Source organism: Chiloscyllium plagiosum, unplaced genomic scaffold, assembly GCF_037043375.1.
Source record: "Chiloscyllium plagiosum isolate Xiang-an unplaced genomic scaffold, Cpla_swu_hap1 HiC_scaffold_38, whole genome shotgun sequence".
Classification (NCBI taxonomy): domain Eukaryota; kingdom Metazoa; phylum Chordata; class Chondrichthyes; order Orectolobiformes; family Hemiscylliidae; genus Chiloscyllium; species Chiloscyllium plagiosum.
Window position 1 is genome coordinate 18,527,128 of NW_028270176.1, and position 144,179 is coordinate 18,671,306.

The window sequence follows — 144,179 nt, forward strand, 5'->3', positions numbered from 1 at the left end:
TCTATTTTTCTCCCTCTTTCTCTCTCTCTTTTTCTCTCTCTTTTTCTCTTTCTCTCTTTCTCTCTTTTTCTCTGTCTTTTTCTCTCTTTTTCTCTTTCTATCTCTCTTTTTCTCTCTTTTTCTCTGCCCTTTTCTCACTCTTTATGTCTCTCTCTCTTTCTCTTTTTCTCTCTTTCTCTCTTTTTCTCTTTCTCTCTTTTTCTCTCTTTTTCTCTTTTTCTCTATCTCTTTTCTCTCTCTTTTTCACTCTCTTTTTCTCTTTCTCTCTTTTTCTCTCACTTTTTCTCACTCTTCATCTCTCTCTTTCTCTTTTTCTCTCTTTCTCTCTTTTTCTCTTTCTCTCTTTTTTCTCTTTTTCTCTGTCTTTTTCTCTCTTTTTCTCTCTCTCTTTTTCTCTCTCTTTTTCTCTTTCTCTCGTTCTCTCTTTTTCTCTGTCTTTTTCTCTCTTTTTCTCTTTCTATCTCTCTTTTTCTCTCTTTTTCTCTGCCTTTTTCTCACTCTTTATGTCTCTCTCTTTCTCTTTTTCTCTCTTTCTCTCTTTTTCTCTTTCTCTCTTTTTCTCTCTTTTTCTCTTTTTCTCTCTCTCTTTTCTCTCTCTTTTTCTCTCTCTTTTTCTCTCTTTTTCTCTTTTTCACTCTCTTTTTCTCTCTTTTTCTTCCTTTTTCTCTTTTTTCTCTCTTTTTCTCTCACTTTTTCTCACTCTTTATCTCTCTCTCTTTCTCTTTTTCTCTCGTTCTCTCTTTTTCTCTTTCTCTCTTTTTCTCTTTCTCGCTTTCTCTCTTTTTCTCTGTCTTTTTCTCTCTTTTTCTCTTTTTATCTCTCTTTTTCTCTGCCTTTTCTCACTCTTTATCTCTCTCTTTCTCTTTTTCTCTCTTTCTCTCTTTTTCTCTTTCTCTCTTTTTCTCTCTTTTTCTCTTTTTCTCCACCTCTTTTCCCACTCTTTTTCTCTCTTTTTTCTCTTTTTCTCTATTTTTCTCTCTCTTTCTCTCTCTCTTTTTCTCTCTCTTTTTCTCTTTCTCTCTTTCTCTCTTTTTCTCTGTCTTTTTCTCTCTTTTTCTCTTTCTATCTCTCTTTTTCTCTCTTTTTCTCTGCCTTTTTCTCACTCTTTATGTCTCTCTCTCTTTCTCTTTTTCTCTCTTTCTCTCTTTTTCTCTTTCTCTCTTTTTCTCTCTTTTTCTCTTTTTCTCTCTCTCTTTTCTCTCTCTTTTTCTCTCTCTTTTTCTCTCTTTTTCTCTTTTTCACTCTCTTTTTCTCTCTTTTTCTTCCTTTTTCTCTTTTTTTCTCTCTTTTTCTCTCACTTTTTCTCACTCTTTATCTCTCTCTCTCTTTTTCTCTCGTTCTCTCTTTTTCTCTTTCTCTCTTTTTCTCTTTCTCGCTTTCTCTCTTTTTCTCTGTCTTTTTCTCTCTTTTTCTCTTTTTATCTCTCTTTTTCTCTGCCTTTTTCTCACTCTTTATCTCTCTCTTTCTCTTTTTCTCTCTTTCTCTCTTTTTCTCTTTCTCTCTTTTTCTCTTTTTCTCTATCTCTTTTCTCTCTCTTTTTCTCTCTTTTTTCTCTTTTTCTCTATTTTTCTCTCTCTTTCTCTCTCTCTTTTTCTATCACTTTTTCTCACTCTTTATCTCTCTCTTTCTCTTTTTCTGTCGTTCTCTCTTTTTCTCTTTCTCTCTTTTTCTCTCTTTTTCTCTTTCTCACTTTCTCTCTTTTTCTCTGTCTTTTTCTCTCTTTTTCTCTTTTTATCTCTCTTTTTCTCTGCCTTTTTCTCACTCTTTATCTCTCTCTCTCTTTCTCTTTTTCTCTCTTTCTCCCTTTTTCTCTTTCTCTCTTTTTCTCTATCTCTTTTCTCTCTCTTTTTCACTCTCTTTTTCTCTTTCTCTCTTTTTCTCTCTTTTTCTCTCTCTCTTTTTACCTCTCTTTTTCTCACTTTTTCTCTCACTTTTTCTCACTCTTTCTCTTTTTCTCTCTTTCTCTCTTTTTCTCTTTCTCTCTTTTTCTCTCTCTTTGTCTCTTTTTCTCTCTTTCTATCTTTTTCTCTCTCTTTTTTCTCTCTTTTTTCCCTTTTTCTCTTTTTCTCTCTTTCTCTCATTTTTTCTCCCTTTTTCTCTTTCTCTCTTTTTCTCTATTTTTCTCTCTCTTTTTCTCTCACATTTTCTCTCTTTTTCTCTTTCTCTCTTTCTCTCATTTTCTCTCTTTTTTCACTCTTTTTTCCCTTTTTCTCTCTTTCTCTCTTTTTTCTACTTTTTCTCTCTCATATTCTCTCTAGTTCTCTCTCTTTTTCTCTCTCTTTTTCTTTTTTCTTTCTTTTTCTCTCACTCTTTCTCTCTCTTTTTCTCTCTCTTTTTGCTCTCTTTTTGTCTTTTTCTTTCTTTTTCTCTCTCTTTTTCTCTTTTTCTCTCTTTTACTCTCTCTTTCTCTCTTTGTCTCTCTTTTTCTCTCTTTTTATCTCTCTGTTTCTCTTTCTCTCTTTTTCTCTCTTTTTGTCTCTCTTTTTCTCTCTCTTTTTCTCTCTTTTTCCCTCTCTTTTGCTCTTTCTGTCTTTTTCTCTATTTTTCTCTCTCTTTTTCTCTCTCTTTTGCTCTTTCTGTCTTTTTCTCTTTTTTTCTCTCTCTTTTTCTCTCCCTTTTTCTCTCTTTTCTCTCTCTTTTTCTCTTTTTATCGCTATTTTTCTCTTTTTCTCTCTTTTTCTCTCTCTTTTCCCCATTTTTCTCTCTCTTTTTTCTCTTTTTCTCTCACTTTTTCTCACTCTTCATCTCTCTCTTTCTCTTTTTCTCTCTTTCTCTCTTTTTCTCTTTCTCTCTTTTTTCTCTTTTTCTCTGTCTTTTTCTCTCTTTTTCTCTCTCTCTTTTTCTCTCTCTTTTTCTCTTTCTCTCTTTCTCTCTTTTTCTCTGTCTTTTTCTCTCTTTTTCTCTTTCTATCTCTCTTTTTCTCTCTTTTTCTCTGCCTTTTTCTCACTCTTTATGTCTCTCTCTCTTTCTCTTTTTCTCTCTTTCTCTCTTTTTCTCTTTCTCTCTTTTTCTCTCTCTCTTTTCTCTCTCTTTTTCTCTCTCTTTTTCTCTCTTTTTCTCTTTTTCACTCTCTTTTTCTCTCTTTTTCTTCCTTTTTCTCTTTTTTTCTCTCTTTTTCTCTCACTTTTTCTCACTCTTTATCTCTCTCTCTTTCTCTTTTTCTCTCGTTCTCTCTTTTTCTCTTTCTCTCTTTTTCTCTTTCTCGCTTTCTCTCTTTTTCTCTGCCTTTTTCTCACTCTTTATCTCTCTCTTTCTCTTTTTCTCTCTTTCTCTCTTTTTCTCTTTCTCTCTTTTTCTCTCTTTTTCTCTTTTTCTCTATCTCTTTTCTCTCTCTTTTTCTCTCTTTTTTCTCTTTTTCTCTATTTTTCTCTCTCTTTCTCTCTCTCTTTTTCTCTCTCTTTTTCTCTTTCTCTCTTTCTCTCTTTTTCTCTGTCTTTTTCTCTCTTTTTCTCTTTCTATCTCTCTTTTTCTCTCTTTTTCTCTGCCTTTTTCTCACTCTTTATGTCTCTCTCTCTTTCTCTTTTTCTCTCTTTCTCTCTTTTTCTCTTTCTCTCTTTTTCTCTCTTTTTCTCTTTTTCTCTCTCTCTTTTCTCTCTCTTTTTCTCTCTCTTTTTCTCTCTTTTTCTCTTTTTCACTCTCTTTTTCTCTCTTTTTCTTCCTTTTTCTCTTTTTTTCTCTTTTTTTCTCTCACTTTTTCTCACTCTTTATCTCTCTCTTTCTCTTTTTCTCTCGTTCTCTCTTTTTCTCTTTCTCTCTTTTTCTCTTTCTCGCTTTCTCTCTTTTTCTCTGTCTTTTTCTCTCTTTTTCTCTTTTTATCTCTCTTTTTCTCTGCCTTTTTCTCACTCTTTATCTCTCTCTCTCTTTGTCTTTTTCTCTCTTTCTCTCTTTTTCTCTTTCTCTCTTTTTCTCTCTCTTTCTCTTTTTCTCTCTCTCTCTTTCTCTCTCTTTTTCTCTCTCTTTTTCTCTCTCTCTTTTTACCTCTCTTTTTCTCACATTTTCTCTCATTTTTCTCACTCTTTCTCTTTTTCTCTCTTTCTCTCTTTTTCTCTTTCTCTCTTTTTCTCTCTCTTTTTCTCTCTCTTTTTGTCTCTTTTTCTCTCTTTCTATCTTTTTCTCTCTCTTTTTTCTCTCTTTTTTTCCCTTTTTCTCTTTTTCTCTCTTTCTCTCATTTTTTCTCCCTTTTTCTCTTTCTCTCTTTTTCTCTATTTTTCTCTCTCTTTTTCTCTCACATTTTCTCTCTTTTTCTCTTTCTCTCTTTCTCTCATTTTCTCTCTTTTTTCACTCTTTTTTCCCTTTTTCTCTCTTTCTCTCTTTTTTCTCTCTTTCTCTCTCTCATATTCTCTCTAGTTCTCTCTCTTTTTCTCTCTCTTTTTCTTTTTTCTTTCTTTTTCTCTCACTCTTTCTCTCTCTTTTTCTCTCTCTTTTCTCTCTCTGTTTCTCTCTCTTTTTCACTTTTCTCTCTTTTTCTCTTTTTCTCTCTCTTTTTGCTCTCTTTTTGTCTTTTTCTTTCTTTTTCTCTCTTTTTCTCTTTTTCTCTTTGTCTCTCTTTTTCTCTCTTTTTATCTCTCTGATTCTCTTTCTCTCTTTTTCTCTCTTTTTGTCTCTCCCTTTCTCTCTCTTTTTCTCTCTTTTTCTCTTTTTCTCTCTTTTTCTCTCTATTTGTTTCTTTTTCTCTCTTTGTCTGTTTTTTCTTTCTTTTTCTCTCTTTTTCTCTCTCTTTCTCTCATTTTCTCTCTTTTCTCTCTTTTTCTCTCTTTTTCTCTTTCTTCTCTTTTTCTCTCTCTTTTTCTCTTTTTCTTTTTTCTCTCTCTTTCTCCTTTTCTCTCTCTTTTCTCTCTCTTTTTCTCTCTCTTTTTCTCTTTTTCTCTCTTTTTCTCTTTTTCTCGTTTTCTCTCTTTTTCTCTTTACTCTTTTTCTCTCTTTTTCTCTCTCTTTTCCATTTTTCTCTTTTTTTCTCTTTTTCTCACCCTTTGTTTCTCACCCTCTGTTTCAGCCCCTCTGTTTCAGCCCCACTGTTTCTCGCCCTCTGTTTCAGCCCCTCTGTTTCAGCTCCTCTGTTTCAGCCCCTCTGTTTCAGCCCCACTGTTTCTCGCCCTCTGTTTCAGCCCCTCTGTGACTCGCCCTCTGTTTCAGCCCCTCTGTTTATCAACCTCTGTTTCAGCCCCTCTGTTTCAGCCACCCTAACCCTAACACTAACCCTAACCGTGACCCTAACCCTATCCCTAACCCTAACCCTAACCCTAACCCTAACCCTAACCCTAACCCTAACCCTAACCCTAACCCTAATCCTAGCCCTAACCCTAATCCCATCCCTGACATCGACCCTAATCCTAACCCTAGTCCTAACCCTAGTCCTAACCCTAACCCTTACAAATCCTTCTAAACCCTAACCCTAACCCTAACCCTAACCCTATCTGTTTCATCCCCTCTGTTTCAGCCCCTCTGTTTATCAACCTCTGTTTCTCGCCCTCTGTTTCTCACCCTCTGTTTCAGCCCCTCTGTTTCAGCCACCCTAACCCTAACCCTAACCATAACCCTATCCCTAACCTTAACCCTAACCCTAACCCTAACCCTAAGACTAACCCTCACCCTAACCCTAACCCTAACCATATTGCAGCCCTAACCCTAAGCCTAACCTAACCTTAACCCTAACCCTATCCCTAACCCTAACCCTAACCCTAACCCTATTGCAAGTTATGGCCTCCCTAACCCTAACCCCAAACCTATCACGGGCCTCCCTAACCCTAACCCTACTCTTTACGCTAACCACAGCCTGGTCTTCTCCCCACCCCCAAACCTAACACTAACCCAAAACCCTAACTCTAAACATAAACATAACCCTAACCTTATCGAATCATCCCTAACCCTAACCCTAACCCTGACCCTCACCCTCCCGAGCGATAACCCTAACCGTATTCGTTACCCTATCCCTTAGCTGAACCCTAACCCTAACCCTAACCCTAACCCTAACCCTAACCCTAACCCTATCCCAACCCTCTCGCAGATAACCCTAGGCCTAACCCTAATCCTAGCCCTAACCCTAATCCCATCCCTGACCTCGACCCTAATCCTAACCCTAGTCCTAACCTTAGTCCTAACCCTAACCCTTACAAATCCTTCTAAACCATAACCCTAACCCAAACGAATCCTCCCTAACCCTAATCCTAAACCTAACCCTATCGCAGGTAACCCTTTACCTAAACCTAAACCTAACCCTAACCTTACCCCTAATACTAGCCCCAACCCTGACCCTAACCCTACCCCTAACCCTATCTCAAGTAACCCTAACCCTAACCCCAACCAATCCTCCCTATCCCTAACCCTAGCCATAACCCTTACCCTGACCCTGACCCTAATCCTAGCCCTAAACCTATCCCGAATCCTAACCCTAACCCTAACCCTCATCCTAACCCTAACTCTAATCCTATTGCAGGTGAGTCTGACTCTAACTGTAACCCTAACCCTAACTGCTTCTCTATCGCAAGCCTCCTTAACCCGAACCATAACCCTAACCCTAATCCTAATGCTTAAGCTAACCCTATACCTCACCAAAACCCTAACCCTAAACCTAACCCATTCACATGTAACCCTAACCCTAACCGAAAATCTAAACCTAACCCTAACCCGTACACTGTCAATACCCCTAACCCTAACCTTCTCCCTAACCCTAACACTAACTCCAACCCCAACACCAACTCGACGCCAACGGTCTTTTCTCAGCAGAGAGGGGCGCGAGCTGGTCGGAAGTGAGGTTGGAGTGCAGAGCTGGTCGGGAAGGTAAGTGATATATAAAGAACTTACCTCGACGCCAACGGTCTTTTCTCAGCAGAGAGCGGCGCGAGCTGGGCGGAAGTGAGGTTGGAGCGCAGAGCTGGTCGGGAAGGTAAGTGATTGATATTTGAGTGGGTGTGTTCTAACTCAGTATGTAGATTGTCCGACCAGAGGGGAGGCCATTTTGGATTTGGTACTCAGTAATGAACCGGGACAAGTGATGGGCTTGTTAGTGGGTGAACATTTTGGTGATGGTGACCACAATTCTGTGTCTTTCACCTTGGTTATGGAGAGAGATAGGTGCGTGCAACAGGGTAGGTTTTACAATTGGGGGAAGGGTAATTATGATGTTGTAAGACAGGATCTGAGGAGCATAAGTTGGGAGCATAGGCTGTCAGGGAAGGATGTCGTGGAAATGTGGAACTTTTTCAAGGAACAGATGCGACGTGTCCTTGATATGTATGTACCGGTCAGGCAGGAAAGAAATGGTCGTGTGAGGGAACCTTGGTTGACGAGGGAGGTTGAATGTCTGGTAAAGAGGAAGAAGGGGGCTTACATAAGGTTGAGGAAACAGGGTTCAGACAGAGCATTGGAGGGATACAGGATAGCCAGAAGGGACCTGAAGAAAGGGATTAGGAGAGCTAAGAGAGGGCATGAAAAATCTTTGGCGGGTAGGATCAAGGATAACCCAAAGGCATTTTATGCGTATGTGAGAAACATGAGAATGACGAGAACGAGGGTAGGTCCAATCAAGGACAGTAGTGGGAGACTGTGTATTGAGTCGGAAGAGGTAGGAGAGGTCTTGAATGAGTACTTTTCTTCAGTATTTACGAATGAGAGGGACCGTATTGTTGAAGAGGAGTGTGTGAAACGGACTGGTAAGCTAGAGGAGATACTTGTTAGGAAGGAAGATGTGTTGGACATTTTGAACAACTTGAGGATAGACAAGTCCCCCGGGCCTGATGGGATATATCCTAGGATTATGTGGGAAGCAAGAGAGGAAATTGCAGAGCCGTTGGCAATGATCTTTTCATCTTCACTGGCAACGGGGGTGGTACCAGGGGACTGGAGAGTGGCGAATGTTGTGCCCCTGTTCAAAAAAGGGAATAGGGATAACCCCGGGAATTACAGGCCAGTTAGTCTTACTTCGGTGGTAGGTAAAGTAATGGAAAGGGTGCTGAGGGATAGGATTTATGAGTATCTGGAAAGACACTGCTTGATTAGGGACAGCCAGCATGGATTTGTGAAGGGTAGGTCTTGCCTTACAAGTCTGACTGAATTCTTTGAGGAGGTGACTAAGCATGTGGATGATTGTAGAGCAGTGGATGTAGTATACATGGATTTTAGTAAGGCATTTAATAAGGTTCCCCATGGTAGGCTTATGCGGAAAGTCAGGAGGCATGGGATAGAGGGAAATTTGGCCAATTAGATAGAAAACTGTCTAACCGGTCGAAGTCAGAGAGTAGTGGTAGATGGTAAATATTCAGCCTGGAGCCCAGTTACAAGTGGAGTTCCGCAGGGATCAGTTCTGGGTCCTCTGCTGTTCATAATTTTTATTAATGACTTGGATGAGGGAGTCGAAGGGTGGGTCAGTAAATTTGCAGATGATACGAAGATTGGTGGAGTTGTGGATAGTGAGGAGGGCTGTTGTCGGCTGCAAAGGGACTTAGATATGATGCAGAGCTGGGCTGAGGAGTGGCAGATGGAGTTCAACCCTGTCAAGTGTGAGGTTGTCCATTTTGGAAAGACAAATAAGAATGCGGAATACAGGGTTAACGGTAGGGTTCTTAGTGAGGTGGAGGAGCAGAGGGATCTTGGGGTCTATGTTCATAGATCTTTGAAAGTTGCCACTCAGGTGGATAGAGCTTGTAAGAAGGCCTATGGTTCAAAGTTTGTGCGAAGGCCTATGGTGTATTAGCGTTCATTAGCAGAGGGATTGAATTCAAGAGTCGTGAAGTGATGTTGCAACTGTACAGGACTTTGGTTAGGCCACATTTGGAGTACTGTGTGCAGTTCTGGTTGCCTCACTTTAGGAAAGATGTGGAAGCTTTGGAGAGGGTGCAGAGAAGATTTACCAGGATGTTGCCTGGAATGGAGAATAGGTCGTGCGAGGATAGGTTGAGAGTGCTAAGCCTTTTCTCGTTGGAACGGCGAAGGATGAGGGGTGACTTGATAGAGGTTTATAAGATGATCAGAGAAATAGATAGAGTAGAGAGTCAGAAACTTTTTCCCCGGGTACAACAGAGTGTTACAAGGGGACATAAATTTAAGGTGAAGGGTGGAAGGTATAGGGGAGATGTCAGGGGTGGGTTCTTTACCCAGAGAGTGGTGGGGGCATGGAATGCACTGCCTGTAGGAGTGGCAGAGTCAGAATCTTTGGTGACCTTTAAGCGGCAATTGGATAGGTACATGGATGGGTGCTTAAGCTAGGACAAATGTTCGGCACAACATCGTGGGCCGAAGGGCCTGTTCTGTGCTGTATTGTTCTATGTTCTATAACCCCAAAACCCCAACCGTCACCACCACTGTAACCCTAACCCTAACCCTAACCCAATCCCAAACCTCATCAGAACCTGAACCCTATCCCTAACACTAACCCTCACCTTCACCGTCACTACAACCCTAACCCAAACCCGTATTCTGACTCTGATCCATCCCTAACCCTAATCCTGACCATGACCCTGACCCTAACCCTAACCCCCACCCTGGCCCAACACTAACCCTGATCTTATCCATAATCCTAACCCTAACCCAAACCCTAAGCCTAAACCTAACCCTGACCTTGACCCTTACCTTAACCTGAACCCTGACCCTCACCTTAAGCCTGTCCCTCACCCTAAACCTGCTCATGACCCAAAACCTGAAATTGACCCTAACCCTAATCCTGACATTAACCTTAACCGTAACCCTGACTCTAACCCGAATTCTGGCATTAACCTTGACCGTAACCTTGAGTCTAATCCTAATCCTAGCATCCAGCAGAAGGCAACTGAGAGGAAGGAGAAGCATGATTTTGGCGCATACATTTCAGCCTAGAAACGGTCACCTGCACTGAAGAGCAGATTTCCATAGGCCTAGTATCACGAAATGCTTAAGCCACTATCATTGTGTTGCTTTAGCATTTGTCACCCTTTCTCCTTTTCTGATGCTGAGAAAAGGGCAAAATATCTGGATGGTCAATGTACAGACTTGTATATATGAATGATTAATTCTGATCTCTGTCTGTAAAGAAATGCAATGTGTGCATAAGAATGGCATGGCCAATTGTATAGATATCAAACTAATTTAGTGAATAAAATATATTTTTGAAATTAAAAACAATGCTGAGGGAGGGGGTATGTTGTTGGTAGGAGGGTGAGTAGGAAGGTATTAGCTGAAGTGACTCAACAAAAGGCTCTGGTCAAACCCTTTTTGCTTTGATTTTGTTTGGTTTGAGTGCAGCATCACACTGAGTATGAAGGCCCTCTGGGGTTGTGTGCTGTGTCTGCTGCTGAGCCAAAACTATGCAGCGATGTGCAGGTTGAATCACATCATCAAGTTTGCTGCTGATACGACTGTAGTGGTTCCGATCAGCACGAGCGATGAGTCAGCGTACAGAGAGGAGATGCAGTGTCTAACGGTCTGGTGCAGAGCCAACAACATGTATCTGAACGTAAATGGAAGAGATGGTTTTTGACTTCAGGAGGGCATGGAGCGACCACTCTTCGCTGGACATCAACAGATTCCCGGTGGAGATCGTGAATAGCTCCAAATTTCTTGGTGTACACCTGGCGGAGCATCTTACCTGGACCCTTAACAACATCTCCATAGCCAAGAAAGCCCAGGAGCGTCTCTACATTCTGTGCAGGCTGAGGAAAGCCCACCTCCCATCCCCCATGCTTACCACATTTTACAGAGAGTTCATTGAGAGTATCCTGAGCTGCTCCATCACTGTTTGATACGGGAATTACACCATCTCGGATCATAAGACCCTACAACGGATAGTGATAACAGCTGAGAGGCTCATCAGGGTCTCTCTGCCCCCCAACACGCTGCATCCAAAAGGCCAACAGCATTGTGGAAGGTCCCACATATCCCTCTCACAAACCGTTCTCCCTCCTGCCATCTGGCAGAAGATACCAGGGCATTTGATCTCTCATGGCCAAACTGTGCAAATTTCTTCCCCCAAGCCATCAGGCTCCTTAACACATTATAATTGGACTCTTTCCCATCTGAAATTCTTTGCATGACTTCAATTTTCTGCTAGAAAAATGTATCTTAATTATCATTCTTCTGTTACACTGCAACCTGCACGTTTTGCACTTCTTATGCGCTTTGAGTCGCTTCGATTGTATAGTTTGTGCTCTCCATGTAGCACCCTGTATTACTGTGTCAGTTATATCTGGTAGAAATGGCAAATATAAGCTACTCTATTCGACTCTAGTCTTAGAGCAATTACAACATTTAAACGGCATCTGGATAGGTAAATGAATAATGGGATTAGAGGGATATGGGCCAAGTGTCGGCAAATGGGAGTGGATTAATTTAGGATATCTGGTCAGCATGGACAGTTTGGACTGAAGGGTCTGTTTCCATGCTCTAATCTATCCATCTTAATAAACTTTATTTACTGCTGCAAGGTTTGTGAAGGTTTATTTACTGCTCTGTACACCTTTCTATCTCCTTCAATGATCTGTGCACACATATATCCAAATCCCCCTGCTCCTGCACCCTGTTTAGAGTTGTACTGTTATTTTATATTGTCTTTTAATGTCCTTCATACCAAAATATATCACCTCTCTTGTTCTCCACATTGAACTGTTTCTGCCACTTATCTGTCACTCTATCAACTTGGCAAACGTCTTTGAAGGTCTGCACTGTCCTCGCAGCTTAACGTTTTTAAAAGTTTTGTTATTACCTGCAAACATTGAAATTCTCCCATTAGCATCAATAACTAGATCATCCATACACATCAGGAAAAGCAAAGTTCCCAACACTGATCACAGCAAAGAATATCTATTGATTATTCACTATTACATTCTGTTCCTCAGTCAATTTTGTACCCATGGTACCACTGTCCTTTTCACTTCATAAGCTGCAACTTTCTTCACAAGTCTGGCGTGTGCCATTGTGTCAAAGATCTTCTAGAAGCCCACAGACATGGCATCAACAGTGTTTTCCTGATCAACTCTTGTCACCTCATTTTTTAAAAAAGTGACATAGCTAATATATTTGGATTAATCCCTAATTATAACTACACACAAATCTTTGTATCGGACTCAGATTATCTTGCAGATTTGTTCTTCAATATCCTTCTCACTGGTTAATAGAAAATAGGATGATACCGACCATATCTTTTGTACCTTCACCAAGTTAATTTTGTCCTTGAGCCCTCAGATATCATCTTTCTTCAGCAAAGTAAAGCTTTGCTCAATGAATTCCACCAACCTTCCTCGTTTTCTTCATTTATTGTTGTTCCTAACAACATTTAGCATCCAGTCAGACTCTTTCTTAGCCAGGTCTAAGCATGGGGAGATACAATGTTGTCGGCGTGGATTTCCACCTGGTGATCCATTTTCTCCCACAGTCCACAGAAGTGCATATTAGGTGAATTGACTATGCTAAATTGCCCTGCAGTTTCCAGGGATGTATAGAATAGGTGGATGAGCTATCACTCATGCAGAGTCACAGGGGTATGGTGGGATGCTGTTCGGAGAGTTGATGCAGATTCTCTGGGCTGAATGCCCTCTATCTGCACTGTAGGATTTAAATAAACATGCCTCAGTTTGGAGTTTTGCCTAGAGTCTTCATTTACAACTTCTCTTACCCATTGGATCTATTAGACTAGATGGGATTAAGGTTCACAAGGAGAAAGTGTTAGAAATTCTGGAAAGTGTGAAAAATAGATAAATGGGATAGATGGGATTTATCCTAGGATTCTCTGGGAAGCCAGGGAGGAGATTGCCAAGCTTTTAGTTTTAATCTTTATATCACCATTGTCTACAGGAATAGTGCCAGGAGATTGGAGGATAGCAAATGTTCACTTGTTCAAGAAGGGGAGCAGAGACAACCCTGGTAATTATAGACCAGTGAGCCTTACTTCGGTTATTGGTAAAGTATTGGAGAAGGTTATAAGAGATAGGATTCATAATCATCTGGAAAGGAATAAGTTGATTACCGATAGTCAACATGGTTTTGTGAAGGGTAGATCGTGCCTCACAAACCTTATTGAGCTCTTTGAGAAGATGACCATACAGGTGGATGAGGGTAAAGCCATTGATGTGGTGTATATGGATTTCAGTAAGGTATTTGATAAGGTTCCCCACGGTAGGCTACTGCACAAAATACTGAGGCATGGGATTGAGGGTGATTTAGCGGTTTGGATCAGAAATTGGCTAGCTGAAAGAAAACAGAGGGTGGTGGCTGATGGGAAATGTTCATCCTGGAGTTCAGTTACTAGTGGTGCACTACAAGGATCTGTTTCGGATCCACTGCTGTTCCTCATTTTTTATAAATGACCTGGATGAGGGCATAGAAGGATGGGTTAGTAAATTTACGGACAACACTAAGGTCAGTGGAGCTGTGGACTTGTGCTGAAGGATGTTGCAGGTTACAGAGGGATATAGATAAGCTGCAGAGCTGGGCTGAGAGGTAGCAAATGGAGTTTAATGCGGAAAAGTGTGAGGTGATTCACTTTGGAAGGAGAAATAGGAACAAAGAGTATTGGGCTAATGGTAAGATTCTTGGTAGTGTGGATGAGCAGAGAGATTTTGGTGTCCACGTACAGAGATCCCAGAAAGTTGCCACCCAGGTTGATAGGGCTGTTAAGAAGGCACACATTGTATTCGCTTTTATTAGTAGAGGGATTGAGTTTCGGAGCCACGAGGTTATGCTGCAGCTGTACAAAGCTCTTGTTTGGCCGCACTTGGAGTATTGTGTACAGTTCTGGTCACAGCATTACATGAAGGATGTGGAAGCTTTGGAAAGGGTGCAGAGGAGATTTACCAGGATGTTGCCTGGTATGGAAGGAAGGTCTTAGGAGGAAAGGCTGAGGGACTTGAGGCTGTTTTTATTAGAGAGAAGAAGGTTGAGAGGTGACGTAATTGAGACATATAAGATAATCAGAGGGTTAGATAGGGTGGACAGGGAGAGCCTTTTTCCTCAAATGCTGATGGCTAGCATGAGGGGACATAGCTTCAAACTGAGGCGTGATAGATATAAGACAGATGTCAGAGGTAGTTTCTTTACTCAGAGAGTAGTAGGGGCGTGGAATGTCTTGCCTGCAACAGCTAAATTTAAATGGTCATTGGATCGGCATATGGACGAGAATGGAATAGTGTAGGATAGATAGGCTTCAGATTGGTTCCACAGATCGGCACAACATCGAGGGCTGAAGGGCCTGTACTGTGCTGTAATGCTCTATGTTCTATGTATGAGCCATCTGCAGTGTCAGACACTAACCGTTTTCAATACCATTATTACAAATAAAGATGTAACAGGAGCACAGTACACCATTTATTTTTTGTTATGAAAATTAAATGTATTTGTTCTGAAGCCAGCTGTTTGGCCCAGGATTTTCTAATGAAACAGTTTTCTTACAATCATACAAAACCATGCTGCCTCTGCAGGTTATACCACATGTCTTTTACTATTCAGGGGAGTTACACAGTTCATAGACATGCTGAGGTACAGGATATGCCCACAATTCAGATGTTTGTACATGACAAGCCTCAAAGTTGCATATTGATTTTGAAGTAGCAGTTCCGATGCCAAACTCAGTTAAAATCTATAGTCTGATGTTGGTGTTTTGTGGACTGACCCGTTGCTTTCTATGCAGGGAGGTTTGAACTTTCACCTCTGGTTGACTCCACTGGAAAATGTGAAGAAACTGTGAGGATTTCACATCCATCCTTTAAGGTAAGGTACCAGTCCTGTTACTGACCCACAGATCATGCATTAAGATGGGAGATCAGATCTACTTGTGACAAAAGGCATGCAGTATAAATGTAGGAATGCAATGAGCTGACAGGAAAGTTTCCAGGATTTCACTTGAATGGGAAGTAACTGCAAGTGTACAATGCAAATGTACTGGGGAAATGGACTTGTGTCAGTGAGCAGCTGAACAGGACTGTGAGTTAGCACTTGCAGCAGGATGTCTACATGTATAAAATAGATGGGCTGCGATAAGAGGCATACAATGTGTGTTGGATGCTGAAGCTTTACTCATGAGGGCTGAATAAGGGATATCAGCAATATAAGTCAAAGGTGAACAATTAACAATAGATTGACAGCACAACAGTTAGTGCAGTGAGGGACCTTGAGGTGCAATGGTAGTATCCTTACCTCTGGGCCAGAAGATCCAGTTCAAATCTCACATGTCACGACGTTTGAACTGGGGGGGGAACGATTAAAATATCTACCATTTATTGCAGGAATAAATTCTGCTGCTGTTTCGGACAATTCCTTCCCTTTGGGATAGAGCTGACGGCCTTCCTGACTGATGGAGCTCCACTTTGACTTATTGTTCTGCCCTTCCCTGTTCCAGCCCCACTCCTTCAGGAAACAGTAGAGTGGATAGTTATTTTAATCAGCCTGTTTGAACAAGCTATAACACACGTTCAAGGCATGTGGGACTCACAGATGGATCTGACCGCTTAGACACAAACACACTACCACTGAGCCACAAGATTGTGCAAAACTACTTCCTTGTTAAGGACCTGAAGCAACATGCGAAAAACTGAAGTTGTTTCATCACAGGATTACAAGCATCAAAACGATTCCTGATTGGAGGGATGGAAAACATTCAAATTAGAACAAATTACAAGAAGTGTACAACAATGAAAATATTAAAATATAAATTCTGGAAAGTTTAAGTTTCAGAAGTGAGTCAAAATATCAAGTTCTGAAGTGAAAGATTTCTTAAAATATCTGCTTAGCAATGCTCACCGATTTATATGTTCCCAGAACTTTAGTTTTATTTCAGATGTACACTTTTTAACGTTGTGTTTCAGACTTTGTGATGCAGTTTTCATTCCAGACAATCCACCTGTGGTGTGGACAGTAAGGAATGAAAAGATAGTGATGAATGAATGATGTGAAGTCCTTTGGGTCAATGGCACAACAAACAAAAAATGCATTCGATACAAGACAATGCACAACCTTCAAACCTTGCAGTGAAATGACTGGCAACATCAAAAGAAAATCTGCTTTGTTGGTCAAGATTTTGCAAGCATTTTTGTGGCATAATCAATTTGTTAAAAAAAAAGATTAAATTTGCATTGCAAGGTTGCAGCTAGATTGCTATCCTGTGAGCACTGTAGTGCAGTTCCAAGGCCACAGCTTTGTCAGGTTGGCAAATGAGGAAGACCTTGTCAAGTGCAGTATTGATTGTGTTTGAACATGCTTGTTTTAGTCTCTTAAACATTCTCTTGGAAGTGAAACTTGAGTTTCATAAAAGAGTCAAGATGATGAAGTTTAGCTCCTTCATGAAGCTAGAAGCTGTTCACTCATATGGCCATTCCATTTATCAATTCTTTCTCACTTTTCCCAACATCTGTAAAAAAAAAAATGAGTCAATACTCATCAAAATTGCAACGTTCTCATAAGACATGCTCTATACAATTGTAAAACATAGAACATAGAACAATACAGCACAGAACAGGCCCTTCAGCCCACGATATTGTGCCGACCACTGATCCTCATGTATGCACCCTCAAATTTCTGTGACCATACGCATGTCCAGTAGTCCAACTGTACTCAACATTGACTCGACCCCATGAAGTCTCATGACATCAGATCAAAAATGGGCAAGGAAACCTCCTGCTGATTACCACACACTGTCCTCTCTCGGCTGATGAACAAACATTGGAGAAACATTGAGGGTGGCAAGATAGTAGAATACACTCTTGGATGAGGGATTTCAATGTCCACCACCAAGAATAGCTCAGCCACAACGCTATTAATTGAGCTTGGGCAGGTCCTAAAGGACATAGCTGCGAGACTGGGTCTGCTCATCATGGGGGACCCAACAAGGGGGGAAAGCCTACTTGACCTCACCATTACCAACCTCTGGCTGCTGAAGCATCTGTCCATGAAAGTATCAGTAAGGGTGACCACTACACAGTCCTGGTGCAGACACAGTCCCACCTTCACATTGTGAACATCCCTCACTGTATAATAGATACTGTAATCATGTTAAATAGGACAGACTAGATATAGATCTAGCAACTCAAGACTGGGCAACAATTAAACACTGTAGGCCATCAACAGCAGCAGAACGATACTCCAACACAATCTGCAACCTCACAGATCAGCAATTTCCCCCACTGCAACCTCACAGATCAGCAATTTCCCCCACCATTATCATCAAGCCAGGAGAACAACCCAATTCAGTAAAAACAGCAGGACGGCGTTCCAGGAGCAGCACCTGCATACTTAAAGCTGAAAGTGTCAACATATTCCAAACAGAAGCAGCAAGTGGTCGACAGAGCTAACTGGTTTCATTGCCAATGGATCAGATCCACGTTCTGCAGTCCTGCCATCTCCAGTCATCCACTTAATCACAGGATTGTTACTGGTCAGAAGAAGGCCTCTCCAGTCCCATTGTGCCTGTATCAGATCTTCAAACGAGCATTGTTACCTCATGCCAATTTCCTGCCAAGTAACGGTCCAATACCCTCCTTAATGCCTGAATTGAAGCTACCTCCACCACATGTCCAGATAGTACATTTCCATATGCCAACCACTCCCTGTGTGAAAAAAATTTCGTGCATCACCCTTGTCTCTTTTGCACCTCACTTCAAAGTTACATCCCTCTCATTCTTGTTTCTTTTACAAGTGGAAACATTATCTCCCTACCTAGTCTCTCCAGCCCACTCTTGATTTTGAAAATGTCACTTAGATTTCCTCTCAGCCTGTCTCTTCATGAGAACAGTCCCAACTTCTTCAATCTATCCTCAACACTGAAGTTCTTCACCGAGGAACCATTCTTGTAAGCTATTTCTGCTCTCTCTCCAATGCATCCACATCTTTCCACAGCTGTACATAATAATGCAGCTGAAATCTAACAAGTTGAGAGTGTAGTGCTAGAAAAGCACAGCGGGTCAGGAAACATCTGAGGAGCAGGAGATCGGCATTTTGGGCACAAGCCCTTCATCACAAATCTCATTCCTAATGATTAATAAAGCTAAACAACTTACTGAATGAGGAGGCTCCCCAAATATCTCCAAACTCAAAGGAGGGGGAGTCCAACGCATCGATGCAAACAAAAAGGCTGAAATATTTAAAATAATCTTCAACCAGCAGTGCACAGTGATGCAGTGATGGTATTGACAAATGATCTATCTCCAGTGGTCCCCAGCAACACAGATACCAGTCTTCAGCTAATTCGATTCACTCCAGGTGATACCAAGAAATGGTTGGAGGCACTTGATACTTAAAAAGCAATGGGCCCTCATGTTGTTTTGACAATAGTAATGAAACCCTGTATTCCAGAAGTCGCTGCTCCCCTAGCCAGTCTCTTTCAGTACAGCTATAATACTGACATCTACCCGACAATGTGGAAAATTGCCCAGGGATGTCCTGGACATAAAAAGCAGGATAAATCCAACCCGGCCAATTCCCACCCCATCAGTCTACTATCCATCATCAGTAAAGTGAAGGAAGGGGTCATCAAGCAGCACCTGCTCACTAATAACCTGCTCAGTGACACCCATTTTGGGTTCCCCCGGGGTCACTCAGCTCCTGATCTCATTACAGCCTTAGTTCAAACACGGACAAAAGAGGGAAGAAGCGAGGGCTGCAGATGCTGCAGATCAGAGTCAAAATATGTAGTGCTAGAAAAGCACAGCCAGTCAGGCAGCATCCAAGGGGCAGGAGAGTTGACAGCATGAAGAGCTTATAGACAAAAGAGCTGAATTCCAGAGGGGAGGGGAGAGTGACAGCCCTTTACATCAAGGCTGCATTTGACTGAATGTGGCATCAAGGAGCCCTGGCAGGGAGTCAATAGGAATCAGGGAGGACTGTCTCTGCTGGTCGGAGTCATATCTGGCATATAGGAAGATGGTTGTGGCTACTGGAGGTCAGTCACTTCAGCTTCGATATGTCTCTTCAGGAGTTCCTCGGGGTAGCATCCTAGGCTCAATCACCTTCAGCATCCCATTAATTCACCACCTCAAGCCTTTGCTTTCTTCTCTACCAATGCGCAGTGACAGCACTATGTAGCAACTACAAGATGCTCTGTATTAACTTACCAATGCTCCTTTGACAGCCCTTTCCAAAGTTATGATTACTACCACCTAGAAGGACAAGGTCAGCAAATACATGGGAACATCAACACCTTGAAGTCATGCTCCACACCACAGATTATTTTGCCATGAAACTATATTACTGATACCTCAGTGCCAATGGGTCAAGATCCTGAAGTTCTGTCGTGCCAGACGGTTTTCTCTTGCAGCTGTAGGGATTTAAGGCAGCAGCTCATCTGCACCTTGCTGCAGCAATTATGGATGAGCTATGAATGTTGGCCCAATCAGTAAGGAGGAGAAAGTGAGGTCTGCAGATGCTGGAGATCAAAGTTGAAACTTTATTGCTGGAACAGCACAGCAGGTCAGGCAGCATCCAGGGAGCAGGAGATTCGACGTTTCGGGCACAGGCCCTTCTTCAGGAATGAGCAGAGAGTGTTCAGCAGGAGAAGATAAAAGGTAGGGAGGAGGGACTTGGAGGAGGGGCGTTGGAAATGTGATAGGTGGAAAGAGGTCAAGGTGAGGGTGATAGGTCGGAGTAGGGTGGAGGCGGAGAGGTCAAGAAGAAGACTGCAGGTCAGGAAGGCGGTGCCGGGCTGGAAGGATCCGGCTGAGACAAGGTGGGGGGAGGGGGGATGAAGAAACTGGTGAAGTCCAAGTTCATCCCCTGCGGTTGGAGGGTTCCCAGTCGGTAGATAAGACGCTCCTCCTCCGACCGTCGGGTTGTTGTGGTTTGGCGGTGGATGAGTCCAATGACCTGCATATCCTCGGTGGAGTGGGAGGGGGAGTTGAAATGCTGTGCCACAGGTTGGTTGGGTTGGTTCGTCCGGGTGGCCCAGAGGTGCTCCCTGAATCACTCCGCAAGTAGGCGGCCTGTTTCCCCAATATAGAGGAGGCCACACCGGCTGCAGCGGATGCAGTAGATGATGTGGGTGGAGGTGCAGGTGAATCTGTGGCGGATATGGAAGTTTCCTTTGGGGCCTTGGAGAGAAGTGAGGGGGGAGGTGTGGGCGCAAGTGTTGCACCTCCTGCGGTTGCAAGGGAAGGTGCCGGGAGTGGTGGTTGGGTCGGTGGGGGGTGTGGATCTGACAAGGGAGTCGCGGAGGGAGTGGTCTCTACGGAAAGCTGATAGGGGAGGGGAGGGAAATATATCCTTGGTGGTGGGGTCTGTTTGGAGGTGGCGGAAGTGACGGCGGATGATGCGCTGTACATGGAGATTCAGTAATACTTACATCCAATGAATGAATTTAAAAAAAAATAGCCAGTGCCTTCAGCTGTTTCTTGATATAACGTGAAGTTAATCAAATTGTTTGAAGACTGGTATTTGTGATGTTGGGGCCCTCGGGTATTAAACAACACATGGTACCATTGATCTGTTAACATAACGCTAGCTATAGTAGACCACACAATGGGATAACCTATTCATTATGAACACATTTACCACAAATAGTTGTGATTGTACGGATCTTGAATGCTGCTAGCAAAGACGCTAACCACTTTGTCAGAGCTTCTCATCTTGCACTCAGCAGGAACCGTGCAAACCCTGTGGAATTCAAGCCCGTTTAATTTTGGAGACATTGTGTTTTAGCAACAGGTGAAGCTGCTTCTTATTGCTGGAAGATCTCATCCCTCCCATTTCCCTGTGGGAAACATCAATCACTAACATTCATATTCATGTCAGAGTGGCTCAGCATACTATTAAAATATAGACTCCATTGTAATAATAGTTATTATGGACAGGGGTCAATGTTCCTCCAAACGCGCAGAAAGTATCCCCTTACGGTCGATGAATGACTGTTGGGTCAGATCAAGAGAGAGTTACTGCTGACACAAGAAAGAACAATATTGTAGGACAATGCTTCTGATATCCAAGTGTCAAAATCACTTGGTATTTGATTGCCTCAGCTCCCAGCTGACATTTCTTTACTGATGATACAGTCCCTTCTTTGTTATACAAATAATGTTTCCTCCAATGACACTCTCACCTCTCAGTCATAACAAACTCTAGTTCCAGAGAAGAGCAAGATGGGCAGTGGACGGGGCAGAGCTCAGGGGGCCAGAGCATAGTGGGAGGGTCAGTGGTCAGCAAGGTGGAGTATAGCAGGAGGGTCAGTGGTCAGGAGCTGGAGCAGAGTGGGATGGTCAGTGGTCAGAGGGCTGGTGCAGAATGGGGATGGTCAGAGGGCCAGAGCAGAGTAGGATGGACAGTGGTCAGGCGGTGTGACGGAGTGGGACGGTCAGTGGTCAGGGGGCCAGAGCAGAGTGGATGGTCAGTGGTCAGGGGGCTGGAGCAGAGTGGGACGGTCAGTCGGCCAGAGCGGAGTGGGACGGTCAGTGGTCGGGGGGGGGGGGTGCTGGAGCAGAGCAGGATGGTCAGTGGTCAGGGGTCAGAGCAGAATGGGATGGTCAGGGGCTAGAGCAGAGTGGCATGGTCAACGGTTGGGGGGCCGGAGCAGAGCGGGATGGTCAGTGGTCAGCAAGATGGAGTATAGCAGGACGGCCAGCAGGCCAGAGCGCAGTGGTTTGGTCAGCGGTAAGTGGGCCGGAGCAGAGTGGGATGGTCAGGGGGCAGGGGCCAGAGCAGAGTGGGATGGTCAGGGGTCAGGGGCAAGAGCAGAGTGGGATGGTCAGGGGTCAGGGGCCAGAGAAGAGTTGGATGGTCAGGGGTCAGGGGCCAGAGCAGAGTGGGATGGTCAGGGGTCAGGGGGCCGGAGCAGTGTGAGATGGTCAGCAAGCTGGAGCAGAGTTCGATGGTCAATGGTCAGTGGGGCTGGAGTGGGGTAAAGCAGTCAGTGGTCAGTGGTGTGGAGTGGAGTGGAGTGGTCAGCTGTCAGAGGGGGTGGAGTGGAGTGGTCTGTGGGGGCAGAGTGGAGTGGTCAGTGAGGGTGGACTAGAGTGGTCATTGGTCGGTGGGAGCAGAGTGGAGTGGTCAGCGGTCAGTGAGGGCAAAGTGGAGTGGTCAGTAGTCAGTGAGGGTGGAGTGGAGTGGTCAGTGGGGGTGGAGTGGAGAGGACAGTGGTCAGTGAGGGCAGGGTGGAGTGGTCAGCAGTCAGTGAGGGCGGAGTGGAGTGGTCAGCGCTCAGTGGGGGCGGAGTGAAGTGGTCGGTGAGGGTGGAGTGCAGTGGTCAGCGGTCAGTGGGGGTGGAGTGGAGGGGTCAGTGGTCTGTGTGGGTGACGTGGAGTGGACAGTGGTCAGTGGGGGTGGAGTGGAGTGGTCAGCGGTCAGTGGGGGTGGAATGGAGGGGTCAGTGGTCTGTGTGGGTGAAATGGAGTGGACAGTGGTCAGTGGGGGTGGAGTGGAGTGGTCAGCGGTCAGTGGGGATGGAGTGGAGTAGTCAGTGGGGATGGAGTGGAGTGGTCAGTGGTCAGTGAAGGCAGGTTGGAGTGGTCAGCGGCCAATGAGGGCGGAATGGAGTGGTCAGCGGTCAGTGGGGGTGGAGTGGAGTGGTCAGTGGTCAGTGGGCGTGGAGTGGTCAGCGGTCAGTGGGGGTGGAGTGGAGAGGACAGTGGTCAGTGAGGGCAGGGTGGAGTGGTCAGCGGTCAGTGAGAGCGGAGTGGAGTGGTCAGAGGTGAGTGAGGGCAAAGTGGAGTGGTCAGTGCAGGTAGGGTAGAGTGATCAGTAGTCAGTGAGGGTGGAGTGGAGTGGTCAGTGGTCAGTGGGGGTGGAGTGGAGTGGTCAGTGGTCAGTGAGGGCAGAGTGGGGTGGTCAGTGGTCAGTGGGAGTGGAGTGGTCAGTGGTCAGTCAGGGTGGAGTGGAGTGGTCAGCATTCAGTGGGGGCAAAGTGGGGTGGTCAGTGGTCAGTGAGGGCAGAGTGGAGTGGTCAGCGGCCAGTGAGGGCGGAGTGGAGTAGTCAGTGAGGGTGGAGTGGAGTGGTCAGCGGTCAGTGGGGGTGCAGTGGAGTGGTCGGTGAGGGTGGAGGCAGTGATCAGCGGTCAGTGGGGGTGCAGTGGAGTGGTCAGCGGTCAGTGGGGGAGGAGTGGAGGGGTCAGCGGTCTGTGGGGATGAGGTGGAGTGGACAGTGGTCAGTGGGGGCGGAGTGGAGTGGTCAGTGGTCAGTGAGGGCAGAGTGGAGTGGTCAGTGGTCACTGGGAGTAGAGTGGAGTGGTCAGTGGTCAGTGAGGGCAGAGTGGAGTGGTCAGCGGTCAGTGGGAGTAGAGTGGAGTGGTCAGTGGTCAGTCAGGGTGCAGTGGAGCAGTCAGCGGTCAGTGGCAGTGGTGTGGAGGGGTCAGCGGTCTGTGGGGATGAAGTGGAGTGGACAGTGGTCAGTGGGGGTGGAGTAGAGTGGTCAGTGGTCTGTGGGGGTGAAGTGGAGTGGACAGTGGTCAGTGGGGATGGCGTGGAGTGGTCAGTGGTCACTGAAGGCAGGTTGGAGTGGTCAGCGGCCAGTGAGGGCAGAGTGGAGTGGTCAGCGGTCAGTGAGGGGGAGTGGAGTGGTCAGCGGCCAGTGAGGGCAGAGTGGAGTGGTCAGCGGTCAGTGAGGGGGAGTGGAGTGGTCAGCGGTCAGTGAGGGCAGAGTGGAGTGGTCAGCGGTCAGTGAGGGGGAGTGGAGTGGTCAGTGGTCAGTGAGGGCAGAGTACAGTGGTCAGCGGTCAGTGGGGGTGGAGTGGAGTGGAGTGGTCAGTGGTCAGTGAGGTTGGAGTGCAGTGGTCAGCGGTCAGTGGGGGTGGAGTGGAGTAGTCAGTGGTCAGTGGGGCTGGAGTGGAGTGGTAAGTGGTCAGTGGGAGTGGAGTGGAGTGGTCAGTGGTCAGTGAGGGCAGAGTGGAGTGGTCAGCGGCCAGTGAGGGCGGAGTGGCGTAGTCAGTGGGGGTGGAGTGGAGTAGTCAGTGGTCAGTGGGGCTGGAGTGGAGTGGTAAGTGGTCAGTGGGAGTGGAGTGGAGTGGTCAGCGGTCAGTGGGGGCAAAGTGGAGTGGTCACAGTCAATGGGGGTGGGAGTGGAGTGGTCAGCGGTCAGTAAGGGCAGAATGGAGTGGTCATCGGTCAGTGGGAGTGGAGTGGTTAGTGGTCAGTGTGGGTGGAGTGGAGTGGTCAGTGGTCAGTGAGAGTGGAGCAGAGTGGTCAGCGGTCAGTGGGGGCGAAGTGGAGTGGTCAGCGGTCAGTGAGGGTGGAGTGGTGTGGTCAGTGGTCAGTGGGGGCAGAGTGGAGTGGTCAGAGGGGGCAGAGTGGTGCGGTCAGCAGTCAGTGAGAGTGGAGTGGAGTGGTCAGCGGTCAGTGGGGGCGATGTGGAGTGGTCAGCGGTCAGTGAGGGTGGAGTGGAGTGGTCAGCAGTCAGTGGGGATGGAGTGGAGTGGTCAGTGGTCAGTGGGGGTGAAGTGGAGTGGTCAGTAGTCAATGGGGGTGGAGTGGAGTGGTCAGTGGTCAGTGGGGATGGAGTGGAGTGGTCAGTGGTCAATGGGGGTGGAGTGGAGTGGAGTGGTCAGTGGTCAGTGGGAGTGGAGTAGAGTGGTCAGCGGTCAGTGAGAGCAGAGTGGAGTGGTCAGCGGACAGTGGGGGCAATGTGGAGTGGTCAGTGGTCAGTGGAGGAGGAGTGGAGTGGTCAGTAGTCAGTGAGGGTGCAGTGGAGTGGTCAGCGGCCAATGAGGGTGGAGTGGAGTGGTCAGCGGTCAGTGGGGGTCGAGTGGAGTGGTCAGCGGTCAGTGAAGGCAAAGTGGAGTGGTCAGTGGGGGTGGAATGGAGTGGTCAGCGGTCAGTGGGGGTGGAGTGGAATGGTCAGTGGTCAGTGAGGGCAGAGTGGTGTGGTCAGTGGGGGTGGAGTGGAGTGGTCAGTGGTCAGTGGGGGTGGAATGGAGTGGTCAGTGGGGGTGGAGTGGAGTGGTCAGCAGTCAGTGAGGGCAGAGTGGAGTGGTCAGCGGTCAGTGGGGGTAGAGTGGAGTGGAGTGGTCAGTGGGGGTGGAGTGGAGTGGTCAGCAGTCAGTGGGGGTGGAGTGGAGTGGAGTGGTCAGTGGGGGTGGAGTGGAGTGGTCAGCGGTCAGTGAGGGCGGAGTGGAGTGGTCAGTGGTCAGTGGGGGTGGAGTGGAGTGGTCAGCGGTCAGTGAGGGCAGAGTGGAGTGGTCAGCAGTCAGTGGGGGTGGAGTGGAGGGCTCAGTGGTCAGTGAGGGCGGAGTGGAGTGGTCAGTGGTCAGTGAGGGCAGAGTGGAGTGGTCAGCAGTCAGTGGGGGCAGAGTGGAGTGGTCAGCGGTCAGTGGGGGCAGAGTAGAGTGGTCAGCGGTCAGTGAGGGTGGAGTGGAGTGGTCAGTGGTCAGTGTGGGCAGTGGGGAGTGGTCAGTGGTCAGTGAGGGCAGAGTGGAGTGGTCAGCAGTCAGTGGGGGTGGTGTGGAGTGGTCAGTGAGGGTGAAGTGGAGTGGTCAGTGGTCAGTGGGGGTGGAGTGGAGTGGTCAGCAGTCAGTGGGGGTGGTGTGGAGTGGTCAGTGAGGGTGAAGTGGAGTGGTCAGCGGTCAGTGGGGGTGGTGTGGAGTGGTCAGCGGTCAGTGGGGGTGGAGTGGAGTGGTGCAGTCTGTCTGTTACACTTGGTGGTCAGTGGCTCGCTAGCCTGTTTGGGATCAGCCCGGCACATGGGAGAGAGAGAGAGAGAGAGAGAGAGAGAGAGAGAGAGACCACTTGTGGAAAGCCCTCAGCTTGAAGCAACTGGAGGCTATAGAAGAATCGCAATGCTTATCTTTCTTAATTTTCCTAAAGTTATATTCTGAAGAACTGTAATCTAGGACTTTTAGCATTTTCCTTTGTTTCTCTAGTTTTGCACTTCATATATTTTACTCTCTAAGATTTGTAACAAGATACAAGTGTGTACAGTGTGTAGCGACATTATGGACTTTTTACTGCACTCCTATAATTTTTTTTCTAATTCTCAATCTCACTCATTTTTGTGACTATGCAAGGTCATGTGAACAAATTGGCCAACGGGAAAGCAGCAGCTGAACTTGAGAAGTATTTTGAAGTTATTGAATCCATTTTGCAGAGTAACTGGATTGAAGATGTTTCGTACGCACATACCTATGTTTAAAAAGACTCTGTAGATGTAATGCTGATCGACTGATGTTATTCCTCCACTTGTACCCCTGTACAATTCTCTTTGCTTTCTGATGTAATTGCCAAGTAGTCTGATCTGTATAAAAGAGCAGAACATCACACAATATTGCTTTACAAGTAATCAGAAAGGCTTTTGTCTTTTCACGGAAGGTTCAGCAACTTGGTGACTGTATCTACTGATGGTTACGAAAACGCATCCGGCTTATGAATGTTCTTTAGGATCTATTCTGGCCTACATGTGACTCCACACACATTGACTCTTAACTGCCCTCTGGGCAATTAAAGTTGGATAATAGATAATAGACAATAGACAATAGGTGCAGGAGTAGGCCATTCTGCCCTTCGAGCCTGCACCACCATTCATGATGATCATGGCTGATCATCCTCAATCAGTATCCTGTTCCTGCCTTATCCCCATAACCCTTGATTCCACTATCCTTGAGAGCTCTATCCAACGCTTTCTTAAATTAATCCAGAGAGTGGGCCTCCACTGCCCTTTGGGCAGAGCATTCCACACAGCCACCACTCTCTGGGTGAAGACGTTTCTCCTCATCTCTGTCCTAAATGGTCTACCCCGTATTTTTAAGCTGTGTCCTCTGGTTCGGCACTCACCCATCAGCAGAAACATGTTTCCTGCCTCCAGAGTGTCCAATCCTTTAATAATCTTATATGTCTCAATCAGATCCCCTCTCAGTCTTCGAGGGTATACAAGACTAGCCAGCCATGCCCTCATCATGTGAATACATTAAAAAAGGAATGTGTAAATCTCAGACCTAATGCTTCACTTGAGCCACGAGTGTACTGGTGGACAAATCCCCTGCTTCCTGACAACACCCCTTCCTCCTCTTCTGAACTCTCCCACCCAAAGAAAATAGCTTCTCTCTGCCAGACTTTGGGATCCTTCAATAAACACCTTCATTGGTTGCTGCAGGTAATCAGAAGGCTCTTGGAATGTTGGTCCTTATTTCAAAAGTGTTCGAGTATAAGAGTAAGGAAGTCTAACTGCAGCTATATAAGATGCTGGGGAGACCACATCTGGAATACTGTGAGTTGTTTTGGTCTCCTTATTTGTGGAAAGATAACATTTCATTACAGGTAGTTCAGAGATGGTCCACTAGGATGAACCCCAGAATGAAGGGATTGCCTTTTGAACAAAAGCTAATCAGATTCTCCATAACCCACGATCAATCTGTTTCAGCCTCATATATACACAAGGAACAGACTGTCCAAAGACTCTCAAACCTCTGAGAAAAAAAATTCCTCCTCATCTCAGACTTAAGTTGGCATCCCTTTATTCTGAGACTATGCCCTCTGGTCCTAGACTCTCCCGCGAAGGGAAACATCCTTTCAGCATTCACCCTGTCCAGCTCCTTAAGAATTCTGTATATTTCAACAGGATCCCCTCATTCTTCTATAGTCCAGTCCCAATCTGCTTATCCTTTGCTATCAGACAATCCTGACATATCCGAGATCATTCCAGTGAATCTTCTTTAAACTGCCTCCAATGAAATGGTATTTTTTTTTTTTTAAAGCTTGTTTATCACATCTTTGAAAGTCAAATTCCATTGGGAAGTCGAAAAAAAATATTGTGAAGGGTGTCTGTCACATCAATCGAAAGGCTTGAATCTGCCCCCCGTTTGTCGTTATGTTTGGTACTTACGCATTTTCCTGAATAGCCTCTTCTCCAGCGGCTGCGATTTTCTTGTAACAATAAAGCATCTCTGCAAACAGCCACAGGGTCAGCACAACATTCAGAAAGTACATCATGATCTCTCCAATGATGGACGCTAGTTTCCGGTTTTCTGCAGAAAAGTGGAGTGTGTTTCAATGAAGCATTACTTTGGAATGTTACACCAATGTTGGCTACACACTGCATTCCAGATCGACAGCCCGCATGCACTAACAGCTGCTTGATGCACATCACCTGACGTACTTAACAGCACATAACCACAATCGTAGGGTTATGGACTAAATACTGGAAAGAGGGATTGGCTAAATTATTAGATTCCCTCCAGTGTGGAAACAGGCCCTTCCTATTAGGTTCCTTACAGATTAGATTAGATTCCCTAGAGCGTGGAAACAGGTCATTTGGCCCAACCAGTCCACACCGACCCTCCAAAGAGTAACCCACCCAGACCCATTTCCCTCTGACTAATGCACCTAACACTATGGGCAATTTGGCATGGCCACCGTGCCGCCCCCAAATGGGCAATTTTGGGGGCAGCACGGTGGCACAGTGGTTAGCACTGCTGCCTCACAGCACCAGGGACCCGGGTTTAATTCCCGTCTCAGGTAACTGTCTGTGTGGAGTTTGCACATTCACCCTGTGTCTGCGTGGGTTTCCTCTGGGTGCTCCGGTTTCCTCCCACAGTCCACAAATGTGCGGGTTAGGTGAATTGGCTAAATTGCCCATAGTGTTAGGTGAAGGGGTAAATGTAGGGGAATGGGTCTGGGCGGGTTGCTCTTCGGAGGATCGGTGTGGACTTGTTAGGCTGAAGGGCCTGTTTCCACACTGTAAATCATCTAATCTAATCTAATGCAATCCACTCTAAACTGCACATCTTTGTACTGTGGGAGGAAACCGGAGCACCCGGAGGAAACCCACGCAGACATGGGGAGAATGTGCAAACTCCACACAGACAGTCTCCCGAGGCTGGAATCGAATCCAGGTCCCTGGTGCTGTCGTGCCACCCCTAAACTTTTTCCAATCCTGTTTTCTGATCACGAGTTTACCCATAAACAAATTGATGAGCTGTCCTGGGATGAACTTGGTCCAGACCATGAATTGGGTGTCTGGCCCTGAGTTTCAACTTCCCTTGAGACTGAAGTTACCAGTGTACCCTGAGGCTTTAAGGTAAGCATCAGGAGTTGATGGGAGAAGTGGAATGATCATGCTTGGCTTGTCCCCATGTTGGATGCCTGTGGGGGTGGAGGGGAGGTGGGGTAAGAGGCCTGCAGATCGAGCAGGGCCTTATCAGATTTTGCCCAAAGTCTTGACTGAAGGAGACAGATGATATTCGGCTGGCCAAACCTTTGCTCCAAACCCAGTATCTGCACCTCTGATGACCTACACCGCACAGTTCCCTGCTCTTGGAAATGTCCATAGATGACTGCAGGATAGAGGCTGGCATAAAGGAAACCTGTTATCATGTCCACCAGACTCCAAACATTAACCAAAATAATAAGATACAGGACTCTCCAGAATCCTGACAGTCGACTCAGTTTGGTGATCGCCACAGCTTCAGAACCATACCTTATGTAAAAGAGCCACACAGTGCTCTGAATTCTAACTGGTATCTAGACTGAAAGGCTTTCAGGAGACTGTGACTAAATCCACAGTCAAATCCAATGCTCATAGGTGGTCAGCAACCTGGGTCCTTCCTTTGACAGAACTGAGAACACGGTGAGGATGACTGGTCGAACCACTGAGAATGGCTTTCCAGCAGCCACTCAAGGTGGGGGAGGAATGGGAAATGAGTGATAATTACATCAAGATATAAACAGGCCAACAATGGAAAAATGTAGACAGAGAAACCTAAACATGTGAGAAGGGTGAACAGTCAAAGATAGGGCAGCACAGTGGCTCAGTGGTTAGCACTGCTGCCTCATAATGGCAGGGACTGGGGTTTGATTCCACCCTTGGATGACTGCGTGGAGTTTGCACATTCTCCCAGTGTCTGTGTGGGTTTCCTCTGGGTACTCCGGTTTCCTCCCACAGTCCAAAGATGTGCAGGCCAGGTGAATTGGCCGTGCTAAATTGCCCATGGTATTAGGGGGATTAGTCAGAGGGAAATGGTCTGGGTGGGTTACTCTTCGGAGGGTCAGTGTGGACTTGTTGGGCCAAATGGCCTGTTTCCTCACTCTAGGGAATCTAATCTAATAGGATGAATACTTGGGGAAGAGCTGTAGTATAAGCTTTCCAGAGGAGACCTGACGATGTCACAGGAAGAGGGGTCAGGTCTGTGGTGAAGGTTTCTCGATGCCAGTTTGAGAGGAATGACACTCCAACCCATCCCCACCCCAATCTGTCCGTAATGGACATAATACGAGAACGAACTGCGATGAAACACAAAGAGAAATTGCTGGAGAAACTCAGCAAATCCAGCAGCATCTGTGTGAGAGAAAGCAGAGTTAATGGTTTGGGTCCAATGACCCTTCTTCAGAAATATGCTAATCATGGGGTGGGGGAAGAACAATAATTGAAAATGGGCCCCAGAGAGAGAGAGAGAGAGAAAGAGAGAGAAAACAGTAGTTAGGCAGAAAAAGAGATAGGAAAAGGTCAGCCTGGGGATATCAATGGCTGCTCATGGGGATCATTAGCAGCTGACAACGGGTAACAGCTCATGTGATGACAGGGCCTAGGATGTGGAGGTGGGGGTGAAGGACCTGGGAGATGTTCGGGCTCTACAGTTACTGAATTCAATATTGAATCCAGAAGGCTGCAGAGTTCCCATGAGGAAAAGAGGTGCTGTTCTTCCAGCCAACTCTGAGCTTCGCTGGAGCACTCCAGCAAGCCCAAGTCAGAGATGTTGGCCAGGGAACGTGGCGGTGTGTTGAAATGGCAGGCAAATGGAAGCTAAGTGTAAGGATCGGGTTAATGCACATCCACAAACACACTTACAACAGCTTGCAATTTAACTTTCCACTGACATTAATGTGTATTATCACAACAATGAACTCCTCACTGACCTACTGCAGCATTCAGTATAACTAAATATAATTCTAATCTGCACGCCCAGCTGTGAGGGCAAACTGTCTTCAGACTAAATAATTTTTGAACCAGTGTAAAATGTAAAAAGTTGCTCCAAGTTCAATTTACACTGAATTCAATTTACACTTGACTTTCCAGGATCTTTACAGCAGTTCCAGCAAACTCTACTCAGGTACGGAAGAGAAATAATGGTTACAAATACATAAAAGGACTATTGGTCAAAAGGGGTCTGTGGAAACTTGAGTGTTGCAGCGATGGATGGAGTCATAGATCATACTAAGCAATAGATGGCTGGAGTGAAGTCTCTTCCTAATGTTGGAAACAAGCAGCAGACATAGGTTTAGAGATAAGTTATTTAGGTTTAGGATGAATGAGGCAAATGTTTTAATGATTTATTCTTGAAATGTGGACATCACTGGTTAGGCCAGCACTTACTGCCCCTTGAGCTGATGGTGATGAGCTGCCTCCTTGAACTTCTGCTGTCCATGTGCCATAACGGAGTGGGTTCTGAGTTTTTGACACAGTGACAGTAAAGGAATGGTGATATATTTTCAAATCAGGATGGTGAGCGGTTCAGAGAGATGGTGTTCCCATATATCTGCTGTCCTTGTCCTTCTAGATGAAAGTGGTCATGGGTCTAGAAGATGTCGCCTAAAGAATGTTGGTGAGTTTCTGCAGTGCATTTTGTAGACGGTACACACTGCTGCTACTGAGCGTCGGCAGGGGGGAGGAAATGGATGCTTGTTGGTGTGGTTCCAATCAAGTGGGCTGCATTGGGCTGAATGGTATCAAGCATCTTTAATGTTGTTGGAGCTGACCTCATCCAGCCAAGTGGGAAATATTCCATCATACTCCTGACTTGGGCCTTGTTGATGGTGGACAGGCTTTGGGGAATCAGGAGGTGGTTTAATTGGAGGTCAGACAATGTTCTGGGTTTAGGTCAGGGCTTGAGGATAAGAGTTACAGGAATATGTTGGGGTTAGGGTTGGGACTTTGCAGATCAAACTGCAGAACATGCCACATGAGAACTTAAAAGTCATGAACAGGAGTAGACTACTTAACCTGTCGAGACTGGTCAGCCAATTACTGGGGTCATAGCTGATTTACTATTTCATCCACCATAACCCTGTTTCTCTTGATGTTGTTATGTTAAGTGTCCACATCACTCTGGGGGAGATTATTCCCAAGGTTCCCCAGCCTCTAAGTGAAGAAATGCTCCTCATCTCAGGCTCAAATGGGCTGACTTACATCTTGACAATTTCCCCTGGTTTTAGACTCCCTCTTCAACACCCAACCCATTTTGCAGGCCAGAGAGACACAGACTTGTACAGACCCAGGTCATAGCCAGTAAGTCTTTAAGTTTCAATGAGATCACCTTTCATTCTTCAAAGTTTGCAAAGACTCAGCCTCCTCAATCTCTTCTCGCCAAACAGTCGGCCATCCCAGGGATTAATCTGGTGAGCTTTGACTGCACTCGCTCAAAGGCAATTATATCCTTCTTGAGATAAGGAGACCAAAACTGTACTTAGTGCCCAAAGAAAAGACTCAAAAAGGCTCTATATAACTGCAGCAAGACATGGTAACTCTGGGTCACAAATTCCCCCATCCATTGGCCTCCTGAATTGCTTGCCGAAGCTTCAGTGAGTATAGAAGTTGGGATGTCATGTTGTGGGACTTGTATAGGACATTGGTTAGGTCATTTTTAGAATACTGCGTCAACTCTGATCAGCATTCTACAGGAAGGATGATGTGAAACTTGAAAAGGTGCAGGAAAGATTACAAGGATGTTGCAGGGTTGGAGGGTTTGAGATATAGGGAGAGACTCAATAGGCTGGAGCAATTTTCGCTGGAGGGTTGGAGGCTGAGCTGTGACATTATAGAGGTTTATAAAATCTTAAGGGGCATGGATAGGATAAATGGACAAGATCTTTTCCCCAGGGTGGGGGAGTCCAAAACTAGACAGTGTATATTTAAGATGAGAGGGGAAAGGATCTGAAGGGTAAATTATTCACACAGAGAGTGGTGCGTGTATGGAACGAGCTGCAAGAGAAGGTGATGGAGGCTGGTACAATTACAACATTTAAAAGGCATGGGTATATGAATAGGAAGGGGTTAGAGGGATATGGGCCAAATGCTGGCAAATGGGACTAGGTCAGATTGGGATGGTTCGTCAGCACAATAGAGTTGGACCAATGGCTCTATTTCCATGCTGTATGACTCTATGACTCTGATGCATGAACACAGATACCCTTTGAAGTTGAACACATCCTAGCCTCTCACCATGGAAGAAATTCTCCCCATCTCTGTTGCTCTGGTCAAAGTGGAGAAGCTGACAATTCTCCACATGGCGTCCTATCTGCCAAATCTTTGTTAGCCTCTCAATATCCCCATGCTAAGTCTTGGCATTCTCCACACAGCTTCTCTTCCCACTGAACCATTTGCAAACCTGGGAATATTGCCTTTCTCTCCTACATCTGGGGTACAGTTAGTGAATATTTAAGGCCCAAGCTCTGGCAGGGTAGGATGTTGGGGCCATCGATGTTGTTTGAAGATTAAGGAATTAATCTCCTGAGGTCAGAGGTTACAATCAGGGTAAGTATTGTGGTTAGGGAGGGGCTAATGCTCTAGGGGCCAGATTAGTTTTTTGGAAGTCAGGGTTATAGTATGGGTTAAGGGTAACAATAGATGCTGAGGTGAAAGTGAGGACTGCAGATGCTGGAGATCACAGTCAAGATTAAAGTGGTGTGGAAAAGCACAGCAGGTCAGGCAGCATTTGAGGAGCAGGAAAATCGATGTTTCGGGCAAAAGCCCTTCATCAGGAATCATCCAGATTTTCCTGCTCCTCAGATGCTGCCTGACCTGCTGTGTTTTTCCACCACCACTCTAATCTTGATAGATGCTGAGGGCCAGGTGACCTGTTGGGATTCAGGGTTAGATGAGGGTAGGTCTTGAAGATCAAGATTATGGTTTGAAGAGCAGGTGTAGTGTCCATATTGATAAGTAGCTAAACATCGAGAGTTTAAAGTAAGTCAGCAATGAGGGAAAAGATGCAGCAAAAATAATGAATATCCTGATTTGTTGGCACTGCCTGATGCTTGTAAAATCGCAAGAGCTTTCATGATTTCCAGTCGCAATCAGTATTGTAAATGTCACAGATCAGTCACCATATTTCTCACTGTCATATTCCTAGAGTTTGTTGCTCTCCTTTCAAATGCTGCCCGTGTTTCTGCATCTCCCAGTTCTGTGTCTACAGCATTCAGGTCCCAGCCTACACTCAGTTTCTGAGTCATGTCCCACCGAGTCCCTCAATTGAGATTGCTAAAGCTGGTGTTCTGCACTTCACTCGGACTGCGTGCCCTTATTTCTGCCTGCAGGGTTTTTGTAAAGCTCATTTTGTGGGATATGGACATTGCTGGCTGGCCAACAGGATTTCTCACCTCTAATTGCCCTTTGAAAACATGGTGGTGAGCTGTCTTCTTACTTGCAGCAGTCCACCTGCTGTATGTAGACCCTAGGGAGGGAATTCCAGGATTTTAACCCAGTGACACTGAAAGAATGGCAATATATTTCCAAGTTGGGGTGGTGAGTGGCTCGGAGGGGAACTTGCAGGGGGTGGTGTTCCCATGTACCTACTGCCCCTTGTCCTTCTCGATGGAAGTGACCGTGGGTCTGGAAGGTGCTGCCTGAAGATCATTGGTGAGTTTCTGCAGTGAATTTTGTAGATGGTACACACTGCTGTTACTGAGCATCGGTGGGGGGAGGGAGGGAGGGAGTGAGGGGATGTTTGTGGGTGTGGGGCCAATCCAGCAGGGGCTGCTTTGTACCTGGATGGTGTCGCGCTTCTCAAGTTGGAGCTGCCACCATGCAGAGCAAGTGGGGAGTATTCTATCACACTCCAGACTTGTGCCTTGCAGATGGTGGGCAGGGTTTGGGGAGTCAGGAAGTGAGTTACTCACCACAGAATTCCCAGCCTCTGATCTCTTGTAGCCTCTGTGTTTATGTTTCTGGGCAATGTTGATAGTGGAGTATTCACTGATGGCAACACCAATTGAATGTGAAAGGGTGATGGTTAGATTGTCTCTTACTGGGGATAGTCATAGCCTGGCATTTGTGGCTTGCCACTTGTCAGCCCAAGCCTGGATATTGTCCAGATCTTGTCATTTGGATACAGACAGCTTCAGCATCTGAGGAGCCGCAAATGGTGCTGAACATTGTGCAATCATTGAAGAACATCTCCACTTCTGGCGTTATGATGGAGGGAAGGTCTTAGATTAAGCAGCTGAAGGTGGTTGGGCCCAGGACATTACCCTGAGGAACTCCTGCAAAGATGTCCTGGAGCTAGGATGGCTGACCCTCCAACAACCATGACCATCTTCCTATGGGCAAGGTATGACTCCAGTCAGGGGAGTGTTTGCCCCCAATACCCATTTATTCCAGTTTTGCCAGCATCCGTGATGTCAAGAGCTGTCACTCTCCCCTCCCCTCTGGAATTCAGCTCCCTTTGTCCATGTTTGACCCAAGGCTATAATGAGATCAGGAGATGAGTGACCCCGGGGGGACCCAAACTGAGCGTCACTGAGCAGGTTATTGCTGAGCAGGTGCTGCTTGATAGCCCTGTTGGTGTCCCCTTCCATCACTTTACAGATGATCGATAGTAGACTGATGGGGCCGTAATTGGCCAAATTGGAGTTGTCCTTTTTTTATGCACAAGACGTACCTGGGCAATTTCCCACATTGTCGGGTGGATGCCAGTGTTGTAACCGTACTGGAACAGCTTGGCCAGGGGAACGGCAAGTTCTGGAGCACTATTGCCGGAATGATGGGAGAGCCTATAGCCTTTGCAGTATCCAGTGTATTCATTCCTTTCTCAATATAACGTGGAGTGAATTGAATTGGCTGAAGACCACATTACTGGGGACCATGGGAGATTCTCTCGAATGGGAGCTGATCCCCATTTCTTTTCTCCACTATCTAAACTTCAATTCCTTTTCTCCACTATATAGTCTTCTACCTAGACTTCCAAAAGGCCTTTGATAAGGTGCCACACGGGAGGCTGCTGAGCAAGGTGAGGGCCCATGGTGTTCAAGGGGAGCTACTGGCATGGATTGGGGATTGACTGTCTGACAGAAGGCAGAGAGTTGGGATAAAAGGTTCTGTTTTGGAATGGCAGCTAGTGCCAAGTGGGGTCCCGCAGGGTTCAGTGTTGGAGCCACAACTGTTCACTTTATATATTAATGATCTGGATAAAGGGACTGGGGGCATTCTGGCGAAGTTTGCCAATGATACGAAGTTAGGTGGACAGGCAGGTAGTACTGAGGAAGTGGGGAGGCTGCAGAAAGAAGGGCTCATGCTCGAAACGTCGAGATTCCCCTGTTCCTTGGATGCTGCCTGACCTGCTGCGCTTTTCCAGCAACACATTTTCAGTTGCAGAAAGATTTAGACAGTTTGGGAGAGTGGTCTGGAAGTGGCTGATGAAATTCAACGTGAGCAAATGCGAGGTCTTGCACTTTGAAAAAAAAAAGAATACAAGCATGGACTATTTTCTAAATGGTGAGAAAATTCATAAAGCCAAAGTACAAAGGGATCTGGGAGTGATGGTCCAGGATTCTCTAATGGTTGACATGCAGGTTGAGTCTGTGATTAAGAAAGCAAATGTAATGTTGTCATTTATCTCAAGAGGGTTGGAATGTAAAAGCAGTGATGCGTTACTGAGACTTTATAAAGCTCTGGTTAGGCCCCATTTAGATTATTGTGGCTAATTTGGTCCCCACACCTCAGGAAGAACACACTGGCACTGGAACGAGTCCAGGGGAGATTCACACGGATGATCCCTGGAATGGTAGGCCTAATGTACGATGAACGGTTGAGAATCCTGGGATTGTATTCGTTAGAGGTTAGAAGATTGAGGGGAAATCTAATGGAAACTTGCAAGATAATTCATGGCTTAGAAAGGGTGGACACTGTTAAATTGTTTCCAAAAGGAATTAGAGGGGGTTAATTTATAACAGAAATGAAGAGACATTTCTGCAGCCAGGGAGTGGTGGGCCTGTGGAATTCATTGCCATGGAGCGTAGTGGAGACCAGGACGTTAAATGCCTTCAAGGCAGAGATTGATAAATTCTTAATCTCGCTAAGGAATTAAAAGATATGGGGAGAGCGTGGGTAAGTGGCATTGAAATGCCCATCAGCTATGATTGAATGGCAGAGTGGGCCTTACTTCGACTCCTATTTTTATGGTCCTTTCTGGCTGAAGAGCTCAGTCCTGCCTTTCAATTCCCTTCTCCTTGAGAAATTGGGGTTACCTGTAGCTCTGAAGGGCAGATTAACCAGCAAACATCTTTCTGTTAAAATGACGACATTCCTCATATGTCCTCCAATTGAACCCAAGTTGTTAAGACACACCACATGTACCTTTAGCCACCACGTCCAGTTTGATGGTCTTGTTTGTTTGGGTGAAGAATATGAACTCGCCATTCCTGTAGGAAAAGGTTCTGTTGAAGAAACACCGGTAAGTGCCAGCATCTGAGAAGCTGACATTGTGCAGTATGATTGTAGCTTCCTGGATATCAGAGGTTTCCTTGCTCCCTGACCACTCAATCCGATTCTCAAAAACACCATAGGCAGTTGACACATCTGGGTAGGCATACTCGTAGATCTAAGAAGACCAAGGTCATGTAGAATTTCAGATCAACAGCAGCATTGCATTCAAAACATGGCACAATGTTCAGTGAGTTAAAATTGAACTTCAGTTAACACAAAAATATAATCAAACACATTGCCTTAGAGAGCAATAGCCAGCATCATGCAGGTTGACCCATTCAGCACTGACCCTCCAACAGTGCGGCACTGCCTCAGCACTGACCCTCCGACAGTGCAGCACTCCCTCAGCACTGACCCTCCGACAGTGCGGCACTGCCTCAGCACTGACCCTCCGACAGTGCCCACTCCCTCAGCACTGACCCTCCGACAGTGCCCACTCCCTCAGCACTGACCCTCCGACAGTGCGGCACTCCCTCAGCACTGACCCTCCGACAGTGCCCACTCCCTCAGCACTGACCCTCCGACAGTGCCCACTCCCTCAGCACTGACCCTACGACAGTGCGGCACTGCCTCAGCACTGACCCTCCGACAGTGTGACATACCCTCAGCACTGACCCTCCGACAGTGCCCACTCCCTCTGAACTGACCCTCCGACAGTGTGGCATACCCTCAGCACTGACCCTCCGACAGTGCCCACTGCCTCAGCACTGACCCTCCGACAGTGCGGCACACCCTCAGCACTGACCCTCCAACAATGCAGAATTCCCTCAGCACTGACCCTCCAACAATGCCCACTACCTAAGCACTGACCCTCTGACAGTGCGGCACTCCCTCAGCACTGACCCTCCGACAGTGCAGACTCCCTCAGCACTGACCCTCCGACAGTGCAGACTCCCTCAGCACTGATCCTCCCTCACTGCAGCATTCCCTCAGCATTGCCGCTCTCCAACAATGTGGCACTCCCTCAGCACTGACTCTCTGGGAGTGCGGCACTCCCTCAGCACTGACCCTCTGACAGTGCGGCACTCCCTCAGCACTGACCCTCCGACAGTGCCCACTCCCTCAGCACTGACCCTCCGACAGTGCCCACTCCCTCCACACTGACCCTTCGACAGTGCCCACTCCCTCAGCACTGACCCTCTGACATTGCGGCACTCCCTCAGCACTGACCCTCCGACAGTGCCCACTCCCTCAGCACTGACCCTCCGACAGTGCCCACTCCCTCCACACTGACCCTTCGACAGTGCCCACTCCCTCAGCACTGACCCTCCGACAGTGCGGCACTGCCTCAGCACTGACCCTCCGACAGTGCCCACTCCCTCAGCACTGACCCTCCGACAATGCGGCACTCCCTCAGCACTGACCCTCCGACAGTGCGGCACTGCCTCAACACTGACCCTCCGTCAGTGCCCACTCCCTCAGCACTGACCCTACGACAGTGCCCACTCCCTCAGTACTGACCCTCCGACAATGCGGCACTCCCTCAGCACTGACCCTCCGACAGTGCGACACTGCCTCAACACTGACCCTCCGACAGTGCCCACTCCCTCAGCACTGACCCTCCGACAATGCGGCACTCCCTCAGCACTGACCCTCCTAGAGTGCCCACTCCCTCAGCACTGACCCTCTGACAGTGCGGCACTCCCTCAGCACTGACCCTTCGACAGTGCCCACTCCCTCAGCACTGACCCTCCGACAGTGCCCACTCCCTCAGCACTGACCCCCCTGAAGGTGCAGCACTCCCTCAGCACTGACCCTCCGAAAGTGCCCACTCCCTCAGCACTGACCCCGCCCGACAGTGCGGCACTCCCTCAGCACTGACCCCCCTGAAGGTGCAGCAATCCCTCAGCACTGACCGTCCGAAAGTGCCCACTCCCTCAGCACTGACCCCGCCCGACAGTGCGGCACTCCCTCGGCACTGACCTTCCAACAGTGCAGACTCACTCAGCACTGACACCCCGACAGTGCGGCATGCCTTCAGCACTGATCCCCCCCCCGACATTGACCTTCCAACAGTGCCCACTCCCTCAGCACTGATCCTCCAACAGTGCCCACTCCCTCAGCACTGACTCTCCAACAGTGCCCACTTCCTCAGCACTGACCCTCGGACAGTGCGGCATTCCCTCAGCACTGACGCTCCAACAGGCCCACTCTTTCAGTACTGACCCCACCCAGCAGTGGGGTGCTCAATCAGCACTGATCCTCCCATAGTGTGGCACTCCCTCAACACTGACCCTCCGACAGTGCAGCACTCCCTCAGCACTGACCCTTCGACAGTGCAGCACTCCCTCAGCACTGACCCTCCGACACTGCGGCACTCCCTCAGCACTGACCGTCCGACTGTCCGGCACTCCCTCTGCACTGACCCTCCGACAGTGTGACATACCCTCAGCACTGACCCTCCGACAGTGCCCACTCCCTCTGCACTGACCCTCCGACAGTGTGGTATACCCTCAGCACTGACCCTCCGACAGTGCCCACTGCCTCAGCACTGACCCTCCGACAGTGCGGCACACCCTCAGCACTGACCCTCCAACAATGCAGAATTCCCTCAGCACTGACCCTCCAACAATGCCCACTACCTAAGCACTGACCCTCTGACAGTGCGGCACTCCCTCAGCACTGACCCTCCGACAGTGCCCACTCCCTCTGCACTGACCCTCCGACAGTGTGGTATACCCTCAGCACTGACCCTCCGACAGTGCCCACTGCCTCAGCACTGACCCTCCGACAGTGCGGCACACCCTCAGCACTGACCCTCCAACAATGCAGAATTCCCTCAGCACTGACCCTCCAACAATGCCCACTACCTAAGCACTGACCCTCTGACAGTGCGGCACTCCCTCAGCACTGACCCTCTGACAGTGCAGACTCCCTCAGCACTGACCCTCCGACAGTGCAGACTCCCTCAGCACTGATCCTCCCTCACTGCAGCATTCCCTCAGCATTGCCGCTCTCCAACAATGTGGCACTCCCTCAGCACTGACCTTCTGACAGTGCGGCACTCCCTCAGCACTGACCCTCAGACAGTGCCCACTCCCTCAGCACTGACCCTCCGACAGTGCCCACTCCCTCCACACTGACCCTTCGACAGTGCCCACTCCCTCAGCACTGACCCTCCTCCGACAGTGCAGACTCCCTCAGCACTGATCCTCCCTCACTGCAGCATTCCCTCAGCATTGCCGCTCTCCAACAATGTGGCACTCCCTCAGCACAGACCTTCTGACAGTGCGGCACTCCCTCAGCACTGACCCTCCGACAGTGCCCACTCCCTCAGCACTGACCCTCCGACCATGCCCACTCCCTCAGCACTGACCCTCCGACAGTGTCCACTCCCTCAGCACTGACCCTCCGACAGTGCCCACTCCCTCCACACTGACCCTTCGACAGTGCCCACTCCCTCAGCACTGACCCTCCGACAGTGCGGCACTCCCTCTGCACTGACCCTCCAACAGTGCGGCACTCCCTCAGCACTGACCCTCCAACAGTGCGGCACTCCCTCTGCACTAACCTTCTGGCAGCACCCACACGCTCAGCAATGACCTTCCGACAGTGCGGCATTCCCTCAGCACTGACCGAACGACAGTGTGGCATTCCCTCAGCACTGACCCTCCGACATTGCGGCATTCCCTCAGCACTGACCCTCCGACGGTGCACACTCCCGCAGCACTGACCCTCCAACAGGGTGGCATTCCCTCAGCACTGACCCTCCGACAGTGCCCAATCCCTGAGCACTGACCCTCCGACAGTGCAGCATTCCCTCAGCACTGACCCTCCGACAGTGCGGCACTCCCTCAGCAATGACCCTCCAACAGTGTGGCACTCCCTCAGCACTGACCCTCCGACAGTGCAGACTCCCTCAGCACAGACCCTCCGACAGTGCAGACTCCCTCAGCACTGACCCTCCCACAGTGCAGACTCCCTCAGCACTGACCCTCCAACAGTGCGGCACTCCCTCAGCACTGACCCTCCAACAGTGTGGCACTCCCTCAGCACTGACCCTCCGACAGTGCAGACTCCCTCAGCACAGACCCTCCGACAGTGCAGACTCCCTCAGCACTGACCCTCCCACAGTGCAGACTCCCTCAGCACTGACCCTCCGACAGTGCCCACTCCCTCCACACTGACCCTTCGACAGTGCCCACTCCCTCAGCACTGACCCTCCGACAGTGCGGCACTCCCTCAGCACTGACCCTTCGACAGTGCCCACTCCCTCAGCACTGACCCTCCGACAGTGCGGCACTCCCTCAGCACTGACCCTCCGACAGTGCCCACTCCCTCAGCACTGACCCTCCGACAGGGCCCACTCCCTCAGCACTGACCCTTTGACAATGCCCACTCTCTCAGCACTGACCCTCCGACAGTGCGACACTCCCTCAGCACTGACCCTCCGACAGTGCGGCACTCCTTCAGTACTGACCCTCCGACAGTGTGGCACTCCTTCAGTACTGACCCTCCGACAGTGTGGCACTCCTTCAGTACTGACCCTCCGACAGTGCGGCACTCCTTCAGTACTGACCCTCCGACAGTGTGGCTCTCCCTCATCACTGACCCTCCGGCAGTGCGGCGCTCCCTCAGCACTGACACTCCGACAGTGCGGCGCTCCCTCAGCACTCACACTCCGACAGTGCGGCACTCCCTCATCACTGACCCTCCGGCAGTGCGGCGCTCCCTCAGCACTCACACTCCGACAGTGCGGCACTCCCTCAGCACTGACCCACCGACAGTGCGACACTCCCTCAGCACTGACCCTCCGACAGTGCCCACTCCCTCAGCACTGATCCCCCCCCGACATTGCGGCACTCCCTCAGCACTGACTCCTCAACAGTACGGCACTCCCTCAGCACTGACCCACCGACAGTGCCCACTCCCTCAGCACTGACCCTCCGACAGTGCCCACTCCCTCAGCACTTACCCTTCGACAGTGCCCACTCCCTCAGCACTGACCCTCCGACAGTGCAGACTCCCTCAGCACTGACCCTCCGACAGTGCAGACTCCCTCAGCACTGATCCTCCCTCACTGCAGCATTCCCTCAGCATTGCCGCTCTCCAACAATGTGGCACTTCCTCAGCACTGACTCTCTGAGAGTGCGGCACTCCCTCAGCACTGACCCTCTGACAGTGCGGCACTCCCTCAGCACTGACCCTCCGACAGTGCCCACTCCCTCAGCACTGACCCTCCGACAGTGCCCACTCCCTCAGCACTGACTCTCCGACAGTGCCCACTCCCTCCACACTGACCCTTCGACAGTGCCCACTCCCTCAGCACTGACCCTCTGACATTGCGGCACTCCCTCAGCACTAACCCTCCGACAGTGCCCACTCCCTCAGCACTGACCCTCCGACAGTGCCCACTCCCTCCACACTGACCCTTCGACAGTGCCCACTCCCTCAGCACTGACCCTCCGACAGTGCGGCACTGCCTCAGCACTGACCCTCCGACAGTGCCCACTCCCTCAGCACTGACCATCCGACAATGCGGCACTCCCTCAGCACTGACCCTCCGACAGTGCGGCACTGCCTCAACACTGACCCTCCGTCAGTGCCCACTCCCTCAGCACTGACCCTACGACAGTGCCCACTCCCTCAGCACTGACCCTCCGACAATGCGGCACTCCCTCAGCACTGACCCTCCGACAGTGCGACACTGCCTCAACACTGACCCTCCGACAGTGCCCACTCCCTCAGCACTGACCCTCCGACAATGCGGCACTCCCTCAGCACTGACCCTCCTAGAGTGCCCACTCCCTCAGCACTGACCCTCTGACAGTGCGGCACTCCCTCAGCACTGACACTCCGACAGTGCGGCACTCCCTCAGCACTGACACCCCGACAGTGCGGCATGCCCTCAGCACTGACCCCCCCCCCCACCGTGACCTTCCAACAGTGCCCACTCCCTCAGCACTGACCCTCGGACAGTGCAGCATTCCCTCAGCACTGACGCTCCAACAGTGCCCACTCTTTCAGTACTGACCCCACCCAGCAGTGGGGTGCTCAATCAGCACTGATCCTCCCATAGTGTGGCACTCCCTCAACACTGACCCTCCGACAGTACAGCACTCCCTCAGCACTGACCCTCCGACAGTGCAGCACTCCCTCAGCACTGACGCTTCGACAGTGCAGCACTCCCTCAGCACTGACCCTCCGACAATGCGGTACTCCCTCAGCACTGACCCTCCGACACTGCGGCACTCCCTCAGCACTGACCGTCCGACTGTCCGGCACTCCCTCAGCACTGACCCTCCGACAGTGTGACATACCCTCAGCACTGACCCTCCGACAGTGCCCACTCCCTCTGCACTGACCCTCCGACAGTGCGGCACTCCCTCAGCACTGACCCTCCAACAATGCAGAATTCCCTCAGCACTGACCCTCCAACAATGCCCACTACCTAAGCACTGACCCTCTGACAGTGCGGCACTCCCTCAGCACTGACCCTCCGACAGTGCAGACCCCCTCAGCACTGACCCTCCGACAGTGCAGACTCCCTCAGCACTGACCCTCCGACAGTGCAGACTCCCTCAGCACTGACCCTCCCTCACTGCAGCATTCCCTCAGCATTGCCGCTCTCCAACAATGTGGCACTCCCTCAGCACTGACCTTCTGACAGTGCGGCACTCCCTCAGCACTGACCCTCCGACAGTGCCCACTCCCTCAGCACTGACCCTCCGACAGTGCCCACTCCCTCCACACTGACCCTTCGACAGTGCCCACTCCCTCAGCACTGACCCTCCGACAGTGCGGCACTGCCTCAGCACTGACCCTCCGACAGTGCCCACTCCCTCAGCACTGACCCTCCGACAATGCGGCACTCCCTCAGCACTGACCCTCCGACAGTGCGGCACTGCCTCAACACTGACCCTCCGTCAGTGCCCACTCCCTCAGCACTGACCCTACGACAGTGCCCACTCCCTCAGCACTGACCCTCCGACAATGCGGCACTCCCTCAGCACTGACCCTCCGACAGTGCGACACTGCCTCAACAGTGACCCTCCGACAGTGCCCACTCCCTCAGCACTGACCCTCCGACAATGCGGCACTCCCTCAGCACTGACCCTCCTAGAGTGCCCACTCCCTCAGCACTGACCCTCTGACAGTGCGGCACTCCCTCAGCACTGACACTCCGACAGTGCCCACTCCCTCAGCACTGACCCCCCTGAAGGTGCTGCACTCCCTCAGCACTGACCCTCCGAAAGTGCCCACTCCCTCAGCACTGACCCTCGGACAGTGCGGCATTCCCTCAGCACTGACGCTCCAACAGTGCCCACTCTTTCAGTACTGACCCCACCCAGCAGTGGGGTGCTCAATCAGCACTGATCCTCCCATAGTGTGGCACTCCCTCAACACTGACCCTCCGACAGTGCAGCACTCCCTCAGCACTGACCCTTCGACAATGCGGTACTCCCTCAGCACTGACCCTCCGACACTGCGGCACTCCCTCAGCACTGACCGTCCGACTGTCCGGCACTCCCTCTGCACTGACCCTCCGACAGTGTGACACACCCTCAGCACTGACCCTCCGACAGTGCCCACTCCCTCTGCACTGACCCTCCGACAGTGTGGTATACCCTCAGCACTGACCCTCCGACAGTGCCCACTGCCTCAGCACTGACCCTCCGACAGTGCGGCACACCCTCAGCACTGACCCTCCAACAATGCAGAATTCCCTCAGCACTGACCCTCCAACAATGCCCACTACCTAAGCACTGACCCTCTGACAGTGCGGCACTCCCTCAGCACTGACCCTCTGACAGTGCAGACTCCCTCAGCACTGACCCTCCGACAGTGCAGACTCCCTCAGCACTGACCCTCCGACAGTGCAGACTCCCTCAGCACTGATCCTCCCTCACTGCAGCATTCCCTCAGCATTGCCGCTCTCCAACAATGTGGCACTCCCTCAGCACTGACCTTCTGACAGTGCGGCACTCCCTCAGCACTGACCCTCCGACAGTGCCCACTCCCTCAGCACTGACCCTCCGACAGTGCCCACTCCCTCCACACTGACCCTTCGACAGTGCCCACTCCCTCAGCACTGACCCTCCTCCGACAGTGCAGACTCGCTCAGCACTGATCCTCCCTCACTGCAGCATTCCCTCAGCATTGCCGCTCTCCAACAATGTGGCACTCCCTCAGCACAGACCTTCTGACAGTGCGGCACTCCCTCAGCACTGACCCTCCGACAGTGCCCACTCCCTCAGCACTGACCCTCCGACAGTGCCCACTCCCTCCACACTGACCCTTCGACAGTGCCCACTCCCTCAGCACTGACCCTCCGACAGTGCGGCACTCCCTCTGCACTGACCCTCCAACAGTGCGGCACTCCCTCAGCACTGACCCTCCGACAGTGCCCACTCCCTCAGCACTGACCCTCCGACAGTGCCCACTCCCTCAGCACTGACTCTCCGACAGTGCCCACTCCCTCCACACTGACCCTTCGACAGTGCCCACTCCCTCAGCACTGACCCTCTGACATTGCGGCACTCCCTCAGCACTAACCCTCCGACAGTGCCCACTCCCTCAGCACTGACCCTCCGACAGTGCCCACTCCCTCCACACTGACCCTTCGACAGTGCCCACTCCCTCAGCACTGACCCTCCGACAGTGCGGCACTGCCTCAGCACTGACCCTCCGACAGTGCCCACTCCCTCAGCACTGACCATCCGACAATGCGGCACTCCCTCAGCACTGACCCTCCGACAGTGCGGCACTGCCTCAACACTGACCCTCCGTCAGTGCCCACTCCCTCAGCACTGACCCTACGACAGTGCCCACTCCCTCAGCACTGACCCTCCGACAATGCGGCACTCCCTCAGCACTGACCCTCCGACAGTGCGACACTGCCTCAACACTGACCCTCCGACAGTGCCCACTCCCTCAGCACTGACCCTCCGACAATGCGGCACTCCCTCAGCACTGACCCTCCTAGAGTGCCCACTCCCTCAGCACTGACCCTCTGACAGTGCGGCACTCCCTCAGCACTGACACTCCGACAGTGCGGCACTCCCTCAGCACTGACACCCCGACAGTGCGGCATGCCCTCAGCACTGACCCCCCCCCCCACCGTGACCTTCCAACAGTGCCCACTCCCTCAGCACTGACCCTCGGACAGTGCAGCATTCCCTCAGCACTGACGCTCCAACAGTGCCCACTCTTTCAGTACTGACCCCACCCAGCAGTGGGGTGCTCAATCAGCACTGATCCTCCCATAGTGTGGCACTCCCTCAACACTGACCCTCCGACAGTACAGCACTCCCTCAGCACTGACCCTCCGACAGTGCAGCACTCCCTCAGCACTGACGCTTCGACAGTGCAGCACTCCCTCAGCACTGACCCTCCGACAATGCGGTACTCCCTCAGCACTGACCCTCCGACACTGCGGCACTCCCTCAGCACTGACCGTCCGACTGTCCGGCACTCCCTCAGCACTGACCCTCCGACAGTGTGACATACCCTCAGCACTGACCCTCCGACAGTGCCCACTCCCTCTGCACTGACCCTCCGACAGTGCGGCACTCCCTCAGCACTGACCCTCCAACAATGCAGAATTCCCTCAGCACTGACCCTCCAACAATGCCCACTACCTAAGCACTGACCCTCTGACAGTGCGGCACTCCCTCAGCACTGACCCTCCGACAGTGCAGACCCCCTCAGCACTGACCCTCCGACAGTGCAGACTCCCTCAGCACTGACCCTCCGACAGTGCAGACTCCCTCAGCACTGACCCTCCCTCACTGCAGCATTCCCTCAGCATTGCCGCTCTCCAACAATGTGGCACTCCCTCAGCACTGACCTTCTGACAGTGCGGCACTCCCTCAGCACTGACCCTCCGACAGTGCCCACTCCCTCAGCACTGACCCTCCGACAGTGCCCACTCCCTCCACACTGACCCTTCGACAGTGCCCACTCCCTCAGCACTGACCCTCCGACAGTGCGGCACTGCCTCAGCACTGACCCTCCGACAGTGCCCACTCCCTCAGCACTGACCCTCCGACAATGCGGCACTCCCTCAGCACTGACCCTCCGACAGTGCGGCACTGCCTCAACACTGACCCTCCGTCAGTGCCCACTCCCTCAGCACTGACCCTACGACAGTGCCCACTCCCTCAGCACTGACCCTCCGACAATGCGGCACTCCCTCAGCACTGACCCTCCGACAGTGCGACACTGCCTCAACAGTGACCCTCCGACAGTGCCCACTCCCTCAGCACTGACCCTCCGACAATGCGGCACTCCCTCAGCACTGACCCTCCTAGAGTGCCCACTCCCTCAGCACTGACCCTCTGACAGTGCGGCACTCCCTCAGCACTGACACTCCGACAGTGCCCACTCCCTCAGCACTGACCCCCCTGAAGGTGCTGCACTCCCTCAGCACTGACCCTCCGAAAGTGCCCACTCCCTCAGCACTGACCCTCGGACAGTGCGGCATTCCCTCAGCACTGACGCTCCAACAGTGCCCACTCTTTCAGTACTGACCCCACCCAGCAGTGGGGTGCTCAATCAGCACTGATCCTCCCATAGTGTGGCACTCCCTCAACACTGACCCTCCGACAGTGCAGCACTCCCTCAGCACTGACCCTTCGACAATGCGGTACTCCCTCAGCACTGACCCTCCGACACTGCGGCACTCCCTCAGCACTGACCGTCCGACTGTCCGGCACTCCCTCTGCACTGACCCTCCGACAGTGTGACACACCCTCAGCACTGACCCTCCGACAGTGCCCACTCCCTCTGCACTGACCCTCCGACAGTGTGGTATACCCTCAGCACTGACCCTCCGACAGTGCCCACTGCCTCAGCACTGACCCTCCGACAGTGCGGCACACCCTCAGCACTGACCCTCCAACAATGCAGAATTCCCTCAGCACTGACCCTCCAACAATGCCCACTACCTAAGCACTGACCCTCTGACAGTGCGGCACTCCCTCAGCACTGACCCTCTGACAGTGCAGACTCCCTCAGCACTGACCCTCCGACAGTGCAGACTCCCTCAGCACTGACCCTCCGACAGTGCAGACTCCCTCAGCACTGATCCTCCCTCACTGCAGCATTCCCTCAGCATTGCCGCTCTCCAACAATGTGGCACTCCCTCAGCACTGACCTTCTGACAGTGCGGCACTCCCTCAGCACTGACCCTCCGACAGTGCCCACTCCCTCAGCACTGACCCTCCGACAGTGCCCACTCCCTCCACACTGACCCTTCGACAGTGCCCACTCCCTCAGCACTGACCCTCCTCCGACAGTGCAGACTCGCTCAGCACTGATCCTCCCTCACTGCAGCATTCCCTCAGCATTGCCGCTCTCCAACAATGTGGCACTCCCTCAGCACAGACCTTCTGACAGTGCGGCACTCCCTCAGCACTGACCCTCCGACAGTGCCCACTCCCTCAGCACTGACCCTCCGACAGTGCCCACTCCCTCCACACTGACCCTTCGACAGTGCCCACTCCCTCAGCACTGACCCTCCGACAGTGCGGCACTCCCTCTGCACTGACCCTCCAACAGTGCGGCACTCCCTCAGCACTGACCCTCCAACAGTGCGGCACTCCCTCTGCACTGACCCTCCGACAGTGCAGCACTCCCTCAGCACTGACCCTCCGACGGTGCACACTCCCGCAGCACTGACCCTCCAACAGGGTGGCATTCCCTCAGCACTGACTCTCCGACAGTGCCCAATCCCTCAGCACTGACCCTCCGACAGTGCCCACTCCCTCAGCACTGACCCTCCGACAGTGCCCAATCCCTGAGCACTGACCCTCCGACAGTGCAGCATTCCCTCAGCACTGACCCTCCGGCAGTGCCCACTCCCTCAGCAATGACCCTCAACAGTGTGGCACTCCCTCAGCACTGACCCTCCGACAGTGCAGACTCCCTCAGCACTGACCCTCCCACAGTGCAGACTCCCTCAGCACTGACCCTCCGACAGTGCGGCACTCCCTCAGCACTGACCCTCCCACAGTGCAGACTCCCTCAGCACTGACCCTCCCACAGTGCAGACTCCCTCAGCACTGACCCTCCAACAGTGTGGCACTCCCTCAGCACTGACCCTCCCACAGTGCAGACTCCCTCAGCACTGACCCTCCGACAGTGCAGACTCCCTCAGCACTGACCCTCCGACAGTGCAGACTCCCTCAGCACTGATCCTCCCTCACTGCAGCATTCCCTCAGCATTGCCACTCTCCAACAATGTGGCACTCCCTCAGCACTGACCCTCCGACAGTGCGGCACTCCCTCAGCACTGACCCTTCGACAGTGCCCACTCCCTCTGCACTGACCCTCCGACAGTGCGGCACTCCCTCAGCACTGACCCTCCGACAGTGCCCACTCCATCAGCACTGACCCTCCGACAGTGCGGCACTCCCTCAGCACTGACCCTCCGACAGTGCGGCACTCCCTCATCACTGACCCTCCGACAGTGCGGCGCTCCCTCAGCACTGACCCTCCGACAGTGCGACACTCCCTCAGCACTGACCCTCCGACAGTGCGGCACTCCTTCAGTACTGACCCTCCGACAGTGCGGCACTCCTTCATCACTGACCCTCCGACAGTGCGGCGCTCCTTCAGCACTGACCCTCTGACAGTGCGGCACTCCCTCATCACTGACTCCTCAACAGTACGGCACTCCCTCAGAACTGACCCCTCAACAGTGCGGCACTCCCTCACCACTGACCCCCCGACAGTGCAGCACTCCCTCAGCACTGACCCCCCGACAGTGCAGCACTCCCTCAGCTCTGACCCACCCCACAGGGGCACTCCCTCAGCACTGACCTTCCAAAATTCCCACTCCTAGAGCACTGACCTTCCAACAGTGCCCACTCCCTCAGCAGTGACTGTCCAACAGTGCCCGCTCCCTCAGCACTGCCCCTCCGACAATGTGGCACTCCCTCAGCACTGACACCCCAATAGTGCGGCACTGCCTCAGCATGACCCAGCGACAGTATCCACTCCCTCAGCACTGCCCCTCCGACAATGCGGCACTCCCTCAGCACTGACACCCCAATAGTGCGGCACTGCCTGAGCATGACCCTCCGACAGTTTCCACACCCTCAGCACTGAACCTCCGACACGGCGGCACTCCATCAGTACTGACCACACGTCAGTGTGGCATTCCCTCAGCACTGAGCGCCCGACATTGCGGCACTCCCTCAGTACTGACCGTCCGACAGTGTGGCACTCCCTCAGCACTGACTCTCCGTCAGTGCCCACTCCCTCATCACTGAACCTCCGACACTGCGGCACTCCCTCAGCACTGACCCACCGACAGTGCGGCATTCCCTCAGCACTGACCTTCCGACAGTGCAGCACTCCCTCAGCACTGACCCTCCGACAGTGTGGCATTCCCTCAGCACTGACCTTCCGACAGTGCCCACTCCCTCATCACTGACCCTCCGACAGTGCGGCATTCCCTCAGCACTGACCTTCCGACAGTGTGGCACTCCCTCAGCACTGACCCTCCGACAGTGTGGCATTCCCTCAGCACTGACCTTCCGACAGCGCCCACTCTCTCAGTACTGACCCCACCCAGCTGTGCTGTGCTCCATCAGCACTGATCCTCCCATAGTGCGGCACTCCCTCAGCACTGACCCTCCGACAGTGCCCACTCCCTCAGCACTGACCCTCCGACAGTGCGGCATTCCCTCAGCACTGACCCTCCGACAGTGTGTCATTCCCTCAGCACTGACCTTCCGACAGCGCCCACTCTCTCAGTACTGACCCCACCCAGCTGTGCTGTGCTCCATCAGCACTGATCCTCCCATAGTGCGGCACTCCCTCAGCACTGACCCTCCGACAGTGCCCACTCCCTCAGCACTGACCCTCCGACAGTGCGGCATTCCCTCAGCACTGACCCTCCGACAGTGTGTCATTCCCTCAGCACTGACCTTCCGACAGCGCCCACTCTCTCAGTACTGACCCCACCCAGCTGTGCTGTGCTCCATCAGCACTGATCCTCCCATAGTGCGGCACTCCCTCAGCACTGACCCTCCAACAGTGCAGCACTCCTTCAGCACCGACCCCCTGACAGTGCGGCACTCCCTCAGCACTGACCCTGCGACAGTGCGGCACTCCCTCAGCACTGATCCTCCGACAGTGCGACGCACCCTCAGCACTGACCCTCCAACAGTGCACACTCCCTCAGCACTGAGCCTCCGACAGTGCAGCACTCCTTCAGCACCGACCCTCCGACAGTGCGGCACTTCCTCAGCACTGACCCTCCAACAGTGCACACTCCCTCAGCACTGACCCTCTGACAGTGCGGCACTCCCTCAGCACTGACCCTCCAACAGTGCAGCACTCCTTCAGCACCGACCCTCCGACAGTGCGGCACTTCCTCAGCACTGACCCTCCAACAGTGTGGCACTCCCGCAGCACTGACCTTTCGACAGCAGCCAATCCCTCAGTACTGACCTTCCGACAGTGCGGCATTCCCTTATCACTGACCCTCTGACAGTGCGGCATTCCCTCAGCACTGACCCTCCAACAGTGCGGCACTCCCTCAGTACTGATCCTCCAACAGTGTGGCACTCCCTCAGCACTGACCCTCCAACAGTGTGGCCTTCTGGCAGCACCCACACCCTCAGCACTGACACTCCAACAGTGCCCACTCCCTCAGCAATGACCTTCTGGCAGCTCCCACACCCTCAGCACTGACCTCTCGACAGTGCGGCATTCCCTCAGCACTGACCCTCCGACAGTGCCCAATCCCACAGCACTGACACTCCAAAAGTGCCCAATCCCTCAGCAATGACCCTCCGACAGTGCAGCACTCCCTCAGCACTGACCCTCCGACAGTGTGGCATTCCCTCAGCACTGACCTACTGACAGCGCCCACTCTCTCAGTACTGACCCCATCCAGCTGTGCTGTGCTCCATCAGCACTGATCCTCCCATAGTGCGGCACTCCCTCAGCACTGACCCTCCGACAGTGCGGCACTCCCTCAGCACTGACCCTCCAACAGCGCAGCACTCATTCAGCACCGACCCCCCGACAGTGCGGAACTCACACAGCACTGACCTTCCGACAGCGCCCAATCCCTCAGCACTGACCCTGCGACAGTGCGGCACTCCCTCAGCACTGACCCTCCGACAGTGCGACGCTCCCTCAGCACTGACCCTCCAACAGTGCACACTCCCTCAGCACTGAGCCTCCGACAGTGCGGCACTCCCTCAGCACTGACCCTCCAACAGTGCAGCACTCCTTCAGCACCGACCCTCCGACAGTGCGGCACTCCCTCAGCACTGACCCTCCAACAGTGCAGCACTCCTTCAGCACCGACCCTCCGACAGTGCGGCACTCCCTCAGCACTGACCCTCCGACAGTGTGGCACTCCCTCAGCACTGACCTTCCGACAGCGCCCAATCCCTCAGTACTGACCTTCCGACAGTGCCGCATTCCCTTATCACTGACCCTCTGACAGTGCGGCACCCCCTCAGCAGTGACCCTGCGACAGTGTGGCACTCCCTCAGCACTGACCCTCCGACAGTGCAGCACTCCCTCAGCACTGACCCTCCGACAGTGCGGCACTCCCTCAGCACTAACTCTCCAACAGTGTGGCACTCCCTCAGCACTGACCCTCCAACAGTGTGGCACTCCCTCAGCTCTGACCTTCCGACAGCACCCAATCCGTCAGCACTGACCTTCCGACAGTGCGGCATTCCCTTATCACTGACCCTCTGACAGTGCGGCATTCCCTCAGCACTGACCCTCCAACAGTGCGGCACTCCCTCAGGACTGATCCTCCAACAGTGTGGCACTCCCTCAGCACTGACCCTCCAACAGTGTGGCCTTCTGGCAGCACCCACTCCCTCAGCACCGACCCCCCGACAGTGCGGAACTCCCACAGCACTGACCTTCCGACAGCGCCCAATCCCTCAGCACTGACCCTGCGACAGTGCGGCACTCCCTCAGCACTGACCCTCCGACAGTGCGACGCTCCCTCAGCACTGACCCTCCAACAGTGCACACTCCCTCAGCACTGAGCCTCGGACAGTGCGGCACTCCCTCAGCTCTGACCCTCCGGCAGTGCGGCGCTCCCTCAGCACTCACACTCCGACAGTGCGGCACTCCCTCAGCACTGACCCACCGACAGTGCGACACTCCCTCAGCACTGACCCTCCGACAGTGCCCACTCCCTCAGCACTGACGCCCCCCCCCGACATTGCGGCACTCCCTCAGCACTGACTCCTCAACAGTACGGCACTCCCTCAGCACTGACCCTCCGACAGTGCCCACTCCCTCAGCACTGACCCTCCGACAGTGCACAGTCCCTCAGCACTGACCCTCCGACAGTGCGGCACTCCCTCAGCACTGACCCTCCAACAGTGCGGCACTCCCTCAGCACTGACCCTCCAACAGTGCGGCACTCCCTCTGCACTAACCTTCTGGCAGCACCCACACACTCAGCAATGACCTTCTGACAGTGCGGCATTCCCTCAGCACTGACCGAACGACAGTGTGGCATTCCCTCAGCACTGACCCTCCAACAGTGCGGAATTACCTCAGCACTGACCCTCCGACAGTGCCCACTACCTCAGCACTGACCCTCCGACATTGCGGCATTCTCTCAGCACTGACCCTCCGACAGTGCAGCACTCCCTCAGCACTGACCCTCCGACAGTGCCCACTCCCGCAGCACTGACCCTCCAACAGGGTGGCATTCCCTCAGCAGTGACCCTCCGACAGTGCCCAATCCGTGAGCACTGACCCTCCGACAGTGCGGCACTCCCTCAGCACTGACCCTCCAGCAGTGTGGCACTCCCTGAGCACTGACCCTCCGACAGTGCAGACTCCCTCAGCACTGACCCTCCCACAGTGCAGACTCCCTCAGCACTGACCCTCTGACAGTGCGGCACTCCCTCAGCACTGACCCTCCGACAGTGCAGACTCCCTCAGCACTGATCCTCCCTCACTGCAGCATTCCCTCAGCATTGCCACTCTCCAACAATGTGGCACTCCCTCAGCAGTGACCCTCCGACAGTGCGGCACTCCCTCAGCACTGACCCTCCGACAGGGCCCACTCCCTCAGCACTGACCCTCCGACATTGCGACACTCCCTCAGCACTGATCCTCCGACAGTGCGGCACTCCCGCAGCACTGACCCTCCAACAGTGTGGCATTCCCTCAACACTGACTCTCCGACAGGGCCCACTCCCTCAGCACTGACCCTTCGACAGTGCCCACTCCCTCAGCACTGACCCTCTGACAGTGCCCACTCCCTCAGCACTGACCCTCCGACAGTGCCCACTCCCTCTGCACTGACCCTCCGACAGTGCGGCACTCCCTCAGCACTGACCCTCTGACAGGGCCCACTCCCTCAGCACTGACCCTTCAACAGTGCCCACTCCCTCAGCACTGACCCTCCGACAGTGCGGCACTCCCGCAGCACTGACCCTCCAACAGTGTGGCATTCCCTCAACACTGACTCTCCGACAGGGCCCACTCCCTCAGCACTGACCCTTCGACAGTGCCCACTCCCTCAGCACTGACCCTCTGACAGTGCCCACTCCCTCAGCACTGACCCTCCGACAGTGCGGCACTCCCTCAGCACTGACCCTCCGACATGGCCCACTCCCTCAGCACTGACCCTTCGACAGTGCCCACTCCCTCAGCACTGACCCTCCGACAGTGCGACACTCCCTCAGCACTGACCCTCCGACAGTGCCCACTCCCTCTGCACTGACCCTCCGACAGTGCGGCACTCCCTCAGCACTGACCCTCTGACAGGGCCCACTCCCTCAGCACTGACCCTTCGACAGTGCCCAATCCCTCAGCACTGACCCTCCGACAGTGTGACACTCCCTCAGCACTGACCCTCCGACAGTGCGGCGCTCCCTCAGCACTGACCCTCCGACAGTGCGGCACTCCCTCATCACTGACCCTCCGATAGTGCGGCGCTCCCTCAGCACTGACACTCCGACAGTGCGGCACTCCCTCAGCACTGACCCACCGAAAGTGCGACACTCCCTCAGCACTGACCCTCCGACAGTGCCCACTCCCTCAGCACTGACCCTCTGACAGTGCGCACTCCCTCAGCACTGACCCCCCCCCGACAGTGCGGCACTCCCTCAGCACTGACCCTCCGACAGTGCCCACTCCCTCAGCACTGACCCCCCCCGACATTGCGGCACTCCCTCAGCACTGACTCCTCAACAGTACGGCACTCCCTCAGAACTGACCCCTCAAAAGTGCGGCACTCCCTCACCACTGACCCCCCGACAGTGCAGCACTCCCTCACCACTGACCCCCCGACAGTGCAGCACTCCCTCAGCACTGACCCCCCGACAGTGCAGCACTCCCTCAGCTCTGACCCACCCCACAGGGGCACTCCCTCAGCACTGACCTTCCAAAATTCCCACTCCCAGAGCACTGACCTTCCAACAGTGCCCACTCCCTCAGCACTGCCCCTCCGACAATGTGGCACTCCCTCAGCACTGACACCCCAATAGTGCGGCACTGCCTCAGCATGACCCACCGACAGTATCCACTCCCTCAGCACTGCCCCTCCGACAATGCGGCACTCCCTCAGCACTGACACCCCAATAGTGCGGCACTGCCTGAGCATGACCCTCCGACAGTTTCCACTCCCTCAGCACTGAACCTCCGACACGGCGGCACTCCATCAGTACTGACCACACGTCAGTGTGGCACTCCCTCAGCACTGAGCGCCCAACATTGCGGCACTCCCTCAGTACTGACCGTCCGACAATGCGGCACTCCCTCAGCACTCCCCAACCAATAGTGCGGCACTCCCTCAGCACTGACTCTCCGTCAGTGCCCACTCCCTCATCACTGAACCTCCGACACTGCGGCACTCCCTCAGCACTGACCCACCGACAGTGCGGCATTCCCTCAGCACTGACCTTCCGACAGTGCCCACTCCCTCAGCATTTACCCTCCGACAGTGTGGCATTCCCTCAGCACTGACCTTCCGACAGTGCCCACTCCCTCAGCACTGACCCTCCGACAGTGCGGCATTCCCTCAGCACTGACCTTCCGACAGTGCAGCACTCCCTCAGCACTGACCCTCCGACAGTGTGGCACTCCCTCAGCACTGAGCCTCCGACAGTGCGGCACTCCCTCAGCACTGACCCTCCGACAGTGTGGCATTCCCTCAGCACTGACCTTCCGACAGCGCCCACTCTCTCAGTACTGACCCCACCCAGCTGTGCTGTGCGCCATCAGCACTGATCCTCCCAAAGTGGGGCACTCCCTCAGCACTGACCCTCCGACAGTGCGGCACTCCCGCAGCACTGACCCTCCAACAGTGTGGCACTCCCTCAGCACTGAGCTTCCGACAGCACCCAATCCCTCAGCACTGACCTTCCGACAGTGCGGCATTCCCTTAGCACTGACCCTCTGACAGTGCGGCATTCCCTCAGCACTGACCCTCCAACAGTGCGGCACTCCCTCAGTACTGATCCTCCAACAGTGTGGCACTCCCTCAGCACTGACCCTCCAACAGTGTGGCCTTCTGGCAGCACCCACACCCTCAGCACTGACACTCCAACAGTGCCCACTCCCTCAGCAATGACCCCCTGGCAGCACCCACACCCTCAGCACTGACCTCTCGACAGTGCGGCATTCCCTCAGCACTGACCCGCCGACAGTGCCCAATCCCACAGCACTGACCCTCCAAAAGTGCCCAATCCCTCAGCACTGACCCTCCGACAGTGCGGCATTCCCTCAGCAATGACCCAACGACAGTGCGGCACTCCCTCAGCACTGACCCTCCGACAGTGCGGCACTCCCTCAGCACTGATCCTCTAACAGTGTGGCACTCCCTCAGCACTGACCTTCCGACAGCGCCCAATCCCTCAGCACTGACCCTCCGACAGTGCGGCACCCCCTCAGCACTGACCCTCCAACAGTGTGGCACTCCCTCAGCACTGACCTTCCGACAGCGCCCAATCCCTCAGCACTGACCTTCCGACAGTGCGGCATTCCCTCAGCACTGACCCTCCGACAGTGCGGCACCCCCTCAGCACTGACCCTCCGACAGTGCGGCACTCCCTCAGCACTGACCCTCCTCCAGTGCGGCGCTCCCTCAGCACTGACCTTCCAACGGTGCGGGGCTCCCTCAGCACTGACCCTACGATAGTGCGGCACTCCCTCAGCACTGACCCTCCGATAGCGCCCACTCCCTCAGCACTGACCCTCTGACAGTGCAGCACTCTCTCAGCACTGACCCCCCGACAATGCGGCACTCCCTCAGCCCTGATCCCCCAACAGTGCAGCACTCCCTCAGCACTGATCCTCCAACAGTGCCTACTCTCTCAGGTCTGACCCCCCCACAGGGGCACTCCCTCAGCACTGACCTTACAAAATTCCCACTCCCATAGCACTGACCTTCCAACAGTGCCCACTCCCTCAGCAGTGACACTCCGACAGTGCCCGCTCCCTCAGCACTGACTGTCCGACAATGCGGCACTGCCTCAGCACTGACCCTCCGACAGTATCCACTCCCTCAGCACTGAACCTCCGACACTGCAGCACTCCCTCAGTACTGACCACACGTCAGTGCGGCACTCCCTCAGCACTGAGCGCCCGACATTGCGGCACTCCCTCAGTACTGACACCACGACCGTGCGGCACTCCCTCAGCACTGACCCTCCGACAGTGCGGCATTCCCTCAGCACTGATCCTCCGACAGTGCCCACTCCCACAGCACTGACCCTCCGACAGTGCCCACTCCCTCAGCACTGACCCCACCCAGCTATGGTGTGCTCCATCAGCACTGATCCTCCCATAGTGCGGCACTCCCTCAGCACTGACCCTCCGACCGTGCAGCACTTCTTCAGCACTGACCCTCCGACAGTGCCCAATCCCTCAGCACTGACCCTCCGACAGTACCCACTCCCTCAGCACTGACCCTCCGACAGTGCGGTATACCCTCAGCACTGATCCTCCGACAGTGCCCACTCTCTCAGTACTGACCCTACCCAGCTGGGCTGTGCTCCATCAGCACTGATCCTCCCATAGTGCGGCACTCCCTCAGCACTGACCCTCCGACAGTGCGGCACTCCCTCAGCACTGACCCTCCGACAGTGCGGCACTCCCTCACCACTGACCCTCCAACAGTGCAGCACTCCCTCAGCACTGACCCTCCAACAGTGTGGCACTCCCTCAGCACTGACCTTCCGACAGCACCCAATCCCTCAGCACTGACCTTCCGACAGTGCGGCATTCCCTTAGCACTGACCCTCCGACAGTGCGGCACCGCCTCAGCAGTGACCCTGCGACAGTGCGGCACTCCATCAGCACTGACCCTCCGACAGTGCAGCACTCCCTCAGCACCGACCCTCCAACAGTGCGGCACTCCCTCAGCACTGACCCTCCAACAGTGTGGCACTCCCTCAGCACTGACCTTCCGACAGCACCCAATCCCTCAGCACTGACCTTCCGACAGTGCGTCATTCCCTTAACACTGACCCTCCGACAGTGTGGCGCTCCCTCAGCACTGACCCTCCGACAGTGCCCAATCCCTCAGCACTGACCCTCCAACATTGCGGCATTCCCTCAGCACTGACCCAACGACAGTGCGGCACTCCCTCAGCACTGACCTTCCGACAGCGCCCAATCCCTCAGCACTGACCCTCCGACAGTGTGGCACTCCCTCAGCACTGACCTTCTGGCAGCACCCACACGCTCAGCACTGCCCTTCTGACAGTGCGGCACTCCCTCAGCACTGACCCTCCGACAGTGCAGCACTCCCTCAGCACCGACCCTCCGACAGTGCAGCACTCCCTCAGCACTGACCCTCCAACAGTGCGGCAAGCCTTCAGCACTGACCTTCTGGCAGCACCCACACGCTCAGCACTGCCCTTCCGACAGTGCGGCACCCCCTCAGCACTGACCGTCCGACAGTGCGGCACTCCCTCAGCACTGACCCTCCGACATTGCGACCCTCCCTCAGCACTGACCCTCCGACAGTGCGGCGCTCCCTCAGCACTGACCCTCCAACAGTGCCCACTCCCTCAGCACTGACCCTCCGACAGTGCGGCATTCCCTCAGCACTGACCCTCCAACAGTGCGGCACTCCCTCAGTATTGACCCTCCAACAGTGTGGCATTCCCTCAGCGCTGACCTTCTGGCAGCACCCACACCCTCAGCACTGACCTTCCGACAGTGCGGCATTGCCTCAGCATTGACCCTCCGACAGTGCCCAATCGCTCAGCACTGACCCACCAACAGTGCCCAATCCCACAGCACTGACCCTCTGACAGTGCGGCACTCCCTCAGCACTGACCCTCTGACAGTGCGGCACTCCCTCAGCACTGAACCCCCGACAGTGCGGCACTCCCTCAGAACTGACCACTCAACAGTGCGGCACTCCCTCAGCACTGACCCCCCGACAGTGCAGCACTCCCTCAGCACTGATCCTCCAACAGTGCCTACTCTCTCAGCTCTGACCCCCCCACTGGGGCACTCCCTCAGCACTGACCTTCCAAAATTCCCACTCCCATAGCACTGACCTTCCAACAGTGCCCACTCTCTCAGCAGTGACTGTCCGACAATGCGGCACTCCCTCAGCACTGACACCCCAATAGTGCGGCACTGCCTTAGCACTGACCCTCCGACAGTATCCACTCCCTCAGCACTGAACCTCCGACACTGCAGCACTCCCTCAGTACTGACCACATGTCAGTGTGGCACTCCCTCAGCACTGAGCGCCCGACGTTGCGGCACTCCCTCATTACTGACCCTCCGACAATGCGGCACTCCCTCAGCACTCCCCACCCAATAGTGCGGCACTCCCTCAGCACTGACTCTCCGACAGTGCCCACTCCCTCATCACTGACCCGCCGACACTGCGGCACTCCCTCAGCACTGACCCACTCACAGTGCGGCATTCCCTCAGCACTGACCCTCCGACAGTGTGGCGCTCCCTCAGTACTGATCCTCCAACAGTGTGGCACTCCCTCAGCGCTGACCTTCTGGCAGCACACACACCCTCAGCACTGACCTTCCGACAGTGCGGCATTCCCTCAGCACTGACCCCCCAACAGTGCGGCACTCCCTCAGCGCTGACCTTCTGGCAGCACCCAACCCCTCAGCACTGACCTTCCGACAGGGCGGCATTCCCTCAGCACTGACCCTCCAACAGTGCGGCACTCCCTCAGCGTTGACCTTCTGGCAGCACCCACACCCTCAGCACTGACCTTCCGACAGTGTGGCATTCCTCAGCACTGACCCTCCGACAGTGCCCAATCCCACAGCACTGACCCTCCAACAGTGCCCACTCCCTCAGCACTGACCCTCCGACAGTGCCCAATCCCTCAGCACTGACCCTCCAACAGTGCCCACTCCCTCAGCAATGACTCTCCGACAGTGCCCAATCCCTCAGCACTGACCCTCCGACAGTGCAGCACTCCCTCAACACTGACCCTCCGGCAGTGCCCACTCCCTCAGCACTGACCTTCCGACAGTGCGGCATTCCCTCAGCACTGACCTTCCGACAGTGTGGCACTCCCTCAGCACTGACCCTCCGACAGTGCAGACTCCCTCAGCACTGACCCTCCCACAGTGCAGACTTCCTCAGCACTGACCGTCCGACAGTGCGGCATTCCCTCAGCACTGACCCTCCGACAGTGCAGACTCCCTCAGCACTGACCCTCCGACAGTGCAGACTCCCTCAGCACTGACCCTCCGACAGTGCAGACTCCCTCAGCACTGACCCTCCGACAGTGCAGCATTCCCTCAGCATTGCCGCTCTCCAACAATGTGGCACTCCCTCAGCACTGACCCTCCGACAGTGCGGCACTCCCTCAGCACTGAACCTCCGACAGGGCACACTCCCTCAGCACTGACCCTCCGACAGTGCGGCACTCCCTCAGCACTGAACCTCTGACAGTGCCCACTCCCTCAGCACTGCCCCTCCGACAGGGCCCAATCCCTCAGCACTGACCCTCCGACAGTGCGGCACTCCCTCAGCACTGAACCTCTGACAGTGCCCACTCCCTCAGCACTGACCCTCCGACATTGCGACACTCCCTCAGCACTCCCCACCCAGTAGTGCGGCACTCCCTCAGCACTGACTCTCCGACAGTGCGTTACTCCCTCAGCACTGACTTTCCGACAGCGCCCACGCCCTCACCCATGACCGTCCGACAGTGCAGCATTTCCTCAGAACTGAACCCCGGATAGTGCGGCACTCCCTCAGCACTGACCCTCCGACAGTGCCCACTCCCTCAGCACTGACCCTCTGACAGTGCGGCACTTCCTCAGCACTGACCCTCTGACAGTGCGGCACTCCCTCAGCACTGACCCCCCGACAGTTCAGCACTCCCTCAGCACTGATCCTCCAACAGTGCCTACTCTCTCAGCTCTGACCCCCCCACAGGGGCACTCCCTCAGCACTGACCTTCCAAAATTCCCACTCCCATAGCACTGACCTTCCAACAGTGCCCACTCTCTCAGCAGTGACTGTCCGACAATGCGGCACTCCCTCAGCACTGACACCCCAATAGTGAGGCACTGCCTCAGCACTGACCCTCCGACAGTGTCCACTCCCTCAGCACTGAACCTCCGACACTGCAGCACTCCCTCAGTACTGACCACACGTCAGTGCGGCACTCCCTCAGCACTGAGCGCCCGACATTGCGGCACTCCCTCAGTACTGACCCTCCGACATTGCGGCACTCCCTCAGTACTGACCCTCCGACAATGCGGCACTCCCTCAGCACTCCCCACCCAGTAGTGCGACACTCCCTCAGCACTGACTCTCCGACAGTGCCCACTCCCTCATCACTGAACCGCCGACACTGCGGCACTCCCTCAGCACTAACCCACCGACAGTGCGGCGTTGCCTCAGCACTGACCCTCCGACAGTGTGGCATTCCCTCAGCACTGACCCTCCGACAGTGCGGCACTCCCTCAGCACTGACCCTCCGACAGTGCGGCATTCCCTCAGAACTGACCCTCCGACAGTGCAGCACACCCTCAGCACACGACCCTCTGACAGTGCGGCGCTCCCTCAGCACTGGCCTTCCGACAGCGCCCAATCCCTCAGAACTGACCTTCCGACAGTGCAGCACTTCTTCAGCACTGACCCTCCGACAGTGCAGCACTTCTTCAGCACTGACCCTCCGACAGTGCGGCACTCCCTCAGTATTGACCCCACGACCGAGCGGCATTCCCTCAGCACTGACCCTCCGACAATGCCCAATCCCTCAGCACTGACCCTCCAACATTGCAGCATTCCCTCAGCACTGACCCTCTGACAGTGCGGCATACCCTCAGCACTGATCCTCCGACAGTGCCCACTCTCTCAGTACTGACCCCACCCAGCTGTGGTGTGCTCCATCAGCACTGATCGTCCCATAGTGCGGCACTCCCTCAGCACTGACCGTCCGACAGTGCAACACTCCCTCAGCACCGACCTTCCGACAGTGTGGCACTCCCTCAGCACTGACCCTCCGACAGTGCAGACTCCCTCAGCACTGACCCTCCCACAGTGCAGACTTCCTCAGCACTGACCGTCCGACAGTGCGGCATTCCCTCAGCACTGACCCTCCGACAGTGCAGACTCCCTCAGCACTGACCCTCCGACAGTGCAGCATTCCCTCAGCATTGCCGCTCTCCAACAATGTGGCACTCCCTCAGCACTGACCCTCCCACAGTGCGGCACTCCCTCTGCACTGAACCTCCGACAGGGCACACTCCCTCAGCACTGACCCTCCGACAGTGCGGCACTCCCTCAGCACTGAACCTCTGACAGTGCCCACTCCCTCAGCACTGACCCTCCGACAGGGCCCACTCCCTCAGCACTGACCTTCCGACAGTGTGGCACTCCTTCAGTACTGACCCTCCGACAGAGCGGCACTCCCTCAGCACTGACCCTCCAACAGTGCGGCACTCCCTCAGCACTGACCCTCCGACAGTGCAACACTCCCTCAGCACTGACCCTCCGACAGTGCGGCACTCCCTCAGCACTGACCCTCCGACAGTGCGGCACTCCCTCAGCACTGACTTTCCGACAGCGCCCACGCCCTCACCCATGACCGTCCGACAGTGCAGCATTTCCTCAGAACTGAACCCCGGATAGTGCGGCACTCCCTCAGCACTGACCCTCCGACAGTGCCCACTCCCTCAGCACTGACCCTCTGACAGTGCGGCACTTCCTCAGCACTGACCCTCTGACAGTTCAGCACTCCCTCAGCACTGATCCTCCAACAGTGCCTACTCTCTCAGCTCTGACCCCCCCACAGGGGCACTCCCTCAGCACTGACCTTCCAAAATTCCCACTCCCATAGCACTGACCTTCCAACAGTGCCCACTCTCTCAGCAGTGACTGTCCGACAATGCGGCACTCCCTCAGCACTGACACCCCAATAGTGAGGCACTGCCTCAGCACTGACACTCCGACAGTATCCACTCCCTCAGCACTGAACCTCCGACACTGCAGCACTCCCTCAGTACTGACCACACGTCAGTGCGGCACTCCCTCAGCACTGAGCGCCCGACATTGCGGCACTCCCTCAGTACTGACCCTCCGACAATGCGGCACTCCCTCAGCACTCCCCACCCAGTAGTGCGGCACTCCCTCAGCACTGACTCTCCGACAGTGCCCACTCCCTCATCACTGAACCGCCGACACTGCGGCACTCCCTCAGCACTAACCCACCGACAGTGCGGCATTGCCTCAGCACTGACCCTCCGACAGTGTGGCATTCCCTCAGCACTGACCCTCCGACAGTGCTGCACTCCCTCAGCACTGACCCTCCGACAGTGCGGCATTCCCTCAGCACTGACCCTCCGACAGTGCGGCATTCCCTCAGCACTGACCCTCTGACAGTGCGGCACTCCCTCAGCACTGACCCTCCGACAGTGCGGCACTCCCTCAGCACTGACCCTCCGACAGTGCGGCATTCCCTCAGCACTGACCCTCCGACAGTGCAGCACTCCCTCAGCACTGACCCTCCGACAATGCCCACTCCCTCAGCACTGACCCTCCGACAGTGCGGCACTCCCTCAGCACTGACCCTCCAACAGTGCGGCACTCCCTCAGCACTGACCCTCCGACAGTGCAGCACTCCCTCAGCACTGACCCTCCGACAGTGCGGCACTCCCTCAGCACTGACCCTCCGACAGTGCAGCACACCCTCAGCACTGACCCTCCGACAGTGCGGCACTCCCTCAGCACTGACCCTCCGACAGTGCGGCACTCCCTCAGCACTGACCCTCCGACAGTGTCCACTCCCTCAGCACTGACCCTCCGACAGGGCCCACCCCCTCAGCACACGACCCTCCGACAGTGCGGCATTCCCTCAGCACTGACCCTCCGACAGTGTGGCACTCCCTCAGCACTGACCCTCCGACAGTGTGGCACTCCCTCAGCACTGACCCTCTGACAGTGCAGCACTTCTTCAGCACTCCTTCTCCGACAGTGTGGCACTCCCTCAGTATTGACCCCACGACCGAGCGGCATTCCCTCAGCACTGACCCTCCGACAATGCCCAATCCCTCAGCACTGACCCTCCAACATTGCAGCATTCCCTCAGCACTGACCCTCCGACAGTGCGGTATACCCTCAGCACTGATCCTCCGACAGTGCCCACTCTCTCAGTACTGACCCCACCCAGCTGTGGTGTGCTCCATCAGCACTGATCGTCCCATAGTGCGGCACTCCCTCAGCACTGACCGTCCGACAGTGCAACACTCCCTCAGCACCGACCTTCCGACAGTGCGGCACTCCCTCAGCACTGACCCTTCAACAGTGTGGCACTCCCACAGCACTGACCTTCCGACAGCGCCCAATCCCTCAGCACTGACCTTCCGGGCAGTGCGGCATTCCCTCAGCACTGACCCTCCGTCAGTGCGCACTCCCTCAGCACTGACCCACCGACAGTGCCCAATCGCTCAGCACTGACCCACCAACAGTGCCCAATCCCACAGCACTGACCCTCCAAAGGTGCACACTCCCTCAGCACTGACCCTCCCACAGTGCGGCACTCCCTCAGCAGTTAACCTCCGACAGTGCAGACTCCCTCAGCACTGACCCTCCGACAGTGCGGCATTCCCTTAGCACTGACCATCCGACAGTGCGGCACTCCCTCAATACTGACCCTCCAACAGTGCGGCACTCACTCAGCACTGACCCTCCGACAGTGCGGCACTCCCTCAATACTGACCCTCCAACAGTGCGGCACTCCCTCAATACTGACCCTCCAACAGTGCGGCACTCCCTCAGCACTGACCCTCCGACAGTGCAGCACTACCTCAGCACTGACCCTCCGACAGTACAGCACTCCCTGAGTACTCACCCTCCGACAGTGCGGCACTCCGGCACCACTGACCCTCCAACAGTGCGGCATTCTCTCAGCACTGACCCTCCGACAGTGTGACACTCCCACAGCACTGACCCTCCGACAGTGCCGCACTCCCTCAGCACTGACTTTCCGACAGTGCCCAATCCCTCAGCACTGACCCTCCGACAGTGCGGCATTCCCTCAGCATTGACCCTCCGACATTGCGGCACCCCCTCAGCACTGACCCTCCGACAGTGTGGCACTCCCTCAGCACTGACCCTCCAACATTGCGAAACTCCCTCAGCATTGACCCTCCGACAGTGTGGCACTCTCTCAGCGCTGACCTTCTGGCAGCACCCACACCCTCAGCACTGACCTTCCGACAGTGTGGCATTCCCTCAGCACTGACCCTCCAACAGTGCGGCACTCCCTCAGCACGGACCCTCCAACAGTGCGGCACTCCCTCAGCACTGACCTTCCGACAGCGCCCAATCCCTCAGCACTGACCTTCCGACAGCGCCCAAACCCTCAGCACTGACCTTCCGACATTGCGGCTTTCCCTCAGCACTGACACTCCGACATTGCAGCACTCCCTCAGCACTGACCCTCCGACAGTGCAGCACTCCCTCAGCACTGACACACCGACTGTGCAGCACTCCCTCAGCACTGACCTTCCGACAACGCCCAATCTCTCAGCACTGACCCTCCGACAGTGTGGCACTCCCTCAGCACTGACCCTCCAACAGTATGGCACTCCCTCAGCACTGACCTTCCGACAGCGCCCAATCCCTCAGCACTGACCTTCCGACAGTGCGGCATTCCCTCAGCACTGACCCTCCGACATTGCGACACTCCCTCAGCACTGACCCTCCGACAGTGCGGCGCTCCCACAGCACTGACCCTCCGACAGTGCGGCACTCCCTCATCACTGACCCTCCGACAGTGCGGCGCTCCCTCAGCACTGACCCTCCGACAGTGCCCACTCCCTCAGCAGTTAACCTCCGACAGTGCCCACTCCCTCAGCACTGACCCTCCGACATTGCGACACTCTCTCAGCACTGACCCTCCGACAATGCGGCGCTCCCACAGCACTGACTCTCCGACTGTGCGGCGCTCCCTCAGCACCGACCCTCCGAAAGTGCGGCACTCCCTCAGCACTGACCCTCCGACAGTGCGGCACTCCCTCAGCACTGACCCTCCGACAGTGCAGCACTCCCTCAGCACTGATCCTCCAACAGTACGGCACTCCCTTAGCACTGAACCTCTGACAGTGCAGTACACCCTCAGCACACCAACAACATGGCGCTCCCTCAGCACTGACGCTCCAACAGTGTGGCACTCCTTGAGCACTGGTCCCCTGATATTGTGGCATTCTATTCGTGCGAACAGTCTGACAGTGCCCATCACACCAGTGACTGACCACTGTACATCACCCACCAATGTCTGAGCACTTTATAAACATCACGTCCTTGTGTGAGACCACTTTTCATACCCTCCAGTGTCTGAGTACAGTACATTACCCTCCAGTGTGCGAGCAATGAACATTACCCTCCAGTGTGAGAGCACTGTACATCACCTTCCAGTGTGAGAGCACTGTACATCACCCTCCAGTGTCTGAGCACTGTACAGCACCCTCCAGTGTGAGAGCAGTGTACATTACCATCCAGTGTGAGAGCACTGTACATTACACTCCAGTGTGAGAGCAGTGTACATTACCATCCAGTGTGAGAGTACTGTACATTACCTTCCAGTGTCTGAGCACAGTACATTACCCTCCAGTGTCTGAGCACTGTACATTACCCTCCAGTGTGCGAGCACTGTACATCACCCTCCAGTGTGAGAGCACTGTACAATACCCTTCAGTGTCTGAGCACTGTACATTACCCTCCAGTGTAAGAGCACTGTACATTACCCTCCAGTGTGAGAGCACTGTACATTACCCTCCAGTGTCTGAGCACTGTACATTACCCTCCAGTGTGAGAGCACTGTACATTACCCTCCAGTGTGAGAGCACCGTACATTACCCTCCAGTGTCTGAGCACTGTACATTACCCTCCAGTGTGAGAGCACTGTACATTACCATCCAGTGTCTGAGCCCTGTACATTACCCTCCAGTGTGAGAGCACTGTACATTACCCTCCAGTGTCTGAGCACTGTACATTACCCTCCAGTGTGAGAGCCCTGCACATTACCCTCCAGTGTGAGAGCACTGTACATTACCCTCCAGTGTCTGAGCACTGTACATTACCCTCCAGTGTGAGAGCACTGTACATTACCCTCCAGTGTGAGAGCACTGTACATTACCCTCCAGTGTCTGAGCACTGTACATTACCCTCCAGTGTGAGAGCACTGTACATTACCCTCCAGTGTGAGAGCACTGTACATTACCCTCCAGTGTCTGAGCACTGTACATTACCCTCCAGTGTGAGAGCACTGTACATTACCCTCCAGTGTCTGAGCACTGTACATTACCCTCCAGTGTGAGAGCACAGTACATCATCCTCCAGTGTCTGAGCACAGTACATTACCCTCCAGTGTCTGAGCACTGTACATTACCCTCCAGTGTGCGAGCACTGTACATCACCCTCCAGTGTGAGAGCACTGTACAATACCCTTCAGTGTCTGAGCACTGTACATTACCCTCCAGTGTAAGAGCACTGTACATTACCCTCCAGTGTGAGAGCACTGTACATTACCCTCCAGTGTCTGAGCACTGTACATTACCCTCCAGTGTGAGAGCACTGTACATTACCCTCCAGTGTGAGAGCACCGTACATTACCCTCCAGTGTCTGAGCACTGTACATTACCCTCCAGTGTGAGAGCACTGTACATTACCCTCCAGTGTCTGAGCCCTGTACATTACCCTCCAGTGTGAGAGCACTGTACATTACCCTCCAGTGTCTGAGCACTGTACATTACCCTCCAGTGTGAGAGCCCTGCACATTACCCTCCAGTGTGAGAGCACTGTACATTACCCTCCAGTGTCTGAGCACTGTACATTACCCTCCAGTGTGAGAGCACTGTACATTACCCTCCAGTGTGAGAGCACTGTACATTACCCTCCAGTGTCTGAGCACTGTACATTACCCTCCAGTGTGAGAGCACTATACATTACCCTCCAGTGTGAGAGCACTGTACATTACCCTCCAGTGTCTGAGCACTGTACATTACCCTCCAGTGTGAGAGCACTGTACATTACCCTCCAGTGTCTGAGCACTGTACATTACCCTCCAGTGTGAGAGCACAGTACATCATCCTCCAGTGTCTGAGCACTGTACATTACCCTCCAGTGTCTGAGCACTGTACATTACCCTCCAGTGTGAGAGCTCTGTACATTACCCTCCAGTGTCTGAGCACTGTACATTACCCTCCAGTATGAGAGCGCTGTACATCACCCTCCAGTGTCTGAGCACTGTACATCACCCACCAGTGTCTGAGCACTGTACATTACCCACCAGTGTGAGAACACTGTACATTACCCTCCAGTGTCTGAGCACGGTACATTACCCTCCAGTGTGAGAGCGCTGTACATCACCCTCCAGTGTCTGAGCACTGTACATCACCCACCAGTGTCTGAGCACGGTACATTGCCCTCCAGTGTGATAACACTGCACATTACCCTCCAGTGTGAGCGCACTGTACATTACACTCCAGTGTCTGAGCACTGTACATCACCCTCCAGTGTCTGAGCACTGTACATTACCCTCCAGTGTGAGAGCACTGTACATTACCATCCAGTGTGAGAGCACTGTACATTACCCTCCAGTGTCTGAGCACTGTACATTACCCTCCAGTGTGAGAGCACTGTACATTACCCTCCAGTGTGAGAGCACTGTACATTACCATCCAGTGTGAGAGCACTGTACATTACCCTCCAGTGTCTGAGCTCTGTACATTACCCTCCAGTGTGAGAGCACTGTACATTACCCACCAGTGTGAGACCACTATACATTACCCTCCAGTGTGAGAGCACTGTACATTACCCTCCAGTGTCTGAGCACTGTACATTACCCTCCAGTGTGAGAGCACTGTACATTACCCTCCAGTGTGAGAGCACAGTACATCAACCTCCAGTGTCTGAGCACTGTACATTACCCTCCAGTGTCTGAGCACTGTACATTACCCTCCAGTGTGAGAGCGCTGTACATCACCCTCCAGTGTCTGGGCACTGTACATTACCCTCCAGTGTCTGAGCACTGTACATCACCCTCCAGTGTCTGAGCACTGTACATTACCCTCCAGTGTGAGAACACTGTACATTACCCTCCAGTGTCTGAGCACGGTACATTACCCTCCAGCGTGAGAGCACTGCACATCACCCTCCATTGTCTGAGCACGGTACATTACCCTCCAGTGTGAGAGCACTGTACATTACCCTCCAGTGTGAGAGCACAGTACATCATCCTCCATTGTCTGAGCACGGTACATTACCCTCCAGTGTGATAACACTGCACATAACCCTCCAATGTGAGCGCACTGTACATTACCCTCCAGTGTCTGAGCACTGTACATCACCCTCCATTGTCGGAGCACAGTTCATTACCCTCCAGTGTCTGAGCACTGTACATTACCCTCCAGTGTGAGAGCACTGTACATTACCCTCCAGTGTCTGAGCACTGTACATCACTCTCCAGTGTGAGAACACTGTACATTGCCTTCCAGTGTCTGAGCACTGTACATTACCCTCCAGTGTGAGAACACTGCACATTGCCCTCCAGTGTCTGAGCACTGTACATTACCCTCCAGTGTGAGAATACTGTACATTACCCTCCAGTGTCTGAGCACTGTAAATTACCCTCCAGTGTGAGAACACTGCACATTGCCCTCCAGTGTCTGAGCACTGTACATTACCCTCCAGTGTGAGAACACTGTACATCACCCTCCAGTGTCTGAGCACTGTACATCACTCTCCAATGTGAGAACACTGTACATTGCCCTCCAGTGTCTGAGCACTGTACATTACCCTCCAGTGTGAGAGCACTGTACATTACCCTCCAGTGTGAGAACACTGTACATCACCCTCCAGTGTCTGAGCACTGTACAGTACCCTCCAGTGTCTGAGCACTGTACATTACCCTCCAGTGTGAGAATACTGTACATTACCCTCCAGTGTCTGGGCACTGTACATTACCCTCCAGTGTGAGAGCACTGTACATTACCCTCCAGTGTCTGAGCACTGTACATCACTCTCCAGTGTGAGAACACTGTACATTGCCTTCCAGTGTCTGAGCACTGTACATTACCCTCCAGTGTGAGAACACTGCACATTGCCCTCCAGTGTCTGAGCACTGTACATTACCCTCCAGTGTGAGAATACTGTACATTACCCTCCAGTGTCTGAGCACTGTACATTACCCTCCAGTGTGAGAACACTGCACATTGCCCTCCAGTGTCTGAGCACTGTACATTACCCTCCAGTGTGAGAACACTGTACATCACCCTCCAGTGTCTGAGCACTGTACATCACTCTCCAATGTGAGAACACTGTACATTGCCCTCCAGTGTCTGAGCACTGTACATTACCCTCCAGTGTGAGAGCACTGTACATTACCCTCCAGTGTGAGAACACTGTACATCACCCTCCAGTGTCTGAGCACAGTTCATTACCCTCCAGTGTGAGAGTATTGCACAACCTTTTTGCAGACCTTACACATCAAGTGGATCAGCTGAGCTGAGAAATCCCTACCTTATAAAAGGTGTTGTTTTGCTGTGGGCGAAAGACCCACTCAGCAACTGTCATGGCCTCAGTCTCACCACGTTTCTTACACGAGATACAGCGCAGTTTCATTGTCTGATCTTTGACAGCTTCAGTATCTGAATCCACTTCCACACACCCAGGATTGGAGCAGTCAGCTACAAAGAATCAAAGACCACAAGCTAAGTGTCTGGATTCTGGAGACAAATCCAGATGGGAAGTCACACGGGTATATGAGTAAACCATTCTGCCCATTGATCCTATTCAGCCATTCAATAACATCATATCTGATCTGTTGGTATTCCTAATCCCATGTTCCTGCTCAGCCTCGATTCTAACAGAATCTATCCATTTCTGCCTTAACAAGATTCAGTGACCTTCCACCCACCACCTTCTGAGGGAGAGAGTTTCAAAGACTCACAACCCTCAGAGAAAAGAATCCTCTTCATCTATGTCCCAACAGGGTGACCCCTCGTGCGAAACAGTGCCCACTGGCTCTGTACTGATCCACAGACTGAAACATCCTTCCCACATTCACCTTGTGATGACCATTCAGGATCTTATACACTTCAGTCAGGCCACCCTCACTCTTCTGAACAAGCCCTTTCTTCATAATACAATCCACTCATTCCATGGATCAGTAAAGAATCTATCCACCTCGTCCTTATAAATATTCAATGAGCCAGCCCTCACCATTCTCCAGGGAGAGAATCCCATAGACTCGCACCCCGCACCCCCCCCCCCACACCCTCCACCCAATCAACAGTCCTCCCCCCACCCCCAAGGATCTTATCTGTTCCTTTCAGATGGCCCTCTCATTCTTTGCAACTCCGATGGATTAGATCCCAACCTGCTCAATCTTTTCTCATTAAAGACTAACTCCTTTGCCCCAGGCCATGGAATAGTGTAGGGTAGATAGGCTTCAGATTGGTTCCATAGGTTGGTGCAACATCGAGGGCCGAAGGGCCTGTATTGCGCTGTAATATTCTCTGTTCTAGTTCTCTGAACTGCATCTGTTAACTAAGAGAACAGGGCTGTTACCCTTCTCCAGATGTGGCCCACCTCCTCCTACTACCCCCTTGACCATGACCCCACCTCCCACCACCAAACCATCATCTCCCAGACCATCCATAACCTCATCACCTCAGGGGATCTCTCATCCACCGCCTCCAACCTCATAGTCCCACAACCCCGCACCTCCCGCTTCTACCTCCTGTCCAAAATCCACAAACCTGACTGCCCCGGCTGACCCATTGTCTCAGCCTGCTCCTGCCCCACCGAACTCATCTCTGCATACCTCGACACTGTCCTGTCCCCCTTAGTCCAAGAACTCCCCACCTACGTTCGGGACACCACCCACGCCCTCCACCTCCTCCATGATTTTCGTTTCCCCGGTCCCCAACGCCTTATCTTCACCATGGACATCCAGTCCCTGTACACCTCCATCCCCCATCATGAAGGACTCAAAGCCCTCCGCTTCTTCCTTTCCCGCCATACCAACCAGTCCCTTCCACTGACACCCTCCTTCGACTGACTGAACCGGTCCTCGCCCTGAACAACTTCTCTTTCCAATCCTCCCATTTCCTCCAAACCAAAGGAGTAGCCATGGGCACCCGCATGGGCCCCAGCTATGCCTGCCTCTTCGTAGGATATGTGGAACAATCCATCTTCCGCAACTACACTGGCCCCACCCCCTACCTTTTCCTCCGCTACATTGATGACTGTATCGGCGCTGCCTCGTGCTCCCACGAGGAGGTTGAACAGTTCATCCACTTTACCAACACCTTCCACCCCGACCTCAAATTCACCTGGACCGTCTCAGACTCCTCCCTCCCCTTCCTAGACCTCTCCATTTCTATCTCGGGCGACCGAATCAACACGGACATTTACTATAAACCGAACGACTCCTACAGCTACCTAGACTACACCTCCTCCCACCCTGCCCCCTGTAAAAACGCCATCCCATATTCCCAATTCCTTCGTCTCCGCCGCATCTGCTCCCAGGAGGACCAGTTCCAGGAGGACAACCCAGATGGCCTCCTTCTTCAAAGACAGCAATTTCCCCCCAGACGTGATCGACAATGCCCTCCACTGCATCTCCTCCACTTCGCGCACCTCCGCCCTTGAGCCCCGCCCCTTCAATCGCCACCAGGACAGAACCCTACTGGTCCTCACCTACCACCCCACCAACCTCCACATACACCATATCATCCCTCGTCATTTCCGCCACCTCCAAACGGATCCCACCACCAGGGATATATTTCCCTCCCCTCCCCTATCAGCGTTCCGAAAAGACCACTCCCTCCATGACTCCCTCGTCAGGTCCACACCTCCCACCAACCCAACCTCCACTCCCGGCACCTTCCCCTGCAACCGCAAGAAATGCAAAACTTGTGCCCACACCTCCCCCCTTACTTCCCTCCAAGGCCCCAAGGGATCCTTCCATATCTGCCACAAATTCACCTGCACCTCCATACACATCAATTACTGCATCCGCTGCACCCGATGTGGCCTCCTCTATATTGGGGAGACAGGCTGCCTACTTGCGGAATGTTTCAGAGAACACCTCTGGGACATCCAGACCAGCCAACCCAACCACCCCGTGGCTCAACACTTCAACTCCCCGTCCCACTCCACCAAGGACATGCGGGTCCTTGGCCTCCTCCATCGCCAGACCATGGCAACATGACGGCTGGAGGAAGAGGGCCTCATCTTCTGCCTAGGAACCCTCCAACCACAAGGGATGATCTCAGATTTCTCCAGTTTCCTCATTTCCTCTCCCCTCACCTTGTGTCAGTCCCAACCCTCGAACTCAGCACCACCTTCCTAACCTGCAATCTTCTTCCTGACCTCTCCGCCCTCACCCTCACTCCGGCCTATCACCCTCACCTTAACCTCCTTCCATCTATCGCATCTCCAACGCCCCTCCCCCCAAGTCCCTCCTCCCTACCTTTTATATTAGCCTGCTGGACACACTTTCCTCATTCCTGAAGAAGGGCTCATGCCCGAAACGTCGATTCTCCTGCTTCTTGGATGCTGCCTGACCTGCTGCGCTTTTCCAGCAACACATTTTCAGCCCAGATGTGGCCACACCAATATTCCAAACCTCCCTATGTTTAGAATCCATTCCACATGCACTAAACACATTAGTTACATCCCGTTATTTCTCTTTGTGTCTTGCTGAATCGACAGAATAGCTACCTGCCATTCATGGATCCAGGATTCCCAGATTTCCTTGTGACTCATGGTTCTCCGATCCCTCTCCTTAATGTGGTTGATTTTTCTTTGTGAATTAAAACATTAGAATTTACTGGCGGTGTCACATGGCAGTACTGAATTGCACAGAAGCTGGGCTCCCTTATAGCTAGGGTTAGCTGAAACTATATTCCCAAAAGACTGCATGTACCTTAACTGTAACAAAGAGCATGCAAAAGCACAGGTAAAATCTGACTACACAACCATCTCCTCCAAAATACCTCTGCAGCTGAGTATTTGCCACATTTCACTGCTCCATTAGACTGACATCAGCACATAGCAAAATACTGAAGTCACCCTCTAGATTGCTGCATTCAGATATGTCTGTTCATTGGAGACTGGCAATTCATCTTGTACCTGGGCTGCACTGCACTTTGGAGGAGAAATGTGGATGCTGGGACATAAACAGTTGGGTATCTGAGCTGGGGTTTTACTGGGTTGAAATGACTAAACTTCTCGGCCATCTCTGAATTGTGATTTATTCCGTGCTGTTCAGGGAGACAGCTGGCAAAAAATAGAAAGGATTTGAGCTGATCCTGCACTACAGTCAGCTTCTTTTTTAACAACACTCATTTCGCTGGGATAGTGAAGGTCACAAATCTTCTCAACTTGCAACTTAGCCCTGTGATTATCCCTGGGTTGTGTTGGCTCTGAGGTTTCGAGGATGGGAAATGAGAAACGCAAGGCTTTCTTCAGGCAGAACCCTCTATAAATATCTGACACTAAATCAATTATTCATCAGGTACCCTCTCCAGAATTGGAATGGCTTTAATTACACAGCCCTAATGTGCTGGATAAATCAAAATGAGCAAGGATATCAATGTTAGACTTGTCACAACTGCACTGATTCCAAGTCTGGTGAGACCTAAGGATCCTCTGTGCCAGATTGGACAATTCTTTGAACAACACATTTTCATAATGGGTAGCTACCACCAATAACTTTAAACTGCCTTCTGGTGAAGTTTCTATTTGTCAATGAGATGAATTGTCCACAGAGCCACCTGAAATCCCAGGATCTTCAATAAACACAGAGAGTTGCTGCAAACATGTGCATCCAGTCTTAATTCCACACGGTTAAAGATTCCCATAGAAACAAATTCTGGGAATCCCAAAATGGGTTACAAATGCTGAGTTTGACCTTCTGAATGTTTCCATCATCGAATCATGGATAATAACAAAACGATACAGCAGGAGAAGGCAATTCAGAGCCTGTATTTGCTCTTAGAAATATCTCTCCAATTAGTCCCCATTGCCCTCTGCACCTTTCCCTTTGCCTCCTCCACTGTTGTGCAAATCTTTCCTCTCCCAGTAGTTCTCACATTCCTCTCATCCCCACTTTCAAACGTTCCCTGTTAAATCTGCTCCCAGTGCTCTTTCAGGTTGCACATCCCAGCGACAATAACAAAATGCAGAGTGTCAAAAAAAAAAATTATTCCCCTCCTCTCCTCACTCTGGTTTGTTTCCCAATTCTCTTCAATCTGGTGACCAACAGACCTTCCCACTTCCGGAAATATTGTCTCCTTGGTGACTCGAATTTAAATGCTTGTCTTCACCAGTGGTTGACTAGAGGGTAACTTTGGTCATAGGCTCAATTAGACTTTCAGAGTCTAAGTTGTTTGACATACCCAAACAAACTGCTGAGAAATGTTTACATAGAGTTAAACACGAGACCATAAGCAGAAAAAAGTCAATCGGCTCAACTGATCCCTGCTAGTATCAATTACCCCCTTAACATCCCTCCACACTAACTGTCCCTTTATAAACTGTCCCCATGTCCTTTCTCATCAGCCATCAACCCTCCCTCTAAATAAGTCAATGTTTTCTGCTCTAATTTTCTAAAGTCACTGAGCTCCATATTGTTGCCACTTGCCATTATCTCTCTGTTAGCATAATCTCAAGTCTGCTTAGCTACACACCCAGATTTGAGCTGCATGTCACCAGAATCCAAAGTTTAGTAACTAGCGAGAAGATTCAAGTTCAGGAACAAGGATGTCTTGCTGTAATTTTACAGTGGCCTGAGTGAGACCATATAAGAGCATTTTGTGCAGTTTTGGTCTCCTTACCTGAGGAATGATGTTCTGGCGATGGAGGAAGTTCAATGGTTATTTACCGGACTGATTCCTGACATGGCAGGACTGATATATGAGGAGAGAATGGATTGGTTAGGATTGCATTCACTGGTGTTTGGAAGAATGAGAATGTTAAGAGGACCAGAGAGGATCAATGTAGGAAGGACTGCGGTGACTAAAGTTCCCGGTGTCTGAGGAGTCCAGAACCAGGGCCCACAGTCTAAGGAAATGGAGTAAACCATTTCGGAGAGAAATGAGGAGAAATATCTTCACCAAGAGAGTGGTGAGCCTATGGAATTCATTACCACAGAAAGCAATTGAAGCTAAAACATTGCATGATTTCTGGAAGTCTGTGGTGAGTGGTGTTCCACAGGGCTCTGTCCTTGGGCCTCTACTGTTTGTAATTTTTATTAATGATTTGGATGAGGGGATTGAAGGATGGGTCAGCAAGTTTGCAGATGACACAAAGGTTGGAGGTGTCATTGACAGTATAGAGGGCTGTTGTAGGCTGCAGCGGGACATTGACAGGATGCAGAGATGGGCTGAGAGGTGGCAGATGGAGTTCAACCTGGATAAATGCGAGGTGATGCATTTTGGAAGGTCGAATTTGAAAGCTGAGTACAGGATTAAGGATAGGATGCTTGGCAGTGTGGAGGAACAGAGGATCTTGGTGTGCAGATACATAGATCCCTTAAAATGGCCACCCAAGTGGACAGGGTTGTTAAGAAAGCATATGGTGTTTTGGCTTTCATTAACAGGGGTATTGAGTTTAAGAGTCGTGAGATCTTGTTGCAGCTCTATAAAACTTTGGTTAGACCGCACTTGGAATACTGCGTCCAGTTCTGGTCGCCCTATTATAAGAAAGATGTGGATGCTTTGGAGAGGGTTCAGAGGAGGTTTACCAGGATGCTGCCTGGATTGGAGGGCTTATCTTATGGAGAGAGGTTGACTGAGCTCGGACTTTTTTCATTGGAGAAAAGGAGGAGGAGAGGGGACCTAATTGAGGTATACAAGATAATGAGAGATATAGATAGAGTCGATAGCCAGAGACTATTTCCCAGGGCAGAAATGACTAACACGAGGGGTCATAGTTTTAAGCTGGTTGGAGGAAAGTATAGAGGGGATGTCAAAGGCGGGTTCTTTACACAGAGAGTTGTGAGAGCACGGAATGCGTTGCCAGCAGCAGTTGTGGAGGCAGGGTCATTGGGGACATTTAAGAGATTCCTGGACATGCATATGGTCACAGACATTTGAGGGTGCATACATGAGGATCAGTGGTCGGCACAACATCGTGGGCTGAAGGGCCTGTTCTGTGCTGTTCTAAGTTCTATGTTCTATGATTTCAAGAAAGAGCTGGATACAGTATTTGGATCTAAAGGGATCAAAGGACTTGGGGTGAAAAGCTGGAAGAGACTCTTGAGTTGCATGATCAGGCATGATCATGTTAAATGGCAGAACAGACTCGAAGGGTTGAATAGCCTACATCTGTTCCAATTTTCTATGGTTCTATGTTTAAGACAGGTCAAGGGGTAGTGTTGAGCAAACTTGAGGGTCTAAAGGTAGACAAGTCCTCTGGTCCTGATGGAATGCATCCCAAGGTGTTGAAAGAAATGGCGAAAGTTATAGTAGAAGCATTAGTGGTAATTTACCAAACTTCACTGGACTCTGGGTAGGTCCCAGCAGACTGAAAGACAGTGAATGTCATGTCACTGTTTAAAAAAGGATATAGACAAAAGGCAAGTAACGATAGGCCAGTTCGCTTAACATCTGTGGTCAGGAAAATGCTGGAGGCTATCATTAAAGAAGAAATAGTGAGACATCTGGATGGAAAGGATTCCATCAGGCAGACACAGCATGGATTCAGGAAGGGAAGGTCGTGTTTGACAAGCTTACTAGAGTTCTTTGAGGATGTAATAAGCGTGATGGATGGAGGGGAACAGGTGGATGTTGTATACTTGGATTTCCAGAAGGCATCTGAGAAGGTGCTGCATAAAAAAACTCATCCGTAAGATAAGAATGCATGGAGTTGCGGGAATGTACTGGCATGGATAGAGGACTGGTTAACCAATGGAAAGCAGAGAGTTGGGATAAATGGGTGTTTCTCTGGTTGGAGATCAGTGGCAAGTGGGCCCCGCAGGGGTCTGTGTTGAGCCCGAACTCTTCATGATATATATAAATGATTTGGAAGAGGAGACCCAGGGTAACATATCCAAGTTTGCTGATAACACTAAATTGAGTGGAAAGGCAAACTGTGCAGAGAGTGTGGAAGGTCTGCAGTGGAATTTAGATTCATTAGGTGAGTGGGCAAAGGTCTGGCAGATGGAGTAGGTTGGTAAATGTGAGGTTATCCGTTTTGGAGGTAAAAATAGTAGGTCGGAGTATTATTTAAATGGTGAAAGGTTGCAGCGTGCTGTGGTGTAGAGGGACTTAGGAGTGCTCATACATGAATTGCTAGAAGTTGATTTGCAGGTGCAATAGGTAATCAGGAAGGCAAACAGAATTTTAGCTTTCATTGCTAGAGGGATTGAATTTAAGACCAGGGAGGGTCTGCTGCAATTGTACCAGGTGTTGGTGAGGCCGCACCAAGAATATAATGTGCAATACTCCATTACTTCCTCCTCACTTGTGGAAGGATACACTGGCTTTGGAGGCGGTGCAGAGGGGTTCACCAGGTTGATTCTGGAGGTGAGGGGGTTACCCTGTGAGGAGAGGTTGAGCCGCCTGGGACTGTACTCTCTAGAATTTAGAAGAATAAGAGAGGTGCTTATAGAAACATATAAAATTATGAAAGGGATGGATAAGATAGAATCAGGCAAGTTGTTTCTGCTGGTGGGTGAATGAGGACGTGGGGGAATGGTCTCAAGATTAGGGGGAGTAGATCTAGGACAGAGATGAGGAAGAACTGTTTTTCTCAGAGAGTAGTGAATCCAAGGAATTCTCTGCCCAAGAACGCAGTACAGGCAGCTTCATTAAATATATTCAAAACACAGTTGGATGGGTTTTTGTATGGTAGGGGAATTCTGGGTTATGGGGATAATGCAGGTAGGAGAAACTGAGATGATGGATAGATCGGTCATGATCTTAATGAATGGTTGAGCAGGCTTGACAAGAGGGCTTTTACCCAAAACACCAATTCTCCTGCTCCTCAGATGCTGCCGGACCTGCTGTGTTTTTCCAGCAACACATCCCTGACAGTCAAAAATGGCCTACTCCTGTACCTATTACTGTGAAAATCTGAATTTAACCTGTTAACCTGTGGGTCTGAACCGCTGTTGCCCAGTTTGAAGTCAGTAATGGGCAGTCAGGAATGTTCTGTCACTCCAGAAACAGGTGAATGTCGGGCTCATGAGAGAGCGCAAGTCCATTCTGAACAACCAGAGAGACAACTGAAATCATCTAAACAACACCATCTCACTTCAGGAGGGTGGATCTCACTGAGCTCCCCTGGGAATTTCACAAAAAGCACCTGCGTTTTTCTAAGGAGGTCACCGTGACAATAAAATATGAAGATGGAATGGCTGATGGATCAAGAAGAGTTGAGGGTAATCCATGAGAGGAATGGAGATCTATTAGGGATCTACTGGGGAATTCCTGGTGTCTCACACACCTCACATGCCACAGAGCTTTTTCAGGGGGGTAATGGGGCAGAGAGGATGGGGGTGAATGGTTTTGGTGGTTCCACTGAGGGGCAGTCACTGTCACTCAGGGGCCAGCAGATGCTGGCGAGGGCAAATGGTGGTGTAGTGGGAATGTCACTGTCGCAGTGATCCAGATAGCCAGGATAATGCTCCAGGGACACAGTTTCAAATCCCATTCAGCAGCAGGTGGAATTTAAATTCAATTCATAAAATCTTGTCATCTAAAAGTAGTTTCTGCAACAATGACCATTACAGTGACCATAACACTGGAGGTAATGGCCAGTTGGTAGACCATTAATCCACAGACTCAGGTCATGTTGTGGGTACACATGTTTGAGTCCCGTCGTGGCAGATGGTGAAATTTGAATTCAATAAAAATCTGGAAACTAAGAAGCTAATAACCACCAAACTGTTGTTAATTGTCAGAAAAACCCATCTAGGTCACTAATATCGTTTAGGGAAGGAGATCTGCCATCCTTACCCAGTCTGGGCATAGATATGGCTCCAGACCCACAGCAATGTGGGTGACTCTCAGTTGCCCTCTGCGTAATTGGGGATGGGCAATAAATGCTGGTCTAGTCAGACTCACTCACATCCTCTGAATGAATTTTTAAAAATGATCAATTGTTGTGAAAACCCTTTGGTGTCAGTAATGTCCTTTGGGAAACGAAATCTGCCATCCTCACCCAGTCTGGGCCTACATGTGACTCCAGACCCACAGTAACATTAACTTAACTGCCCTCTGAAATGATCTGAGCAGGACACCCAGTTCAAGGCAACTAATGCTAATTCAGCCTGCAATGCCTACATCCCCCAAAATGAATACAATTTTAAATAGATACGTTGCCTTTCAGCAGTGAGTTAAATACTGATTTGGACATCGGGGTTTCTACATCTCTCAAACAGGTTTAATATCTGAAAAGCTGTCTGACAGTGTGGCCATGCATCACTATTACACTGAAAACTGAGCTGCAGAACTCTAATAGATTCACACAGATAACCTCCTGCCTCTGAGGGCTACTAACAGAGGTAAGCACACTCTCCACTAATTACAATGTCAGACAGTAGGTGACTACATAATAGAAGTGTGGGAGCAATTGGAAAAGGAATTGGAAAAGCAACACGAATGTTTCAAGCATGAATGAGCAACGTGAGAGCAGCTAAATGTTAGAAAGAGCTGCTGAACGTACAAGGCAGGGATTTGAAAATCTGGAAAGGTGATCGAATTGATGAGAGCCTCTATCATCCTTTCTGAATAAAGCTGCATAATAAAGATGCACTGGATACAGGCAAATATTCCACCCCAGCTAAGCATGACTGATACCCAGCCCACACAATGGAACAGACACAAAATACTACTCAGCCCAAAACTAGCCCTCATGGCCCTGCAGTTGTCTGTTTCACTGGGAGGTCATCTGGGTTTTAACAGGCACAATATCATTCAGGTTTGCAACAGTGAAGGAAATGAGGACTATCCTCATGGAAAAGAGAAAACATCAATGATTCATAGAGTCATGTATGAATGTACAGCATGGAAACAGACCCTTCGGTCCAACCCGTCCACGCCGACCAGATATCCCAACCCAATCTAGTCCCACCTGCCAGCACCTGGTCCACATTCCTCCAAACCCTTCCTATTCATATACCCATCCAAATGCCTCTTAAATGTTGTAATTGTACCAGCCTCCACCACCCTCTGGGTGAAAAAGTTGCCCCTTAGGTCTCTTTTATATCTTTCCCCTCTCACCCTAAACCTATGCTCTCTAGTTCTGGAGTCCCCTTCCCCAGGGAAAAGACTTTGTCTATTTATCCTATCCATGCCCCTCATAATTTTCTAAACCTCTATAAGGTGACCCCTCAGCCTTTGACACTCCAGGGAAAACAGCCTCAGCCTGTTCAGCCTCTCCCTATAGCTCAAATACTCCAACCCTGGCAACATCCTTGTAAATCTTTTCTGAACACTTTCAAGTTTCACAACATCTTTCTGATAGGAAGGAGACCAGAATTGCATGCAATATTCCAACAGTGGCCTAACCAATGTCCTGTAGAGCCACAACATGACCTCCCTACTCCTGTACTCAATATTCTGACCAATAAAGGAAAGCATACCAAATGCCTTCTTCACTATCCTATCGACCTGCGACTCCACTTTCAAGGAGCTATGAACCTGCACTCCAAGGTCTCTTTGTTCAGCAACATTCCCTAGGACCTTACCATTAAGTATATAAGTCCTGCTAAGATTTGCTTTCCCAAAATGCATTTATCTGAATTAAACTCCATCTGCCACTTCGCAGCCCATTGGCCCATCTGGTCCAGATCCTGTTGTAATCTGAGGTAACCATCTTCACTGTCCACTACACCTGCAATTTTGGTGTCATCTGCAAACTTACTAACTGTACCTCTTATGCTCACATCCAAGTCATTTATGTAAATGACAAAATGTCAAGGACCCAGCACTGATCCTTGTGGCACTCCACTGGTCACAAGCCTCCAGTCTGAAAAACAACCCTCCGCCACCATGGCGTGGTGGCAGAGTGGTTAGCACTGCTGCCTCACAGCGCCAGAGACCGTGGTTCAATTCCTGCCTCAGGTAACTGTCTGTGTGGAGTTTGCACATTCTCGCCGTGTCTGCGTGGGTTTCTTCCCACAGTCCAAAAAATGTGCAGATTAAGTGAATTGGTCATGCTAAATTGCCTGTAGTGTTAGGTGAGGGGTAAATGTAGGAAAATGGGTCAGGGTGGGATGCTCTTTGGAGGGTTGGTGTGGACTTGTTGGGCCGAAGGGCCTGTTTCCAAACTGTAAGTAATCTAATCACCCTCTGTCTTCTACCTTTGAGCCAGTTCTGTTTCCAAATGGCTAGTTCTCCCTGTATTCTGTGAGATCTAACCTTGCTAATCAGTCTCCCATGGGGAACCTTGCCAAATGCCTTACTGAAGTCCATATAGATCACATCTACCACCCTGCCCTCATCAATCCTCTTTGTTACTTTCTCAAAAAACTCAATCAAGTTTGTGAGACATGATTTCCCACGCACAAAGCCATGTTGACTATCCCTAATCAGTCCTTGCCTTTCCAAATACATGTACATCCTGTCCCTCAGGATTCCCTCCAACAACTTGCCCACCACTGAGGTCAGGCTCACCGGTCTATAGTTCCCTGGCTTGTCCTTATTGCCCTTCTTAAACAGTGGCACCACGTTAGCCAACCCCCAGTCTTCTGGCACCTCACTTGTGACTATCGATGATACAAATATCTCAGCAAGAGGCCCAGCAATCACTTCTCTAGCTTCCCACAGAGTTCTAGGCTACACCTGATCAGGTCCTGGGGATTTATCCACCTTTACCCGTTTCAAGATATCCAGCACTTCCTCCTCTGCAATATGGACATTCTGCAAGATGTCACCATCTATTTCCCTACATTCGATATCTTCCATATCCTTTTCCACAATAAATACTGATGCAAAATACTCATTTAGTATCTCCCCCATTTTCTATGGCTCCACACAAAGGCCGCCTTGCTGATCTTTGAGGAGCCCTATTCTCTCCCTAGTTACCCTTTTGTCCTTAATATATTTGTAAAATCCCTTTGGATTCTCTTTAACGCTATTTGCCAAAACTATCTCATGTCCCCTTTTTGCCCTCCTGATTTCCCTTTTAAGTATACTCCTACTGCCTTTATACTCTTCTAAGGATTCACTCGATCTATCCTGTCTATACCTTACATATGCTTCCTTCTTTTTCTTTATCAAACCCTCAATTTCTTTAGTCATCCAACATTCCCTATACCTACCAGCCTTCCCTTTCACCCTGACAGTAATATACTTTCTCTGGATTCTCATTATCTCATTTCTGAAGGCTTCCCATTTTCCAGCCGTCCCTTTACCTGCGAACATCTGCCTCCAATCAGCTTTCGAAAGTTCTTGCCTCATACTGTCAAAATTGGCCTTTCTCCAATTTAGAACTTCAACTTTTAGATTTGGTCTATCCTTTTCCATTATTATTTTAAATCTAATAGAATTATGGTCGCTGGCCCCAAAGTGCTCCCCCACTGACACCTCAGTCATCTGCCCTGCCTTATTTCCCAAGAGTAGGTCTAGTAGGTACATCCACATACTAAATCAGAAAATTGTCTTGTACGCACTTAACAAATTCCTCTCCATCTAAATCCTTAACACTATGGCAGTCTCAGTCTATGTTTGGAAGGTTCAAATCCCCTACCATAACTGCCCTATTATTCTTACAGACATTTGAGATCTCCTTACAAGTCTGTTTCTCAATTTCCCTCTGACTATTAGGGCGTCTATAATATAATCCCAATAAGGTGATCGTCCCTTTCTTATTTCTCAGTTCCTCCCAAATAATTTCCCTGGATGTATTTCTGGGAATATCCTCCCTCAGCACAGCTGTAATGCTGTCCCTTATCAAAAGCACCACTCCCCCTCCTCTCTTGCCTCCCTTTCTATCTTTCCTGTAGCATTTGTATCCTGGAACATTAAGCTGCCAGTCCTGCCCATCCCCGAGCCATGTTTCTGTAATTGCTGTGATATCCCAGTCCCATAGTCCTAACCATGCCCTGAGTTCATCTGCCTTCTCTGTTAGGCCCCTTGCATTGAAATAAATGCAGTTTAATTTATTAAGTCCTACCTTGTCCCTGCCTGCCCTGACTGTTTGACTCACTTCTGTTCTCAACTGTACCAGTCTCAGATTGATCTCTTTCCTCACTATCTCCCTGGGGTCTCACAACAGCCCCCCCCCCCCCCCCCCCACCACCCCCACTGCCCCCACCCCCCACCACCCCCAATGTGGACAGGGTTTGTACTGATATACGAAACTGCCATTTGAATCACCAACATGTGCCATTTTTCGATGGATGCTGGAAAACATTTTACAAGGTCTACCCCAGGTAATCATTTATCTGGATGATGTGCTAATAACCAGGAAAACCAATAAAGAGAACTTGGAGAACTTGAACATTGTCCTTAGATGTTTCTCCCAGGGCAGGTGTATGCTTTGTAAGGGAAGAATTTGTGCTCCCATCCTGGCACCTTCCCCTGCCACCACAGGAACTGTAAAACCTGCGCCCACACCTCCTCCCTCACCTCTATCCAAGGCCCTAAAGGAGCCTTCCACATCCATCAAAGTTTTACCTGCACATCCACCAATATCATTTATTGTATCCGTTGCTCCCGATGCGGTCTCCTCTACATTGGGGAGACTGGGCACCTCTTAGCAGAGCGCTTTAGGGAACATCTCTGGGACACCCGCACCAATCAATCACACCGCCCCGTGGCCCAACATTTCAACTCTCCCTGCCACTCTGCCGAGGACATGGAGGTCCTGGGCCTCCTTCACCGCTGCTCCCTCACCACCAGACACCTGGAGGAAGAACGCCTCATCTTCTGCCTCGGAACACTTCAACCCCAGGGCATCAATGTGGACTTCACAAGTTTCCTCATTTCCCCTTCCCCCACCTCACCCTAGTTCCAAATTTCCAGCTCAGCACTGTCCCCATGACTTGTCCGGACTTGTCCGGACTTGTCCTACCTGCCTATCTCCTTTTCCACCTATCCACTCCACCCTCTCCTCCCTGACCTATCACCTTCATCCCCTCCCCCACTCACCTATTGTACTCTATGCTACTTTCTCCCCACCCCCACCCTCCTCTAGCTTATCTCTCCACGCTTCAGGCTCTCTGCCTTTATTCCTGATGAAGGGCTTTTGCCCGAAACATCGATTTCGCTGCTCGTCGGATGCTGCCTGAACTGCTGTGGTCTTCCACCACCACTGATCCAGAATCTGGTTTCCAGCATCTGCAGTCATTGTTTTTACCTTGTCTTTCTAAATGAGTACAATTACAAGTTTGTACACCTTCCAGGAGGCTAAGTAGCAAATGCAGATGCCTTGAGTCATCTCGGCAGTGCTAATACTGCCACTGGAAGAATGCATTCTGGTTCTAAACTTTCTGGACACCCTTGCAGTCACCACTGACAATATCAGACTGTAGATGCAAGAAGATCTGAACCTGGCAAAACTAAACAGCTGGTGGTGATGGGAGAAACAACAGGCCCACCATAACCAGAACTGAATGTTTTCTGAACCCAGTGAGACCAGACCACAGTACAGGGTGACAAATTATTGGAGCAAGACTGTTTGTCCCAGGGAAACGTCACCACCAGATACTGGCTGAATTCCACCTGGGTCATCCAGAGGTGTCCAAAATAAAGATGTTGGCAAGACATTATAGCCTGGTGGCCAGGTATGGATGCAGATATCGCCATGTTGGTGGAGCAGTGCCCAGAGTACAATAAAAATTACTGCCAGCGGCAATGCCACATTCATGGAAATAGCCGGTAAACCGTGGACTCGGGTACACATCGCTTATTTCACTTGGATGCTCATGTAAAGTGGTTGGACACGCACAGAATTCATTCATCAGATATGGGGATGATATTAGAACATAAAACATTACAGCACAGTCCAGGCCCTTCAGCCCTCGATGTTGCGCCGACTTGTAGAACCAATCTGAAGCCTATCTATCCTGCACTATTCCATTTTCATCCATATGTTTATCTAGTTACCACTTAAACGCCCTAAAGTTGGCGAGTCTACTACTGTTGCTGGCAGGGCGCTCCATGCCCTTACTACTCTCTGAGTAAAGAAACTCCCTCTGACATTTGTCCTATATCTATCACCCCTCAATTTAAGGCTATGTCCCCTTGTGCTAGCCATCACCATCCAAGGAAAAAGGCTCTCCCTGCCCACCCTATCTAACCCTCTGATTATCTTATATGTCTCTATTAAGTCACCTCTCAACCTTCTTCTCTCTATCGAAAACAGCCTCAAGGCCCTCAGCCTTTCCTCATAAGACCTTCCCTCCACACCAGGCAACATCCTAGTAAATCTCCTCTGCACCCTTTCCAAAGTTCCACATCTTTCCTATAATGCAGTGACCAGAACTGTACACAATACTCCAAGTGCGGCCCCACCAGAGTTTTGTACAGCTGCAGCATGATCTCATGGCTCCGAGAGTCAATCTTTCTATCAATAAGAGCTAACACACTGTATGCCTTCTTAATAACCCCATCAACCTGGGTGGCAACTTTCAGGGATCTATGTACATGGACACTGAGATCTCTCTGCTCATCTACACGACCAAGAGTCTTACCATTCGCCCAGTACTTTGTTCCTGTTTCTACTTCCAAAGTGAATCACCTCACACTTTTCCACATCAAACTGCCTTTGCCACCAATCAGCCCAGTTCTGCAGCTTACCTATGTCCCACTGTAAACTACAACATCCTTCTGCACTGTCCACAACTCCACTGACCTTAGTGTCATCCATAAATTTACTAACCCATCCTTCTATTCCCTCATCTAAGTCATTAGAAAAGCTGCAAGCATCTTTTGGAATACATGGTCTCCAGGAGGTCACAGATAACAGGCCATCATTTACCAGGAGGGAAGTCAAGTATTTCCTGAAATCAAATGGCATTCAGCATATACCCATCCATTCTCCAAAGGCCTGGCAGAAAGAGCAGGTTTAAAGAAACAGCCTATAGCTTCACTTAATACCAAAATGTCCTAGTTCCTATTTGATTATAGGACTATCCCTCATACATCTACAGATATAGCTCCAGCAGAGTTGCTAATGGGGAGAAGACTCTGCAACAGGTTAAATCTGATCTTCCCAGACCTGGGGGAGGGTGAAACAGCATTAAGATCATCAATGCTGGACACAAAACTCTTCTAAATGAGAGAGACAGTTTACTTCAGGTGCCAAACTTTGGTGCTAAAACCACAGAGATGGCCCTGAATAAATAAGAGGCATGGTCCATGTGAGGTCAGGTAGGTAAGGTGGTCCTGAACAAGCACTTGGACCACATGAAAGCTGCAAACTCACAAACGGGACAGGAATAAAACACACCCGGACCCTCAGAACAGCTGGAAAGGCTATCAGAATCTGTGAGTTCTGCCCCCCTCCACCTCCCCTGTCATCTAGTGTTAAAGAAATCTCAGGGTTTGAGATATGCACAGTGGATGCTGCAGCCTTGATGCTTTTACTGCCTGAACAAGAGGATGAGTTTATTCTGAGATGCTCCAGGCACAAGAGGTGGGCTACAATGCAGTACATGCTGCCCATATCTGAGGCTGAGTCAGAGGAAATGGACCTGGGGTGAAAATGCCTCAGGAGAGGTTACAAGAAAAATAACAGACCTAAGTCCCTGGACTTAGAGGGGGAGGGATGTCATGATTGCAATGGACCTGATAGAATATGAGTTCCCTGATTGGGGCTGTAAACCTGCTACAGTCAGGGAGCCCTGGCTGACAGATAGAAACAGGAGTGTTGGGAGTTCTGCTCTTTCTGAGACTTGGCTCTGAGGAAGCCAGACCAGTGTCGAGTATTATGCATGTGTTAGTACAGGGTGACATAGTGACGGGATACCAGCCTCTGTGGAGTTATTTCAAAAGAGATAGACAAGAGTTTGTGAGAAAGAAGTGGATGAAGACAATTGTGCAAGAGGACAGCAGGAAGGACTGGGCCTGCCTTGACACTGGATTAGGTTTGGCAAACAAAAAGAGATAGAGAGAGATCAGCTGACATTCCTCAAGTCAGCCTGTGCAGACATGACCCAGCTCAGTTCGGGAAGATACAGCAAAGAAATCTGATCACAATCTTTTAGTCCTCCTTGGTCAATCACGAGCTGACAGAAGAGCAGAAAGTTGGAAATGATGAAAGAAAGATGAACAAAAACTTGGAAATAGAAGCTAGACCAGAGAAAACCAAATATTAGAGAAAACGGTCAAGAACAACTTAAATCCTGATTTGGAGATGAACGGGTTAATAAGACTGAATTAACACAAATTTTCTCAGGCCAAATCGCATGTGACGTAACCTCATAGGACACAGATCATAGAACGCTACAGCGCAGGAACAGGCCCTTCGGCCCACAATGCTGTACCGAACATGACACCAAATTAAACTAATCCCTTCTGCCTGTCCTTGCTCAATATCCCTCCATCCCTTGACTTGTTTGATGAACCATGGAGGAAATGATGCCTCATTATGCTTGGAAATAGAAGCAAAGAGGACAAAAGGAACATGCATAACGTGAGGCCATCATTAGCAAAATGACGGGGAGAGAGGTAGAGGTGAGGGGACATGTTGTTTGCTTCTTTGATGTTGCCAAAGCATTCTGCCTGGAATCAGGGTTAGGTTTCAAGCTCATTTATGTGATCATCACGCAGAAGTACTGTGTGGATAGGTAATCTACCACTCCCACCCTGTCAGCATTAACCCTATGCATGGCACACCTGAGAATACACAGCATTCAGACAAAGCAGCTGACCTAACTGGCAGCACATCCACAAACATCCAATCCCTCCACCAATTACATTCAGTAGCAGAAGTGTATACTATCTACAAGATGCACTGCAGCAAGTCACCCAAACGCATGACCACTTCCATCGAGGAGAATTTAAATGAGAATTTAGTTTCCTACAAGTTGCCTTTTAAACTACTATCATCCTGACCAGGAAATAAGACACCATTCATTCAGTATCAAAATCTTGGCACTCCTTCCTGAACAGCGTTGTGGCCCTAGGTACTGCACATGCACTGAAGCACTTCAACAAGTTGCTCACTACGAGTAATTCAACAGCCAATGAAGGGCAAATTCAAGGGACAGACAATAAAAGCTAGCCTAACTAATGAACTCCACATCCCAAGAAATAATCCTAATCAGTGTCCTACCTCCCTCACAATCCCATTCATCCCATATCCTAACTCCCTCCACCCTCAGTCCCATTAACTCTGTGTCCTATCACTCCCTACCCTCAGTCCCATTCATCCCGTATCCAAACTCCCTTCACCCTCAGTCCCATTCACCCCATATCCAAACTCCCTCCACCCTCAGTCCCATTATCACCGTGTCCTAACTCCCTCTACCGAGTTCCATCCACCCAATGTCGTAACAGCCCTAAGTGCACTAACTCTACAGCTTCAATTACCATTCGCCTGATCCTAAGACACAAAGATTGGTGGATTTGCAGAGAATGAGGATAACAATCAAAGTATACAGCAGGATATAGATCAGTTAGAGGCATGGGCAGGAAAATGGCAGAAGGCATTTAATCCACACAAATGTGAAGTGATACATTTTGGAAGGTCAAGAACAGGTGGAAATTATACAGTGACTGGCAGAACCCGAAAGAGTATTGATATGCAGAGTGATTTGGGTGTGCAGGTAAATAAGGGAGTATAAAAGGCCTATGGCATGCTTACCTTCAATGGAAGCAGCACTGAGTATAAGGATAGGCAGGTTATGCTGCAGCTTTATAGAGCTTCAGTTAGACCCAACCTTGGAATATTGTAAATAGTTCTGGTCACCACAGTAAGGGCAGCACGGTGGCACAGTGGTTAGCACTGCTGCCTCACAGCACCAGAGTCCTGGGTTCAAATCCTGCCTCAGGCGACTGACTGTGTGGAGTTTGCACATTCTCCCCGTGCCTGCGTGGGTTTCCTCCGGGTGCTCCGGTTTCCTCCCTCAGTCCAAAGATGTGCGGGTCAGGTGAATTGGCCATGCTAAATTGCCCGTAGTGTTAGGTGAAGGGCTAAGTGTAGGGGTATGGGTGGGTTGCGCTTCGGCGGGTCGGTGTGGACTTGTTGGGCCGAAGGGCCTGTTTCCACACTGTAGGTAATCTAATCTAATCTAATCTAAACTATCAGGAGGATGTGGATGCTTTGGAGAGGGTACAGAAAAGGTTCACCAGGATGTTGCCTGTTATGGTGGACGTTAGTTATGAAGAGAAGTTGGATAGACTGCGTTTGTTTTCACTGGAATACAGGAGGTTGAGGGGTGCCTGACAGAGGTTTATAAAATTTTGCATGGCACGGAGAGAGTGGAAACTTAGGCTTTTTTTCCCCAGATGGAGGAGTCAATTACTGGGGACACCGGCTCATGGTGCAGGAAGTGGGAAGTTTAAAAGAGATGTGTGAGGCAGGTTTTTCACACAGAGGGTGGTGCGTGCCTGGAACATGGTGCCAGAGGAGGGGGTGAAAGCAGACACAATAGGAGCATTCAAGAAACACCTGGATTAATACATGAATATGAAGGGAAAAGAGGGGTACAGATCCGGGAAGTGAAGACAGTTTCAGTATGGAAGGACAAAATGTGTGATTAGATTAGATTACTTACAGTGTGGGAACAGGCCCTTCGGCCCAACAAGTCCACACCGTCCCGTCGAAGCGCAACCCACCCATACCCCTACATTTACCCCTTACCTAACACTACGGCCAATTTAGCATGGCCAATTCACCTGACCTACACATCTTTGGACTGTGTGGGCCCAGGCTTGGAGGGCCGAAGGGCCTGTTCCTGTGCTGTATTGTTCTAACTCAACCAACTCTCAATAACATTCAGCCATGTTCTATATCCACACAGAATCCCATTCACCCCGTGTCCTAATTCCCCCCCCCCCCGTGTCCTAACTCCCCCCGTGTTCTAACTCCCCCCCCGTGTCCTAACTCCCCCCACCGTGTCCTAACTCCCCCCACCGTATCCTAACTCCCCCCCGTGTCCTAACTCCCCCCGTGTCCTAACTCCCCCCCGTGTCCTAACTTTCCCCCCGTGTCCTAACGCCCCCCGTGTCCCATCTCCCCCCCCGTGTCCTAACTCCCCCCGTGTCCCATTTCACCCCCCGTGTCCTAACTCACGCCCCCCGTGTCCTAACTCCCCCCCGTGTCCTAACTCTCCCCCCGTGTCCTAACGCCCCCCGTGTCCCATCTCCCCCCCGTGTCCTAACTCCCCCCGTGTCCCATTTCACCCCCCGTGTCCTAACTCACGCCCCCCGTGTCCTAACTCCCCCCCGTGTCCTAACTCCCCCCGTGTCCTAACTCCCCCCGTGTCCCATCTCCCCCCGTGTCCCATCTCCCCCCGTGTCCTAACTCCCCCCCGTGTCCCATCTCCCCCCCGTGCCCTAAATCCCCCCCGTGTCCCATCTCCCCCCCGTGTCCTAACTCCCCCCGTGTCCCATTTCACCCCCCGTGTCCTAACTCACGCCCCCCGTGTCCTAACTCCCCCCGTGTCCTAACTCCCCCCCGTGTCCCATCTCCCCCCCGTGTCCTAAATCCCCCCCGTGTCCTAACTCCCCCCGTGTCCTAACTCCCCCCGTGTCCTAACTCCCCCCCGTGTCCCATCTCCCCCCCCGTGCCCTAAATCCCCCCCCCCGTGTCCTAACTCCCCCCGTGTCCTAACTCCCCCCGTGTCCCATCTCCCCCCCGTGTCCTAACTCCCCCCGTGTCCCATCTCCCCCCGTGTCCCATCTCCCCCCCGTGTCCTAATTCCCCCGTGTCCCAACTCCCCCCCGTGTCCCATCTCCCCCCGTGTCCTAACTCCCCCCGTGTCCTAACTCCCCCCCGTGTCCCATCTCCCCCCGTGTCCTAACTCCCCCCGTGTCCTAACTCCCCCCGTGTCCCATCTCCCCCCCGTTTCCTAACTCCCCCCGTGTCCTAACTCCCCCCGTGTCCTAACTCCCCCCCCGTGTCCTAACTCCCCCCGTGTCCCATCTCCCCCCCGTGTCCTAACTCCCCCCGTGTCCCATCTCCCCCCCGTGTCCTAACTCCCCCCGTGTCCTAACTCCCCCCGTGTCCCATCTCCCCCCCGTGTCCTAACTCCCCCCCGTGTCCTAACTCCCCCCGTGTCCTAACTCCCCCCCGTGTCCTAACTCCCCCCCGTGTCCTAACTCCCCCGTGTCCCATCTCCCCCCCGTGTCCTAACTCCCCCCGTGTCCCATCTCCCCCCCGTGTCCTAACTCCCCCCGTGTCCTAACTCCCCCCGTGTCCCATCTCCCCCCCGTGTCCTAACTCCCCCCGTGTCCTAACTCCCCCCCGTGTCCTAACTCCCCCCCGTGTCCCATCTCCCCCCCCCCCGTGTCCCATCTCCCCCCCCCCCCCCCGTGTCCCATCTCCCCCCCCCCCCCCCGTGTCCCATCTCCCCCCCCCCCCGTGTCCTAACTCCCCCCCCGTGTCCTAACTGCCCCCCGTGTCCCATTCACCCCACAGTCTGACCCCCCCCCCCCCCCCCCCCCGGCCTTCACTTCAGCGTTAACTGGGAATGAAACTCCTGGGGTTTTATGAAAACTATGGAATGTATTAATTAGACGACAGCTATAATAGCTCTGTCAACAAGGTGTGCTCGTTTACCTCAGGGAGGGCACTCAACACTGGTACCAGCTCTGGATAAACACAGCCCAGTCAGGCAGCAGCTCAGGAGCAGGGGAGTCCTCAGTGTCACCTCAGCACAGCAAGCAGCCCAGTGAAGCTTCCCTCGGTTGTTTCCAGAACTAGAGAGTTACTGTCTTCTGAGGACAGGTTGTCAGGGAAGTGAAGAGTCATACCAGACTCAACACATCAACTTTTTTCTCTCTCCACAGATGCTGTCTAACGGTGCCGAGTTTCTCCAGCATTCGCTGCGTTGGAAACAGTTTCTCCCTACTCAATCTGCCCAGACCCTCATTATCTGGAGAAGCTCTGTCAGATCTTCCCTCGATCCTTTCCTCTCCAACATCCGAGCTGAAGGGAACTCTGTTGTGCAAACCTCTTCTGCAATCTCGACAATGTATTCACGCCCTTCCCAGGACAAGGAGCCCCTTTTCTGGTTTTTGTGTGTATTGGGAATTTTTCAAGAGGAGGCAGAGTTTAAGTTGTAGAGTTATGGATTAGCTATTCATGTTCCGCTCTTTCTCCTAGTTAAGAAAATTTTGATCATGACAATTAGTTACCTGCCTGCTAATGGAAACCTGTGCATAGCCCTTTACCCTGAATGAGACGGTGAGACAATTTCGGAGTTTAATCCAATGGTCGCTTTTATAATGACCGCAGGAAGAGCGGGGACTTGGCTTCCAGTGAACCGACCCAGGGAGACATGACAAAAGGGAGAGAGTGTGTGTGAGATTATGAGAGAGAGAGAGAGAGAGAGATTATGAGAGAAGGTGAGGGAGAGAGTGGGATAGAGAGAGTGGGGGTAGAGAGAGAATGTGTGCGTGTGAATGAGGGTGTGAGGGGGCTGACCAGAAAGTGAAAGGTGGGAGTGTTTGACAGAGAGAGAGTGAGCGTGAGTGGAAGGGAAGGAGAGAGAGAGAGAGAGTGGGGGAAGAGAAAAGGAGACAGAGAACAGGTGCGGACGAGGGGGGGGGGGGGGTGGGTGGGGGTGCGAGTATCTTCTCGTTGCTGAAAGCGGGCAGAGTGGCCTCTGGCTGTAGATACTGCGGAGTCGGCCGCAAAACGGCAGCAACGGAATCCCCCCCCCCCCCCCCGGCTCCCAACCCCCGGCTCCCATCCACCGGCCGGCCTCTGCTCCAAGGACATGCCAAGCCTGAGGCCAGGATTCCGAGTCCGCTTCCTACTTACCCCAGACCAGGCAGAATGCCGCATACAGGAGGCCTCTCTTCATGAGCTCCATCATTTCCTGCAACAGAGAGAGAGAGAGAGCTCCTCGATGAGAAACCGAACAGCGGGTCCCTGCAGCAAAGGATACACAGCCTGCAAATACCGACACACTGTTTGATCCAGCAGTCACCCCAAATCCATCAGGTTCCTGCGACTGGGTCCTTCTAATCCCACTGAGGCAGTCCAGCCACAATCCAAGGTCTCATCTGCTGACTTGTCTTGGGGACGGTATTTTTAGCTGAGAGCTGCGGCCACACAATCCTCTCTCACCCTCTCAGTCAAAGAGATCGGATTCTGTTTACCAAAGCTCTCAGCTACTGCAGTGCGAGAGCGTTGGGGGGTTGGGGGTGGAGGAGGGAGAGAAGGAGAGAGAGAGAGAGAGAGAGATAGAGAGAGGAAGGGGAGAACGAGAGGGAGACAGAGAGAGACTCTGTGTTAGGGAGAGAGAGTGAGATATAGAGGCTTGGTGTCAGGGAAGGAGAAAGACAGCGAGAGAGGGAAGTAAGGGAGGAGAGGAGAGAGGAAAAACAGAGAGAAGAAGGGAAAGAGAGAGGGAGGCTAGGTGTCAGGGAGACAGGATGGAGAGAGAGGGAAGGAGAGGAGAGAGAGGGAGAGAGACAGAGGCTTGGTGTGAGGGAGGAGAGAGGAGAGACAGAAAGAGGGAGAGATGGAGAGAGAGGGGAAGGAGAGAGAGAGGGGAGAGAGAGGGAGGAGTGAGAGCAGGAGCACAAAAACAGACCTGTCAGTCCAACCCATCCATGCCGACCAGATATCCTAAATTAATAAAGTACCATTTGCCAGCACCCGGCCCATATCCCTCTAAACCCTTCCTCATCATGTCCCCATCCAGATGCCTTTTAAATGTTGTAATTGTACCAGCCTCCACCACTTCTTCTGGCAGCTCATTCCATACACGTACCACCCTCTGTGAGAAAAAGTTGCCCCGTAGGTCTCTTTTATATCTTTCCCCTCTCACCCTAAACCTATGCCCTCTAGTTCTGGACTCCCCCACCCCAGGGAAAAGACTTTGTCTATTCACCCTGTCCATGCCCCTCATAATTTTATAAACCTCTATAAGGTCACCCCTCAGCCTCCGACGCTCCAGGGAAAACAGCCCCAGCCTATTCAGCCTCTCCCTATAGCTCAAACCTTCCAACCCTGGCAACATCCTTGTAAATCTTTTCTGAACCCTTTCAAGTTTCACAACATCTTTCCGATAGGAGGGAGGCCAGAATTGTACACAATATTCCAAAAGTGGCCTAACCAATGTCCTGTACAGCCACAACATGACCTCCCAACTCCTGTACTCAATACTCTGACCAATAAAGGAAAGCATACCAAACGCCTTCTTCACTATCCTATCGACCTGCGACTCCACTTTCAAGGAGCTATGAACATGTGCTTCAAGGTCTCTTTGTTCAGCAACACTCCCTAGGGCCTTACCATTAAGTGTATAAGTCCTGCCCTGATTTGCCTTTCCAAAATGCAGCACCTTGCATTTATCTAAATTAAATTCCATCTGCCACTCCTCGGCCCATCAAGATCCCGATGTAATCTGAGGTCACCTTCTTTGCTGTCCACTACACCTCCAATTTTGGTGTCATCTGCAAACTTGAAAGGGAGAGGAGAGGAGGAAGAAGAGATTCATGAGTTCATGGAATGCCCTGCCAGTAGCAGTGGTGGACTCTCCCTCATTATGGGCATTTAAGCGGGCATTGGATAGGCATATCGAGGATAGTGGGCTAGTGTAGGTTAGGTGGGCTTGGATCGGCGCAACATCGAGGGCCGAAGGGCCTGTACTGCACTGTATTGTTCTATGTTCTATGTTCTAGATGGAGATTGGATGTCAGAATGGGGAGAAAGAAGCAGAGAGAGAAAGAGAGAAGCTCAGTGTCACAGAGAGAGAAGTTCTGATTGAGAATGTGGTAGAGTTGGATTTGCATGAGATAGATTGTGGGTTCTGAATGATTGAGTGAAAGAAGGATTTAGATTAGAGAGAGAGGAGCTCTAAGGATTGAATTAGAGAGGAAATCTTAGGGTCATAGAGATGCACAGCACAGAAAAGGGCCCTTTAGCCTATCATGTCCATGCTAATCAAAGACAACCACCTATCTACTCCAATCCCATTTTCCAGCGCTTGGCCTGTGGCCTTGTATGCCTTGGCATCACAGGTTCACATCTAAATATTTCTGAGAGTTCCCGTCTTTCCCACTTTTATGAGATTCCCATCATCCTCTCCACACATCTCTTCAAAAACTTCCCCTTCCCTTAAATCTGTGGCCCTGTCATTGATCTCTCCATTAGGCGATCTCTCCATTCCTGTCCACCCTGTCTATGTCCCCTCCTCCTCGTAACGTCATCTCAATTATATCTGCTGTCAATCTCCTCTGCTTCAAGGAAAATGATCCTAATCTGACCAATCTCACTTGATAACTCTCCAGCCTTGGTAACACACTGGTAAATCTCCTCTGTAACTGCTCCAGTGTCATCACATTCCTTGTATAATGTAGATTCCACAATCTCCTCAGGCTCCAAGTGACGTGGGCTGTGAGGGAATGGTGTGGCAGAACAAGGCAGAGTCCAGCAGCCTCACCTCAGCATTGGGAGCAGCTCATTGCACATTTGTATGATCTTGACATGTGACGTGTTGAATTAAACTCACCTCATTCATATATTCCTGATGAAGGGCTTTTGCCTGAAACGTCGATTTTCCTGCTCCTCGGATGCTGCCTGACCTGCTGTGCTTTTCCAGCACCACTCTGATCTAGACTCATTCATATACAGCCTCCAGTTTTATCAATTAGGCTGCACATTGGGGAAACTTGAAAAGGAAACCAAAGAGAGAGCAGCTGATGAGTTCAGTTCACCATTTTTAGATTAGATTAGATTACTTACAGTGTGGAAACAGGCCCTTCGGCCCAACAAGTCCACACCGACCCGCCGAAGCGTATAGCACCCAGACCCATACTCCTACATTTACCTCTTCACCTAACACTACGGACAATTTAGCATGGTCAATTCACCTAACCTGCACATTTTTGGATTGTGGGAGGAAACCAGTGCACCCGGAGCAAACCCACGCAGACACGGGGAGAATGTGCAAACTCCACACAGAGAGTCGCCTGAGGCGGGAATTGAACCCGGGTCACTGCTGTGAGGCAACAGTGCTAACCACTGTGCCACCGTGCTGCCCAAAAAATAAATAAATTTTATTCTGAATGATCTCCAAGTTAGACAATGTGCACCAACACCTAAGGGCACATCTCATGTCCACAAGCACTGGCATTTGACATGTGCCAACGTCGAAGAACCCTCATGGTACACCCTGATCTACTTACAGGACACTTCTGCACATCATTGCTGTACCCTAGGCTGCACCTGTACACTCTGATTGTAATGCTGCAGCACGGACACTGTGTGATCAGGAACGCTCCAGCTCATTGACTGCAGCAGGCTGCAGCGTTGTCCATGAACTCAGTGTCATTGCACTCACTCATCTGTTTCAGAACTTCGGGGAACATTCTGTCTCCACAGAAACCACCAGACTTGCTGAGTTTCTCCAGCAATTTTGGTTTTCGGCTTGTTTCAGATTTCTGCCATCTGCAGTTCTTTGTTTGATTATAGGGATATGAGGGATAGTTAATAAGATGAATTTGATCTAACGGGGCTCATGGTGAGAAATCTTCTAAAAAATTTGACATGACTTTAAAAAAAATGAGGGATGGCGTTTACATCGGAGAGAGAGAGAGAGAGAGAGATGGTCACGGTGGCTCAGTGGTTACCACTGCTGCCTCACAGCACCAGAGACCTGGGTTCAATTCCCGCCTCAGGCAACTGTCTGTGTGGAGTTTGCACATTCTCCCCGTGTCTGCGTGGGTTTGCTCCGGACGCTTCAGTTTCCTCCCACAGTCCGAAGATGTGCAGGTCAGGTGAATTGGCCATGCTAAATAGTGTTAGGTGAATGGGTCTGGGTGGGTTGCTTTTCGGCGGGTCGGTGTGGACTTGTTGGGCCGAAGGGCCTGTTTCCACACTGTAAGTAATCTAATCTAATCTAAGAGAAAGAAAGAGACAGTGCGAGAAACAAGCTAATGAATTGAGGGTGGTTATGACAGAATCTACTCAGAGACCAGTTGCCATAAAGCAACCTCTATTACAAAAGAGAATAATTTTTATATTGAATCATGGCACATCACAGCATTGAAGGGAGGCTATTCAGACAATCAATTCTTTGAAAGAATTTGCCCCACTCCATCCTCTGCATCTTTCCCAGATTGCCCAATAATGTTTCTTCTTTTAAATATTCCTGTTGATTGTGTTTCCACCAGCCTTTCAGGCAGCCCATTCCCCATCACAGCAGGTGGCTGCATCAGTTAAGTTTTCCCATGCACTTGTAGTTCATTTCATCAGTTACTGTAGCCCCTAGCTGCAAAATATTGGCACCTCCTTGACTATGTTATTGTCAGAGTAAGAGATCAGAAAGACATTAGAATCAGCTGCGCCATGGGACAGGAGCCATCGACTGCTGGACAGACCATCGCCTGATCTGAGCCAAGGTAAACATAAATACAGCCCTGCCATAGCAAGGACAACAGAATCAGAGCCACAAGGAATTCAATACTGAGGCACTCACAGACCTGAAAAACAGAGCCTCATATAACCAGCTCCTCCCCACAAACCTAGTGACCCTCAGGAACACCAAGTCATAGGATTGTGACAGCCTCTGGTCCACCCTCAAGGTCAGCATCATCAATGCCCCAAAAACTCGGTCAGTCACTTAACCAGGAAACACCAAGATTGGTTTGTCAGGAATGATCAGGAGATCCAAGAACTGATAAACCAGAAACGTATGGTATTTCTGACTGAAAAACAGCAACCACACTCAGAAGAGAAAAAGCAGACCTTAAGGGCATAAGAGTAACTAGTGAGGGAATAGGGCTCCTTTAAGATCAGCAAGGTGGTTGTCTATATGCAGAACCACAGGAGATGGGTCGGATACTAAATAAATATTTTACATCAGTATTTACTATGGAGAAGGACAAGGGAGTGAGGGAACTTTGGGAAATAAATAGTGATATCTTGAAAAGAGTTCATATTACAGAAGAGGAGGTGTTGGAGGTCTTAATAAGCTGAAAGGGACCGATCAGGTGTTTCTCAGAACTCTGTGGGAACCTAAGGAAGTAACTGCTGGGCCTCTTGCTGACATATTTGCATCACTGATATAGCGACAGGTGAGGGGCTGGAAGACTGGAGGTTGGCTAATGTGGTGCCATTATTTAAGAAAGGCTGTAAGAAAAAGCCAGGGAACTATGGACTGGTGAGCCTTACATGGTGTGTAAGTTAATAGAGTTGCAGAGTCATATTCGTCCAAGCTGACTAGATATCCAAACCTAATTTGTTCCCATTCACCCATATCCTTCTAAACCCTTCCTATTCAATACAAGTAAATCCGTCAGGATTCCCTTCAACAACTTGCCCACCACCGACGTCAGGCTCACTGGTCCATAGTTCCCTGGCTTTTCCTTACAACCTTTCTTAAATAGTTGTTGGAGAGAATTCTGAGGGACAGGATTTACATGCATTTGGAAAGGCAAGGATTGATCAGGGATAGTCAACAGGGATAGCCTGGTGGGGAGGGGGGAGGGAACCATTTCACACTAATTTGATTGAGTTTTTTGAAGAGGTGACAAAGAAGATTGATGAAGACAGAGCGGTAGATGTTGTCTACATGGACTTCAGCAAAGCGCTTGGCAAGGTTCGCATAGTAGACTTAGTAAGTTTAGATCACATGGGATCTTGGAAAGCTAGCCAGTTGGATACAGAATTGTGTGAAGGTCAGAGACAGAGGGTGGGGATGGAGGATTGTTTATCAGACTGGAGGCCTGTGACTGGTGGTGTGCCACAAGGATCGGTGCTGGGTCCACTACGTTTTGTCATTTATATGAATGACTTGGATGTGAGTACAGCAGGCATGGTTAGTAAGTTTGGAGGTGACACCAAATTGGATGGACAGTGAAGAAGATTATCTCAGAGTACAAAGAGTTTTTGATCAGATAGGCCAATGGGCTGAGGAGTTGAAACTTTATTGCTGGAACAGCACAGCAGGTCAGGCAGCATCCAGGGAACAGGAGATTCGACGTTTCGGGCACAGGCCCTTCTTCAGGAAGAAGGGCCTGTGCCCGAAACGTCGAATCTCCTGTTCCCTGGATGCTGCCTGACCTGCTGTGCTGTTCCAGCAATAAAGTTTCAACTTTGATCTCCAGCATCTGCAGACCTCACTTTCTCCTCAATGGGCTGAGGAGTGGCACATAGAGTTTAGAGTTACATTCAGGTAAGGCAAAACAGGGCAGGACTTAAACAATTAATGGAAGGGCCATGGGGAGGGTTGCTGAACAGAGATCTGCTGAACAAGTTCATAGTTCCTTCAAAGTAGAGTTGCAGGTAGACAGGGTGATGAAGACTGCATTTGGTATGCTTGCCTTCATTGGTCATAACCCAATGTAGAGGAATATAGAAGTTAGGATGTCATGTTTTGGCTATACAGAACATTGGTGAAGCCTCTTTTGGAAAACTATGTACAATTCTGGTCCCCCTTCTAAAGGAAGGATGTTGTTAATTTTGAGAAAGTACAGAAAAGATTTACAAGGATGCTGCCAGGACTGAAGGGTTTGAGTTTTAGGGAGAAGTTGAATAGGCTGGGGTTATTTTTCTTGAAGTATTGGAGGCTGAGGGGTGACCCTAAAAAGTTTATAATATCATGACGGGCATGTATAGGATGAATAGACAAGGTCTTTTCCCAGGGTGGGAGAGTCCAAAACTAGAGGACATAGGTTTAAGGTGAAAGGGGAAAGATTTAAAAAGGACCCTGAGGAACAACTTTTTCATGCAGAAGTTGGTGCATATATGGAACGAGCTGCCAGAGGAAGTGGTGGAGGCTGGTACAATGACACCATTTAAAAGGCATCTGGATGGGGACATGGATAGGAAGGGTTTAGAGGGATATGGGCCAAGTGCTGGCAAATGGGACTAGATTAATTTAGGATATCTGGCCAGCATGGATGAGTTGGACAAAAAGATCTGTTTCCATGCTTATGATTCTATGACCCAGTATCTTTCCGTGTTTTATTTAAAGGAAATGGGCACATCCCCTTTAAAGGAGAAAGTGAGGACCGCAGATGCTGGAGATCAGAGTCGAGAGTGTGGTGCTGGAAAAGCACAGCAGGTCAGGCAGCATCCAAGGAGCAGGAGAATCGATGTTTCGGGCATAAGCCCTTCATCAGGAATGAATGCAGTCCTGATGAAGGGCTTATGCCCCAAACTTTGATTCTCGTACTCCTTGGATGCTGCCTGACGTGCTGTGCTTTTCCAGTGTCACACTTAAATCCCTTTTAAATTCAAGGATTTTTAATCCCAGAAAGAACCCCAGTTTGTTATGAACCCAGCTAATGGTAACATCATGGAGGTCAAATTCCAGAACAAAACCTGGCTTGATCTGCCATAAGTTTTTATTTCCTTCTGTACGATGGAAACGAGTCACTGACAACCTCTTGTGAATATTTTCAGTACACTTTCAACAAAAGAACATTAAAAAACATAGACTTTAGACTGGAACTATTGGAAACATTTTATTATAAATATCTGAAAAGTTTATTCTTTTTAATTCCAGCAATACCCTGACAGATACTCAAACTCTGAAAAGCCACTCTTCACAAATTGCTGCATATCGAATGGAATCTATTTTCTGCAGCTGATGTCTTTTCCCAAGGCCCTTAAAACAACTGATAACTCAACTCAGTTATGCTGAACATGGATTTCCTGAACTCATGTTTTGTTTACAGTCTAATGGGACATCCTCCTTGATGACACCTATTACTCTGCTTCTTCTCACCAATTTCTGCACGTCTCAAGACTTCTCCCCAGTCCTGACAGTTTGGAGATGGATAAATGCAGCACCTCTGTGAAAATGGACTTCTTCCATCTGCATGAGTCTCTGGCTCTTTCTCTCTGTTTCATTGTCTCTGTTGGATACAAAACTCAAATCAGCAAACATCTGAACAATTTTGAGTGGCATGGTGGCTCAGTGGTTAGCACTGCTGCCTCATGGCACCAAGGATCTGGAGCTTGATTCCACCCTTGGGTGACGGATCTGGTGACTGTGTGGAGTTTGCACATTCTCCCCGTGTCTGCGTGGGTTTCCTCCGGGTGCTCCGGTTTCCTCCCACAGTCCAAAGATGTGAAGGCTTGGTTGATTGGCCATGCTAAATTGCTCACAGCATCCAGGGATGTGCACGCTAGCCATTGGAAATGCAGGGTTACTGGGATAGGGAGGATGATGCGGGTCTGGGAGGGGATTTGATTAACTGAATGGCTTGCTTCCACACTGTAATTAGATTAGATTAGATTAGGTTAGATTACAGTGTGGAAACAGGCCCTTCGGCCCAACAAGTCCACACCGACCCGCCGAAGCGAAACCCACCCATACCCGTACATTTACCCCTTACCTAACATTACAGGCAATTTAGTATGGCCAATTCGCCTGACCCTGCACATCTTTGGATGGTGGGAGGAAACCGGAGCACCCGGAGGAAACCCACGCAGACACGGGGAGAACGTGCAAACTCCACACAGTCAGTCGCCTGAGGCGGGAATTGAACCCGGGTCTCTGGCGCTGTGAGGCAGCAGTGCTAACCACTGTGCCACCATGCCGTGCATAAATGATTCTAATTATTTCCCCAGGTTACTTGCTGCTCAATTAGCTGAAATCACATGATTTCTTGTTAATGCTATGTCCAACTTAATGGTTAAAATTACTTTCAGACTTTTCTAGGAAGGAAAGATCAGATCTTCATAGAACAGAAAACTAAAAATCCATTTCTCTCCTATTTAAAATCCCGCTTCTCAAATACTAGTGATGATGTAATGCAGACCTTGTTAAAATAAGAAGGTGAAAGGTGTTATTAGATATAAAACGATCTATGATGAATGAGGAATTGTGCATTTTCATAATGCCACATGTGTATATGATAGGATATGGCTGGTTCTGGTCATGTCAAACACATCTTTGTTTCCTCAGCATTCAACGTGAATGTATATTTTTTTTGAAGGTTGCTCCCCAATTAATACCTGCTTTATTTATGTTGTTTTTGAATTCTGTTAAAGTAGAAGCTGTCAGTTGCTAAAGCTGGTTATTGTCTTTCACAGGGTCTCATCACAAACCTTGTGAGGGTCGGGGAAGTATGTGCTCACATTCAGAGTGGAACACAGCTGTTCCAGGTTTACAGTAACTTTCCAGCGCATTGTGAATGCTGATCGATATTTAAGGCTATGTGAAAGTAAATGAAAAAAAATAGAATTATTTGGATGTTTCCTGATTGAACATGGTTGTGCGATTTCTAGGAATGGTATTAAACTGTAGTGATCTGTGACCGACCTGTTAATTACTAAAGACAAAAATTTAATGTGTGCTGTAAGTTATCTGATGTTTATATGGGTGTTTTTTTATAGGCTTCTGAAAATTTCCACAGATGTAGTGGAAAGGATTGCAAAGGTGATTCTGAAAAGTAACAGGGTAGTTGTTATGGGGGCTTTAACTTTCCTAATTTTGACCAGAAACGCTATAGTTTGAGTACCTTAGATGGGTTAGTTTTTGGTCCAATGTGTCCAATGGGAGTTTCCTGACACAGTATGTAGAAAGGCTAACAAGGGACAATGTCACATTCGATTTGGAACTGGGAAATGAACCAGGCCAGGTATAGATTTGGAGGTAGGTGAGTACTTTGGTGATAGTGACTACAATTCAGTTAGGTTTACTTTAGCAATGGAAAGGGACAGGTATATACCATAGAGCAAGAGTTATAGCTGGGGCAAGGCAACTATGATGCGATTATGCAAGATTTAGGATGCATAGGATGGGGAAGGAAACAGCAGGGAATGAGCATAATTAAAATGTGGAGCTGATTCAAGGAACTGGTACTGCGTGTCCTTGATAAGTATATGCCTGTCAGGCAGGGAGCTGTGGTTTACTAAAGAAGTTGAAGTTCTTGTCAAGAGAAGAAGGAGGCTTTTGTAAAGATGAGATGTGAAGGCTCAGTTAGGGCACTTGAGTGTTACAATTTAGCCAGGAAAGACCTAAAGAGAGAGCTAAGAAGAGCCAGGAAGGAACATGAAAAGTCTTTGGCAGGTAGGATCAAGGAAAACCCTAAAGATTTCTATAGGTAGGTCAGGAATACAAGTATGACTAAAGTAAGACTAGGGCTTGTCAAGGCCAGTAGTGGGAAGTTGTGCATTGAGACCAAAGAGATAGGAGAGGTGCTAAATGTACATTTTTAATCAGTATTCACACTGAAAAAGACATTGTTGAAGAGAGTACTGAGATACAGGCTATTAGACGAGATGGAATTGAAGTTCATAAGGAGGAGGTGTTAGCAACTCTGGAGAGTGTGAAAATAGATAAGTCCCTGGGCCGGGTGGGATTTATCCTCGGCTTCTCTGGGAAGCCAGGGAGGAGATTACAGAGCCTTTGGCTTTGATCTTTACATCATCATTGTTGACAGGAATAGTGCCAGAAGACTGGAGGCTGGCAAATGTTGTCCCCTTGTTCAAGAAGGGGAGTAGGGACAACCCTGGTAAGTATAGACCAGTGAGCATTACTTCGGTTGTGGGTAATGTGTTGGAAAGGATCATATGAAATAGGATTTATAATTATCTAGAAAGGAATAATTTGATTAAGGATAGTCAACACAGTTTTGGGAAGGGTAGGTCATGCCTCACAAACCTTACTGAGTTCTTTGAGAAGGTGACCAAACTGGTGGATGAGGGTAAAGTGGTTGATGTGGTGTGTATGGATTTCAGCAAGGCATTTGATAAGCTTCCCCACGGTAGGCTATTGCACAAAATATGAAGGCATTGAGGGTTATTTAGCGGTTTGAATCAGAAATTAGTTAGCTGAAAGCAGACAGAGGGTGGTGGTTGATGGGAAATTTTCATCCTGGAGTTCAGTTACTAATGGTTTACCGCAAGGATCTGTTTTGGGGCCTCTACTGTTTTTAGTTTCACAAATGACCTCAATGAGGGCGTAGAAGGATGGGTTAATAAATGTACAGATGACACTAAGGTCGGTGGAGTTGTGGATAGTGCTGAAGGGTGTTGAAGGTTACAGAGGAACATAGATAAGCTGCAAAGCTGGACTGAGAGGTGGCAAATGGAGTTTAATCCGGAAAGGTGTGAGGTGATTCACTTTGGAAGGCGTAGCAGGAATACAGAGTAGTGTGGATGAGAGAGATCTTGATGTCCATGAAAGTTGCCACTCAGGTTGAGAGCGTTGTTAAGAAGGTGTATGGTGCGTTACCTTTTGTTGGTAGAGAGAGCCATGAAGTCATGTTGCAGCTGTACAAACCTGTGGTGTGGCAGCACTTGGAATATTCTAGTTGCTGCATTCCAGGAAGGATGTGGAAGCTTTGGAAATGGAAGCAGAGGAAATTTACGAGGATGTTGCCTGGTATGGAGGGAAGGTTTTATAAGGAAAGGCTGAGGGACTTGAAGCTGTTTTCATTAGAGAGAACAAGGTTTAGAGTTGATTAATAGAGGATTGGGTAGGGGGGACAGGGAGAGCCTTTTTCCTTGGATGGTAATGGCTAGCACAAGGGGACATAGCTTTAAATTGAGAGGTGATAGATATAGGACAAATGTCAGAGGTAGTTTCTTTACTGAGAGAGTAGTAGAGGTATGGAACCCCCTGCCTGCAACAGTAGTAGACTCGCCAACTCTAAGGGTATTTAAATGAGCATTGGATAAACATATGGATGATAATGAAATAGTGTAGGATAGGTGGGCTTCAGATTGGTTCCGCAGGTCATGCAATATCGAGGGCTGAAGGGCCTGTACCGCGCTGTATTGTTCCATGTTCTATGTTCAAGTGGTTTTGTGGAGCAGAGAAACATGCAGTTCAAGGAGATAAGAAATGGGTTGTGAGTCATAATTCTGAAAAATAAAATCTGGCTTTGACAGGAAAAGAGGCCAATGCTAAATGCTGGCTATTGATCCTCTCTGCTCTTAAATATTCTCTTATGCAGTTCCAAAGGTCAGTAAGTAAACACTCCAAAAACTGTTGTCTCTCCTGAAACTTTGACCATCAGGTAGTGGTACCAGCCACATAAAGTAAGGAGATAGTGCAAGTAACACTAGGTTCTTATGGCAAATTAGACAGGAATATTCAAAATATAGGCATCAAAAAACAGATATTTGACATGGTCTGGAGGTCAAAGATGAAGCTCTGTAGAGCACATCACACATGGCAGGAAATAAACCCCAACATGGGATCAGACCAGCATCTTAGAACATAGAACATAGAACAGTACAGCACAGAACAGGCCCTTCAGCCCACGATGTTGTGCCGACCACTGATCCTCATGTATGCACCCTCAAATTTCTGTGACCATATGCATGTCCAGTAGTCTCTTAAATGTCCCCAATGACCTTGCTTCCACAACTGCTGCTGGCAACGTATTCCATGCTCTCACAATTCTCTGTGTAAAGACGCCACCTCTGACATCCCCTCTATACTTTCCTCCAACCAGCCTAAAACTATGACCCCTTGTGTTAATCATTTCTGCCTGGGAAATAGTCTCTGGTTATCAACTCTATCTATACCTCTCATTATCTTGTACACCTCAATTAGGTCCCCTCTCCTCCTCCTTTTCTCCAATGAAAAAAGTCCAAGCTAAGTCAACCTCTCTTCATAAGATAAGCCGTCCAGTCCAGGCAGCATCCTGGTAAACCTCCTCTTAACCCTCTCCAAAGTATCCACATCTTTCCTATAATAGGGCGACCAGAACTGGACGCAGTATTCCAAGTGCGGTCTAACCAAAGTTTTATAGAACTGCAACAAGATCTCACGACTCTTAAACTCAATCCCCCGTTAATGAAAGCCAAAACACCATATGCTTTCTTAACAACCCTGTCCACTTGGGTGGCCATTTTAAGGGATCTATGTACCTGCACCCCAAGATCCCTCTGTTCCTCCACACTGCCAAGCATCCTATCCTTAATCCTGTACTCAGCTTTCAAATTCGACCTTCCAAAATGCATCACCTCGCATTTATCCAGGTTGAACTCCATCTGCCACCTCTCAGCCCAGCTCTGCATCCTGTCAATGTCCCGCTGCAGCCTACAACAGCCCTCTATACTGTCAACGACACCTCCAACCTTTGTGTCGTCTGCAAACTTGCTGACCCATCCTTCAATCCCCTCATCCAAGTCATTAATAAAAATTACAAAGAGTAGAGGCCCAAGAATAGAGCCCTGTGGAACACCACTCACCACAGACTTCCAGACAGAATACTTTCCTTCCACTACCACTCGCTGTCTTCTGTCGACCAGCCAATTCTGTATCCAGACAGCTAAATTTCCCTGTATCCCATTCCTCCTGACCTTCTGAATGAGTCTACCATGGGGAACCTTATCAAATGCCTTGCTGAAGTCCATATACACTACATCCACCACCTGACCCTCATCAACCTTTCTAGTCACATCCTCAAAGAACTCGATAAGGTTTGTGAGGCATGACCTGCCCCTCACAAAGCCGTGTTGACTGCATTTAATCAAGCCATGCTCTTCCAGATGGTCATAAATCCTATCCCTCAGAATCCTTTCTAACACCTGGGCGGCACGGTGGCACAGTGGTTAGCACTGCTGCCTCACAGCGCCAGAGACCCGGGTTCAATTCCCACCTCAGGCGACTGACTGTGTGGAGTTTGCACGTTCTCCCCATGTCTGCGTGGGTTTCCTCCGGGTGCTCCGGTTTCCTCCCACAGTCCAAAGATGTGCAGGGTCAGGTGAATTGGCCATACTAAATTGCCCGTAGTGTTAGGTAAGGGGTAAATGTAGGGGTATGGGTGGGTTTCGCTTCGGTGGGTCGGTGTGGACTCATTGGGCCGAAGGGCCTGTTTCCACACTGTAATCTAATCTAATCTAAAAAAAAAACCTTGCAGACGACAGACGTGAGACATACCAGTCTGTAATTGCCGTGGATTTCCCTATTTCCTTCCTTGAAGACAGGAATTACATTTGCCTCTCTCCAGTCCTCAGGTATGACTCCAGTGGAGAGCGAGGATGAAAAGATCTTCGCAAATGGCGAAGCAATCACATTTCTCGTTTCCCAAAGCAGCCAAGGACAAATCTGGTCCGGGCTTGGCGACTTGTCAATCATAATGTTTGACAAAATTTTCAGCACATCAGCTTCCTCTATCTCTATCCATTCCAGCATGCACACCTGCTCTTCAAAGGTTTCATTCACGACAAAGTTTGTTTCTTTCGTAAAGACAGAAGCAAAAAACTCATTTAGGGCTTCCCCTACCTCCTCAGACTCGATACTCAAGTTCCCTATGCTATCCCTGATCGGCCCTACTCTTTCTTTGACCATTCTCTTATTCCTCACATAAGTATAAAATGCCTTTGGATTCTCCCTAATCCATTCTGCCAAGCCTTTTGCGTGCCCCCTCCTGGCTCTCCTCAGACCATTTTTGAGCTCCTTCCTCGCCTGCCTGTAATCCTCTAGAGCTGAGCTTGACCCTAGCTTCCTCCACCTTATGTAAGCTGCCTTCTTCCTTTTGACGAGACGCTCCACCTCTCTCGTCATCCAAGGTTCCTTTATCTTACCCCTTCTTGCCTGTCTCAGAGGGACATATTTATTCATCACTCGCAACAACTGTTCCTTAAACAGTCTCCACATCTTCCGAAATCTATCCCAACTTTCGAAGAACTATTCAGTCATTAGTCAGCAAATTGTGTATGGCCATTACTGAAAACAAAAGCTGACCCCTGGTGTATTGTTACACTAATGGACATGAGGAGCCAATACCCAGATGCTATTTGTTAAAGTGAGTCATGTGCTCACATGGAGGTGATGGTGTTAGACTAAGGTGGACAAAATCAGAAGTCACATGACACCAGGCTATAGTCCAACAGGTTTATTTGAAATCACACTGGCTTTCGGAGCACTGACCCTTACACTTGTTAAAGAAGCAGCACTCTGAAAGCTTGTGATATCAAATAAATCTGCTGGACTATAACCCGGTGTCATGTGACTTCTGACTTTGTTAAAGTGAGGGTTGAGATGAAAAAGTTCACTCAGGTTTTTACTTGCTGAATTGTCGTAATTACTGAAATTACCCGTTGAGACAGAGTCTAACCAGAATTGGAATTTTATGTCGAAAGTTTTCCAGCAAATCATCAGCAGTTTGGGGAGGAAACAACTGTATATAATCCACAAACACAAGGAGCTTGAGAGAGTTACTGTCTGATTCACAAAACAATGGTGAAGGCAAACTGTCACATATCCTGACAGGATTGGATACTGTCAGTGAGCAGGGAATCCCCAAATAAAATCATTAGGTTCAGTCCACTTGGAATGGTTTATGGCCATGACATCAGAGGTCCATGAAAGTAGATGAGGGAGAAATTCTTGATGAGAAAGACTCATCCTCAGATTAAAAAAAAGTCACTTGATTGAACCTAATCAAAGCTGTGATTGTGGTTCCCAAACCGGACAGTTTTCCTGGGTTCTGCACAGTTTATAGACGGGGGCAAATTCAGTGTTGAAAAGAGATACTTTGGACGGAATATTGCATCAACAGGGGTTGGCAGTGCATCATTTCATTGTAAAGTTGGTCCATTGAAGAGGCTCTGAACAACAAAACCTAAAGAAGTATCCACACACGTTACAACAAATGGGTTCGACCAGTGTCAATTAATGCCACTGTAAAAATACCTCAAAGAGAAGGAGAGGATGTAGGGGCTGGAGGGGGTTACAGAGATAGGGAGGGGTGTAGGGGCTGGAGGGGGTTACAGAGATAGGGAGGGGTGTAGGGGCTGGAGGGGGTTACAGAGATAGGGAGGGGGTGTAGGGGCTGGAGAGGGTTACAGAGATAGGGAGGGGGTGTAGGGGCTGGAGGGGGTTACAGAGATAGGGAGGGGGTGTAGGGGCTGGTGGGGGTTACAGAGATAAGGAGGGGGTGTAGGGGCTGGAGGGGGTTACAGAGATAGGGAGGGGGTGTAGGGGCTGGAGGGGTTTACAGAGATAGGGAGAAGGGTGTAGTGGCTGGAGGAGGTTACAGGGATAGGGAGGGGGTGTAGTGGCTGGAGGGGGTTACAGAGATAGGGAGAAGGGTGTAGGGGCTGGAGGGGGTTACAGAGATAGGGAGGGGGTGTAGGGGCTGGAGGGGGTTACAGAGATAGGGAGAAGGGTGTAGTGGCTGGAGGAGGTTACAGGGATAGGGAGGGGGTGTAGGGGCTGGAGGGCGTTACAGAGATAGGGACGGGTGTAGGGGCTGGAGGGAGTTACAGAGATAGGGAGGGGGTGTAGAGGCTGGAGGGGGTTACAGAAATAGGGAGGGGGTGTAGGGGCTGGAGGGGGTTATAGAGATAGGGAGGGGGTGTAGGGGCTGGAGGGGGTTACAGAGATAGGGAGGGGGTGTAGGGGCTGGAGGGGGTTATAGAGATAGGGACTGGGTGTAGGGGCTGGAGGGGGTTACAGAGATAGGGAGGGGGTGTAGGGGCTGGAGGGGGTTACAGAGATAGGGAGGGATGTAGGGGCTGGAGGGGGTTATAGAGATAGGGAGGGGTGTAGGGACTGGAGGGGGTTACAGAGATAGGGAGGGGTGTAGGGACTGGAGGGGGTTATAGAGATAGGGGCGGGGTGTAGGGGCTCGAGGGGGTTACAGAGATAGGGAGGGGGTGTAGGGGCTGGAGGGGGTTATAGAGATAGGGACGGGGTGTAGGGGCTGGAGGGAGTTACAGAGATAGGGAGGGGGTGTAGAGGCTGGAGGGGATTACAGAGGTAGGGAGGGGGTGTTGGGGCTGGAGGGGGATACAGAGATAGGGAGGGAGTGTAGGGGTTGGAGGGGGTTACAGAGTTAGGCAGGGAGTGTAGGGGCTGGAGGGGGTTACAGAGATAGGGAGGGGGTGTAGAGGCTGGAGGGGATTACAGAGATAGGGAGGGGCGTAGGGCTGGAGGGGGTTACAGAGATAGGGAGGGAGTGTAGGGGCTGGAGGGGGTGACAGAGATAGGGAGAGGTGTAGGGGCTGGAGGGGGTTACTGAGATAAGGGGGGATGTAGGGGTGAGAGGGGATTAGAGAGATAAGGAAAGGGTGTAGGGTCTGGAGGGGGTTACAGAGATAGGGAGGGGGTGTAGGGGTTAGAGGGGGTTACAGAGATAGGGAGGGTTGTAGGGGGTTGGAGGGAGTTACAGAGATAGCGAGGGGGTGTAGGTGTGGGGGCGTTACAGAGATAGGGAGGGGGTGTAGGGGCTGGAGGGGGTTACAGAGATAGGGAAGGGTTGTAGGGGTTGGGAGGGAGTTACAGAGATAGGGAGGGGTGTAGGAGTGGGAGGGAATTACAGAGATAGGGAGAGGGAGTAGGGGCTGGAGTTTGTTACAGAGATAGAGAGGGGTGTAGGGGCTGGAGGGGGTTACAGAGATAGGGAGTGGTGTAGAGGCTGGAGGGGGTTACAGAGATAGGGAGGGGTTTAGGGGCTGGAGGGTGTTACAGGGATAGGGAGGGGTCTGGGGGCTGGAGGGGGTTACAGAGATAGGGAGGGGGTGTAGGGGTTGGAGGGAGTTACAGAGATAGGGAGGGAGTGTAGGGGCTGGAGGGGGAGACAGAGATAGGGAGGAGTGAGGGGGGTTGGAGAGAGTTACAGAGATAGGGTGTGGGTGTAGGGGTGGGAGGGGGTTACAGAGATAGGGAGGAGGTGTAGGGGCTGGAGGGGGTTACAGAGATAGGGAGGGGGTGTCGGGGCTGGAGGAGGTTACAGAGATAGGGAGGGTGGAGGGGCTGGAGGGGGTTAAAGAGATAGGGAGGAGTGTAGGGGCTGGAGGGAGTTACACTGATAGGGAGCGGGAGTAGAGGCTGGAGGGGGTTACAGGGATAGGGAAGGGTCTGGGGGCTGGAGGGGGTTACAGAGATAGGGAGGGAGTGTAGGGGCTGGAGGGGGAGACAGAGATAGGGAGGAGTGTAGGGGGTTGGAGAGAGTTACAGAGATAGGGTGTGGGTGTAGGGCTGGGAGGGGGTTACAGAGATAGGGAGGGGGTGTAGGGGCTGGAGGGGGTAACAGAGATAGGGAGGGGGTGTCGGGGCTGGAGGGGGTTACAGAGATAGGGAGGGGGTGGGAGGGAGTTACAGAGATAGGGAGGGGGTGTAGGGGCTGGAGGGGGTTACAGATATAAGGAGGGGGTGTAGGGGCTGGAGGGGGTTACAGAGATAGGGAGGGGGTGTAGGGGCTGGAGGGGGTTACAGAGATAGGGAGGGGTGTAGGAGTGGGAGGGAGTTACAGGGATAGGGAGAGGGTGTAGGGGCTGGAGTTTGTATCAGAGATAGAGAGGGGTGTAGGGGCTGGTGGGGGTTACAGATATAGGGAGTGGTGTAGGGGCTGGGGGGGGGGGGTTACAGTGATAGGGAGGTGAGTAGGGGTGGGAGGGCGTTACAGAGCTAGGGAGGGTTGTAGGGGCTGGAGGGGGTTACAGAGATAGGGAGGGGGTGTAGGGGGATAGAGAGGGTTACAGAAATAGGGAGGGGGTGGAGGGACTGGAGGGGGTTACAGAGATAGGAAGGTGCATAGGGACTGGAGGGGTCTATATAGATAGGGTGGGGTGTAGGGACTGGAGAGGGTGACAGAGATAGGGAGGGCTGAAGGGGGTTACTGAGATAGGGAGTGAGTGTAGTGGCTGGAGGGGGTTACAGAGATAGGGAGGGGGTGTCGGGGCTGGAGGGGGTTACAGAGATAGGGAGGGGGTGGGAGGGAGTTACAGAGATAGGGAGGGGGTGTAGGGGCTGGAGGGGGTTACAGATATAAGGAGGGGGTGTAGGGGCTGGAGGGGGTTACAGAGATAGGGAGGGGGTGTAGGGGCTGGAGGGGCTTACAGAGATAGGGAGGGGTGTAGGAGTGGGAGGGAGTTACAGGGATAGGGAGAGGGTGTAGGGGCTGGAGTTTGTATCAGAGATAGAGAGGGGTGTAGGGGCTGGTGGGGGTTACAGATATAGGGAGTGGTGTAGGGGCTGGGGGGGGGGTTACAGTGATAGGGAGGTGAGTAGGGGTGGGAGGGCGTTACAGAGCTAGGGAGGGTTGTAGGGGCTGGAGGGGGTTACAGAGATAGGGAGGGGGTGTAGGGGGATAGAGAGGGTTACAGAAATAGGGAGGGGGTGGAGGGACTGGAGGGGGTTACAGAGATAGGAAGGTGCATAGGGACTGGAGGGGTCTATATAGATAGGGTGGGGTGTAGGGACTGGAGAGGGTGACAGAGATAGGGAGGGCTGAAGGGGGTTACTGAGATAGGGAGTGAGTGTAGTGGCTGGAGGGGGTTACAGAGATAGGTAGGGGGTGTAGGGGGTGGAAGGGAGTTACAGAGATAGGGATGGGGTGTAGGGGCTGGAGGGGGTTACAGAGATAGGGAGGGGTGTAGGGGCTGGAGGACGTTACAGAGATAGGGAGAGGCGTGGGGGTGGGAGGGAGTTACAGAGATAGGGAGGGGGAGTAGGGTTTACAGAGATAGGGAGGAGTGTAGGGGTTGTAGGGGGTACAGAGATAGGGAGGGGTGTAGGGGCTGGAGAGGTTTACAGAGATAGGGAGGGGTGCAGGGGCGGGAGGGGTTTACAGAGATAGGGAGGGGTGTAGATGCTGGAGGGGGTTACAGAGATAGGGAGGGGTGCAGGGGCGGGAGGGGTTTACAGAGATAGGGAGGGGTGTAGGTGCTGGAGGGGGTTACAGAGATAGGGAGGGGTGCAGGGGCGGGAGGGGTTACAGAGATAGGGAGGGGTGTAATTGCTGGAGGAGCTGACAGGGATATGGAAAGGGTTTAGGGTATGGTGGAGGTGACTAGAATAGGGTGGGGAATTGCGGCTGGAGGAGGTTACAGATAAAGGGAGGGAAGTAGGGACTGGAGGCTGTTACAGAGATGAGGAGGGGGATAGGGGTTGAAGGAGGTGACCAAGATAGGGAGAGGGCATGGGGCAGGAGGAGGTTATAGATATAGTGAGGGGGTGTGGAGGCTGGAGGAGGTTTCAGAAATAAGGAGTGGAAGTAGGGGCTGGAGGTGGTGATAGAGATAGGGATGGTGTGTAGGGGCTGAAGGAGCTTACAGAGATTGGGAAGTGGTGTATGGGCTGGAGGAGGTGACAGGAATAGAGAGGGGATATTGTGGCTGGAGGAGGTTACAGTGATTGGGAGAGGTGACAGGGCTGGAGGGGGGGACAGAGATAGGGAGGGGTGTAGGGGCGGGAGGGGGTTACAGAAATAGGGAGGGGTGTAGGGGCTGGAGGGGGTTACAGAGATAGGGAGGGGTGTAGGGACTGGAGGGGTTTACAGAGATAGGGAGGGGTGTAGGGGCTGGAGGGGGTTACAGAGATAGGGAGGGGTGTAGGGGCTGGAGGGGGTTACAGAGATAGGGAGAGGTGCAGGGGCTGGAGGGGGTTACAGAGATAGGGAGGGGTGTAGGGGTTGGAGGAGGTTAAAGAGATAGGGAGAGGGTGTAGGTGCTGGAGGGGGTTACAGAGATAGGGAGGGGTGTAGGGGCTGGAGGGGGTTACAGAGATAGGGAGGGGTGTAGGGGCTGGAGGCGGTTACAGAGATAGGGAGAGGTGCAGGGGCTGGAGGGGGCTACAGAAATAGGGAGGGGATGTAGGGGCTGGAGGGGGTTACAGAGATAGGGAGGGGTGTAGGGGCTGGAGGAGGTTAAAGAGATAGGGAGAGGGTGTAGGTGCTGGAGGGGGTTACAGAATTAGGGAAGTGTGTAGGGGGTGGGAGGGAGTTACAGAGATAGGGAGGTGGTGTAGGGGCTTGAGGGGTTACAGACATAGGGAGGGGGTGTAGGGGTTGGGAGGGAGTTACAGAGATAGGGAGGGGGTGTAGTGGCTGGAGGGTGTTACAGAGATAGGGAGGGGTGTAGGGGCTGGAGGGGGTTACAGAGATAGGGAGAGGCGTGGGGGTGGGACGGAGTTACAGAGATAGGGAGGGGGTGTAGGGGCTGGAGGGGGTTACAGAGATAGAGAGGGGGTGTAGGGGGTTACAGAGATAGGGAGGGGTGTCGGGGCTGGAGGGGGTTACAGAGATAGGGAGGGGTGTAGGGGCGGGAGGGGGTTACAGAGATAGGGAGGGGGTGTAGGGGTTGGGAGGGAGTTACAGAGATAGGGAGGGGGTGTAGTGGCTGGAGGGTGTTACAGAGATAGGGAGGGGTGAAGGGGCTGGAGGGGGTTACAGAGATAGGGAGAGGCGTGGGGGTGGGACGGAGTTACAGAGATAGGGAGGGGGTGTAGGGGCTGGAGGGGGTTACAGAGATAGAGAGGGGGTGTAGGGGGTTACAGAGATAGAGAGGGGTGTCAGGGCTGGAGGGGGTTACAGAGATAGGGAGGTGGTGTAGGGGCTGGAGGGGGTTACAGAGATAGGGAGGAGTGTAGGGGCTGGAGGGGGCTATAGAGATAGGGAGGGGTGTAAGCGCTGGAGGGAGTTACAGAGATAGGGAGGGCTGAAGGGGCTTGAGGGGGTTACAGAGATAGGGAGGGATGTAGGGGCAGAAGGGGGTTACAGAGATAGGGAGTGGCTGTAGGGGCTGGAGGGGGTTACAGAGATAGGGAGGGGGTGTAGGGGCTGGAGGGAGTTACAGAGATAGGGAGGGGGTGTAGAGGCTGGAGGGGATTACAGAGATAGGGAGGGGGTGTTGGGGCTGGAGGGGGTTACAGAGATAGGGAGGGAGTGTAGGGGTTGGAGGGGGTTACAGAGTTAGGCAGGGAGTGTAGGGGCTGGAGGGGGTTACAGAGATAGGGAGGGGGTGTAGAGGCTGGAGGGGATTACAGAGATAGGGAGGGGCGTAGGGCTGGAGGGGGTTACAGAGATAGGGAGGGAGTGTAGGGGCTGGAGAGGGTGACAGAGATAGGGACAGGTGTAGGGGCTGGAGGGGGTTACTGAGATAAGGGGGGATGTCGGGGTGAGAGGGGATTACAGAGATAAGGAAAGGGTGTAGGGTCTGGAGGGGGTTACAGAGATAGGGAGGGGGTGTACGGGTTGGAGGGGGTTACAGAGATAGGGAGCGGGTGTAGGGGGTGGAGGGAGTTACAAAGATATGGAGGGGTGTAGGGGTGGGAGGGGGTTACAGAGATAGGGAGGGGGTGTAGGGGTTAGAGGGGGTTACAGAGATAGGGAGGGTTGTAGGGGGTTGGAGGGAGTTACAGAGATAGCGAGGGGGTGTAGGTGTGGGGGCGTTACAGAGATAGGGAGGGGGTGTAGGGGCTGGAGGGGGTTACAGAGATAGGGAGGGGGTGTAGGGGTTGGGAGGGAGTTACAGAGATAGGGAAGGGTGTAGGAGTGGGAGGGAGTTACAGAGATAGGGAGAGGGAGTAGGGGCTGGAGTTTGTTACAGAGATAGAGAGGGGTGTAGGGGCTGGTGGGGCTTACAGATATAGGGAGTGGTGTAGAGGCTGGAGGGGGTTACAGAGATAGGGATGGGTGTAGGGGTGGGAGGGGCTTACAGAGCTAGGGAGGGTTGTAGGGGCTGGAGGGGGTTAAAGAGATAGGGAGGAGTGTAGGGGCTGGAGGGAGTTACACTGATAGGGAGCGGGAGTAGGGGCTGGAGGGGGTTACAGGGATAGGGAGGGTGGTGGGGCTGGAGGGGGTTACAGAGATAGGGAGGGAGTGTAGGGGCTGGAGGGGGAGACAGAGATAGGGAGGAGTGTGGGGGGTTGGAGAGAGTTACAGAGATAGCGTGTGGGTGTAGGGGTGGGAGGGGGTTACAGAGATAGGGAGGGGGTGTAGGGGCTGGAGGGAGTTACAGAGATAGGGAGGGGGTGTAGAGGCTGGAGGGGATTACAGAGATAGGGAGGGAGTGTAGGGGCTGGAGGGGGAGACAGAGATAGGGAGGAGTGTGGGGGGTTGGAGAGAGTTACAGAGATAGGGTGTGGGTGTAGGGGTGGGAGGGGGTTACAGAGATAGGGAGGGGGTGTAGGGGCTGGAGGGGGTTACAGAGATAGGGAGGGTGTGTCGGGGCTGGAGGGGGTTACAGAGATAGGGAGGGCGGAGGGGCTGGAGGGGGTTAAAGAGATAGGGAGGAGTGTAGGGGCTGGAGGGAGTTACACTGATAGGGAGCGGGAGTAGGGGCTGGAGGGGGTTACAGGGATAGGGAAGGGTCTGGGGGCTGGACGGGGTTACAGAGATAGGGAGGGGGTGTAGGAGCTGGAGGGGGGGGGGGGGGGGGACAGATATAGGGAGGGGGTGTAGGGGATTCCAGAGATAGGGAGGGGGTGTAGGGGCTGGAGGGGGTGACAGAGATAGGGAGGGGTATAGGGGTGGGAGGTAGTTACAGAGATAGGGAGGGGTGTAGGAGTGGGAGGGAGTTACAGAGATATGGAGGAGGTGTAGGGGTGGGAGTGAGTTACAGAGATAGGGAGGGGTGTAGGAGTGTGAGGGTGTTACAGAGATAGAGAAGGGTGTAGGGGGCTGGAGGGAGTTACAGAGATAGGGAGGGGGTATAGTGGCTGGAGGGGGTTACAGAGATAGAGAAGGGTGTAGGGGGCTGGAGGGAGTGACAGAGATAGGGAGGGGGTGTAGGGGCTGGCGGGGGTGACAGAGATAGGGAGGGGTATAGGGGCTGGAGGGACTGACAGAGATAGGGAGGGGTGTAGGGGCTGGAGGGGGTTACAGAGATAGGGAGGTGGTGTAGGGGCTGGCGGGGGTGACAGAGATAGGGAGGGGTATAGGGGCTGGAGGGACTGACAGAGATAGGGAGGGGTGTAGGGGTGGGAGGGGGTTACAGAGATAGGGAGGGGGTGTAGGGGCTGGAGGGACTGACAGAGATAGGGAGGGGTGTAGGGGCTGGAGGGGGTTACAGAGATAGGGAGGGGGGTGTAGGAGCTGGAGGGGGTTACAGAGATAGGGAGGGGTGTAGGGGCTGGAGTGGGTGACAGAGATAGGGAGGAGTGTAGGGGGTGGGAGGGGGTTACAGAGATAGGGAGGGGGTGTAGGGGCTGGAGGGGGTTACAGAGATAGGGAGGGGTGTAGGGGCTGGAGGGGGTGACAGAGATAGGGAGGAGTGTAGGGGGTGGGAGGGGGTTACAGAGATAGGGAGGGGGTGTAGGGGCTGGAGGGGGTTACAGAGATAGGGAGGGGTGTAGGGGCTGGAGGGACTGACAGAGATAGGGAGGGGTGTAGGGGCTGGAGGGGGTTACAGAGATAGGGAGGGGGTGTAGGGGCTGGAGGGGGTTACAGAGATAGGGAGGGGGTGTAGGGGCTGGAGGGGGTTACAGAGATAGGGAGGGGGTGTAGGAGCTGGAGGGGGTTACAGAGATAGGGAGGGGGTGTAGGGGCTGGAGGGGGTTATAGAGATAGGGAGGGGGTGTAGAGGCTGGAGGGGGTTATAGAGATAGGGAGGGGGTGTAGAGGCTGGAGGGGGTTATAGAGATAGGGAAGGGGTGTAGAGGCTGGAGGGGGTTACAGAGATAGGGAAGGGGTGTAGAGACTGGAGGGAGTTACAGAGATAGGGAGGGGGTGTAGAGGCTGGAGGGAGTTACAGAGATAGGGAGGGGGTGTAGAGGCTGGAGGGGGTTACAGAGATAGGGAAGGGGTGTAGGAGCTGGAGGGGGTTACAGAGATAGGGAGGGGTGTAGGGGCAGAAGGGGGTTACAGAGATAGGGGGTGTGTGTAGGGACTGGAGGCTGTTACAGAGATGAGGAGGGGTATAGGGGTTGGAGGAGGTGACCAAGATAGGGAGAGGGCATGGGGCAGGACGAGGTTATAGATATAGTGAGGGGGTGTGGAGGCTGGAGGAGGTTTCAGAAATAAGGAGTGGAAGTAGGGTCTGGAGGTGGTGATAGAGATAGGGATGGTATGTAGGGGCTGGAGGAGCTTACAGAGATTGGGAAGTGGTGTATGGGCTGGAGGAGGTGTCAGGGATAGGGAGGGGTGTAGGGGCTGGAGGGGGTTACAGAGATAGGGAGGGGTGTAGGGGCTGGCGGGGGTGACAGAGATAGGGAGGGGGTGTAGGGGCTGGCGGGGGTGACAGAGATAGGGAGGGGTATAGGGGCTGGAGGGACTGACAGAGATAGGGAGGGGTGTAGGGGCTGGAGGGGGTTACAGAGATAGGGAGGTGGTGTAGGGGCTGGCGGGGGTGACAGAGATAGGGAGGGGTATAGGGGCTGGAGGGACTGACAGAGATAGGGAGGGGTGTAGGGGTGGGAGGGGGTTACAGAGATAGGGAGGGGGTGTAGGGGCTGGAGGGACTGACAGAGATAGGGAGGGGTGTAGGGGCTGGAGGGGGTTACAGAGATAGGGAGGGGGGTGTAGGAGCTGGAGGGGGTTACAGAGATAGGGAGGGGTGTAGGGGCTGGAGGGGGTGACAGAGATAGGGAGGAGTGTAGGGGGTGGGAGGGGGTTACAGAGATAGGGAGGGGGTGTAGGGGCTGGAGGGGGTTACAGAGATAGGGAGGGGTGTAGGGGCTGGAGGGGGTGACAGAGATAGGGAGGAGTGTAGGGGGTGGGAGGGGGTTACAGAGATAGGGAGGGGGTGTAGGGGCTGGAGGGGGTTACAGAGATAGGGAGGGGTGTAGGGGCTGGAGGGACTGACAGAGATAGGGAGGGGTGTAGGGGCTGGAGGGGGTTACAGAGATAGGGAGGGGGTGTAGGGGCTGGAGGGGGTTACAGAGATAGGGAGGGGGTGTAGGGGCTGGAGGGACTGACAGAGATAGGGAGGGGTGTAGGGGCTGGAGGGGGTTACAGAGATAGGGAGGGGGGTGTAGGAGCTGGAGGGGGTTACAGAGATAGGGAGGGGTGTAGGGGCTGGAGTGGGTGACAGAGATAGGGAGGAGTGTAGGGGGTGGGAGGGGGTTACAGAGATAGGGAGGGGGTGTAGGGGCTGGAGGGGGTTACAGAGATAGGGAGGGGTGTAGGGGCTGGAGGGGGTGACAGAGATAGGGAGGAGTGTAGGGGGTGGGAGGGTGTTACAGAGATAGGGAGGGGGTGTAGGGGCTGGAGGGGGTTACAGAGATAGGGAGGGGTGTAGGGGCTGGAGGGACTGACAGAGATAGGGAGGGGTGTAGGGGCTGGAGGGGGTTACAGAGATAGGGAGGGGGTGTAGGGGCTGGAGGGGGTTACAGAGATAGGGAGGGGGTGTAGGGGCTGGAGGGGGTTACAGAGATAGGGAGGGGGTGTAGGAGCTGGAGGGGGTTACAGAGATAGGGAGGGGGTGTAGGGGCTGGAGGGGGTTATAGAGATAGGGAGGGGGTGTAGAGGCTGGAGGGGGTTATAGAGATAGGGAGGGGGTGTAGAGGCTGGAGGGGGTTATAGAGATAGGGAAGGGGTGTAGAGGCTGGAGGGGGTTACAGAGATAGGGAAGGGGTGTAGAGACTGGAGGGAGTTACAGAGATAGGGAGGGGGTGTAGAGGCTGGAGGGAGTTACAGAGATAGGGAGGGGGTGTAGAGGCTGGAGGGGGTTACAGAGATAGGGAAGGGGTGTAGGAGCTGGAGGGGGTTACAGAGATAGGGAGGGGTGTAGGGGCAGAAGGGGGTTACAGAGATAGGGGGTGTGTGTAGGGACTGGAGGCTGTTACAGAGATGAGGAGGGGTATAGGGGTTGGAGGAGGTGACCAAGATAGGGAGAGGGCATGGGGCAGGACGAGGTTATAGATATAGTGAGGGGGTGTGGAGGCTGGAGGAGGTTTCAGAAATAAGGAGTGGAAGTAGGGTCTGGAGGTGGTGATAGAGATAGGGATGGTGTGTAGGGGCTGGAGGAGCTTACAGAGATTGGGAAGTGGTGTATGGGCTGGAGGAGGTGTCAGGGATAGGGAGGGGTGTAGGGGCTGGAGGGGGTTACAGAGATAGGGAGGGGTGTAGGGGCTGGCGGGGGTGACAGAGATAGGGAGGGGGTGTAGGGGCTGGCGGGGGTGACAGAGATAGGGAGGGGTATAGGGGCTGGAGGGACTGACAGAGATAGGGAGGGGTGTAGGGGCTGGAGGGGGTTACAGAGATAGGGAGGTGGTGTAGGGGCTGGCGGGGGTGACAGAGATAGGGAGGGGTATAGGGGCTGGAGGGACTGACAGAGATAGGGAGGGGTGTAGGGGCTGGAGGGGGTTACAGAGATAGGGAGGGGGGTGTAGGAGCTGGAGGGGGTTACAGAGATAGGGAGGGGTGTAGGGGCTGGAGGGGGTGACAGAGATAGGGAGGAGTGTAGGGGGTGGGAGGGGGTTACAGAGATAGGGAGGGGGTGTAGGGGCTGGAGGGGGTTACAGAGATAGGGAGGGGTGTAGGGGCTGGAGGGGGTGACAGAGATAGGGAGGAGTGTAGGGGGTGGGAGGGGGTTACAGAGATAGGGAGGGGGTGTAGGGGCTGGAGGGGGTTACAGAGATAGGGAGGGGTGTAGGGGCTGGAGGGACTGACAGAGATAGGGAGGGGTGTAGGGGCTGGAGGGGGTTACAGAGATAGGGAGGGGGTGTAGGGGCTGGAGGGGGTTACAGAGATAGGGAGGGGGTGTAGGGGCTGGAGGGGGTTACAGAGATAGGGAGGGGGTGTAGGAGCTGGAGGGGGTTACAGAGATAGGGAGGGGGTGTAGGGGCTGGAGGGGGTTATAGAGATAGGGAGGGGGTGTAGAGGCTGGAGGGGGTTATAGAGATAGGGAGGGGGTGTAGAGGCTGGAGGGGGTTATAGAGATAGGGAAGGGGTGTAGAGGCTGGAGGGGGTTACAGAGATAGGGAAGGGGTGTAGAGACTGGAGGGAGTTACAGAGATAGGGAGGGGGTGTAGAGGCTGGAGGGAGTTACAGAGATAGGGAGGGGGTGTAGAGGCTGGAGGGGGTTACAGAGATAGGGAAGGGGTGTAGAGGCTGGAGGGGGTTACAGAGATAGGGAGGGGGTGTAGAGGCTGGAGGGGGTTACAGAGATAGGGAAGGGGTGTAGAGGCTGGAGGGGGTTACAGAGATATGGAAGGGGTGTAGGGGCTGGAGGGGGTTACAGAGATATGGAGGGGGTGTAGAGGCTGGAGGGGGTTACAGAGATAGGGAGGGAGTGTAGAGGCTGGAGGAGGTTACAGAGATAGGGAGGGGGTGTAGGGGCTGGAGGAGGTTACAGAGATAGGGAGGGGGTGTAGAGGCTGGAGGGGGTTATAGAGATAGGGAGGGGGTGTAGAGGCTGGAGGGGGTTATAGAGATAGGGAGGGGGTGTAGAGGCTGGAGGGGGTTATAGAGATAGGGAAGGGGTGTAGAGGCTGGAGGGGGTTACAGAGATAGGGAAGGGGTGTAGAGACTGGAGGGAGTTACAGAGATAGGGAGGGGGTGTAGAGGCTGGAGGGGGTTACAGAGATAGGGAGGGGGTGTAGAGGCTGGAGGGGGTTACAGAGATAGGGAAGGGGTGTAGAGGCTGGAGGGGGTTACAGAGATAGGGAGGGGGTGTAGAGGCTGGAGGGGGTTACACTGATAGGGAAGGGGTGTAGAGGCTGGAGGGGGTTACAGAGATATGGAAGGGGTGTAGGGGCTGGAGGGGGTTACAGAGATAGGGAGGGGGTGTCGGGGCTGGAGGGTGTTACAGAGATAGGGAGGGGGTGTAGGGGCTGGAGGGGGTTACAGAGATATGGAGGGGGTGTAGAGGCTGGAGGGGGTTACAGAGATAGGGAGGGAGTGTAGAGGCTGGAGGAGGTTACAGAGATAGGGAGGGGGTGTATGGGCTGGACAGGGTTACAGGGATAGGGAGTTACAGCAAGATTCCAGAAACATCGATATAATCACAATGCAGCCATCTGTTCTCGTGATGTTGGATCAAGGATTGGTCAGGTCGTTTGGCTGGAGGCCTTGTCTATTTTTCAGTGAAATTGTGCTCTGATATTTATTTCATGTTCCCTCTCAAAACCTTGACATAATATTTCATTTCAAAGGCAACACATTGCTTCCTGCAGTGAGGCATCAACTTTAATTCAGTGTTCAAATTGTCGAATGCAACTTGAAGGCTGAGCTCTTTGACTCAGAGGAGGAGTGGATGCGTGTGGCTGACAAAACTCTGTATTGTGTCCTGTTCTGGTTAGCTCACCTGAGGTTTTGAATAGAATGCAGTGTAGGTTTATTCAAATAATACCTGGGTATTTGAATCACAGAAGGAGTGAAAAATCACACAGCACCAGGCTATAGTCCAACAGGTTTATTTGGAAGTGCTAGCTCCAGTCCTTGGAGAATAAGATCATAAGACACAGAATTTATAGCAAATGTTTACAGTGTCATACAACTGAAATGATATATTGAACAAAGTTGAATTAACAACAGTCCATATAACCATCCAATGCCACTCTCAAATGCCTCAAGTGAATCTGCCCCTGCCTTATTGCCAGGCAGCACAGTTAAGACCGTAACTACTCACTGAGTGAAAACGTTTTTTCTCATTTCAGACTTGCTTCTTTTGCAAAACACTTTAAATCTATGCCTTCTGGTCCTTGAATCTTTTACAAACAGGAATAGTGTCTCCCTGTCGACTCTGTACAGACCCCTCCACAGTTTTAAGACCTCTATCAAATCTCCTCGCAACCTACTCATGTCCAAGGAGAACACTCCCAATTTCTCCAATCTATCCTGATTGATGATAATTGAAACCATTTCCATGAACCGCTTCTGCACTCTCTCCAATGTGGTCACATTTGTCCTATAATGGAGCACTCACTCCCTTACACAGTACTCCAGCTGAGGTCTAACCAGTGACTTTTACAACTTCAGCATAACTGCCCTGCTATTAGATTCGCTGTACCTACTAGTGAAGACTGCTCTCTCCACCTGTCCTGGCACCTCTAATCACTGCGGTACACACACAGCCAACTCTCTGTGTTCCGCTACACTCTTTAGAATTGTACCTTTTTTAATATATATAACTGTCTCATCAAAGTCCATCACCTCAAAGTTCTCTACACTGAATATCATTACAACCTGTCTGCTCACTCAGTCAATGTCCTTTCAGAACTCCACACTGTCTTCCTCACAGTTACAATGGTCCCTGGTTTTGCAAGATTCATACCTTTGAAGGTGTCCCCTGCACACCAAGATCTTGAGTCATACTATAAGTAGATAATGCAAATTAAGGTTGTAGATATATTCTAACAAACTTATTCTGACATATGATGATATCCCTCTGGAGCAGGTGGCACTTGAATTTGGTTTTCCTGGCTCAGAGGAATGGATAATACCAGGGTGCCAGAGGAGCCCTTATTTAGGGTTCTGTTCTTTGACATTTGGGACATGAGAGATGGTTTGCTAGAAGTTTTCAAAATCTTAAGTCAAAAGACACAGAGCAGCTGGAGAGAAATTATGTCCCTGGTCATGGGAGGTCATGGACTGGGCAGCAGAATCTGAGAGACAATTTTTGAAGCTGAAATTAGAATATACCACTTTAAACACCAGTGGGTGTTTGGAACTCTGTTACATGAACAGCAAATGATAGTTGATCTATTTGATGATGTCAAATCTTAGCTTCACAGGTACTTGCTAACTTAGGAGATTCAGGAAAAAGAGGCAACAGTGGGTAGAGAAAGTTAGGCCACAAATTTGTTATTGAATGGTGAGGGGTTTAATGGCCTCCTGATCCTGTAACACAGTAAAGAAGGATTCCATTCAGCAATGTGCCTGATTCAGCTCAGTGATAGATCCAACTAATCAGTCCCTACAAATGGCCCCTTTTCATTTTATTGACCTCGTATTTATCCAATGAGGATAACTTTTGAAAGTTCCTGTTGAATCTGCTTTCCTTTCAGGCAGTGTGTCCCAGGTTACTACAACATCCTTCTTTTGCCGATTGTCTTGACCTGTATCCTTCGGTTATCAGTCCTCCTAGGACGTGCAAAGTTTCTCTTTATTTGCTCAATGGTTGGACAGTTTCTCCAACTGTGTGAGCTAGCAGAACGGACCCAGTTCGTTCCAGTCTATCCTATCAAGCATCTCTTTAAATGTTTGCTGCGTGCTCGCCAAAAGAATCCTTCTGAAAATGTAACTGCATGAAACTGGATACAATTCTCCAGCCGAGACCTGAACAAAGTATCAGAAATGTTTAGCATAACTCTCTTGCTTTTGTGTCTAAGCATCTATTAATAAAGACGTGCATCCTGTCAGCTTTGTGAAATAATTTCTCAGCTTGGCCTGACACCTTCAGCATTTGTGCACATGCACACAGAAAACTGCATCCTATTTAAAGTCATTCGACTTTATCAACTTTTTCCATCAGTCCTCCCAAATTTTATTATTTCCCATTTCTCCATCAATGTCATCTGTTTGCTAATTCTGATGAAGTTTATACGATTGTTAATTGGGATATGTTGAGTTCCAAAGTAGAAGTAAATGGATATTTGCTTTCTCGTCCTGCCAAGGTGATTTGTTTCTTTTAAGGGTCAGAGACATTTTTTTTTCTTAAACAGCATTGGGTTTCCTTTCCAGGAAATCACATTATTTAATTGAATGAACAAGCAAGTGACCTGGTGGCGTAATTGCTGAAATGTTTACAAAGCTGCAGATTTATGACTAACAGAAAGAGGGACCAAAGGCCTGAAGCAGGTTCAGTTTGAGCCGGAGGCCTTCAGGGATGCCATGGGACAGGACAGCAATCGATAATTAGATAGACAAGGCGGGAGGGGAGCAGAGTGATAAGAAAGGGTTGGGCACTGCCAATGAGATACTGAAGAGAAAGCCCTGGGGCCAGGGAGCGGGCCAATGAAAAGAAGACGGTCCCTAAAAAAAAATGGGTGGCACAGTGGCTCAGTGGTTCGCACGGCTGCCTCACAGCACCAGGGTCTCAGGTTCAATTCCACCCTTGGTCGACTGCTTTTGTGTCTGCGTGGGTTTCCTCTGGGTGCTCCGGTCTCCTCCCACAGTCAAAAGATGTGCAAGGCAGATGAATTAGTGATACTAAATTGCCCATAGTGTTAGGTGCATTAGTCAGAGGGAAATGGGTCGGTGTGGACTTGTTGGGCTGAAGGGCCTGTTTCCATACTGTAGGGAATCTTATCTAATCTAGGAAATAACAATGTCCCAGTCCAGTAGAAGGGAAGTATTCATTTGCACAGTCTTCAGGCGGTCAAAGCTGGAAAGAAACCTTCAACTGTTTCAGTGGTCGAAGTAGACAGAGCTGGGAAAATGATTCAGTGAACTAGCATTTGTCTGTGTGTCTCAGGAACAGATAGGAAGTATCAAATCTGGTGAGAGTCTAGACAGGCACCGAAACAACCACATCAGTTGAGTAAGACTGCCAGAGGAAGACGCCTCAATGGGATTGAATATCTGTAAAGGGCATTGCTGGGAAAAATGGTTTCTTTTTGTTGTCATATTTTTATATTTTTTCCTTTCCTTTTATATTAAAAATTTATGTTGTTTTACTTCAGGTACATTGGTGCCCTCATGTGAACATGTTCGGTGACTGACCACCACAGTAACCAAACTGGAAAAATAAAACTTGCAGTCTGTCAAAACAGGTTTCAGCTGTTTTTAGTACTTCCCAACAGCCAGCTCTGACAAGCCTCCACGTGGCTCACTGTAATTCCAAATGTGTCACTTGCAAATCTGGGTTGATTCTACATATATCAAAAAGTGCAGTGGTACTTGCACTGATTCCCTGCAGATACCATCGCACAACAAATGCCTTCAATAAATTTATTTGGGCTTTCACTTTGGACCCATGTTTTTCTCATGACCAAGCCTGCTAGCTGGGATCATATTCTCATGTTGGATATTATGCCAGACTGTGTGACCTGAGAGACAGACAACAGGGTGAAATGGTCTTTGAGTGAGGGTTTGTGCAGCTTGAGTGCAGCCAGCAGGGTGTGACTGTTGAACAAAGAACAAAGAAAACATACAGCCCAGGAACAGGCCCTTCGGCCCTCCAAGCCTGAGCCGATCCAAATCTACTGTCTAAACCTGTCTCCCAATTCCTAAGCATCTGTATCCCTCTGTTCCTCACCTACTCATGCATCTGTTCAGACACAGCTTAAATGAATCTACCGTGCCTGCCTCGACCACCTCTGCTGGCAACACACTCCAGACACTCACCAAAGTACTTGCCGCATGTATCCCCCTTAAACTTTCCACCTCTCACCTTGAAAGCGCGACCTCTCGTTATTGAATCCTTCACCCGGGGAAAAGCTTGTCTCTATCCACCCTGTCTATACCCTTCATCATTTTGGGCTTGGAGTGTCGTGTGTGATGTTTCAGTGCAACAGCAGCTTTGGAACAGAAGCATTACGGCTGTGGGAATTAGATTCTATTTTACAATCAGTGTAAAGTTCAGAGTTACTTTTAAAAATATGTGTTCTTTTATAAAAATAGACTGCCATGACAAGATGACACTGAAATAACCAGCACCGACATTAAGGAATATAATCAGTGTACAGGAGGTCAGCATCATTTACAAAGGCTATTTACATCATCACCATTGACCACCTTCTCAACACTTAAATAAATTACACTTGCGCTGACTAAATGCACTTTCTTTTCATGTTGGCTGAATAGATACAGTTTAGAATTCAGGACTCTCTTTGGGTATCAGCGACATGTTAAGTTACAGATTATGATCTTGTGAGAGAGTGGAAAAGCATCTTCCTGGAGTTAAATCGCCATTACAGTTCCAAAGTGCACTTGATGCAACAGGTTTTGTGGCTCTGATTTTTCCCTGTCCAAGCACATGCACGCACACACGCCCTCTGAACATTTCACAGGACCACCCAAGTGACCATCCTCCAACCCTGGTGTGTCAGGAAGTTATTGCATTGTTCAGGACATGGTTTCAATCCAGATAATTAGAACATAGAACATATAAAAGTACAGCACAGAACAGGCCCTTCGGCCCACAATGTTGTGCCGAGGTTTAATCTGAATGTAAAATAAAGTAACTTAACCTACGCACCCTCCCCTCAACTCCCTGCTATCCATGTGCATGTTCAGCAGTCCCTTAAATGTCCCCAATGACTCTGCTTTCACCACCACCGCTGGCAATGCATCCCATGCATTCACAACTCTCTGCGTGAAGAACCTACCTCTGACATCTCCTCTATATCTTTCCCCTAATATCTTAAAACTATGACCCATCGTACCAGTCAATCCTGCCCTGGGGAAAAGTCTCTGGCTATTGATTCTATCTATTCCTCTCATTATTTTGTACACCTCGATCAGGTCTCCTCTCTTCCTCCTTCTCTCTAGAGAGTAAAGTCCGAGTTTAATCAACCTTTCTTCATAAGACAAGCCCTCCAGTCCAGGCAGCATCCTGGTAAACCTTCTTTGCACCCTCTCCAAAGCCCCTGTATCTTTCCTATAATAGAGCGACCAGAACTGGACACAATATTCCAAGTGTGGTCTCACCAGGGACTTGTAAAGCTGTAGCAAAACTTCGTGGCTCTTAAACTCGATCCGCCTGTTAATGAAAGCCAAAACACATTATGATTTCTTAACAACCCTATCCACTTGAGTGGCAACTTTGAGGGATCTATGTACTTGCACACCTAGATCCCTCTGTTCCTCCACACTGCCAAGAATCCTGTCCTTAATCCTATATTCAGCATTCAAGTTTGACCTTCCAAAATGCATCACTTCGCATTTATCCAGGTTGAACTCCATCTGCCATTTCTCAGCCCAGCTCTGCATCCTGTCTATGTCGCGCTGTAGCCTGCAGTAGCCCTATATACTATTGACGACACCTCCAACCTTTGTGTCACTGGCAAATTTACTAACCCACCCCTCGACCTCTTCATCCAAGTCATTTATAAAAATTACAAAGAGCAGAGGCTCAAGATCAGAGCCCTGTGGGACCCCACTCAACACTGTCCTCCAGGCAGAAAAATTTCCATCTACAATCACTCTCTGCCTTCTGTCAGCCAACCAATTCTGAATCCAGATAGCCAAATCTCCCTATATCCCATACTTCCTGACTTTATGAATAAGCCTACCATGGGGAACCCTATCAAATGCCTTGCTGAAGTCCATATGTACCACATCCACTGCTCGACCTTCATTGATCTGTCTCATCACCTCCTCAAAGAACTCAATAAGATTTGTGAGGCATGACCTGCCCCTCACAAAGCCATGCTGACTGCCTTTAATCACACTATGCTTTTCCAAATAGTCATAACTCCTATTCCTCAGAATTCTTTCCAAAACTTTGCTGACCACAGACATAAGACTGACTGGTCTGTAATTGCCAGGGATTTCACTATGACCCTTCTTGAAAAGAGGAACAACATTCATCTCCTTCCAATCCTCCGGTACGACTCCTGTGGAGAGTGAGGAGGCAAATATCCTCGCCAGTGGCTTAGCAACCTCCTTTCTCGCTTCCTGGAGCAGCCTAGGATAAATCTGGTCTGGCCCTGGGGACTTATCACTTTTAATGTTTCCCAAAATTTCCAGCACATCAACTTCATCAATTTTGATCTGGTCAAGACTGTATCCCAGCTCCTCAAAGTTTTCATTTACAACAAGTTCCCTTTCCTTAGTGAAAACCAAAGCAAAAAACTCATTTATGGATTCCCCATCTGCTCAGACTCCACGCACAAGTTCCCTCTGCTATCCGTGATCGGTTCTATCTTCTCCCTGATCATTCTCTTATTCCTCATGTATGAGTAAAATGCCTTGGGGTTCTCCCTAATCCGTCTTGTGAAGCCTTTTTCGTGTCCCCTCTTCATGTCGCGGTTAAACCTAGCCCAGCACATTTCCAGGCAGTGCGTGACAGATCCTAACTACTTGCTGGTTAAGAAAGGCTTTTCTCACACATCATCCTCCAAACCTCTTCCTCAAACCCTCCACTCATCACTTTCCTCCACCCCATTACCCTCCCTCACACCCAGCATCCGAATCCCTTCCTTCACACCCTCCATCCCATTTGATCACTCTGTCCAATCCCCTTCTGCACACTCTCCACCCCATTCCCCCACCCACACATCCTCCATCCCATTCCCTCACTCTGTCCAATCCCCTCCCCCACATCCTCTATCCCATTCCCCCACCCACAACCCCCCATCTCAATCCCTTACATCCTTCACTCCTCTCTCTCATCCTCCACTCACCACTCCCCTCCCTCACACCCTCCACCGCACTCTCAGCGTCACCCTCCATCCCTCTCCCCCACCCTTTTCTTACACTCCACCCCAATCTCCACCTCACACCCTCTATGCCACTTCACACCATCATAGCTTCCAATCCCTCGCATTCCACCTGAGTCAAGTTGCCTCAAGCTCCTCCTGGTGAGGCTGGACGCTGGGCAGGAACTGAGGCCAGGTGGAAAACAGGCAAGCATTTACCAGCCGCACTGAACCCTTACCTTTCATCTGTCAGCTCCAGACAACTAATAAACTGCAGGTAGATTCACAAAGTCACTCCTATCCCCTTAACACCTGAAATATGGAGATTAACTCTTTTATTCCATTGTATTATGGTCACAAGATACAGCTGGCTCCAAACAGCTTCTGCCCCATTTGATTGAATTCTGAATATCAACTATTTGGGCGGCACGGTGGCACAGTGGTTAGCACTGCTGCCTCACAGCGCCAGAGACCCGGGGTCAATTCCCGCCTCAGGCGACTGACTGTGTGGAGTTTGCACATTCTCCCCGTGTCTGCGTGGGTTTCCTCCGGGTGCTCCAGTTTCCTCCCACAGTCCAAAGATGTGCAGGGTCAGGTGAATTGGCCACGCTAAATTGCCCGTAGTGTTAGGTAAGGGGTAAATGTAGGGGAATGGGTGGGTTGCGCTTCGGCGGGTCGGTGTGGACTTGTTGGGCCGAAGGGCCTGTTTCCACACTGTAATCTAATCTAATCTAAACTGAGCCAGTTACCATCTCCATCTGTCAATCACTGGTATTCGCCTGGGAGATCTTCACCGAAAGTAAACAGATTCTGTCTTTGAATTCTCCAGTGTATCATCCATCTATAGAAACGTAACCTTATCCTCAACCACGAGTCTGCCAACCCCCTCCTGAACACAGTCGCCAGAAATATTCACATTCCAGTCAGTCTTTTAGCCGCCTCTCCCCAGTGAGAATCACAACAGCAGATGGTCATTGGTGCCTGCAGCTCACAGCTCACACAGTCCAGCATCTCAGGTCACCAGCTCACTGGGTGACCTTCAGCTTGGTCTTGTTTTTTCTCACAACGACTTAAGTCAGTTACTGTTTCTCCATCCTTTCTCCTCATACCAGATACTACACTGGAGATAAGGGAGGCACGTTCACAGGTAGCCTCTGCAGATAGGGCTCTCCAGAGGTGTACACTCTCCAGTATCTGCCTTACACACCCCAAGACATAGTATACTCACTCAGGAAAACACCGAATGGTCTCCGAATGGAACACAGCGCTCAATGTCCCAGGACATAACATTGCAACTTATGAAAATAGCATACACTCTCCAAGGTGTGTAAATGGTACACCACACTAGCAATTTGGGAAACAGCGTAAACTGTCTGAGAGACAGTATATAATTCCAGGCAACAGTATATATTGCCTGGGAGACAGAATACAACTCCAGACAACTGCATATATAATCTGGGAGACTGTCTGCCACTCCGGGAAACAGTGTATACTCTCTGGGAAACAGAGACGGTATACACTTTCCAGGAATCAATGTACACTCTCCCAGGACCCCAATCCCAGTCTGATTATTTATGTCCTGTCCAGCTTGAACAGTGTCTCTTCTTCAGAGACAGTCTCAGTGCCCAGGAATCTAAAGCTCTCCCACCTGCATCATTTTTCCAGCCATCTTTCCTTCTTATCCCCTCATATTTCTGTATGCACTTGCACACAGCACTGGGAGTAATTCAGAGATTGCTACATTTGAGGTCCTGTTGGCTAATTTTCTAGCTGGCTCCTTGAAGAGTGATTTCAGCACCATAAGACCAGGAGATAAAGGATCAGAATTACGCCATTTGGCCCATCAAGTGTACTCCACCATTTGATCATGACTGGCATATTGTTTCAGTCCATTTTCCTGCTTCTCCCCATAACCCTTGATCCCCTTACTAATCAAGAGCCTATCTATCTCTGTCTCAAACACACACACAATGCCTTGGCCTCTACAGCCTTCAGCGGCAATAAGTTACACAGACTCACCACTCTCTGGCAAAAGAAATTCCTCCTCATTGCTTTCTAAAGGGTCATTTCTTCACTCTGAGGCTGTGCCCTCAGGCCCTAGTCTCTCTTATTAATGGAAACATCTTCTCCATGTCGATTATATCCAAGCCTCTCATTATTCTGTAAGTTTCAACCAGATCGCTCTCTTCCTTCTCAACTCTATCAAGTACTCAAATGCTCCTAACATGACAAGCCCTTCATCTCTGAGATCAAACTTGCAAACCTCCTCTGGACCTCCCTCCAATGCCAGTGCATCTTTCATTAGATACAGGGCACAAAACTGCTCACAGTATTCTAAATGTGGTCTGACCAGCCTCAGTAGTACATCTCTGCTCTTGTATTCTAGCCCTCTCTAAGTGAAAGCTAACATTGCATTTGCCTTCCTCACCGCCTGTTTGCCTTAAACAAATCTTGAACTAGGACTCCAAAGTCCCTTTGTGCTTCAGATTTATACATTGCATTCCAATTACCACTTCTTTGCCCACTCTCCTTACTGTCCAAGTCCTCCTGCAGCCTCCTCAACACTACTGCCATAGAGTCAGAGATGTACAGCACAGAAACAAACCCCTCAGTCCAACTTGTCCATGCCAACCAGATATCCTAAATTGGCCTAGTCCCATTTGCCAGCATCTGGCCCATATCTGTCTAAACCTTTCCTATTCATACACCCATCGAGATGACTTTTAAATGTTGTAATTGCACCAGCCTCCACCACTTCCTCTGGCAGTTCATTCCATGCACGCAAAAAAGTTGACCTTTAGATTCTTTTTAAATCATTCCCCTCTCACCTGAAACCTATTCCCTCTAGTTTTGGACTCCCCCACCCCAGGGAAAAGACATTGTCTATATCCCTTCTCCATGCCCCTCATGATTTTATAAACCTCTATAAGGTCACCCTCAGCCTCCAACACTCCAGGGACCTACTCAGCCTCTACCTATAGCTCAAATCCTCTAACCCTGACAACATCCTTGTAAATCTTTTCTTAACTCTTTCAAGTTTCACAGCATCCTTACTATAACAAGGAGACTAGAATTGCACACAATATTCCAACAGTGGCCTCACCAATGTCCTGTACAGCTGCAACATGACCTCCCAACTCCTATACTCAATGCTCTGACCAATAAAGGCAAGCATGCCAAACATTTTCTTCACTATCCTATCGACCTGCGACTCCACTTTCAAGGAAATATGAACCTGCACTCCAAGGTCTCTTTGTTTAGCAACAGTGTATAGGTCCTGCCCTGATTTGTCTTTCCAAACTGCTGCACCTCACATTTATCTAAATTAAACTCCAGGCACAGAATATTTTAAAGGGGAAGGGTAGCAGCCAGAGGTCATATTGGTCCTAACGACACAGGGGGAAAGAGGGATGAGGTCCTATAAAGGGAATTTATGGCGTTAGGTAGGAAGTTGAAAAGCAGGACCTCTAGGGTGGTAATCTCGAGATTACTTCCTGTGTCAATTGCTAGTGAGGCCAGAAATAGGAAGGTAATACAATTGAATGCAAGAGGGAGGATTTCAGATATGTGAATTATTGGATGTTTTCCAGGGCAAGAAAGGTGGGGAGGGATTCGAATATATCCTGGCAGGGAAGGTTGGTAGTGTCACTTCAGTGGGTTTGAAATAGTATGGCATGGGGTGGGCACCAGAGCAAAGGTCAGCAGATAGTGATTGAACAGAAAGATGATGTTAAGTCACTTAAGTTTAATAGGACGAATAGGCATAATTTTCAAACTTAGCAACAATGCCCTCAGTTCCTTTGTCCAGATCATTATTATATAACGTGAATAATTGTGGTCCCAACACTGATCCCTGTGGAACTCCACTTGTCACTCCTGCAATTCTGAAAAGGAGCCCTTTATCCACACTCTCTGTCTTCGGCCAGTCAGCCAATCCTCTACATTGCATTGCTCCTATCACCCTCGGCTCTGATCTTATCCAGCAGCCTCTTGTCAAAGGTCTTCTGGAACTCCAAGTAGATAATTTCCACTTTTTCTCGAACGTGTTCATTATCTCCTCAAAGAATTCTAACCAACTTGTTAAGCATGACCTCCCTTTGATGAAGTCGTGCTGATGCAGCCCTATTTTACCATTCACTTCAAAGTACTCTGCAATCTCATCCTTAAAAATAGAGTCTAAAATCTTACATTCAACTGAGTTCCGGCTAACTGGTCTATAAATTCTCAACTTTTGCCTTCCCTCCCTTCCTAATGTGGAAATGTCGAGGAGCAGTACTCCAAAAGGTTGCGATTTCAAATGAACTTGTTGGACAATAACCTGGTGTCGTGTGACTTCTTAGTTTGTCCTAAGCTTCTTAAACAGGGGTGTTACATTAGCCAATATCCAGTCCTCTGGGACCCTCCTTGGGTAAAAACATACCTTGTGAATAGGCAGAGTGCACGTTGAGCAGGAGCAGACACGGGACTGCTGGGTGAATGAAGTAATATATTTGGGAGGCTGCGTGACCCAAAACACTACTTAGGTACTGTCTACCATCCATCCTCCTCCTCTAACCAAAAAAAAGGTTATGTGTGCCGGATTGGAAAAGTAACTAGTTTTTTAAAAAATTCTTTATTTACCTACAGTCTCTTTGGGAATTTAGAACAGTGGGAATGGAGGTTAGAGCAGTTGAATGTTCCTCCTGCAGAATGTGGGAGGTAAGAGAAGTGCCCCCAACTTCAGCTCCTTGGAAACCGCATTGGGGAACTAGAGCTGGAGCTGGATGAACTTTAGATCATTTGGGGTTGGTACCTGGGACTTCAATGTTGTGGCCATTTCAGAGAAATGGACAGAACAGGAGCAGGAATGGTTGTTGCAGGTTCCAGGATTTAGATGTTTCAGTAAGAGCAGAGAAGGTGGTAAAAGAGGGGGAGGTGTGACATTGTTAGTTAAGGACAGTAAGGACAGTATTACAGTGGCAGAAAGGACATTTGAGGGCCTTCCTACAGAGATAGTATGTGCTGAGGTTAGAAACAGGAAAAGAGAGGTCACCCTGTGGGAATTTTCTACAGGCCTCTGAATAGTTTGAAAGATGTAGAGGAAAGTAAAGCAAAAGTAATTCTGGATAGGAGTGACAGTAACAGGGTAGTTGTTATGGCAGACTTTATTTTTCCAAATATTGACTGGAAATACTATAGTTCAAGTACTTTAGATGGGTCAGTTTTTGTCTAATGTGTGCAGGTTGGTTGCCTAACATAGTATGTAGACAGGCCAATAAGGGGCAAGGTCACATTGGATTTGGTACTGTGTAATGAACCCGGCCAGGTGTTAGATTTGGCAGTAGATGAGTACTTTGGTGATAGTAACCACAATTTGGTTATGTTTACTTTAGCGATAGAAAGGGATAGATATATACAACAGGTCAAGAGTTATTGCTGGGGAAAAGACAATTATGATGCGATTAGGCAAGATTTAAGATCCATAGGATGGGGAAGGAAACTGCAGGGCATGGGCAAAATTGAAATGTGGAGCTTATTCAAGGAACAGCTACTGCGAGTCCTTGATAAGTATGTACCTGTCACGCTGGGAGGAAATGGTCAAGAGAGGGAACCATGATTTATTAAAGAAGTTGAAGCTCTTGTCAAGAGGAAGAAGGCGGCATATGTTAGGATGAGACGTGAAGGCTCAGTTAGGGTGCTTGAGGGTTACAAGTTAGTCAGGAAAGACCTAAAGAGAGAGATAAGAAGAGCCAGGAGGGGACATGAGAAGTCATTGGCAGATAGGATCAAGGAAAACTCTAAAGCTTTCTATAGGCATATCAGGAATAAAAAAATGACGAGAGAAAGATTAGGACCGATCAAGTATAGTAGTGGGAAGTTGTGCATGGAGTCAGAGGAGATGAATATTTTTCCTCAGTATTCACACTGGAAAAAGACAATGCTGTTGAGGAGAATACTAAGATCCAGGCTACTAGACGAGATGGGATTGAGGTTCACAAGGAGGAGTGATAGCAACTCTGGAAAGTGTGAAAATAGATAAGTCCTCTGGGCCGGATGGGATTTATCCTAGGATTCTCTGGGAAGCCAGGGAGGAGATTGCTGAGCCTTTGATTTTGGTTCTTTATGTCATCATTGTCTAAAGGAATAGTGCCAGAAGGCTGGAGGATAACAAATATTGTTCCCTTGTTCAAGAAGAAGAGTAGAGACAACCCTGGTCATTATAGACTAGTGACACTTTATCCACTACTACAGTTGTGGGTAAAGTGTTGGAAATGGTTATAAGAGATAGGATTTATGATGATCTAGAGAGGAATAAGTTAATTAGGGATAGTATACATGTTTTGTGAAGGGTAGGACGCATCTCACAAAACTTATTGAATCCTTTGAGAAGGTGACCAAACAGGTAGATGAGGATAAAGCAGTTAATGTGGATTTCAGCAAGGCGTTTGATAAGGTGTCCCACAGTACAAAATACGGAGGCATGGGATTGAGAGTGATTTAGCGGTTTGGATCAGAAATTCGCTAGCTGAAAGAAGACAGAGAGTGATGGCTGATGGGAAATGTTCATCATGGAGTTCAGTTACTAGTGGTGCACTGCAAGGATCTGTTTTGGGTCCACTGCTGTTTTTCATTTTTATAAATGACCTGGATGAGGACATAGAAGGATGGGTTAGTAAATTTGTAGATGACACTAAGGTCAGTGGAGCTGTGGATAGTGCTGAAGGATGTTGTAGGTTACAGAGGGACATAGATAAGCTGCAGAGCTGGGCGGAGAGATGGCAAATGGAGTTTAATGCAGAAAATTGAGAGGTGATTCACTTTGGAAGGAGCAACAGGAATAAAACGTACTGAGCAAATGATAAGATTCTTGGTAGTGTAGATGAGCAGAGAGATCTCGGTGTCCAGGTACATAGATCCCTGAAAGTTGCCACCGAGATTGATAGGGTTGTTAAGAAGGCATACGATGTGTTAGCTTTTATTGGTAGCGAGATTGAGTTTCAGAGCCACGAGGTCAGGCTGTAGCTGTACAAGACTCTGGTGCAGCCACACTTGGAGCATTGCGTACAGTTCTGGTCACTGCATTATCAGAAGGATGTGGAAGCTTTGGAAAGGGTTCAGAGGAGATTTACTAGGATGTTGCCTGGTATGGAGAGAAGGTCTTATGAGAAAAGGCTGAGGGACTTGAGACTGTTATCATTAGATAGAAAAAGGTTGAGAGATAATTAATGGAGACATATAAGATAATCAGGTGGTTAGATAGGGTGACAGTGAGAGTCTTTTTACTCAGATAGTGATGGCTAGCACAAGTGAACATAGCTTTAAATTGAGGGGTGATAGATATAGGACAGAGGTAGTTTCTTTACTCAGAGAGTAGTCAGGACTTGGAATGCCCTGCCTGCAACAGTAGTAGACTTGCCAGCTTTAAGGACATTTAAATAGTCATTGAATAAACATATGGATAAAAACGGAATACTGTGAGCTAGATAGGCTTCAGATTGGTTCCATAGGTTGGCAGAACATCGAGGGCTAAAGGACCTGGACTGCGCTGGAATGTTCTATTTATCCACATTCAGACATTTCAGCTTCTCCAACACCTTCTCCTTCATGACACCTCGATCTGTGACTTTCTTAATGTTCTGGGATGTTGCTGGTGTCTTCAACAGTGAAGAATGATACAATAAACCTATTCAGTTCCTCTACTAATTTATTTTGCTCCCCATTACTAGTTTTCCAGCCTCATTCTCCCGCAGTCCAATGTCCACTCATCTGTCTCTTATCTTTTATATACCTTAAAAAAGCTCTTGCTGTCTTCTTTTATGTTACCAGCTAGCTTGCCCTCAGATTTCACCTTCTACTCACTTATTGCATTTATTAGTTGTCCTCTGCTGGTTTTTAAAGACTTCCCACTTATCTTTAAACATTGTTTGTTTTTTCTTTTATACTGGCCTTGATTTCCCTCGTCAGCCATGGTTGTCTCATCCTCCCCTGAGCAAGTTTCTTCTTCTTTGGGATGAATTTCTGTATGCCTCCCGAATTACCCTCAGAACTCCTGGCCATTGCTGCTCTACTATCTTCCCTGCTTGAGTGCCCTTCCAATAACCTCTGGCCACTGCTCCCTCATGTCTTAGTAACTACCCTTACTCAGTTATAGTACCATTACATCTGATTCCAGCTTCTCCCTCTCAAACTACAGGGTAATGGTCACTGACCCACTAACGAGTTCCTTCACCTTATGCTCCTTAGTCAAGTCGGCCTCATTAACATCAATAAATCCAGAATTGCTTGTTACCTGGTTGGTTATATCATAGATTGTTTAAAAAAAAAACAAATTGCAGATATTCCATGAATTCCTTTCCTTGGGATCAGCTAACAACTGGATTTTCCCAGTCCACATGCACATTGAAGCTCCCCTTAATTACTATAATAGTGCCTCTCTTGTATATCTTTTCTACCTCCTGATTTATTTTCTTATCCATATCTTGTCCACTGCTCGGGCGCCTGTACAGAACTCCTATCAGGGTCTTTTTCCCTTTGTGGATCCTTAACTTTACCATTGCATAGTCTACGCCTTCAACTCTAGACAAGATCAAGGGCTGAGGCACTTTCAGCACTATCTCCTGGGTCTCTCGATCTTCCTCAGTGATAATCACATTCTCCTGTCCCTGACCACTGATCCAATTTAATGTAGTTAATGCAAGGATGTGACTGACTCCTGAACACAGAAGTGGGTACTGCAGATGCTGGAGATTAGAGTGATGCTGGAAAAGCAGAGTAGGTCAGGCAGCATCTGAGGAGCAGGAAAATCAATGTTTCGGCCATTTCTGATGACAGGCTTTTGCCCGAAACGTCGATTTTCCTGCTCCTCAGATGCTGCCTGACCTACTGTGCTTTTCCAGCACCACTCTAATCTTGACTCCTGAAACACAGAGTCCAGGTAACCTCTCCCCCTCATTAATGCGTTGCAGTGTTCAAAGCTCAGACAACAGTTCACCAATTCTTGTGACAGATGTGGTCACTATAAATCACAATGGAATCTACCAGCTCCTACATCACACAGGTACAACACATTGCCTGGCCCAGCATCTCCTTCTTTAATTACTTGGTTCTTAACTTTTAAAAATTTCCATAGGTCTTTTTGTTTGTGATCTGTAAATATTTCTTCTATTTACCTTCATCTGAAGGTTGCCTATAATAGATATTCAAATTAGTAGCTACTACCAACCAATGAACAAATGCTTCTCTTCTGATGTCACTCTTTATTTTGTCCTGAGGCCAGGATCCAGACTTTAATTTATTCTGTTAAAAATATCTTAAAAATTATGAGTCAAAAAAGCATCTTTTCCCTTCTGCACTGAGTTCCCAAGTTGCCTCCAAGTTCCCTGAATTACGTAATCACTTGGGCTGTGTCTGCTTCTGTGTGTGATCTCTCCTTCCTGGCTGGTTCACATCCCCTTCATGCCTAAGGCATTGGTACCAACCTGGACTTCAACCTTTGGGTAAAAACAATGACTGCAGATGCTGGAAACCAGATTCTGGATCAGTGGTGCTGGAAGAGCACAGCAATTCAGGCAGCATCCGAGGACAGGCAAAATCGACGTTTCGGGCAAAAGCCCTTCATCAGGAATAAAGGCAGAGACCCTGAAGCGTGGAGAGATAAGCTAGAGGAGGGTGGGGGTGGGGAGAGAGTAGCATAGAGTACAATAGGTCAGTGGGGAAGGAGATGAAGGTGATAGGTCAGGGAGGAGAGGGTGGAGTGGATAGGTGGAAAAGGAGCTGGGCAGGTCGGACAAGTCCGGACAAGTCAGGGGATCGAGTTGCTGGAGGTTAGAAACTAGGATGAGGTGGGGGAAGGGGAAATGAGGAAACTGTTGAAGTCCACATTGATGCCCTGGGGTTGAAGTGTTCCGAGGCGGAAGATGAGGCGTTCTTCCTCCAGGCGTCTGGTGGTGAGGGAGCGGCGGTGGAGGAAGCCCCAGGACCTCCATATCCTCGGCAGAGTGGGAGGGGGAGTTGAAATGTTGGGCCACGGGGCGGTGTGATTGATTGGTGCGGGTGTCTCGGAGATGTTCCCTGAAGCGCTCTGCTAGGAGGCGCCCAGTCTCCCCAATGTAGAGGAGACCGCATCGGGAGCAACGGATAGAATAGATGATATTGGTGGATGTGCAGGTAAAACTCTGATGGATGTGGAGTGTTCACCCTTTGCCAGTAGTTGGTGTTAAAGACCCATCAGGTTCAAAACTGTCCTTCAGGGAAGGAAATCTCTCCTCCCTACATAGTTTGGACCTACATGTGATTCCAGACCCTCAAACAAAGATTGAACCTTCACTGACCTCTGCAGTATAGAATTGCAATGGTTCACAACCCGCCTCAGGTGACTGACTGTGTGGAGTTTTCCCATTCTCCCCGTGTCTGTGTGGGTTTCCTCCGGATGCTTCGATTTCCTCCCACAATCCAAAGATGTGCAGGTTAGGTGAACTGGCCATGCTAAATAGCCCATAGTATCAGGTACATTAGTCAGAGGGAAATGCTTCTGGGTGACTTACTCTTCGGAGGGTCGGTGTACACTTGTTGGACCGAATGGCCTGTTTCCCTACTATAGATAATCTCTCAAAGCCTATGAAAAAACTGTGTCTTGCTTCATCTGTCCCTCTGTCTGATTCTCTCTGTTTCACTCTGTGTCTTTCTTTCATTCAGCATGTCTGTCTGTGTGTGTGTATATCTCTTTCTCAGACTATTTGTCTCTGTGTCTCTCTATTTGACTCCATCACTGTGTCTGTATTTGTCTCTGTTTTTATCTCTCCCTGTCTGCCTCTCTCTCGCATGATCTGTTATTCTTTCTCTCTCTCTCTCTCTCTGTATTCCTGTGTCTCCCCCAATTCTGTCACCCTGTAACTCTCTGCAAACCTCCTCCCACTTCATGTCTCTCCCTCTCTCTGTTTGTCTTTCTCTCTCACTCTGTCTCTCCCTCTCTCTCTGTTTGTCTTTCTCTCTCACTCTGTCTCTCCCTCTCTCTCTGTTTGTCTTTCTCTCTCACTCTGTCTCTCCCTCTCTCTCTGTTTGTCTTTCTCTCTCACTCTGTCTCTCCCTCTCTCTGTTTGTCTTTCTCTCTCACTCGGTCTCTCCCTCTCTCTCTGTTTGTCTTTCTCTCTCACTCGGTCTCTCCCTCTCTCTCTGTTTGTCTTTCTCTCTCATTCTGTCTCTCCCTCTCTCTCTGTTTGTCTTTCTTTCTCACTCTGTCTCTCCCTCTCTGTTTGTCTTTCTCACTCACTCTCTCCCTCTCTCTGTTTATCTTTCTCTCTCACTCGGTCTCTCCCTCTCTCTCTGTTTGTCTTTCTCTCTCTCTTTGTTTGTCTCTGTCTCTTTTTTACTCTGTCTCTCCCCTTCTGTGTGTGTCTCTCTCTCTCTCTCTCTCTCTCTGTTTGTTTGTGTCTTTCCCTGTCTGCCAAGGCAGATCCCGCTGCTGCAGTGAATTGATGACGGTTCAGTGGCTGAGGGACTTTGAGCTCAAGTTAATGTTTCACAGGAACATCTCAAACAGGTGAAGGGGTGTTGTCGGTTTCTGCTAAGGACTTACTTTGTGACTCCAGCCCAGGACCCTGTTCTCCTTCAGCCCCGAGCTCCGACCTGATCTCAGGGAGCAGTTTCCCAACTCCAGCCTGGGGTATTTTTGAAATGGGAGGGGTAGGGTTGGGAAGGTGAATCTCACCTCTCTGTCTCCCTTTGAGTTTCAGTCCTGGCTGATTTTGTCAGGGAGCAGTTTCCGCAATAACCTCTTGGCTCTTTCCATTGTCCCAGTCCTGGAGGGGGGGAATGGGGGCTGAGATTGCGATGCATTACCTGGACCTCCTAGTCTCTCAGTGATTGCTACCCCAACCTGGGGTAACTGGGACAGTGAGAGACAGGAAGGGGGATCTGGAGGGGGTGGAGGCTCAGTGTCTGGGGTCTGTCTGGGTCTGAGGAGGTTCAGTCCCCCCCTCCTTCAGGGCTTGGTTCAGTGATCCAGGTGTGAGTGTGAGTTTCAGGGGAAGGTGTTGGCTCGCTCTCTGTTAGCGGCTCAAGAGGAAGGAGCAACAGGAGCGATGTTACACAGGCTCTGGGCTGTGCTCACCCTCCTGGCAGGTGAGAGAGGGGAGAGGGGAGAGAGGGGAGAGAGGAGAGGGGAGAGGGGAGAGGGGAGAGGGGAGAGGGGAGAGAGGAAAGAGGAAGGAGAGAGGGGAGGGAGAGGAAGGAGAGAGGGGAGGGAGAGGAAGGAGAGAGGGGAGGGAGAGAGGAGAGAGGGGAGGGAGAGAGGAGAGAGGAAGGAGAGAGGGGAGGGAGAGAGGAGAGAGGAAGGAGAGAGGGGAGGGAGAGAGGAGAGAGGAAGGAGAGAGAGAGGAGAGAGGAAGGAGAGAGGGAGGAGAGAGGAAGGAGAGAGGGGAAGGAGAGAGGGGAGAGAGAGAGGAGAGAGGGAGAGAGAGCGGGGAGAGGAGGAGAGGGGGGAAGGGGAAAGGGAGGAGAGGGGGGGAGAGAAGAAGGGAGGGAAGGGGTGGGGGTGGTGGAGGTGAGAGGGAAAGGGGGGAAGAAGACAGAGAGCGGGAGAGGAAAGAAAGAAAGGAAGAGCGAGAGGAGAGGGGATTTGAAGAGACTCCGGCAGCACGGGAAGATCCCATTGTCACCAAGTGAAAACAGAAGTTGTTGGGTTTAGTTTCCGATCCCCGATGTTTTGATTTGAAGATCCCGCTGGGGCGCCACCGATTAGCGCCCGGTCCGGGCATCAGCCACGTTTTGGAGACGGAGGGGACTTTCGGGAGGGAGAGGGAGAGGGGAGAAGGGAAGTGGAGGGAGAGGGAGAGGGGAGAAGGGAAGTGGAGGGAGAGGGAGAGGGGAGAAGGGAAGGGAGAGGGGAGAAGGGAAGTGGAGGGAAAGGGAGAGGGACAGGGTTGGGGGCACGTTCTGGGGGGGGGTGTTAAGGACTGGGCCCAGTGAGTGAAGGGGAGGATCGGTGGGAGCCCATTGGGAAGTCCTGGTGGGTGAGGTGTGTCCTGGTGGGTGATTTGAGTCACAGGCTGACATTGTTCAGGGTGGTTTGGTGTGAAGGAATATCCCAAATCTGATGGTGCAGTAAATGTCTGTCCAAACCTGGGCGAAAATAATAATCTAATACTTCAAGTGTGAAAACCGCAGGACTGTAGTGCCAGTATGGGGGCAATGAGTTTGATTAGGGTCTTTCTTCCAAAGAGCCAGCAGGAGATGGGCTGAATGATCTCATCCTGGGGTGCTGGTTGTGAGGAGCTGGAAAGTTGGCTGTTTTTGTAGGTGGAGCTGGTGGAAAATGTCCCATGGCAGAAAAATAGTTGAGAAATTCAGTTACAGCGAGAGTTAAGGAAATTCTGCACCTTTTGCTGATTTTTTTTTTTAAAAAAAGAGTGTAACTGGCAGTGTGATGTTTTCAAATCTTGACAAATGCAGTTTGTATTTCTGACTCTTGTAGAGAGTAGCCATTAATCAGGGTGAGCCTAACCCTATTCCAGATTCCACACACTTTCACTCCTAACTTTGGGGGAACATGG

The 144,179-nt window shown here is 50.7% G+C and overlaps 2 protein-coding genes across 4 annotated transcripts in view; one reads left to right on the plus strand and one right to left on the minus strand.

Moving 5' to 3' along the window:
* Positions 1 to 14,252: 14,252 nt before the first annotated feature.
* On the minus strand, positions 14,253 to 95,248 carry LOC122544168 (sodium channel regulatory subunit beta-1-like). Of its 3 annotated transcripts, none has more exons than XM_087981008.1 (7): positions 94,741 to 95,248; positions 94,572 to 94,629; positions 71,196 to 71,362; positions 37,139 to 37,382; positions 27,677 to 27,818; positions 25,981 to 26,092; positions 14,253 to 16,303 (listed from the first exon to the last, which is right to left on the minus strand). In XM_087981008.1, exons 2-6 carry the CDS (start codon positions 94,624 to 94,626, stop codon positions 26,026 to 26,028), a joined length of 675 nt encoding a protein of 224 aa, XP_087837134.1. In that variant the 5' UTR covers positions 94,627 to 94,629; positions 94,741 to 95,248; the 3' UTR covers positions 14,253 to 16,303; positions 25,981 to 26,025. The 3 variants fall into 3 exon arrangements, with proteins under 3 accessions (XP_087837134.1, XP_087837132.1, XP_087837133.1); XM_087981006.1 differs by having other exon boundaries at positions 94,718 to 95,248; XM_087981007.1 differs by having other exon boundaries at positions 94,714 to 95,248.
* A 47,397-nt stretch (positions 95,249 to 142,645) lies between these two features.
* Positions 142,646 to 144,179, plus strand: part of LOC122544232 (lipolysis-stimulated lipoprotein receptor) — a 16,144-nt gene continuing 14,610 nt past the window's right edge. Inside the window, exon 1 of the mRNA XM_087980878.1 lies at positions 142,646 to 142,749. Coding sequence (XP_087837004.1) covers positions 142,710 to 142,749 — 40 coding nt within the window. The 5' untranslated portion in view covers positions 142,646 to 142,709. The remainder of the gene's footprint in view (positions 142,750 to 144,179) is intronic.

Bases quoted from the DNA above. Each gene is read 5' to 3' on its own strand.
- LOC122544168 (XM_087981008.1), bottom strand. From the start codon at position 94,626: ATGATGGAGCTCATGAAGAGAGGCCTCCTGTATGCGGCATTCTGCCTG. The intron at 37,383-71,195 runs GTAGGGATTTCT...TGGTCTTCTTAG, and splicing joins AAAACAACACCTTTTATAAG to ATCTACGAGTATGCCTACCC. The intron at 26,093-27,676 runs GTAAGTACCAAA...TCTTTTATACAG, and splicing joins GAGGCTATTCAGGAAAATGC to ATCAGACTACTTGGCAATTA.